Consider the following 140,509-nt stretch of genomic DNA (forward strand, 5'->3'; position numbering starts at 1 on the left):
GATCAACGCACAGAAAAGACAAGACAAGAGGCATTGCTGACCACCCAACGGGCACTATAAATCCGGAAAGATTTCTGGTTGAATCAGGATCATTTCTAGGCGGCCCAAAACCCGGCAATCGGGCAAATGAATCGGAGTTACTCTTGTATTGGAAAGATTACTAGGTTTTTAAGTTTCATCAGTATTCGAACAAAAAGTTCAGCAGGATGAATTGCACCGTTCGTCTATTATTTTGTCTTCCACAAGCTCGCATTCATCCAAGTCCCGGCAACGACGTCACTACCCCGTCGTCGGGACTTGGCAAGGTTCGATTTTTCAAGACTCGGCGCCTGGCGCATTCGCCCGGTACTGCAATGGGCACGGGGACCAGCCCAAATAAACGTGTTAGGAGTTATCTGCCAAAACGCTTTCGTCTCTGATTCGAACCATTCACCGACCGCTTCGACCATATCCATCATTTAAAACCATTACGCGAACTGTGTACAGAAGTGGAATTCCACGATCTTGGACCGGTGAGTAGAACACGAAAGATGAAAACTACTAAGATTCGAATTGGGGATGAACTCTCCTCTTTTCGTCTCCAATCTTTCGCTTTGCTGTTCCATCGGTAATCAAGGAAGAATTAATAATACCATCACCATCAGGTATTCACTTCCTGATTAAGCAACCGACTTTCGAGACTTCCTAGGGTAAAATTGCTTTCGCGGGTCGATACCCTCGTCTCTCTCATAATCTTTCGGTTCGGATTTATATCTTCCGGCCGTAGACAGGTGGGTACTATAAGACCGAGAAGCGATGCAACGGAATCGAAACTGAATTCATTTGAAGCGGCGGGTAGGTTAAGGAGCTCTGGCCACAAGGAATGAAACTAGTAACTTTGAATCGGACACTTCTGATTCTTCGTTTTTGACCCATTCCAACAGAGCTTCCCATCCAAACACAACTTCGAAAACATTTCTTTCACCCGCCATGCTCTCGAACTCATATATGCCCGTGCGGAATCAAAATAAAACCAATTGATGGTCGGAAAGGAGCTCAGCTACGATGGAAATGAAACTACAACTAACGCCGAATCGGACAACTTCCCATTCTGCGTCTTCGTTCCATTTCCCAAAGCTCCCCGTCGATACCAAAGTTTTTGCGTCAAAGCTACTAAAGAAATTTCGCGCTAACTCTTCGCTTCTTTCGCCTTCCCTTCGATATCTATCCAACCATCGCTCGATCCCATTTCTTTCGACCGCGCCTGCCTGGCTGGTCAGCTCTACTTCTTTGTTTTTTTTTAATGAGGAACACAAATAAAACCTCACAATTTCTGACATCTCTAACCAGGGTGGTTGGTTCCCTTTTATCAAATATCTACTGAGCGCGGCATCACTAATTCTGACTCCTGAAATGATCCTACTATCGAAATGAACCGAATTTCAGATCATCCCAGTGCACGTTACACTAGGAGCTCACCACTGATCAATACTTGAAAAAGTGCCCAACCACCTGGTGGTTCAAATCTGGCCGGGCTTTTGATAAAATTGCAGCCGCCTGGAGGGACATATCTGGCGGAGACTTATATGTCCCGACAGTCCAGATCGAAGGTTCTCGTGTAGACTTCGATCAGAGCCGCCTGACGGGCCAGAAATGTCCCGTCACCGAAAACTCGGTAAAACACGAGAAATACTCGTTTTAATTTCTCCTCCTTTTTATCATTGAAAGACGGTAGGTCAATTAATTTTTCGTTGTAAGGCAATTCAATTCTGTAGGATGGATTTTGAGATATCAGCTTTGATAGGAATGAATTTAGCCGATTTGAAATCTCTCGTGTCTGTGGGCGAGGTCCCACCAGACCCTACTGAAAGCCGTCGAAAAAAAAACGTCCCGTCAGTCGAAAAAGGGTTAAAGTGCTGAGCTGTTCTCTGCTGTTCTCTACCGTGCTCTGGCGTGCACTGGCGTGCTCTGGCGTGCACTGGCGTGCTCTGGTGTAAATTGGCGTGCTCTGGCGTGCACTGGCGTGCTCTGGCGTGCACTGGCTTGCTCTGGCGTGCACTGGCGTGCTCTGGCGTGCACTGGCGTGCTCTGGCGTGCACCGGCGTGCTCTTGGGTAAATTGGCGTGCTCTGGCGTGCACTGGCGTGCACTGGCGTGCACTGGCGTGCTCTGGCGTGCACTGGCGTGCACTGGCGTGCACTGGCGTGCACTGGCGTGCTCTGGCGTGCACTGGCGTGCTCTGGCGTGCACTGGCGTGCTCTTGCGTGCACTTGCGTGCTCTGGCGTGCATTGACGTGCTCTGGCGTGCACTGGCGTGCTCTGGTGTAAATTGGCGTGCTCTGGCGTGCACTGGCGTGCTCTGGCGTGCAATGGCTTGCTCTGGCGTGCACTGGCGTGCTCTGGTGTGAATTGACTTACTCTGGCGTGCACTGGCGTGCTCTGGCGTGCTTTGGCGTGCACTGGCGTGTTTGGGCGTGTACTTGCGTGCTCTGGAGTGCACTGGCTTGCTCTGGCGTGCATTGACGTGCTCTGGCGTGCACTGGCTTGCTCTGGCGTGAACTGGCGTGCTCTGGCGTGGACTGGCGTGCTCTGGCGTGCACTAGCGTGCACTGGCGTGCTCTGGCGTTCACTGGCGTGCTCTGGCGTGCATTGACGTGCTCTGGCGTGCACTGGCTTGCTCTGGCGTACACCGGCGTGCTCTTGGGTAAATTGGCGTGCTCTGGCGTGCACTGGCGTGCACTGGCGTGCACTGGCGTGCTCTGGCGTGCACTGGCGTGCTCTGGCGTGCACTGGCGTGCTCTGGCGTGCACTGGCGTGCTCTTGCGTGCACTGGCGTGCTCTGGCGTGCATTGACGTGCTCTGGCGTGCACTGGCGTGATCTGGTGTAAATTGGCGTGCTCTGGCGTGCACTGGCGTGCTCTGGCGTGCAATGGCTTGCTCTGGCGTGCACTGGCGTGCTCTGGTGTGAATTGACTTACTCTGGCGTGCACTGGCGTGCTTTGGCGTGCACTGGCGTGTTTGGGCGTGTACTTGCGTGCTCTGGAGTGCACTGGCTTGCTCTGGCGTGCATTGACGTGCTCTGGCGTGCACTGGCGTGCTCTGGTGTGAATTGGAGTGCTCTGGCGTGCACTGGCGTGCTCTGGTTTGAATTGGCGTACTCTGGCGTGCACTGGCGTGCTCTGGCGTGCATTGACGTGCTATGGGGTGAATTGGCGTGCTCTGGTGTGAATTGGAGTGCTCTGGCGTGCATTGACGTGCTCTGGCGTGCACTGGGTGCTCTGGGGTGAATTGGCGTGCTCTGGCGTGCACTGGCGTGCTCTGGCGTGCACTGGCGTGCTCTGGCGTGCACTGACGTGCTCTGGCGTGCACTGGCGTGCACTGGCGTGCACTGGCGTGCTCTGGCGTGCTCTGGAGTGCACTGGCGTGCTCTGGTGTGAATTGGAGTGCTCTGGCGTGCGCTGGCGTTCTCTGGTCTGAATTGGGGTACTCTGGCGTGCATTGACGTGCTCTGGCGTGCACTGGCGCGCTTTTGCGTGCACTGGCGTTCTCTAGTGTGCATTGACGTGCTCTGGCGTTTACTGGCTTGCACTGGCGTGAATTGACGTGCTCTGGCGTGCATTGGCGTGCTCTGGCGTGCACTGGCGTGCTCTGGCGTGCACTGGCGTGCTCTGGCGTGCACTGGCGTGCTCTGGCGTGCACTGGCTTGCTCTGGTTTGCACTGGCGTGCTCTGGCGTGCACTGGCGTGCTCTGGCGTGCACTGGCGTGCTCTGGCGTGCACTGGCGTGCTCTGGCGTGAAGTGGCGTGCTCTGGCGTGCACTGGCGTGCACTTGCGTGCTCTGGCATGCACTGGCGTGCACTGGCGTGCTCTGGCGTGCACCGGCGTGCTCTTGGGTAAATTGGCGTGCTCTGGCGTGCACTGGCGTGCTCTGGCGTGCATTGACGTGCTCTGGCGTGCACTGGCGTGCTCTGGTGTAAATTGGCGTGCTCTGGCGTGCACTGGCGTGCTCTGGCGTGCAATGGCTTGCTCTGGCGTGCACTGGCGTGCTCTGGTGTGAATTGACGTGCTCTGGCGTGCACTGGCGTGCTTTGGCGTTCACTGGCGTGCTTTGGCGTGTACTTGCGTTCTCTGGAGTGCACTGGCTTGCTCTGGCGTGCATTGACGTGCTCTGGCGTGCACTGGCGTGCTCTGGTGTGAATTGGAGTACTCTGGCGTGCACTGGCGTGCTCTGGCGTGCTCTGGCGTGCTCTGGCGTGCTCTGGTTTGAATTGGCGTACTCTGGCGTGCACTGGCGTGCTCTGGCGTGCATTGACGTGCTCTGGGGTGAATTGGCGTGCGTGCTCTGGTGTGAATTGGAGTGCTCTGGCGTGCACTGGCGTGCTCTGGCGTGCATTGACGTGCTCTGGGGTGAATTGGCGTGCTCTTGTGCACTGGCGTGCTCTGGCGTGCACTGGCGTGCTCTGGCGTGCACTGGCTTGCTCTGGCGTGCACTGGCGTGCTCTGGCGTGGACTGGCGTGCTCTGGCGTGCACTGGCGTGCACTGGCGTGCTCTGGCGTTCACTGGCGTGCTCTGGCGTGCTCTGCTATGCAGAACTCAAGTGCTTGACAATATAAATCCACTACCCGACAATAGAACTCAAATAACTTGAATAATTTTTAAAAATTCAAGTGCTGTGATGTGCGTTTTTCTAAAACTTTTTGTTCATGATTTGCTTTATAAATTTATTGATTCAATAGACTTGAAATGGTGTATTGGACATTGATTTACACATCTTGTAATTAAAAAATGGTTTTAACAAGTGAAAAAAATATTATACCAACTTAAAGTGCTGAGCTGTTCTCTGCTGTTCTCTACCGTGCTCTGGCGTGCACTGGCGTGCTCTGGTGTAAATTGGCGTGCTCTGGCGTGCACTGGCGTGCTCTGGCGTGCACTGGCTTGCTCTGGCGTGCACTGGCGTGCTCTGGCGTGCACTGGCGTGCTCTGGCGTGCACCGGCGTGCTCTTGGGTAAATTGGCGTGCTCTGGCGTGCACTGGCGTGCACTGGCGTGCACTGGCGTGCTCTGGCGTGCACTGGCGTGCACTGGCGTGCACTGGCGTGCTCTGGCGTGCACTGGCGTGCTCTGGCGTGCACTGGCGTGCTCTTGCGTGCACTTGCGTGCTCTGGCGTGCATTGACGTGCTCTGGCGTGCACTGGCGTGCTCTGGTGTAAATTGGCGTGCTCTGGCGTGCACTGGCGTGCTCTGGCGTGCAATGGCTTGCTCTGGCGTGCACTGGCGTGCTCTGGTGTGAATTGACTTACTCTGGCGTGCACTGGCGTGCTCTGGCGTGCTTTGGCGTGCACTGGCGTGTTTGGGCGTGTACTTGCGTGCTCTGGAGTGCACTGGCTTGCTCTGGCGTGCATTGACGTGCTCTGGCGTGCACTGGCTTGCTCTGGCGTGAACTGGCGTGCTCTGGCGTGGACTGGCGTGCTCTGGCGTGCACTAGCGTGCACTGGCGTGCTCTGGCGTTCACTGGCGTGCTCTGGCGTGCATTGACGTGCTCTGGCGTGCACTGGCTTGCTCTGGCGTGCACTGGCGTGCTCTGGCGTGGACTGGCGTGCACTGGCGTGCTCTGGCGTACACCGGCGTGCTCTTGGGTAAATTGGCGTGCTCTGGCGTGCACTGGCGTGCACTGGCGTGCACTGGCGTGCTCTGGCGTGCACTGGCGTGCTCTGGCGTGCACTGGCGTGCTCTGGCGTGCACTGGCGTGCTCTTGCGTGCACTGGCGTGCTCTGGCGTGCATTGACGTGCTCTGGCGTGCACTGGCGTGATCTGGTGTAAATTGGCGTGCTCTGGCGTGCACTGGCGTGCTCTGGCGTGCAATGGCTTGCTCTGGCGTGCACTGGCGTGCTCTGGTGTGAATTGACTTACTCTGGCGTGCACTGGCGTGCTTTGGCGTGCACTGGCGTGTTTGGGCGTGTACTTGCGTGCTCTGGAGTGCACTGGCTTGCTCTGGCGTGCATTGACGTGCTCTGGCGTGCACTGGCGTGCTCTGGTGTGAATTGGAGTGCTCTGGCGTGCACTGGCGTGCTCTGGTTTGAATTGGCGTACTCTGGCGTGCACTGGCGTGCTCTGGCGTGCATTGACGTGCTATGGGGTGAATTGGCGTGCTCTGGTGTGAATTGGAGTGCTCTGGCGTGCATTGACGTGCTCTGGCGTGCACTGGTTGCTCTGGGGTGAATTGGCGTGCTCTGGCGTGCACTGGCGTGCTCTGGCGTGCACTGGCGTGCTCTGGCGTGCACTGACGTGCTCTGGCGTGCACTGGCGTGCTCTGGCGTGCTCTGGAGTGCACTGGCGTGCTCTGGTGTGAATTGGAGTGCTCTGGCGTGCGCTGGCGTTCTCTGGTCTGAATTGGGGTACTCTGGCGTGCATTGACGTGCTCTGGCGTGCACTGGCGCGCTTTTGCGTGCACTGGCGTTCTCTAGTGTGCATTGACGTGCTCTGGCGTTTACTGGCTTGCACTGGCGTGAATTGACGTGCTCTGGCGTGCATTGGCGTGCTCTGGCGTGCACTGGCGTGCTCTGGCGTGCACTGGCGTGCTCTGGCGTGCACTGGCGTGCTCTGGCGTGCACTGGCTTGCTCTGGTTTGCACTGGCGTGCTCTGGCGTGCACTGGCGTGCTCTGGCGTGCACTGGCGTGCTCTGGCGTGAAGTGGCGTGCTCTGGCGTGCACTGGCGTGCACTTGCGTGCTCTGGCATGCACTGGCGTGCACTGGCGTGCTCTGGCGTGCACCGGCGTGCTCTTGGGTAAATTGGCGTGCTCTGGCGTGCACTGGCGTGCTCTGGCGTGCATTGACGTGCTCTGGCGTGCACTGGCGTGCTCTGGTGTAAATTGGCGTGCTCTGGCGTGCACTGGCGTGCTCTGGCGTGCAATGGCTTGCTCTGGCGTGCACTGGCGTGCTCTGGTGTGAATTGACGTGCTCTGGCGTGCACTGGCGTGCTTTGGCGTTCACTGGCGTGCTTTGGCGTGTACTTGCGTTCTCTGGAGTGCACTGGCTTGCTCTGGCGTGCATTGACGTGCTCTGGCGTGCACTGGCGTGCTCTGGTGTGAATTGGAGTACTCTGGCGTGCACTGGCGTGCTCTGGCGTGCTCTGGCGTGCTCTGGCGTGCTCTGGTTTGAATTGGCGTACTCTGGCGTGCACTGGCGTGCTCTGGCGTGCATTGACGTGCTCTGGGGTGAATTGGCGTGCGTGCTCTGGTGTGAATTGGAGTGCTCTGGCGTGCACTGGCGTGCTCTGGCGTGCATTGACGTGCTCTGGGGTGAATTGGCGTGCTCTTGTGCACTGGCGTGCTCTGGCGTGCACTGGCGTGCTCTGGCGTGCACTGACGTGCTCTGGCGTGCACTGGCGTGCTCTGGCGTGTACTGGCATGCTCTGTAGTGCACTGCGTTCTTTGGTGTGAATTGTTGTGCTCTGGCGTGCACTGGCGTACTCTGGCGTTAATTGGCGTGCTCTGGCGTGCATTGACGTGCTCTGTCCTGCACTGGTGTGCATTGGCATGCTCTGGCGTGCATTGACGTGCTCTGGGGTGTACTGGCGTGCTCTGGCGTGCGCTGGCGTGCTCTGGCTTGCACTGGCGTGCTCTGGTTTGAATTGGCGTGCTCTGGCGTGCACTGGCGAGCTCTGGCGTGCATTGACGTGCTCTGGCGTGCACTGGCGTGCTCTGGTGTGAATTGGCGTGTTCTGGCGTGCACTGGCTTGCTCTGGCGTGCACTGGCGTGCTCTGGCGTGCACTGGCGTGCTTTGGTGTGAATTGGCGTGTTCTGGCGTGCACTTGCGTGCTCTGGCGTGCACTGGCTTGCTCTGGCGTGCATTGACGTGCTCTGGCGTGCACTGGCGTGCTCTGGCATGCGCTGGCGTGCTCTGGCGTGCACTGGCGTGCTCTGGCGTGCACTGGCGTGCACTGGCGTGCTCTGGCGTGCACTGAAGTGCTCTGGCGTGCATTGACGTGCTCTGGCGTGCACTGGCGTGCTCTGGCGTGCTCTGGCGTGCTCTGGTGTGAATTGGCGTGCTCTGGCGTGCTCTGGCGTGCTCTGGTTAGAATTGGCGTGCTCTGGCGTGCACTGGCGTGCTCTTGCGTGCACTGGCGTTCTCTGGTGTGCACTGGCGTGCTCTGGCGTGCACTGGCGTAAACTGGCGTGCTCTGGCGTAAACTGGCGTGCTCTGGTGTGAATTGGCGTGCTCTGGCGTGCACTGGCGTGCATTGACGTGCTCTGGCGTGCACTTGCGGGCTCTGGCGTGCACTGGCGTGCTCTGGTGTGAATTGGCGTGCTCTGGCGTCAACTGGCCTGCTCTTTCGTGCACTGGCGTGCTCTGGTGTGAATTAGCTTGTTCTGGCGTGCTCTGTCGTGCTCTGGCGAGCTCTGCTATGCAGAACTCAAGTTCTTGACAATAGAAATCCACTACCCGACAAAAGAACTCAGATAACTTGAATAATTTTTAAAAATTCAAGTGCTGTGATGTGCGTTTTCTAAAACTTTTTGTTCATGATTTGCTCTATAAATTTATTGATTCAATAGACTTGAAATGGTGTATTGGACATTGATTTACACATCCTGTAATTAAAACATGGTTTGAACAAGTGAAAAAAATATTATAGCAACTTCAAGTGCTGAGCTGTTCTCTGCTGTGCTCTACCGTGCTCTGGCGTGCACTGGCGTGCTCTGGCGTGCTCTGGCGTGCATTGACGTGCTCTGGTTTGAATTGGCGTGCTCTGGCGTGCATTGACGTGCTCTGTCGTGCATTGACGTGCTCTGGAATGCACTGGCGTGCTCTGGCGTGCACTGGCGTGCTCTGGTGTGAATTGGCGTGCACTGGCGTGCACTGGCGTGCTCTAGCGTTCATTGACGTGCTCTGGCGTGCACTGGCGTGCTCTGGCGTGCTCTGGCGTGAATTGGCGTACTCTGGCATGCACTGGCGTGCTCTGGCGTGCACTGGCGTGCTCTGGCGTGCACTGGCGTGCACTGGCGTGCTCTGGCGTGCACTGGCGTGCACTGGCGTGCTCTGGCGTGCTCTGGTGTGAATTGGCGTGCTCTGGCGTGCAATGGCGTGCTCTGGCGTGCATTGACGTGCTCTGGCTTGCTCTGGCGTGCATTGACGTGCTCTGGCCTGCACTGGCGTGCATTGGCATGCTCTGGCGTGCATTGACGTGCTCTGGCGTGTACTGGCGTGCTCTGGCGTGCGCTGGCGTGCTCTGGCTTGCACTGGCGTGCTCTGGTTTGAATTGGCGTGCTCTGGCGTGCACTGGCGTGCTCTGGCGTGCATTTACGTGCTCTGGCGTGCTCTGGCGTGCTCTGGTTAGAATTGGCGTGCTCTGGCGTGCACTGGCGTGCTCTGGCGTACACTGGCGTGCTCTGGCATGCACTGGCGTGCTCTGGCGTGCACTGGCGTGCTCTGGTGTAAATTGGCGTGCTCTGGCGTGCACTGGCGTGCTCTGGCGTGCATTGACGTGCTCTGGCTTGTTCTCACGTGCATTGACGTGCTCTGGCGTGCTCTTGCGTGCAATGGCGTGCTCTGGTGTGAATTGGCGTGCTTTGGCGTGCACTGGCGTGCTCTGGTGTGAATTGGCGTGCTCTGGCGTGCACTGGCGTTCTCTGGCGTGCATTGACATGCTCTGGCGTGCACTGGCTTGCTCTGGCCTGCACTGGCGTGCTCTGGTGTGAATTGGCGTGCTCTGGCGTGCACTGGCGTGCTCTGGCGTTCTCTGTCGTGCTCTGGCGTGCTCTGCTATACAGAACTCAAGTGCTTGACAATAGAAATCAACTACCCGACAATAGAACTCAAATAACTTGAATAATTTTTTAAAATTCAAGTGCTGTGATGTGCGTTTTTCTAAAACTTTTTGTTCATGATTTGCTCTATAAATTTATTGATTCAATAGACTTGAAATGGTGTATTGGAGGTTGATTTACACATGCTGTAATTAAAAAATGGTTTTAACAAGTGAAAAAAATATTATAGCAACTTCAAGTGCTGAGCTGTTCTCTGCTGTGCTCTACCGTACTCTGGCGTGCTCTGGCTTGCTTTGGCGTGCTTTGACGTGCTCTCGCATGCACTGGCGTGCTCTGGCGTGCACTGGCGTGCTCTGGTGTTAATTGGCGTGCTCTGGCTTGCATTGACGTGCTCTGTCCTGCACTGGCGTGCATTGGCATGCTCTGGCGTGCATTGACGTGCTCTGGGGTGTACTGGCGTGCTCTGGCGTGCGCTGGCGTGCTCTGGCTTGCACTGGCGTGCTCTGGTTTGAATTGGCGTGCTCTGGCGTGCACTGGCGTGCTCTGGCGTGCATTGACGTGCTCTGGCGTGCACTGGCGTGCTCTGGTGTGAATTGGTGTGCTCTGGCGTGTACTGGCGTGCTCTGGCGTGCATTGACGTGGTCTGGCGTGCATTGGCATGCACTGGCGTGCTCTGGCGTGCACTGGCGTGCACTGGCGTGCACTGGCGTGCACTGGCGTGCTCTGGTGTGAATTGGCGTGTTCTGGCGTGCACTGGCTTGCTCTGGCGTGCATTGACGTGCTCTGGCGTGCACTGGCGTGCTCTGGCTTGCACTGGCGTGCTCTGGCGTGCTCTGGCGTGCACTGGCGTGCACTGGCGTGCACTGGCGTGCACTGGCGTGCACTGGCGTGCACTGGCGTGCTCTGGCGTGCACTGGCGTGCTCTGGCGTGCATTGACGTGCTCTGGCGTGCACTGGCGTGCTCTTGCGTGCTCTGGCGTGCTCTGGTGTGAATTGGCGTGCTCTGGCGTGCTCTGGCGTGCTCTGGTTAGAATTTGCGTGCTCTGGCGTGCACTGGCGTGCTCTGGCGTGCATTGACGTGCTCTGACATGCACTGGCGTGCTCTGGCATTGATTGGCGTGCTCTGGTGTGAATTTGCGTGCTCTGGCGTGCACTGGCGTGCTCTGGCGTGCATTGACGTGCTCTGGCTTGTTCTCACGTGCATCGACGTGCTCTGGCGTGCTCTGGCGTAAACTGGTGTGCTCTGGTGTGAATTTGCGTGCTCTGGCGTGCTCTGGTGTGAATTGGCGTGCTCTGGCGTGCACTGGCGTTCTCTGGCGTGCATTGACATGCTCTGGCGTGCACTGGCATGCTCTGGCGTGCACTGGCATGCTCTGGCGTGCACTGGCATGCTCTGGCGTGCACTGGCGTGCTCTGGTGTGAATTGGCGTGCTCTGGCGTGCACTGGCATGCTCTGGCGTGCACTGGCGTGCACTGGCGTGCACTGGCGTGCTCTGGCGTGCACTGGTATGAATTTGCGTGCTCTGGCGTGCAATGGCGTGCACTGGCGTGCTCTGGCGTGCACTGGCGTTCTCTGGTATGAATTGGCGTGCTCTGGCGTGCACTGGCGTGCTCTGGCGTGCTCTGGCGTGCTCTTGCGTTCTCTGTCGTGCTCTTGCGTGCTCTGCTATACAGAACTCAAGTGCTTGACAACAGAAATCCACTACCCGACAATAGAACTCAAATAACTTGAATAATTTTTTAAAATTCAAGTGCTGTGATGTGCGTTTTTCTAAAACTTTTTGTTCATGATTTGCTCTATAAATTTATTGATTCAATAGACTTGAAATGGTGTATTGGACATTGATTTACACATGCTGTAATTAAAAAATGGTTTTAACAAGTGAAAAAATATTAGAGCAACTTCAAGTGCTGAGCTGTTCTCTGCGGTGCTCTACCGTACTCTGGCGTGCTCTGGCTTGCTTTGGCGTGCTTTGACGTGCTCTCGCATGCACTGGCGTGCTCTGGCGTGCACTGGCGTGCTCTGGTGTTAATTGGCGTGCTCTGGCTTGCATTGACGTGCTCTGTCCTGCACTGGCGTGCATTGGCATGCTCTGGCGTGCATTGACGTGCTCTGGGGTGTACTGGCGTGCTCTGGCGTGCGCTGGCGTGCTCTGGCTTGCACTGGCGTGCTCTGGTTTGAATTGGCGTGCTCTGGCGTGCACTGGCGTGCTCTGGCGTGCATTGACGTGCTCTGGCGTGCACTGGCGTGCTCTGGTGTGAATTGGTGTGCTCTGGCGTGTACTGGCGTGCTCTGGCGTGCATTGACGTGGTCTGGCGTGCATTGGCATGCACTGGCGTGCTCTGGCGTGCACTGGCGTGCACTGGCGTGCACTGGCGTGCACTGGCGTGCTCTGGTGTGAATTGGCGTGTTCTGGCGTGCACTGGCTTGCTCTGGCGTGCATTGACGTGCTCTGGCGTGCACTGGCGTGCTCTGGCTTGCACTGGCGTGCTCTGGCGTGCTCTGGCGTGCACTGGCGTGCACTGGCGTGCACTGGCGTGCTCTGGCGTGCACTGGCGTGCTCTGGCGTGCATTGACGTGCTCTGGCGTGCACTGGCGTGCTCTTGCGTGCTCTGGCGTGCTCTGGTGTGAATTGGCGTGCTCTGGCGTGCTCTGGCGTGCTCTGGTTAGAATTTGCGTGCTCTGGCGTGCACTGGCGTGCTCTGGCGTGCATTGACGTGCTCTGACATGCACTGGCGTGCTCTGGCATTGATTGGCGTGCTCTGGTGTGAATTTGCGTGCTCTGGCGTGCACTGGCGTGCTCTGGCGTGCATTGACGTGCTCTGGCTTGTTCTCACGTGCATCGACGTGCTCTGGCGTGCTCTGGCGTAAACTGGTGTGCTCTGGTGTGAATTTGCGTGCTCTGGCGTGCACTGGCGTGCTCTGGTGTGAATTGGCGTGCTCTGGCGTGCACTGGCGTTCTCTGGCGTGCATTGACATGCTCTGGCGTGCACTGGCATGCTCTGGCGTGCACTGGCATGCTCTGGCGTGCACTGGCGTGCTCTGGTGTGAATTGGCGTGCTCTGGCGTGCACTGGCATGCTCTGGCGTGCACTGGCGTGCACTGGCGTGCACTGGCGTGCTCTGGCGTGCACTGGTATGAATTTGCGTGCTCTGGCGTGCAATGGCGTGCACTGGCGTGCTCTGGCGTGCACTGGCGTTCTCTGGTATGAATTGGCGTGCTCTGGCGTGCACTGGCGTGCTCTGGCGTGCTCTGGCGTGCTCTTGCGTTCTCTGTCGTGCTCTTGCGTGCTCTGCTATACAGAACTCAAGTGCTTGACAACAGAAATCCACTACCCGACAATAGAACTCAAATAACTTGAATAATTTTTTAAAATTCAAGTGCTGTGATGTGCGTTTTTCTAAAACTTTTTGTTCATGATTTGCTCTATAAATTTATTGATTCAATAGACTTGAAATGGTGTATTGGACATTGATTTACACATGCTGTAATTAAAAAATGGTTTTAACAAGTGAAAAAATATTAGAGCAACTTCAAGTGCTGAGCTGTTCTCTGCGGTGCTCTATCGTGCTCTGGCTTGCACTGGCGTGCTCTGGCGTGCTCTGGTGTGAATTGGCGTGCTCTGGCGTGCTCTGGCGTGCAATGGCGTGCTCTGGTGTGTATTGGCGTACTCTGTCGTGCACTGGCGTGCTCTGGCGTGCATTGACGTGCTCTGGCTTGTTCTCACGTGCATTGACGTGCTCTGGCGTGCTCTTGCGTGCACTGGCGTGCTCTGGTGTGAATTGGCGTGCTCTGGCGTGCACTGGCGTGCTCTGGTGTGAATTGGCGTGCTCTGGCGTGCACTGGCGTTCTCTGGCGTGCATTGACATGCTCTGGCGTGCACTGGCTTGCTCTGGCCTGCACTGGCGTGCTCTGGTGTGAATTGGCGTGCTCTTGCGTGCACTGGCGTGCTCTGGCGTTCTCTGTCGTGCTCTGGCGTGCTCTGCTATACAGAACTCAAGTGCTTGACAATAGAAATCAACTACCCGACAATAGAACTCAAATAACTTGAATAATTTTTTAAAATTCAAGTGCTGTGATGTGCGTTTTTCTAAAACTTTTTGTTCATGATTTGCTCTATAAATTTATTGATTCAATAGACTTGAAATGGTGTATTGGACGTTGATTTACACATGCTGTAATTAAAAAATGGTTTTAACAAGTGAAAAAAATATTATAGCAACTTCAAGTGCTGAGCTGTTCTCTGCTGTGCTCTACCGTGCTCTGGTGTGCTCTGGCTTGCTTTGGCGTGCTTTGACGTGCTCTCGCATGCACTGGCGTGCTCTGGCGTGCACTGGCGTGCTCTGGTGTTAATTGGCGTGCTCTGGCGTGCTCTGTAGTGCATTGACGTGCTCTGTCCTGCACTGGCGTGCATTGGCATGCTCTGGCGTGCATTGACGTGCTCTGGGGTGTACTGGCGTGCTCTGGCGTGCGCTGGCGTGCTCTGGCTTGCACTGGCGTGCTCTGGTTTGAATTGGCGTGCTCTGGCGTGCACTGGCGAGCTCTGGCGTGCATTGACGTGCTCTGGCGTGCACTGGCGTGCACTGGCGTGCTCTGGTGTGAATTGGCGTGTTCTGGCGTGCACTGGCTTGCTCTGGCGTGCATTGACGTAATCTGGCGTGCACTGGCGTGCTCTGGCGTGCACTGGCGTGCTCTGGCGTGCTCTGGCGTGCTCTGGCGTTCACTGGCGTGCTCTGGTGTGAATTGGCGTGCTCTAAGGTGCACTGGCGTGCTCTGGCGTGCACTGGCGTGCTCTTGCGTGCATTGACGTGCTCTGGCGTGCACTGGCGTGGTCTGGCGTGCTTTGGTGTGAATTGGCGTGCTCTGGCGTGCACTGGCGTGCTCTGGCGTGCACTGGCTTGCTCTGGCGTTTACTGGCGTGCTCTGGTGTGAATTGGCGTGCTCTGGCGTGCACTGGCGTTCTCTGGCGTGCACTGGCGTACTCTGGCGTGAACTGGCGTGCTCTGGTGTGAATTAGCGTGCTCTTCCGTGCTCTGGCGTGCACTGGCGGGCTCTTGCGTGCACTGGCGTGCTCTGGCGTGCATTGGCGTGCTCTGGCGTTTACTGGCTTGCACTGGCGTGCTCTGGCGTGCACTGGCGTGCTCTGGCGTGCATTGACGTTCTCTGGCATGCACTTGCGTGCTCTGGTGTGAATTGGCGTGCTCTGGCGTGCATTGACGTTCTCTGGCGTGCTCTGGTGTGAATCAGCGTGCTCTGGTGTGAATTGGCGTGCTCTGACGTGTACTGGCGTGCTCTGGAGTGCACTGGCGTGCTCTGGCGTGCATTGACGTGCTCTGGCGTGCACTGGCGTGCTTTGGCGTGAAGTGGCGTTCTCTGGCGTGCACTGGCGTGCTTTGCGTGCACTGGCGTGCTCTGGCGTGCATTGACGTGCTCTGGCGTGCACTGCCGTGCTCTGGTGTGAATTGGCGTGCTCTGGCGTGCACTGGCGTTCTCTGGCGTGCACTGGCGTGCTCTGGTGTGAATTGGCGTGCACTGGCGTGAATTGACGTGCTCTGACGTGCACTGGCGTGCTCTGGCGTGCACTGGCATGCTCTGGCGTGCACTTGCGTGCTCTGGCGTGAACTAACGTGCACTGGCGTTCTCTGGCGTGCACTGGCGTGCTCTGGTGTGAATTGGCGTGCTCTGTCGTGCACTGGCCTGCTCTGGCGTGCTCTGTCGTGCTCTGGCCTCCTCTGCTATGCAGAATTCAAGTGCTTGACAATAGAAATCCACTACCCGACGATAGAACTCAAATAACTTGAATAATTTTTAAAAATTCAAGTAATGTGATGTGCGTTTTTCTAAAACTGTTTGTTCATGATTTGCTCTATAAATTTATTGATTCAATAGACTTGAAATGGTGTATTGGACATTGATTTACACATCCTGTAATTAAAAAATGGTTTTAACAAGTAAAAAAAAAAATATAGCAACTTAAAGTGCTGAGATGTTCTCTGCTGTGCTCTACCGTGCTCTGGCGTGCACTGGCGTACTCTGGCGTGCTCTGGCGTGCATTGACGTGCTATGGCGTGCACTGGCGTGCTCTGGCGTGCACTGGCGTGCTCTGGCGTGCATTGACGTGATCTGGCGTGCACTGGCGTGCTCTGGTGTGAATTGGCGTACTCTGGTGTGAATTGGCTCGAACTGGCGTGAACTGGCGTGCTCTGGCGTGCACTGGCGTGCTCTGGCGTGCACTGGCTTGCTCTGGCGTGCATTGACGTGCTCTGGCGTGCACTGGCGTACTCTGGCGTGCACTGGCGTGCTCTGGTGTGAATTGGCGTGCTCTGGCGTGCACTGCCGTGCTCTGGCGTGCATTGACGTGCTCTGGCGTGGACTGGCGTGCTCTGGCGTGCTCTGGGGTGCACCGGCGTGCTCTGGCGTGCATTGACGTGCTGTGGCGTGCACTGGCGTGCTCTGGCGTGCACTGGCGTGCTCTGGCGTGCACTGGCGTGCTCTGGCGTGCATTGACGTGCTCTGGCGTGCACTGGCGTGCTCTGGTGTGAATTGGCGTGCTCTGGTGTGAATTGGCGTGCTCTGGAGTGCATTGGCGTGCTCTGGCGTGCATTGACGTGCTCTGGCGTGCACTGGCGTGCTCTGGCGTGAACTGGCGTGCTCTGGCGTGAACTGACGTGCTCTGGTGTGAATTGGAGTGCTCTGGCTTGCACTGGCGTGCTCTGGCGTGCACTGGCGTGATCTGGCGTGAACTGGCGTGCTCTGGCGTGCATTGACGTGATCTGGCGTGCATTGACGTTCTCTGGCGTGCACTGGCGTTCTTTTGCGTGCACTGTCGTGCTCTGGCGTGCATTGACGTTCTCTGGCGTGCACTGGCTTTCTCTGGCGTGCATTGACGTGCTCTGGCGTGCACTGGCGTGCTCTGGCGTGCACTGGCGTGCTCTGGTGTGCACTGGCGTGCTCTGGCATGCACTGGCGTGCTCTGGCGTGCACTGGCGTGCTCTGGCGTTTACTGGCGGGCTCTGGCGTGCTCTGGCGTGCATTGGCGTTTACTGGCGTGCTCTGGCGTGCATTGACGTGCTCTGGCGTGCACTGGCGTGCTTTGGCGTGAACTTGCGTTCTCTGGCGTGCACTGGCGTGCTTTGCGTGCACTGGCGTGCTCTGGCTTGCACTGGCGTGCTCTGCCCTGCTCTGGCGTGCACTGGCGTGCTCTGGCGTGCACTGGCGTGCTCTGGCATGCACTGGCGTGCTCTGGCGTGCATTGACGTGCACTGGCGTGCTCTGGCGTGCTCTGGTGTGAATTGGCGTGCTCTGGTGTGAATTGGCTCGAACTGGCGTGAACTGGCGTGCTCTGGTGTGAATTGGAGTGTTCTGGCGTGCACTGGCGTGCTCTGGCGTGCTCTGGTTTGAATTGGCGTACTCTGGCGTGCACTAGCGTGCTCTGGCGTGCACTGGCGTGCCCTGGCGTGAAGTGGCGTGCTATGGCGTGCACTGGCGTGCTATGGCGTGAACTGGCGTGCTATGGCGTGTACTGGCATGCTATGGCATGCACTGTTGTGCTATGGCATGCACTGGCGTTCTATGGCATAAACTGGCGTGCTCTGGTGTGAATTGGAGTGCTCTGGCGTGCACTGGCGTGCTCTGGCGTTCTCTGGTTTGAATTGGCGTACTCTGGCGTGCTCTGGCGTGCACTGGCGTGCTCTGGTGTGAATTGGCGTGCTCTGGGGTGAATTGGCGTGCTCTGGCGTGTACTGGCGTGCTCTGGAGTGCACTGGTGTGCTCTGGCGTGCACTGGCGTGCTTTGGCGTGAACTGGCGTTCTCTGGCGTGCACTGGCGTGCTCTGGCGTGCACTGGCGTGCTCTGGCGTGCACTGGCGTGCTCTGGCGTGCACTGGCGTGCTCTGGCGTGCTCTGGCGTGCACTGGCGTGCTCTGGTGTGAATTGACGTGCTCTGGCGTGCACTGGCGTTCTCTGGCGTGCACTGGCGTGCTCTGGTGTGAATTGGCGTGCACTGGCGTGCACTGGCGTGTTCTGGCGTGCATTGACGTGCTCTGACGTGCACTGGCGTGCTGTGGCGTGCACTGGCATGCTCTGGCATGCACTGGCGTGCTCTGGCGTGAACTAACGTGCACTGGCGTTCTCTGGCGTGCACTGGCGTGCTCTGGTGTGAATTGGCGTGCTCTGTTGTGCACTGGCGTGCTCTGGCGTGCTCTGTCGTGCTCTGGCCTCCTCTGCTATGCAGAATTCAAGTGCTTGACAATAGAAATCCACTACCCGACAATAGAACTCAAATAACTTGAATAATTTTTAAAAATTCAAGTGCTGTGATGTGCGTTTTTCTAAAACTTTTTGTTCATGATTTGCTCTATAAATTTATTGATTCAATAGACTTAAAATTGTGTATTGGACATTGATTTACACATCCTGTAATTAAAAAATGGTTTTAACAAGTGAAAAAAATATTATAGCAACTTCAAGTGCCGAGATGTTCTCTGCTGTGCTCTAGCGTGCTCTGGCGTGCACTGGCGTACTCTGGCGTGCTCTGGCGTGCATTGACGTGCTATGGCGTGCACTGGCGTGCTCTGGCGTGCACTGGCGTGCTCTGGCGTGCATTGACGTGCTCTGGCGTGCACTGGCGTGCTCTGGTGTGAATTGGCGTGCTCTGGTGTGAATTGGCTCGAACTGGCGTGAACTGGCGTGCTCTGGCGTGCACTGGCGTGCTCTGGTGTGAATTGGAGTGCTCTGGCGTGCACTGGCGTGCTCTGGCGTGCTCTGGTTTGAATTGGCGTACTCTGGCGTGCACTGGCGTGCTCTGGCGTGCACTGGCGTGCTCTGGCGTGCACTGGCGTGCTCTGGCGTGCACTGGCGTGCACTTGCGTGCTCTGGCGTGCTATGGCTTGCACTGGCGTGAACTGGCGTGCACTGGCGTGCTCTGGTGTGAATTGGCGTGCTCTGGAGTGCACTGGCGTGCTCTGGCGTGCATTGACGTGCTCTGGCGTGCACTAGCGTGCTCTGGCGTAAACTGGCGTGCTCTGGCGTGAACTGGCGTGCTCTGGTGTGAATTGGAGTGCTCTGGCGTGCACTGGCGTGCTCTGGCGTGCTCTGGTTTGAATTGGCTTCCTCTGGCGTGCTCTGGCGTGAACTGGTGTGCTCTGGCGTGCATTGACGTGCTCTGGCATGCATTGACGTTCTCTGGCGTGCACTGGCGTTCTTTTGCGTGCACTGTCGTGCTCTGGCGTGCATTGACGTGCTCTGGCGTGCACTGGGGTGCTCTGGCGTGCACTGGCATGCTTTTGCGTGCACTGGCGTGCTCTGGCGTGCATTGACGTGCTCTGGCGTGCATTTACGTGCTTTGGCGTGCACTGGCGTGCACTGGCGTGCTATGGCGTGCACTGGCATGCTCTGGCGTGCACTGCGTGCTTTTGCGTGCACTGGCGTGCTGTGGCGTGCACTGGCGTGCTCTGGCGTGCTCTGGTTTGAATTGGCGTACTCTGGCGTGCACTGGCGTGCATTGACGTTCTCTGGCGTGCACTGGCGTGCTCTGGCGTGCACTGGGGTGCTCTGGCGTGCACTGGCGTGCTCTTGCGTGCACTGGCGTGCTCTGGCGTGCACTGCCGTGCTCTGGCGTGCACTGTCGTGCTCTGGCGTGCTCTGGCGTGCACTGGCGTGCTCTGGCGTGCTCTGCTATGCATAACTCAAGTGCTTGACAATAGAAATCCACTACCCGACAATAGAACTCATAACTTGAATAATTTTCAAAAATTCAAGTGCTGTGATGTGCGTTTTTCTAAAACTTTTTGTTCATAATTTGCTCTATAAATTTATTGATTCAATAGACTTGAAACGGTGTATTGGACATTGATTTACACATCCTGTAATTAAAAAATGGTTTTAACAAGTGAAAAAAATATTATAGCAACTTCAAGTGCTGAGCTGTTCTCTGCTGTGCTCTACCGTGCTCTGGCGTGCACTGGCGTGCTCTGGCGTACTCTGGCGTGCATTGACGTGCTCTGGCGTGCACTGGCGTGATCTGGCGTGCATTGACGTGCTCTGGCGTGCACTGGCGTGCTCTGGTGTGAATTGGCGTGCTCTGGTGTGAATTGGCGTGCTCTGGCGTGTACTGGCGTTCTCTGGAGTGCACTGGCGTGCTCTGGCGTGCACTGGCGTGCCCTGGCGTGCTCTGCTATGCAGAACTCAAATGCTTGACAATAGAAATCTACTACCCGACAATAGAACTCAAATAACTTGAATAATTTTTAAAAATTCAAGTGCTGTGATGTGCGTTTTTCTAAAACTTTTTGTTCATGATTTTCTCTATAAATTTATTGATTCAATAGACTTGAAATGGTGTATTGGACATTGATTTACACATCCTGTAATTAAAAAATTGTTTTAACAAGTGAAACAAATATTATAGCAACTTCAAGTGCTGAGCTGTTCTCTGCTGTGCTCTACCGTGCTCTGGCGTGCACTGGCGTGCTCAGGCGTGCTCAGGCGTGCATTGACGTGTTCTGGCGTGCACTGGCGTGCTCTGGCGTGCACTGGCGTGCTCTGGCGTGCATTGACGTGCTCTTGCGTGCACTGGCGTGCTCTGGTGTGAATTGGCGTGCTCTGGCGTGCACTGGCGTGCTCTGGCGTGCACTGGCTTGCTCTGGCGTGGACTGGCGTGCTCTGGCGTGCACCAGCGTGCTCTTGGGTAAATTGGCGTACTCTGGCGTGCACTGGCGTGCATTGGCGTGCTCTGGCGTGCATTGAAGTGCTCTGGCGTGCACTGGCGTGCTCTGGCGTGCACTGGCGTGCTCTGGCGTGCACTGGCGTGCTCTGGCGTGCACTGGCGTGCTCTGGCGTGCTCTGGCGTGCTCTGGCGTGCACTGGCGTGCTCTGGCGTGCACTGGCGTGCTCTGGTGTGAATTGGCGTGCTCTGGTGTGAATTGGCTCGAACTGGCGTGAACTGGCGTGCTCTGGAGTGCACTGCCGTGCTCTGGTGTGAATTAGAGTGCTCTGGCGTGCACTGGCGTGCTCTGGCGTGCTCTGGTTTGAATTGGCGTACTCTGGCGTGCACTGGCGTGCTCTGGCGTGCACTGGCGTGCTTTGGCGTTCACTGGCGTGCTTTGGCGTGTACTTGCGTGCTCTGGAGTGCACTGGCTTGTTCTGGCGTGCATTGACGTGCTCTGGCGTGCTCTGGCGTGCTCTGGCGTGCACTGGCGTGCTCTGGCGTGCACTGGCGTGCTCTGGCGTGCACTGGCGTGCTCTGGCGTGCACTGGCGTGCTCTGGCTTGCACTGGCGTGCTATGGCGTGCACTGGCGTGCTCTGGCGTGCGCTGGCGTGCTCTTGCGTGCATTGACAAGCTCTGGCGTGCACTGATGTGCTCTGGTGTGAATTGGCGTGCTCTGGCGTGCACTGGAGTGCTCTGGCGTGCAATGGCGTGCTCTGGCGTGCAATGGCGTGCTCTGGCGTGCACCAGCGTGCTCTTGGGTAAATTGGCGTACTCTGGCGTGCACTGGCGTGCTCTGGCGTGCACTGGCGTGCTTTGGCGTTCACTGGCGTGCTTTGGCGTGTACTTGCGTGCTCTGGAGTGCACTGGCTTGTTCTGGCGTGCATTGACGTGCTCTGGCGTGCTCTGGCGTGCTCTGGCGTGAACTGGCGTGCTCTGGAGTGCACTGCCGTGCTCTGGTGTGAATTAGAGTGCTCTGGCGTGCACTGGCGTGCTCTGGCGTGCTCTGGTTTGAATTGGCGTACTCTGGCGTGCACTGGCGTGCTCTGGCGTGCACTGGCGTGCTTTGGCGTTCACTGGCGTGCTTTGGCGTGTACTTGCGTGCTCTGGAGTGCACTGGCTTGTTCTGGCGTGCATTGACGTGCTCTGGCGTGCTCTGGCGTGCTCTGGCGTGCACTGGCGTGCTCTGGCGTGCACTGGCGTGCTCTGGCGTGCACTGGCGTGCTCTGGCTTGCACTGGCGTGCTATGGCGTGCACTGGCGTGCTCTGGCGTGCGCTGGCGTGCTCTTGCGTGCATTGACAAGCTCTGGCGTACTCTGGCGTGCTCTGGCGTGCATTGACGTGATCTGGCGTGCACTGGAGTGCTCTGGCGTGCAATGGCGTGCTCTGGCGTGCATTGAAGTGCTCTGGCGTACACTGTTGTGCTCTGGCGTGCACTGGCGTGCTTTTGCGTGCACTGGCGTGCTCTGGCGTGCATTGACGTGCTCTGGCGTGCACTATCTTGCACTGGCGTGCACTGGCGTGCTCTGGCGTGCACTGGCGTGCTTTGGCGTGCACTGGCGTGCTATGGCATGCACTGGCGTGCTATGGCGTAAACTGGCATGCTCTGGTGTGAATTGGAGTGCTCTGGCGTGCTCTGGCGTGCTCTGGTTTGATGCTCTGGCGTGCATTGACGTGCTCTGGCGTGCATTGGCGTGCTCTGGCGTGCATTGACGTGCTCTGGCGTGCACTGGCGGGCTCTGGTGTGAATTGGCGTGCTCTGGGGTGAATTGGCGTGCTCTGGCGTGTACTGGCGTGCTCTCGAGTGAACTGGCGTGCTCTAACGTGCATTGACGTGCTCTGGCGTGCACTGGCGTGCTTTGGCGTGAACTGGCATTCTCTGGCGTGCACTGGCGTGCTTTGCATGCACTGGCGTGCACTGGCGTGCTCTGGCCTGCTCTGGCGTGCACTGGCGTGCTTTGGTGTGAATTGGCGTGCTCTGGCGTGCACTGGCGTTCTCTGGCGTGCACTGGCGTGCTCTGGTTTGAATTGGCGTACTCTGGCGTGCACTGGCGTGCTCTGGCGTGCACTGGCGTGCTCTGGCGTGCACTGGCGTGCTATGGCGTGCACTGGCGTGCTATGGCGTGCACTGGCTTGCTATGGCATGCACTGGCGTGCTATGGCGTAAACTGGCGTGCTCTGGTGTGAATTGGAGTGCTCTGGCGTGCACTGGCGTACTCTGGCGTGCTCTGGCGTGCATTGACGTGCTATGGCGTGCACTGGCGTGCTCTGGCGTGAACTGGCGTGCTCTGGCGTGCATTGGCGTGCTCTGGCGTGCACTGGCGTGCTCTGGTGTGAATTGGCGTGCTCTGGTGTGAATTGGCTCGAACTGGCGTGAACTGGCGTGCTCTGGCGTGCACTGGCTTGCTCTGGCGTGCACTGGCGTGCTCTGGCGTGCACCGGCGTGCTCTTGGGTAAATTGGCGTACTCTGGCGTGCACTGGCGTGCTTTGGCGTGCATTGACGTGCTCTGGCGTGCACTGGCGTGCTCTGGCGTGCACTGGCGTGCTCTGGCGTGCACTGGCGTGCTCTGGCGTGCACTGGCGTGCTCTGGCGTGCACTGGCGTGCTCTGGCGTGCACTGGCGTGCTCTGGTGTGAATTGGCGTGCTCTGGTGTGAATTGGTTTGAACTGGCGTGAACTGGCGTGCTCTGGCGTGCACTGGCGTGCTCTGGTGTGAATTGGAGTGCTCTGGCGTGCTCTGGCGTGCTCTGGTTTGAATTGGCGTACTCTGGCGTGCACTGGCGTGCTCTGGCGTGCACCGGCGTGCTCTGGTGTGCATTGACGTGCTCTGGCGTGCACTGGCGTGCTCTGGCGTGCATTGACGTGCTCTGGCGTGCACTGGCGTGCTCTGGTGTGAATTGGCGTGCTCTGGGGTGAATTGGCGTGCTCTGGCGTGTACTGGCAAGCTCTGGAGTGCACTGGCGTTCTCTGGAGTGCACTGCCGTTCTCTGGCGTGCATTGACGTGCTCTGGCGTGCACTGGCGTGCTCTGGCGTGCATTGACGTGCTCTGACGTGCACTGGCGTGCTCTGGCGTGCACTGGCATGCTCTGGCATGCACTGGCGTGCTCTGGCGTGAACTAACGTGCACTGGCGTTCTCTGGCGTGCACTGGCGTGATCTGGCGTGCACTGGCGTGCTCTGGCGTGCATTGACGTGCTCTGGCGTGCACTGGCGTGCTCTGGTGTGAATTGGCGTGCTCTGGTGTGAATTGGCTCGAACTGGCGTGAACTGGCGTGCTCTGGCGTGCACTGGCGTGCTCTGGTGTGAATTGGAGTGCTCTGGCGTGCACTGGCGTGCTCTGGCGTGCACTGGCGTGCTGTGGCGTGCACTGGCGTGCTCTGGCGTGCTCTGGTTTGAATTGGCGTACTCTGGCGTGCACTGGCGTGCTCTGGCGTGCACTGGCGTGCTCTGGCGTGCACTGGCGTGCTCTGGCGTGCACTGGCGTGCTCTGGCGTGCACTGGCGTGCTATGGCGTGCACTGGCGTGCTATGGCGTGCACTGGCGTGCTATGGCATGCACTGGCGTGCTATGGCGTAAACTGGCGTGCTCTGGTGTGAATTGGAGTGCTCTGGCGTGCACTGGCGTGCTCTGGCATGCTCTGGTTTGAATTGGCGTACTCTGGCGTGCACTGGCGTGCTCTGGCCTGCACCGGCGTGCTCTGGCGTGCATTGACGTGCTCTGGCGTGCACTGGCGTTCTTTCGCGTGCACTGGCGTGCTCTGGCGTGCATTGACGTGCTCTGGCGTGCACTGGCGTGCTCTGGCGTGCACTGGCGTGCTCTGGCGTGCATTGACGTGCTCTGGCGTGCACTGGGGTGCTCTGGCGTGCACTGGCATGCTTTTGCGTGCACTGGCGTGCTCTGGCGTGCATTGACGTGCTCTGGCGTGCATTTACGTGCTCTGGCGTGCACTGGCGTACTGTGGTGTGAATTGGCGTGCTCTGGTGAGAATTGGCGTGCTGTGGAGTGCACTGGCGTGCTCTGGCGTGCATTGACGTGCTCTGGCGTGCACTGGCGTGCTCTGGCGTGCACTGGCGTGCTCTGGCGTGCACTGGCGTGCTCTGGCGTGCACTGGCGTGCTCTGGCTTGCACTGGCGTGCTATGGCGTGCACTGGCGTGCTCTGGCGTGCGCTGGCGTGCTCTTGCGTGCATTGACAAGCTCTGGCGTGCACTGATGTGCTCTGGTGTGAATTGGCGTGCTCTGGCGTGCACTGGAGTGCTCTGGCGTGCAATGGCGTGCTCTGGCGTGCAATGGCGTGCTCTGGCGTGCACCAGCGTGCTCTTGGGTAAATTGGCGTACTCTGGCGTGCACTGGCGTGCTCTGGCGTGCACTGGCGTGCTTTGGCGTTCACTGGCGTGCTTTGGCGTGTACTTGCGTGCTCTGGAGTGCACTGGCTTGTTCTGGCGTGCATTGACGTGCTCTGGCGTGCTCTGGCGTGCTCTGGCGTGAACTGGCGTGCTCTGGAGTGCACTGCCGTGCTCTGGTGTGAATTAGAGTGCTCTGGCGTGCACTGGCGTGCTCTGGCGTGCTCTGGTTTGAATTGGCGTACTCTGGCGTGCACTGGCGTGCTCTGGCGTGCACTGGCGTGCTTTGGCGTTCACTGGCGTGCTTTGGCGTGTACTTGCGTGCTCTGGAGTGCACTGGCTTGTTCTGGCGTGCATTGACGTGCTCTGGCGTGCTCTGGCGTGCACTGGCGTGCTCTGGCGTGCACTGGCGTGCTCTGGCGTGCACTGGCGTGCTCTGGCTTGCACTGGCGTGCTATGGCGTGCACTGGCGTGCTCTGGCGTGCGCTGGCGTGCTCTTGCGTGCATTGACAAGCTCTGGCGTACTCTGGCGTGCTCTGGCGTGCATTGACGTGATCTGGCGTGCACTGGAGTGCTCTGGCGTGCAATGGCGTGCTCTGGCGTGCATTGAAGTGCTCTGGCGTACACTGTTGTGCTCTGGCGTGCACTGGCGTGCTTTTGCGTGCACTGGCGTGCTCTGGCGTGCATTGACGTGCTCTGGCGTGCACTATCTTGCACTGGCGTGCACTGGCGTGCTCTGGCGTGCACTGGCGTGCTTTGGCGTGCACTGGCGTGCTATGGCATGCACTGGCGTGCTATGGCGTAAACTGGCATGCTCTGGTGTGAATTGGAGTGCTCTGGCGTGCTCTGGCGTGCTCTGGTTTGATGCTCTGGCGTGCATTGACGTGCTCTGGCGTGCATTGGCGTGCTCTGGCGTGCATTGACGTGCTCTGGCGTGCACTGGCGGGCTCTGGTGTGAATTGGCGTGCTCTGGGGTGAATTGGCGTGCTCTGGCGTGTACTGGCGTGCTCTCGAGTGAACTGGCGTGCTCTAACGTGCATTGACGTGCTCTGGCGTGCACTGGCGTGCTTTGGCGTGAACTGGCATTCTCTGGCGTGCACTGGCGTGCTTTGCATGCACTGGCGTGCACTGGCGTGCTCTGGCCTGCTCTGGCGTGCACTGGCGTGCTTTGGTGTGAATTGGCGTGCTCTGGCGTGCACTGGCGTTCTCTGGCGTGCACTGGCGTGCTCTGGTTTGAATTGGCGTACTCTGGCGTGCACTGGCGTGCTCTGGCGTGCACTGGCGTGCTCTGGCGTGCACTGGCGTGCTATGGCGTGCACTGGCGTGCTATGGCGTGCACTGGCTTGCTATGGCATGCACTGGCGTGCTATGGCGTAAACTGGCGTGCTCTGGTGTGAATTGGAGTGCTCTGGCGTGCACTGGCGTACTCTGGCGTGCTCTGGCGTGCATTGACGTGCTATGGCGTGCACTGGCGTGCTCTGGCGTGAACTGGCGTGCTCTGGCGTGCATTGGCGTGCTCTGGCGTGCACTGGCGTGCTCTGGTGTGAATTGGCGTGCTCTGGTGTGAATTGGCTCGAACTGGCGTGAACTGGCGTGCTCTGGCGTGCACTGGCTTGCTCTGGCGTGCACTGGCGTGCTCTGGCGTGCACCGGCGTGCTCTTGGGTAAATTGGCGTACTCTGGCGTGCACTGGCGTGCTTTGGCGTGCATTGACGTGCTCTGGCGTGCACTGGCGTGCTCTGGCGTGCACTGGCGTGCTCTGGCGTGCACTGGCGTGCTCTGGCGTGCACTGGCGTGCTCTGGCGTGCACTGGCGTGCTCTGGCGTGCACTGGCGTGCTCTGGTGTGAATTGGCGTGCTCTGGTGTGAATTGGTTTGAACTGGCGTGAACTGGCGTGCTCTGGCGTGCACTGGCGTGCTCTGGTGTGAATTGGAGTGCTCTGGCGTGCTCTGGCGTGCTCTGGTTTGAATTGGCGTACTCTGGCGTGCACTGGCGTGCTCTGGCGTGCACCGGCGTGCTCTGGTGTGCATTGACGTGCTCTGGCGTGCACTGGCGTGCTCTGGCGTGCATTGACGTGCTCTGGCGTGCACTGGCGTGCTCTGGTGTGAATTGGCGTGCTCTGGGGTGAATTGGCGTGCTCTGGCGTGTACTGGCAAGCTCTGGAGTGCACTGGCGTTCTCTGGAGTGCACTGCCGTTCTCTGGCGTGCATTGACGTGCTCTGGCGTGCACTGGCGTGCTCTGGCGTGCATTGACGTGCTCTGACGTGCACTGGCGTGCTCTGGCGTGCACTGGCATGCTCTGGCATGCACTGGCGTGCTCTGGCGTGAACTAACGTGCACTGGCGTTCTCTGGCGTGCACTGGCGTGATCTGGCGTGCACTGGCGTGCTCTGGCGTGCATTGACGTGCTCTGGCGTGCACTGGCGTGCTCTGGTGTGAATTGGCGTGCTCTGGTGTGAATTGGCTCGAACTGGCGTGAACTGGCGTGCTCTGGCGTGCACTGGCGTGCTCTGGTGTGAATTGGAGTGCTCTGGCGTGCACTGGCGTGCTCTGGCGTGCACTGGCGTGCTGTGGCGTGCACTGGCGTGCTCTGGCGTGCTCTGGTTTGAATTGGCGTACTCTGGCGTGCACTGGCGTGCTCTGGCGTGCACTGGCGTGCTCTGGCGTGCACTGGCGTGCTCTGGCGTGCACTGGCGTGCTCTGGCGTGCACTGGCGTGCTATGGCGTGCACTGGCGTGCTATGGCGTGCACTGGCGTGCTATGGCGTGCACTGGCGTGCTATGGCATGCACTGGCGTGCTATGGCGTAAACTGGCGTGCTCTGGTGTGAATTGGAGTGCTCTGGCGTGCACTGGCGTGCTCTGGCATGCTCTGGTTTGAATTGGCGTACTCTGGCGTGCACTGGCGTGCTCTGGCCTGCACCGGCGTGCTCTGGCGTGCATTGACGTGCTCTGGCGTGCACTGGCGTTCTTTCGCGTGCACTGGCGTGCTCTGGCGTGCATTGACGTGCTCTGGCGTGCACTGGCGTGCTCTGGCGTGCACTGGCGTGCTCTGGCGTGCACTGGCGTGCTCTGGCGTGCACTGGCGTGCTCTGGCGTGCACTGGCGTGCTCTGGCGTGCACTGGCGTGCTCTTGCGTGCACTGGCGTGCTCTGGAGTGCATTGACGTGCTCTGGCGTGCACTGGCGTACTGTGGTGTGAATTGGCGTGCTCTGGTGAGAATTGGCGTGCTGTGGAGTGCACTGGCGTGCTCTGGCGTGCATTGACGTGCTCTGGCGTGCACTGGCGTGCTCTGGCGTAAACTGGCGTGCTCTGGCGTGAACTGGCGTGCTCTGGTGTGAATTGGAGTGCTCTGGCGTGCACTGGTGTGCTCTGGCGTGCTCTGGTTTGAATTGGCGTACTCTGGCGTGCACTGGCGTGCACTGGCGTGCTCTGGCGTGCACTGGCGTGCTCTGGCGTGCACTGGCATGCTATAGCGTGCACTGGCGTGCACTGGCGTGCACTGGCGTGCTCTGGCGTGCTCTGGCGTTTTCTGGCGTGCATTGACGTGCTCTGGCGTGATCTGGCGTGCATTGACGTGCTCTGGCGTGCACTGGCGTGCTCTGGTGTGAATTGGCGTGCTCTGGTGTGAATTGGCGTGCTCTGGCGTGTACTGGCGTGCTCTGGAGTGCACTGGCGTGCTCTGGCGTGCACTGGCGTGCCCTGGCGTGCTCTGCTATGCAGAACTCAAGTGCTTGACAATAGAAATCTACTACCCGACAATAGAACTCAAATAACTTGAATAATTTTAAAAAATTCAAGTGCTGTGATTTGCGTTTTTCTAAAACTTTTTGTTCATGATTTTCTCTATAAATTTATTGATTCAATAGACTTGAAATGGTGTATTGGACATTGATTTACACATCCTGTAATTAAAAAATTGTTTTAACAAGTGAAAAAATATTAGAGCAACTTCAAGTGCTGAGCTGTTCTCTGCGGTGCTCTATCGTGCTCTGGCTTGCACTGGCGTGCTCTGGCGTGCTCTGGTGTGAATTGGCGTGCTCTGGCGTGCTCTGGCGTGCACTGGCGTGCTCTGGTGTGTATTGGCGTACTCTGGCGTGCACTGGCGTGCTCTGGCGTGCATTGACGTGCTCTGGCTTGTTCTCACGTGCATTGACGTGCTCTGGCGTGCACTGGCGTGCTCTGGCGTGCACTGGCGTGCTCTGGCGTGCACTGGCGTGCTCTGGCGTGCACTGGCGTGCTCTGGCGTGCATTGACGTGCTCTGGCGTGCACTGGCGTGCTCTGGCGTGCACTGGCGTGCTCTGGCGTGCATTGACGTGCTCTGGCGTGCACTGGCGTGCTCTGGCGTGCATTGACGTGCTTTGGTGTGAATTGACGTGCTCTTGCGTGCACTGGCGTGCTGTGGCGTGCACTGGTGTGCTTTGGCGTGCACTGGCGTGCTCTGGCGTGCTCTGCTATGCAGAACTCAAGTGCTTGACAATAGAAATCCACTACCCGACAATAGAACTCAAATAACTTGAATAATTTTTAAAAATTCAAGTGCTGTGATGTGCGTTTTTCTAAAACTTTTTTTTCATAATTTGCTCTATAAATTTATTGATTCAATAGACTTGAAATGGTGTATTGGACATTGATTTACACATCCTGTAATTAAAAAATGGTTTTAACAAGTGAAAAAAATATTATAGCAACTTCAAGTGCTGAGCTGTTCTCTGCTGTGCTCTACCGTGCTCTGGCGTGCACTGGCGTGCTCTGGCGTGCTCTGGCGTGCATTGACGTGCTCTGGCGTGCACTGGCGTACTCTGGCGTGCACTGGCGTGCTCTGGCATGCATTGACGTGCTCTGGCGTGCACTGGCGTGCTCTGGTGTCAATTGACGTGCTCTGGCGTGCACTGGCGTGCTCTGGCGTGCACTGGCGTGCTTTGGCGTGTACTGGCGTGCTTTGGCGTGTACTTGCGTGCTCTGGTGTGTACTGGCGTGCTCTGGCGTGCACTGGCGTGCTCTGGCGTGCACTGGCTTGCTCTGGCGTGCACTGGCTTGCTCTTGGGTAAATTGGCGTGCTCTGGCGTGCACTGGCGTGCACTGGCGTGCTCTGGCGTGCATTGACGTGCTCTGGCGTGCATTGACGTGCTCTGGCGTGCACTGGCGTGCTCTGGCGTGCACTGGCGTGCTCTGGCGTGCATTGGCGTGAACTGGGGTGAAATGGCGTGCTCTGGCGTGCACTGGCGTGCACTGTCTTGCTCTGGCGTGCACTGGCATGCTCTGGATTGCACTTCGTGCTCTGGTGTGAATTGGCGTGCTCTGGCGTGCATTGACGTGCTCTGGCGTGCACTATCTTGCTCTGGCGTGTACTGGCGTGCTCTCGAGTGCACTGGCGTGCTCTAACGTGCATTGACGTGCTCTGGCGTGCACTGGCGTGCTTTGGCGTGAACTGGCATTCTCTGGCGTGCACTGGCGTGCTTTGCATGCACTGGCGTGCACTGGCGTGCTCTGGCCTGCTCTGGCGTGCACTGGCGTGCTTTGGTGTGAATTGGCGTGCTCTGGCGTGCACTGGCGTTCTCTGGCGTGCACTGGCGTGCTCTGGTGTGAATTGGCGTGCACTGGCGTGCACTGGCGTGCTCTGGTGTGAATTGGCGTGCTCTGTCGTGCACTGGCGTGCTCTGGCGTGCTCTGTCGTGCTCTGGCCTCCTCTGCTATGCAGAATTCAAGTGCTTGACAAACAAAATCCACTACCCGACAATAGAACTCAAATAACTTGAATAATTTTTAAAAATTCAAGTGCTGTGATGTGCGTTTTTCAAAAACTTTTTGTTCATGATTTGCTCTATAAATTTATTGATTCAATAGACTTAAAATGGTGTATTGGACATTGATTTACACATCCTGTAATTAAAAAATGGTTTAACAAGTGAAAAAAATATTATAGCAACTTCAAGTGCTGAGATGTTCTCTGCTGTGCTCTACCGTGCTCTGGCGTGCACTGGCGTACTCTGGCGTGCTTTGGCGTGCACTGGCGTGCTCTGGTGTGAATTGGCGTGCTCTGGTGTGAATTGGCTCGAACTGGCGTGAACTTGCGTGCTCTGGCGTGCACTGGCTCGCTCTGGTGTGAATTGGAGTGCTCTGTCGTGCACTGGCGTGCTCTGGCGTGCTCTGGTTTGAATTGGCGTACTCTGGCGTGCACTGGCGTGCTCTGGCGTGTACTTGCGTGCTCTGGAGTGCACTGGCTTGCTCTGGCGTGCATTGACGTGCTCTGGCGTGCTCTGGCGTGCTCTGGCGGGCACTGGCGTGCACTGGCGTGCTCTGGCGTGCACTGGCTTGCTCTGGCTTGCACTGGCGTGCTATGGCGTGCACTGGCGTGCTCTGGCGTGCACTGGCGTGCTCTGGCGTGCGCTGGCGTGCTCTTGCGTGCATTGACAAGCTCTGGCGTGCACTGATGTGCTCTGGTGTGAATTGGCGTGCTCTGGGTTGCACTGGCGTGCTCTGGCGTGCACTGGCGTGCTCTGGCGTGCACTGGCGTAATCTGGCGTGCACTGGCGTGCTCTGGCGTGCACTGGCGTGCTCTGGCGTGAACTGGAATGCTCTGGCGTGCGCTGGCGTGCTCTTGCGTTCATTGATGAATTTATTGATTCAATAGACTTGAAATGGTGTATTGGACATTTATTTACACATCCTGTAATAAAAAAATGGTTTTAACAAGTGAAAAAAATATTATAGCAACTTCAAGTGCTGAGCTGTTCTCTGCTGTGCTCTACCGTGCTCGGCGTGCACTGGCGTACTCTGGCGTGCTCTGGCGTGCATTGACGTGATCTGGCGTGCACTGGAGTGCTCTGGCGTGCAATGGCGTGCTCTGGCGTGCATTGAAGTGCTCTGGCGTACACTGTTGTGCTCTGGCGTGCACTGGCGTGCTTTTGCGTGCACTGGCGTGCTCTGGCGTGCATTGACGTGCTCTGGCGTGCACTATCTTGCTCTGGCGTGCATTGACGTGCTCTGGCGTGCACTGGCGTGCTCTGGCGTGCACTGGCGTGCTCTGGCGTGCACTGGCGTGCTCTGGCGTGCACTGGCGTGCTCTGGCGTGCACTGGCGTGCTCTGGCGTGCACTGGCGTGCTCTGGCGTGCTCTTGCGTGCATTGACGTGCTCTGGCGTGCACTGGCGTGCTATGGCGTGCACTGGCGTGCTATGGCGTGCACTGGCGTGCTATGGCTTGCACTGGCGTGCTATGGCGTGCACTGGCGTGCTATGGCGTGCACTGGCGTGCTATGGCGTAAACTGGCATGCTCTGGTGTGAATTGGAGTGCTCTGGCGTGCACTGGCGTGCTCTGGCGTGCTCTGGTTTGAATTGGCGTGCTCTGGCGTGCATTTACGTGCTCTGGCGTGCATTGGCGTGCTCTGGCGTGCATTGACGTGCTCTGGCGTGCACTGGCGGGCTCTGGTGTGAATTGGCGTGCTCTGGGGTGAATTGGCGTGCTCTGGCGTGTACTGGCGTGCTCTCGAGTGCACTGGCGTGCTCTAACGTGCATTGACGTGCTCTGGCGTGCACTGGCGTGCTTTGGCGTGAACTGGCATTCTCTGGCGTGCACTGGCGTGCTTTGCATGCACTGGCGTGCACTGGCGTGCTCTGGCCTGCTCTGGCGTGCACTGGCGTGCTTTGGTGTGAATTGGCGTGCTCTGGCGTGCACTGGCGTTCTCTGGCGTGCACTGGCGTGCTCTGGTGTGAATTGGCGTGCACTGGCGTGCACTGGCGTGCTCTGGTGTGAATTGGCGTGCTCTGTCGTGCACTGGCGTGCTCTGGCGTGCTCTGTCGTGCTCTGGCCTCCTCTGCTATGCAGAATTCAAGTGCTTGACAAACAAAATCCACTACCCGACAATAGAACTCAAATAACTTGAATAATTTTTAAAAATTCAAGTGCTGTGATGTGCGTTTTTCAAAAACTTTTTGTTCATGATTTGCTCTATAAATTTATTGATTCAATAGACTTAAAATGGTGTATTGGACATTGATTTACACATCCTGTAATTAAAAAATGGTTTAACAAGTGAAAAAAATATTATAGCAACTTCAAGTGCTGAGATGTTCTCTGCTGTGCTCTACCGTGCTCTGGCGTGCACTGGCGTACTCTGGCGTGCTTTGGCGTGCACTGGCGTGCTCTGGTGTGAATTGGCGTGCTCTGGTGTGAATTGGCTCGAACTGGCGTGAACTTGCGTGCTCTGGCGTGCACTGGCTCGCTCTGGTGTGAATTGGAGTGCTCTGGCGTGCACTGGCGTGCTCTGGCGTGCTCTGGTTTGAATTGGCGTACTCTGGCGTGCACTGGCGTGCTCTGGCGTGTACTTGCGTGCTCTGGAGTGCACTGGCTTGCTCTGGCGTGCATTGACGTGCTCTGGCGTGCTCTGGCGTGCTCTGGCGGGCACTGGCGTGCACTGGCGTGCTCTGGCGTGCACTGGCTTGCTCTGGCTTGCACTGGCGTGCTATGGCGTGCACTGGCGTGCTCTGGCGTGCACTGGCGTGCTCTGGCGTGCGCTGGCGTGCTCTTGCGTGCATTGACAAGCTCTGGCGTGCACTGATGTGCTCTGGTGTGAATTGGCGTGCTCTGGGTTGCACTGGCGTGCTCTGGCGTGCACTGGCGTGCTCTGGCGTGCACTGGCGTAATCTGGCGTGCACTGGCGTGCTCTGGCGTGCACTGGCGTGCTCTGGCGTGAACTGGAATGCTCTGGCGTGCGCTGGCGTGCTCTTGCGTTCATTGATGAATTTATTGATTCAATAGACTTGAAATGGTGTATTGGACATTTATTTACACATCCTGTAATAAAAAAATGGTTTTAACAAGTGAAAAAAATATTATAGCAACTTCAAGTGCTGAGCTGTTCTCTGCTGTGCTCTACCGTGCTCGGCGTGCACTGGCGTACTCTGGCGTGCTCTGGCGTGCATTGACGTGATCTGGCGTGCACTGGAGTGCTCTGGCGTGCAATGGCGTGCTCTGGCGTGCATTGAAGTGCTCTGGCGTACACTGTTGTGCTCTGGCGTGCACTGGCGTGCTTTTGCGTGCACTGGCGTGCTTTTGCGTGCACTGGCGTGCTCTGGCGTGCATTGACGTGCTCTGGCGTGCACTATCTTGCTCTGGCGTGCATTGACGTGCTCTGGCGTGCACTGGCGTGCTCTGGCGTGCACTGGCGTGCTCTGGCGTGCACTGGCGTGCTCTGGCGTGCACTGGCGTGCTCTGGCGTGCACTGGCGTGCTCTGGCGTGCACTGGCGTGCTCTGGCGTGCACTGGCGTGCTCTGGCGTGCACTGGCGTGCTCTGGCGTGCACTGGCGTGCTCTGGCGTGCACTGGCGTGCTCTGGCGTGCACTGGCGTGCTCTGGCGTGCACTGGCGTGCTCTGGCGTGCTCTTGCGTGCATTGACGTGCTCTGGCGTGCACTGGCGTGCTATGGCGTGCACTGGCGTGCTATGGCGTGCACTGGCGTGCTATGGCTTGCACTGGCGTGCTATGGCGTGCACTGGCGTGCTATGGCGTGCACTGGCGTGCTATGGCGTAAACTGGCATGCTCTGGTGTGAATTGGAGTGCTCTGGCGTGCACTGGCGTGCTCTGGCGTGCTCTGGTTTGAATTGGCGTGCTCTGGCGTGCATTTACGTGCTCTGGCGTGCATTGGCGTGCTCTGGCGTGCATTGACGTGCTCTGGCGTGCACTGGCGGGCTCTGGTGTGAATTGGCGTGCTCTGGGGTGAATTGGCGTGCTCTGGCGTGTACTGGCGTGCTCTCGAGTGCACTGGCGTGCTCTAACGTGCATTGACGTGCTCTGGCGTGCACTGGCGTGCTTTGGCGTGAACTGGCATTCTCTGGCGTGCACTGGCGTGCTTTGCATGCACTGGCGTGCACTGGCGTGCTCTGGCCTGCTCTGGCGTGCACTGGCGTGCTTTGGTGTGAATTGGCGTGCTCTGGCGTGCACTGGCGTTCTCTGGCGTGCACTGGCGTGCTCTGGTGTGAATTGGCGTGCACTGGCGTGCACTGGCGTGCTCTGGTGTGAATTGGCGTGCTCTGTCGTGCACTGGCGTGCTCTGGCGTGCTCTGTCGTGCTCTGGCCTCCTCTGCTATGCAGAATTCAAGTGCTTGACAAACAACATCCACTACCCGACAATAGAACTCAAATAACTTGAATAATTTTTAAAAATTCAAGTGCTGTGATGTGCGTTTTTCAAAAACTTTTTGTTCATGATTTGCTCTATAAATTTATTGATTCAATAGACTTAAAATGGTGTATTGGACATTGATTTACACATCCTGTAATTAAAAAATGGTTTAACAAGTGAAAAAAATATTATAGCAACTTCAAGTGCTGAGATGTTCTCTGCTGTGCTCTACCGTGCTCTGGCGTGCACTGGCGTACTCTGGCGTGCTTTGGCGTGCACTGGCGTGCTCTGGTGTGAATTGGCGTGCTCTGGTGTGAATTGGCTCGAACTGGCGTGAACTGGCGTGCTCTGGCGTGCACTGGCTCGCTCTGGTGTGTATTGGAGTGCTCTGGCGTGCACTGGCGTGCTCTGGCGTGCTCTGGTTTGAATTGGCGTACTCTGGCGTGCACTGGCGTGCTCTGGCGTGCACTGGCGTGCTCTGGCGTGCACTGGCGTGCTCTGGCGTGCACTGGCGTGCTATGGCGTGCACTGGCATGCTATGGCATGCACTGGCGTGCTATGGCGTAAACTGGCGTGCTCTGGTGTGAATTGGAGTGCTCTGGCGTGCACTGGCGTACTCTGGCGTGCTCTGGCGTTCATTGACGTGCTATGGCGTGCACTGGCGTGCTCTGGCGTGCACTGGCGTGCTCTGGCGTGCATTGACGTGCTCTGGCGTGCACTGGCGTGCTCTGGTGTGAATTGGCGTGCTCTGGTGTGAATTGGCTCGAACTGGCGTGAACTGGCGTGCTCTGGGGTGCACTGGCTTGCTCTGGCGTGCACTGGCGTGCTCTGGCGTGCACCGGCGTGCTCTTGGGTAAATTGGCGTACTCTAGCGTGCACTGGCGTGCTTTGGCGTGCATTGACGTGCTCTGGCGTGCACTGGCGTGCTCTGGCGTGCACTGGCGTGCTCTGGCGTGCACTGGTGTGCTCTGGCGTGCACTGGCGTGCTCTGGCGTGCACTGGCGTGCTCTGGCGTGAACTGGCGTGCTCTGGCGTGCACTGGCGTGCTCTGGTGTGAATTGGCGTGCTCTGGTGTGAATTTGCTCGAACTGGCGTGAACTGGCGTGCTCTGGCGTGCACTAGCGTGCTCTGGTGTGAATTGGCGTACTCTGGCGTGCACTGGCGTGCTATGGCGTGCACTGGCATGCTATGGCGTGCACTGGTTTGAATTGGCGTACTCTGGTGTAAATTGGCGTACTCTGGCGTGCACTGGCGTGCTATGGCGTGCACTGGCATGCTATGGCGTGCACTGGTTTGAATTGGCGTACTCTGGCGTGCACTGGCGTGCTATGGCGTGCACTGGCATGCTATGGCGTGCACTGGCATGCTATGGCGTGCACTTGCGTGCTATGGCGTGCACTGGCGTGCTATGGAATGCACTGGCGTGCTATGGCGTTAACTGGCGTGCTCTGGTGTGAATTGGAGTGCTCTGGCGTGCACTGGCGTGCTCTGCCGTGCTCTGGTTTGAATTGGCGTACTCTGGCGTGCACTGGCGTGCTCTGGCGTGCACCAGCGTGCTCTGGCGTGCATTGACGTGCTCTGGCGTGCACTGGCGTGCTCTGGTGTGAATTGGCGTGCTCTGGGGTGAATTGGCGTGCTCTGGCGTGTACTGGCAAGCTCTGGAGTGCACTGGCGTTCTCTGGAGTGCACTGGCGTTCTCTGGCGTGCATTAACGTGCTCTGACGTGCACTGGCGTGCTCTGGCGTGCACTGGCATGCTCTGGCATGCACTGGCGTGCTCTGGCGTGAACTAACGTGCACTGGCGTTCTCTGGCGTGCACTGGCGTGCTCTGGCGTGCACTGGCGTGCTCTGGCGTGCATTGACGTGATCTGGCGTGCACTGGCGTGCTCTGGTGTGAATTGGCGTGCTCTGGTGTGAATTGGCTCGAACTGGCGTGAACTGGCGTGCTCTGGCGTGCACTGGCGTGCTCTGGTGTGAATTGGAGTGCTCTGGCGTGCACTGGCGTGCTCTGGCGTGCACTGGCGTGCTCTGGCGTGCACTGGCGTGCTCTGGCATGCACTGGCGTGCTCTGGCGTGCACTGGCGTGCTCTGGCGTGCTCTGGTTTGAATTGGCGTACTCTGGCGTGCACTGGCGTGCTCTGGCGTGCACTGGCGTGCACTGGCGTGCACTGGCGTGCTCTGGCGTGCACTGGCGTGCTATGGCGTGCACTGGCGTGCTATGGCGTGCACTGGCGTGCTATGGCATGCACTGGCGTGCTATGGCGTAAACTGGCGTGCTCTGGTGTGAATTGGAGTGCTCTGGCGTGCACTGGCGTGCTCTGGCATGCTCTGGTTTGAATTGGCGTAGTCTGGCGTGCACTGGCGTGCTCTGGCCTGCACCGGCGTGCTCTGGCGTGCATTGACGTGCTCTGGCGTGCACTGGCGTTCTTTCGCGTGCTCTGGCGTGCACTGGCGTGCTCTGGCGTGCACTGGCGTGCTCTGGAGTGCATTGACGTTTTCTGGCGTGCACTGGCGTGCTGTGGTGTGAATTGGCGTGCTCTGGTGAGAATTGGCGTGCTCTGGAGTGCACTGGCGTGCTCTGGCGTGCATTGACGTGCTCTGGCGTGCACTGGCGTGCTCTGGCGTAAACTGGCGTGCTCTGGCGTGAACTGGCGTGCTCTGGTGTGAATTGGAGTGCTCTGGCGTGCACTGGTGTGCTCTGGCTTGCTCTGGTTTAATTGGCGTACTCTGGCGTGCACTGGCGTGCACTGGCGTGCTCTGGCGTGCACTGGCGTGCTCTGGCGTGCATTGACATGCTCTGGCGTGCACTGGCTTGCTCTGGCGTGCATTGACGTGCTCTGGCGTGCTCTGGCGTGCTCTGGCGTGCATTGGCGTACTCTGGCGTGCACTGGCGTGCTCTGGTGTAAATTGGCGTGCTCTGGCGTGCACTGCGTGCTCTGGTGTGAATTGGCGTGCTCTGGCGGGCACTGTCGTGCTCTGGCGTGCATTGACGTGCTCCGGCGTGCACTGTCGTGCTCTGGCGTGCTTCGGCGTGCACTGTCGTGCTCTGGCGTGCATTGACGTGCTCTGGCGTGCACTGGCGTGCTCTGGCATGCACTGGCGTGCTCTGGCGTTTACTGGCGTGCTCTGGTGTGAATTGGCGTGCTCTGGCGTGCACTGGCGTACTCTGGCGGGAACTGGCGTGCTCTGGCGTGCACTGGCGTGCTCTGGTGTGAATTGGCGTGCTCTGGCGAGCACTGCCGTGCTCTGGCGTGCACTGGCGTGCTCTTGTGTGAATTGGCGTGCTCTGGCGTGCACTGTCGTGCTCTGGCGTGCATTGACGTGCTCTGGCGTGCACTGGCGTGCTCTGGCGTGCACTGGCGTGCTCTGGTGTGAATTGGCGTGCTCTGGCATGCTCTGGCGTGCACTGGCGTGCTCTGGTGTAAATTGGCGTGCTCTGGCGTGCACTGGCGTGCTCTGGTGTGAATTGGCGTGCTCTGGCGTGCATTGACGTGCTCTGGCGTGCACTAGCGTACTCTGACGTGCACTGGCGTGCTTTGGCGTGCACTGGCGTGCTCTGGCGTGCACTGGCGTGCTCTGGCGTGCACTGGCGTGCTCTGGCGTGCACTGGCGTGCTCTGGCGTGCACTGGCGTGCTCTGGCGTGCACTGGCGTGCTCTGGCGTGCACTGGCGTGCTCTGGTGTGAATTGGCGTGCTCTGGCGTGCACTGGCGTGCTCTGGCGTGCACTGGCGTACTCTGGCGTGAACTGGCGTGCTCTGGCGTGCACTGCCGTTCTCTGGCGTGTATTGACGTGCTCTGGCTTGCACTGCGTGCTCTGGCATTTACTGGCGTGCTCTGGTGTGAATTGGCGTGCTCTGGCGTGCTCTGGCGTGCTCTGGCGTGCTCTGCTATGCAGAACTCAAGTGCTTGACAATAGAAATCCACTACCCGAAAATAGAACTCAAATAACTTGAATAATTTTTAAAAATTCAAGTGCTGTGATGTGCGTTTTTCTAAAACTTTGTGTTCATGATTTGCTCTATAAATTTATTGATTCAATAGACTTGAAATGGTGTATTGGACATCGATTTACACATCCTGTAATTAAAAAATGGTTTTAAAAGTGAAAAAAATATTATAGCAACTTCAAGTGCTGAGCTGTTCTCTGCTGTGCTCTACCGTGCTCTGGCGTGCACTGGCGTACTCTGGCGTAAAATGGCGTGCTCTGGCGTGCATTGACGTGCTCTGGCGTGCACTGGCGTGCTCTGGTGTGAATTGACGTGCTCTGGCGTGCACTGGCGTGCTCTGGCGTGCACTGGCGTGCTTTGGCGTACACTGGCGTGCTTTGGCGTGTACTTGCGTGCTCTGGAGTGCACTGGCTTGCTCTGGCGTGCATTGACGTGCTCTGGCGTGCACTGGCGTGCTCTGGCGTGCACTGGCGTGCTCTGGCGTTTACTGGCGTGCTCTGGCGTGCACTGGCGTGCTCTGGCGTGCGCTGGCGTGCTCTTGCGTGCATTGACGTGCTCTGGCGTGCACTGATGTGCTCTGGTGTGAATTGGCGTGCTCTGGCGTGCACTGGCGTGCTCTGGTGTGCACTGGCGTGCTCTGGAATGCTCTGGCGTGCTCTGGCTTGCTATGGCGTGCACTGGCGTGATCATGCGTGCACTGGCGTGCTCTGGCGTTCACTGGCGTGCTCTGGCGTGCACTGGCGTGCTCTGGCGTGCTCTGCTATGCAGAACTCAAGTGCTTGACAATAGAAATCCACTACCCGACAATAGAACTCAAATAACTTGAATAATTTTTAAAAATTCAAGTGCAGTGATGTGCGTTTTTCTAAAACTTTTTGTTCATGATTTGCTCTATAAATTTATTGATTCAATAGACTTGAAATGGTGTATTGGACATTGATTTACACATCCTGTAATTAAAAAATGGTTTTAACAAGTGAAAAAAATATTATAGCAACTTCAAGTGCTGAGCTGTTCTCTGCTGTGCTCTACCGTGCTCTGGCGTGCACTGGCGTGCTCTGGCGTGCACTGGCGTTCTCTGGCGTGCGCTGGGGTTCTCTTGCGTGCATTGACGTGCTCTAGCGTGCACTGATGTGCTCTGGTGTGAATTGGCGTGCTCTGGCGTGCACTGGCGTGCTCTGGTGTGCACTGGCGTGCTCTGGCGTGCACTGGCGTGCTCTGGTGTGCTCTGGCTTGCTCCGGCGTGCACTGGCGTGCACTGGCGTGCTCTGGCGTGCACTGGCGTGCTCTGGTGTGAATACTGGTGTGCTGTGGTGTGCTCTGTCGTGCTCTGCCGTGCTCTGCTATGCAGAACTCAAGTGCTTGACAATAGAAATCCACTACCCGACAATAGAACTCAAATAACTTGAATAATTTTTAAAAATTCAAGTGCTGTGATGTGCGTTTTTCGAAAACTTTTTGTTCATGATTTGCTCTATAAATTTATTGATTCAATAGACTTGAAATGGTGTATTGGACATTGATTTACACATCCTGTAATTTAAATATGGTTTTAACAAGTGAAAAAAATATTATAGCAACTTCAAGTGCTGAGCTGTTCTCTGCTGTGCTCTACCGTGCTCTGGCGTGCACTGGCGTGCTCTGGCGTGCTCTGGCGTGCACTGGCGTGCTTTGGCGCGCACTGGCGTGCTCTGGCGTGCATTGACGTGCTCTGGCGTGCACTGGCTTGCTCTGGCGTGCATTGACGTGCTCTGGCGTGCACTGGCGTGCTCTGGCGTGCACTGGCGTGCTCTGGCGTTCACTGGCGTGCACTGGCGTGCTATGGCGTGCACTGGCGTGCTCATGCGTGCACTGGCGTGCTCTGGCGTTCACTGGCGTGCTCTGGCGTGCATTGACGTGCTCTGGCGTGCACTGGCTTGCTCTGGCGTGCATTGACGTGCTCTGGCGTGCTCTGGCGTGCTCTGGCGTGCTCTGGCCTCAACTGGCGTGCTCTGGCGTGCACTGGCGTGCTCTGGTGTGAATTAGAGTGCTCTGGCGTGCACTGGCGTGCTCTGGCGTGCTCTGGTTTGAATTGGCGTACTCTGGGGTGCACTGGCGTGCTCTGGCGTGCACTGGCGTGCTCTGGCGTGCATTGACGTGCTCTGGCGTGCATTGACGTGCTCTGGCGTGCACTGGTTTGCTTTTGCGTGCACTGGCGTGCTCTGGCGTTTACTGGTGTGCTCTGGTGTGAATTGGCGTGCTCTGCCGTGTACTGGCGTGCTCTGGCGTGCTCTGGCGTGCATTGACGTGCTCTGGCGTGCATTGGCGTGCTCTGGCGTGCTCTGGCGTATTCTGGCGTGCTCTGATATGCAGAACTCAAGTGCTTGACAATAGAAATCCACTACCCGAAAATAGAACTCAAATAACTTGAATAATTTTTAAAAATTCAAGTGCTGTGATGTGCGTTTTTCTAAAACTTTGTGTTCATGATTTGCTCTATAAATTTATTGATTTAATAGACTTGAAATGGTGTATTGGACATTGATTTACACATCCTGTAATTAAAAAATGGTTTTAAAAGTGAAAAAAATATTATTGCAACTTCAAGTGCTGAGCTGTTCTCTGCTGTGCTCTACCGTGCTCTGGCGTGCACTGGCGTACTCTGGCGTAAAATGGCGTGCTCTGGCGTGCATTGACATGCTCTGGCGTGCACTGGCGTGCTCTGGTGTGAATTGACGTGCTCTGGCGTGCACTGGCGTGCTCTGGCGTGCACTGGCGTGCTTTGGCGTACACTGGCGTGCTTTGGAGTGTACTTGCGTGCTCTGGAGTGCACTGGCTTGCTCTGGCGTTTACTGGCGTGCTCTGGCGTTTACTGGCGTGCTCTGGCGTGCACTGGCGTGCTCTGGCGTGCGCTGGCGTGCTCTTGCGTGCATTGACGTGCTCTGGCTTGCACTGATGTGCTCTGGTGTGAATTGGCGTGCTCTGGCGTGCACTGGCGTGCTCTGGCATGCTCTGGCGTGCTCTGGCTTGCTATGGCGTGCACTGGCGTGATCATGCGTGCACTGGCGTGCTCTGGCGTTCACTGGCGTGCTCTGGTGTGCACTGGCGTGCTCTGGCGTGCTCTGCTATGCAAAACTCAAGTGCTTGACAATAGAAATCCACTACCCGACAATAGAACTCAAATAACTTGAATAATTTTTAAAAATTCAAGTGCAGTGATGTGCGTTTTTCTAAAACTTTTTGTACATGATTTGCTCTATAAATTTATTGATTCAATAGACTTGAAATGGTGTATTGGACATTGATTTACACATCCTGTAATTAAAAAATGGTTTTAACAAGTGAAAAAAATATTATAGCAACTTCAAGTGCTGAGCTGTTCTCTGCTGTGCTCTACCGTGCTCTGGCGTGCACTGGCGTGCACTGGCGTGCTCTGGCGTGCACTGGCGTGCTCTGGCGTGCGCTGGCGTTCTCTTGAGTGCATTGACGTGTTCTAGCGTGCACTGATGTGCTCTGGTGTGAATTGGCGTGCTCTGGCGTGCACTGGCGTGCTCTGGTGTGCACTGGCGTCTCTGGCGTGCACTGGCGTGCTCTGGCGTGCTCTGGCTTGCTCCGGCGTGCACTGGCGTGCACTGGCGTGCTCTGGCGTGCACTGGCGTGCTTTGGCGCGCACTGGCGTGCTCTGGCGTGCATTGACGTGCTCTGGCGTGCACTGGCTTGCTCTGGCGTGCATTGACGTGCTCTGGCGTGCACTGGCGTGCTCTGGCGTGCACTGGCGTGCTCTGGCGTTCACTGGCGTGCACTGGCGTGCTATGGCGTGCACTGGCGTGCTCATGCGTGCACTGGCGTGCTCTGGCGTTCACTGGCGTGCTCTGGCGTGCATTGACGTGCTCTGGCGTGCACTGGCTTGCTCTGGCGTGCATTGACGTGCTCTGGCGTGCTCTGGCGTGCACTATCGTGCTCTGGCCTCAACTGGCGTGCTCTGGCGTGCACTGGCGTGCTCTGGTGTGAATTAGAGTGCTCTGGCGTGCACTGGCGTGCTCTGGCGTGCTCTGGTTTGAATTGGCGTACTCTGGCGTGCACTGGCGTGCTCTGGCGTGCATTGACGTGCTCTGGCGTGCATTGACGTGCTCTGGCGTGCACTGGTGTGCTTTTGCGTGCACTGGCGTGCTCTGGCGTTTACTGGTGTGCTCTGGTGTGAATTGGCGTGCTCTGCCGTGTACTGGCGTGCTCTGGCGTGCTCTGGCGTGCATTGACGTTCTCTGGCGTGCATTGACGTGCTCTGGCGTGCACTGGCGTGCTCTGGCGTGCTCTGCTATGCAGAACTCAAGTGCTTGACAATAGAAATCCACTACCCGAAAATAGAACTCAAATAACTTGAATAATTTTTAAAAATTCAAGTGCTGTGATGTGCGTTTATCTAAAACTTTTTGTTCATGATTTGCTCTATAAATTTATTGATTTAATAAACTTGAAATAGTGTATTGGACATTGATTTACACATCCTGTAATTAAAAAATGGTTTTAACAAGTGAAAAAAATATTATAGCAACTTCAAGTGCTGAGCTGTTCTCTGCTGTGCTCTACCGTACTCTGGCGTGCACTGGCGTGCTCTGGCGTGCTCTGGCGTGCACTAGCGTGCTTTGGCGCGCACTGGCGTGCTCTGGCGTGCATTGACGTGCTCTGGCGTGCACTGGCTTGCACTGGCGTGCATTGACGTGCTCTGGCGTGCACTGGCGTGCTCTGGCGTGCACTGGCGTGCTCTGGTGTGAATTAGAGTGCTCATGCGTGCACTGGCGTGCTCTGGCGTGCTCTCTTTTGAATTGGCGTACTCTGGCGTGCACTGGCGTGCTCTGGCGTGCACTGGCGTGCTCTGGCGTGCATTGACGTGCTCTGGCGTGCATTGACGTGCTCTGGCGTGCACTGGTGTGCTTTTGCGTGCACTGGCGTGCTCTGGCGTTTACTGGTGTGCTCTGGTGTGAATTGGCGTGCTCTGCCGTGTACTGGTGTTCTCTGGCGTGCTCTGGCGTGCATTGACGTGCTCTGGCGTGCATTGACGTGCTCTGGCGTGCACTGGCGTGCTCTGGCGTGCTCTGCTATGCAGAACTCAAGTGCTTGACAATAGAAATCCACTACCCGAAAATAGAACTCAAATAACTTGAATAATTTTTAAAAATTCAAGTGCTGTGATGTGCGTTTTTCTAAAACTTTGTGTTCATGATTTGCTCTATAAATTTATTGATTTAATAGACTTGAAATGGTGTATTGGACATTGATTTACACATCCTGTAATTAAAAAATGGTTTTAACAAGTGAAAAAAATATTATAGCAACTTCAAGTGCTGAGCTGTTCTCTGCTGTGCTCTACCGTGCTCTGGCGTGCACTGGCGTACTCTGGCGTAAAATGGCGTGCTCTGGCGTGCATTGACGTGCTCTGGCGTGCACTGGCGTGCTCTGGTGTGAATTGACGTGCTCTGGCGTGCACTGGCGTGCTCTGGCGTGCACTGGCGTGCTTTGGCGTACACTGGCGTGCTTTGGCGTGTACTTGCGTGCTCTGGAGTGCACTGGCTTGCTCTGGCGTGCATTGACGTGCTCTGGCGTGCACTGGCGTGCTCTGGCGTGCACTTGCGTGCTCTGGCGTGCACTGGCGTGCACTGGCGTGCTCTGGCGTGCACTGGCGTGCTCTGGCGTGCTCTGGCGTGCACTGGCGTGCTCTTGCGTGCATTGACGTGCTCTGGCGTGCACTGATGTGCTCTGGTGTGAATCGGCGTGCTCTGGCGTGCACTGGCGTGCTCTGGCGTGCACTGGCGTGCTCTGGCGTGCACTGGCGTGCTCTGGCGTGCACTGGCGTGCTCTGGCGTGAACTGGCATGCTCTGGCGTGCACTGGCGTGCTCTGGCGTGAACTGGCATGATCTGGCGTGCAATGCGTGCTCTGGCGTGCACTGGCGTGCTATGGAGTGCACTGGCGTGATCATGCGTGCACTGGCGTGCTCTGGCGTGCACTGGCGTGCTCTGGCGTGCAGTGGCGTGCTCTGGCGTGCATTGACGTGCTTTTGCGTGCACTGGCGTGCTCTGGCGTGCATTGACGTGCTCTGGCGTGCTCTGGCGTGCACTGGCGTGCTCTGGCTTCAACTGGCGTGCTCTGGCGTGCACTGGCGTGCTCTGGTGTGAATTAGAGTGCTCATGCGTGCACTGGCGTGCTCTGGCGTGCTCTGGTTTGAATAGGCGTACTCTGGCGTGCATTGGCGTGCTCTGGCGTGCACTGGCGTGCTCTGGCGTGCATTGACGTGCTCTGGCGTGCATTGACGTGCTCTGGCGTGCACTGGTGTGCTTTTGCGTGCACTGGCGTGCTCTGGCGTTTACTGGTGTGCTCTGGTGTGAATTGGCGTGCTCTGCCGTGCACTGGCGTGCTCTGGCGTGCTCTGGCGTGCATTGACGTGCTCTGGCGTGCATTGACGTGCTCTGGCGTGCACTGGCATGCACTGGCGTGCTCTGGCGTGCACTGGCGTGCTCTGGTGTGAATTGGCGTGCTCTGCCGTGCACTGGCGTGCTCTGGCGTGCTCTGGCGTGCACTGGCGTACTCTGGCGTGCATTGGCGTGCTCTGGCGTGCATTGACGTGCTCTGGCTTGCACTGGCGTGCTCTGGTGTGAATTGACGTGCTCTGGCTTGCACTGGCGTGCTCTGGCGTGCACTGGCGTGCTTTGGCGTGCACTGGCGTGCTTTGGCGTGTACTTGCGTGCTCTGGAGTGCACTGACTTGCTCTGGCGTGCATTGACGTGCTCTGGCGTGCACTGGCGTGCTCTGGCGTGCACTGGCGTGCTCTGGCGTGCGCTGGCGTGCTCTTGCGTGCATTGATGAATTTATTGATTCAATAGACTTGAAATGGTGTATTGGACATTGATTTACACATCCTGTAATTAAAAAATGGTTTTAACAAGTGAAAAATATATTATAGCAACTTCAAGTGCTGAGCTGTTCTCTGCTGTGCTCTACCGTGCTCTGGCGTGCACTGGCGTACTCTGGCGTAAAATGGCGTGCTCTGGCGTGCATTGACGTGCTCTGGCGTGCACTGGCGTGCTCTGGTGTGAATTGACGTGCTCTGGCGTGCACTGGCGTGCTCTGGCGTGCACTGGCGTGCTTTGGCGTACACTGGCGTGCTTTGGCGTGTACTTGCGTGCTCTGGAGTGCACTGGCTTGCTCTGGCGTGCATTGACGTGCTCTGGCGTGCACTGGCGTGCTCTGGCGTGCACTTGCGTGCTCTGGCGTGCACTGGCGTGCACTGGCGTGCTCTGGCGTGCACTGGCGTGCTCTGGCGTGCTCTGGCGTGCACTGGCGTGCTCTTGCGTGCATTGACGTGCTCTGGCGTGCACTGATGTGCTCTGGTGTGAATCGGCGTGCTCTGGCGTGCACTGGCGTGCTCTGGCGTGCACTGGCGTGCTCTGGCGTGCACTGGCGTGCTCTGGCGTGCACTGGCGTGCTCTGGCGTGAACTGGCATGCTCTGGCGTGCACTGGCGTGCTCTGGCGTGAACTGGCATGATCTGGCGTGCACTGCGTGCTCTGGCGTGCACTGGCGTGCTATGGCGTGCACTGGCGTGATCATGCGTGCACTGGCGTTCTCTGGCGTGCACTGGCGTGCTCTGGCGTGCAGTGGCGTGCTCTGGCGTGCATTGACGTGCTTTTGCGTGCACTGGCGTGCTCTGGCGTGCATTGACGTGCTCTGGCGTGCTCTGGCGTGCACTGGCGTGCTCTGGCTTCAACTGGCGTGCTCTGGCGTGCACTGGCGTGCTCTGGTGTGAATTAGAGTGCTCATGCGTGCACTGGCGTGCTCTGGCGTGCTCTGGTTTGAATAGGCGTACTCTGGCGTGCATTGGCGTGCTCTGGCGTGCACTGGCGTGCTCTGGCGTGCATTGACGTGCTCTGGCGTGCATTGACGTGCTCTGGCGTGCACTGGTGTGCTTTTGCGTGCACTGGCGTGCTCTGGCGTTTACTGGTGTGCTCTGGTGTGAATTGGCGTGCTCTGCCGTGCACTGGCGTGCTCTGGCGTGCTCTGGCGTGCATTGACGTGCTCTGGCGTGCATTGACGTGCTCTGGCGTGCACTGGCATGCACTGGCGTGCTCTGGCGTGCACTGGCGTGCTCTGGTGTGAATTGGCGTGCTCTGCCGTGCACTGGCGTGCTCTGGCGTGCTCTGGCGTGCACTGGCGTACTCTGGCGTGCATTGGCGTGCTCTGGCGTGCATTGACGTGCTCTGGCTTGCACTGGCGTGCTCTGGTGTGAATTGACGTGCTCTGGCTTGCACTGGCGTGCTCTGGCGTGCACTGGCGTGCTTTGGCGTGCACTGGCGTGCTTTGGCGTGTACTTGCGTGCTCTGGAGTGCACTGGCTTGCTCTGGCGTGCATTGACGTGCTCTGGCGTGCACTGGCGTGCTCTGGCGTGCACTGGCGTGCTCTGGCGTGCGCTGGCGTGCTCTTGCGTGCATTGATGAATTTATTGATTCAATAGACTTGAAATGGTGTATTGGACATTGATTTACACATCCTGAAATTAAAAAATGGTTTTAACAAGTAAAAAAATATTATAGCAACTTCAAGTGCTGAGCTGTTCTCTGCTGTGCTCTACCGTGCTGTGGCGTGCACTGGCGTGCATTGACGTGCTCTGGCGTGCACTGGAGTTCTCTGGCGTGCATTGACGTGCTCTGGCGTGCACTGGCGTGCTCTGGCGTGAACTGGCGTGCTCTGGCGTGCACTGGCGTGCTCTGGTGTGAATTGGAGTGCTCTGGCGTGCACTGGCGTGCTCTGGCGTGCTTTTGTTTGAATTTGCGTAATCTGGCGTGCACCGGCGTGCTCTGGCGTGCACTGGCGTGCTCTGGCGTGCATTGGCGTGCTCTGCGTTGCATTGACGTGCTCTTGCGTGCACTGGCGTGCTTTGGCGTGCACTGGCGTGCTCTGGCGTGCATTGACGTGCTCTGGCGTGCATTGACGTGCTCCGGCGTGCACTGTCGTGTTCTGGCGTGCATTGACGTGCTCTGGCGTGCACTGGCGTGCTCTGGCGTGCACTGGCGTGCTCTGGCGTGCACTGGCGTGCTCTGGCGTGCACTGGCGTGCTCTGGCGTGCACTGGCGTACTCTGGCGTGAACTGGCGTGCTCTGGCATGCACTGGCGTGCACTGGCGTGCTCTGGCGTGCTCTGGCGTGCACTGGCGTGCTTTGACGTGCTCTGGCGTGCACTGTCGTGCTCTGGCGTGCACTGGCGTGCTCTGGCGTGCATTGACGTCCTCTGGCGTGCACTGGCGTGCTCTGGCGTGCACTGGCGTGCTCTGGCGTAAACTGGCGTGAACTGGCGTGCTCTGGCGTGCACTGGCGTGCTCTGGTGTGAATTGGAGTGCTCTGGCGTGCACTGGCGTGCTCTGGCGTGCTCTGGTTTGAATTGGCGTACTCTGGCGTGCACTGGCGTGCTCTGGCGTGCACTGGCGTGCTCTGGCGTGCACTGGCGTGCTCTGGCGTGCACTGGCGTGCTCTGGCATGCATTGACGTGCTCTGGCGTGCATTGACGTACTCTGGCGAGCACTGGCGTGCTCTGGCGTGCTCTGGCGTGCACTTGCGTGCTTTGGCGTGCACTGGCGTGCTCTGGCGTGCACTGGCTTGCTCTGGCGTGCATTGACGTGCTCTGGCGTGCACTGGCGTACTCTGGCGTGCACTGGCGTGCACTGGTGTGAATTGGCGTGCTCTGGCGTGCACTGCCGTGCTCTGGCGTGCACTGGCGTGCGCTGGTGTGAATTGGCGTGCTCTTGCGTGCACTGTCGTGCTCTGGCGTGCACTGTCGTGCTCTGGCGTGCAATGGCGTGCTCTGGCGTGCTCTGGTGTAAATTGGCGTGCTCTGCCGTGCACTGGCGTGCTCTGGCGTGCTCTGGCGTGCATTGACGTGCTCTGGCGTGCACTGGCGTGCTCTGGCGTGCTCTGGCGTGCACTGGCATGCTCTGGCGTGCACTGGCGTGCTCTGGCGTGCACTGGCGTGCTCTGGCGTGCACTGGCGTGCTCTGGCGTGCACTGGCGTGCTCTGGCGTGCTTTGCTATGCAGAACTCAAGTGCTTGACAATAGAAATCCACTACCCGACAATAGAACTCAAATAACTTGAATAATTTTTAAAAATTCAAGTGCTGTGATGTGCGTTTTTCTAAAACTTTTTGTTCATGATTTGCTCTATATTATTGATTCAATAGACTTGAAATGGTGTATTGGACATTGATTTACACATCCTGTTATTAAAAAATGGTTTTAACAAGTGAAAAAAATATTATAGCAACTTCAAGTGCTGAGCTGTTCTCTGCTGTGCTCTACCGTGCTCTGGCGTGCGCTGGCGTGTATTGACGTTCTCTGGCGTGCACTGGCGTGCTCTGGCGTGCATTTACGTGCTCTGGCGTGTACTGGCGTGCTCTGGCGTAAACTTGCGTGAACTGGCGTCCTCTGGCGTGCACTGGCGTGCTCTGGTGTTAATTGGAGTGCTCTGGCGTGCACTGGCGTGCACTGGCGTGCTCTGGCGTGCTCTGGTTTGAATTGGCGTACTCTGGCGTGCACTGGCGTGCTCTGGCGTGCACTGGCGTGCTCTGGCGTGCATTGACGTGCTCTGGCGTGCATTGACGTGCTCTGGCGAGCTCTGGCGTGCACTGGCGTGCTCTGGCTTGCACTGGCGTGCTCTTGCGTTTACTGGCGTGCTCTGGTGTGAATTGGCGTGCTCTGGCTTTCTCTGGCGTGCACTGGCGTACTCTGGCGTGCACTGGCGTGCTCTGGTGTGAATTGGCGTGCTCTTCCGTGCACTGGCGTGCTTTGGCGTGCTCTGGCGTGCATTGACGTGCTCTGGCTTGCACTGGCGTGCTCTAGCGTGCTCTCGCGTGCACTGGCATGCTCTGGCGTACACTGGCGTGCTCTGGAATGCACTGGCGTGCTCTGGCGTGCACTGGCGTGCTCTGGCGTGCACTGTCGTGCTCTGGCGTGCATTGGCATGCTCTGGCGTGCAGTGGCGTGCACTGTCGTGCTCTGGCGTGCACTGGCGTGCTCTGGCGTGCACTGGCGTGCTCTGGTGTGAATTGGCGTGCTCTGGCGTGCACTGGCGTACTCTGGCGTGCACTTGCGTGCTTTGGTTTGAATTGGCGTGCTCTGGCGTGAACTGGCGTGCACTGGCGTGCTCTGGCGTGCACTGGCGTGCTCTGGCGTGCACTGGCGTGCTCTGGCGTGCACTGGTGTGCTCTGGCGTGCACTGGCGTGCTCTGGCGTGCATTGACGTGCTCTGGCGTGCACTGGCGTACTCTGGCGTGCACTGGCGTGCTCTGGTGTGAATTGGCGTGCTCTGGCGTGCACTGGCGTGATCTGACGTGCACTGTCGTGCTCTGGCGTGCATTGACGTGCTCTGGCGTTTACTGGCGTGCTCTGGCGTGCACTGGTGTTCTCTGGCGTGCATTGGCGTGCTCTGGTGTGAATTGGCGTGCACTGGCGTGCACTGGCGTGCTCTGGCGTGCATTGACGTGCTCTGACGTTTATTGACGTGCTCTGGAGTGCACTGGCGTGCTCTGGCCTGCACTGGCGTGCTCTGGCGTGCACTGGCGTGCTTTGGTGTGAATTGGCGTGCTCTGTCATGCACTGGCGTGTTCTGGCGTGCTCTGGCGTGCATTGACGTGCTCTGGCGTGCACTGGCGTGCTCTGGCGTGCACTGGAGTGCTCTGGTGTGAATTGGCGTGCTCTGGCGTGCACTGGCGTGCTCTGGCGTGCACTGGCGTGCTCTGGCGTGCACTGGCGTGCTCTGGCGTGCACTGGCGTACTCTGGCGTGAACTGGCGTGCACTGACGTGCTCTGGTGTGAATTGGAGTGCCCTGGCGTGCACTGGCGTGCTCTGGCGTGCTCTGGTTTGAATTGGCGTACTCTAGCGTGCACTGGCGTGCTCTGGCGTGCACTGGAGTGCTTTTGCGAGCACTTGCGTGCTCTGGCGTGCATTGACGTGCTCTGGCGTAAACTGGCTTGCTCTGGCGTGCATTGACGTGCTCTGGCGTGCACTGGCGTGCTCTGGCGTGCACTGGCGTGCTCTGGCGTGCATTGGCGTGCTCTGGCGTGCACTGGCGTGCTCTGGCGTGCACTGGCGTGCTCTGGCGTGCACTGGCGTGCTCTGGCGTGCACTGGCGTGCTCTGGCGTGCACTGGCGTGCTCTGACGTGCACTGGCGTGCTCTGACGTGCACTGGCGTGGTCTTGCGTGCACTGGCGTGCTCTGGCGTGCACTGGCGTGCTCTGGCGTGCTCTGGCGTGCTCTGGCGTGCACTGTTGTGCTCTGGCATGCTCTGCTATGCAGAACTCAAGTGCTTGACAATAGAAATCCACTACCCGACAATAGAACTCAAATAACTTGAATAATTTTTAAAAATTCAAGTGCTGTGATGTGCGTTTTTCTAAAACTTTTTGTTCTTGATTTTCTCTTTAAATGTATTGATTCAATAGACTTGAAATGGTGTATTGGACATTGATTTACACATCCTGTAATTAAAAAATGGTTTTAACAAGTGAATAAAATATTATAGCAACTTCAAGTGCTGAGCTGTTCTCTGCTGTGCTCTACCGTGCTCTGGCGTGCACTGGCGTGCTCTGGCGTGCTCTGGCGTGCATTGACGTGCTCTGGCGTGCACTGGCGTGCTCTGGCGTGCACTGGCGTGCTCTGGCGTGCACTGGCGTGCTCTGGTGTGAATTGGCGTGCTCTGGTGTGCACTGGCGTGCTCTGGCGTGCTCTGGTTTGAATTGGCGTACTCTGGCGTACACTGGCGTATTCTGGCGTGCACTGGCGTGCTCCTTCGTGCATTGACGTGCTCTGGTGTGCATTGACGTGATCTGGCGTGCACTGGCGTGCACTGGCGTGCTCTGGCGTGCACTGGCGTGCTCGGGCGTGCACTGGCGTGCTCTGGCGTGCTCTGGCGTGCACTGGCGTGCTCTGGCGTGTACTGGCATGCTCTGGTGTGAACTGGCGTGCACTTGCATGCACTGGCGTGCTATGGCGTGCTATGGCGTGCACTGGCGTGCTATGGCGTGCACTGGCGTGCTCTGGCGTGCACTGGCGTGCTCTGGCGTGCTCTGGCGTGCTCTGGCGTGCTCTGGCGTGCACTGGCGTGCTCTGGCGTGCACTGGCGTGCTCTGGCGTGCTCTGCTATGCAGAACTCAAGTGCTTGACAATAGAAATCCACTACCCGACAATAGAACTCAAATAACTTGAATAATTTTTAAAAATTCAAGTGCTGTGATGTGCGTTTTTCTAAAACTTTTTGTTCATGATTTGCTCTATAAATTTATTGATTCAATAGACTTGAAATGGTGTATTGGACATTGATTTACACATCCTGTAATTAAAAAATGGTTTTAACAAGTGAAAAAAATATTATAGCAACTTCAAGTTCTGAGCTGTTCTCTGCTGTGCTCTACCGTGCTCTGGCGTGCACTGGCGTGCACTGGCGTGCTCTGGCGTGCTCTGGCGTGCATTGACGTGCTCTGGCGTGCACTGTCGTGCTCTGGCGTGCACTGTCGTGCTCTGGCGTGCATTGACGTGCTCTGGCGTGCACTGGCGTGCTCTGGTGTGCATTGACGTGCTCTGGCGTGCACTGGCGTGCTCTGGCGTAAACTGGCGTGAACTGGCGTGCTCTGGCGTGCACTGGCGTGCTTTGGTGTGAATTGGAGTGCTCTGGCGTGCACTGGCGTGCTCTGGCGTGCTCTGGTTTGAATTGGCGTACTCTGGCGTACACTGGCGTATTCTGGCGTGCACTGGCGTGCTCCTGCGTGCATTGACGTGCTCTGGCGTGCATTGACGTGATCTGGCGTGCACTGGCGTGCACTGGCGTGCTCTGGCGTGCACTGGCGTGCTCTGGCGTGCTCTGGCGTGCACTGGCGTGCTCTGGCGTGTACTGGCATGCTCTGGCGTGCACTGGCGTGCACTGGCGTGCACTGGCGTGCACTGGCGTGCTATGGCGTGCTATGGCGTGCACTGGCGTGCTATGGCGTGCACTGGCGTGCTCTGGCGTGCACTGGCGTGCTCTGGCGTGCTCTGGCGTGCTCTGGCGTCCACTGGCGTGCTCTGGCGTGCACTGGCGTGCTCTGGCGTGCTCTGCTATGCAGAACTCAAGTGCTTGACAATAGAAATCCACTACCCGACAATAGAACTCAAATAACTTGAATAATTTTTAAAAATTCAAGTGCTGTGATGTGCGTTTTTCTAAAACTTTTTGTTCATGATTTGCTCTATAAATTTATTGATTCAATAGACTTGAAATGGTGTATTGGACATTGATTTACACATCCTATAATTAAAAAATGGTTTTAACAAGTGAAAAAAATATTATAGCAACTTCAAGTTCTGAGCTGTTCTCTGCTGTGCTCTACCGTGCTCTGGCGTGCACTGGCGTGCACTGGCGTGCTCTGGCGTGCTCTGGCGTGCATTGACGTGCTCTGGCGTGCACTGTCGTGCTCTGGCGTGCAGTGGCGTGCTCTGGCGTGCATTGACGTGCTCTGGCGTGCACTGGCGTGCTCTGGCGTGCATTGACGTGCTCTGGCGTGCACTGGCGTGCTCTGGCGTAAACTGGCGTGAACTGGCGTGCTCTGGCGTGCACTGGCGTGCTTTGGTGTGAATTGGAGTGCTCTGGCGTGCACTGGCGTGCTCTGGCGTGCTCTGGTTTGAATTGGCGTACTCTGGCGTGCACTGGCGTGCTCTGGCGTGCATTGGCGTGCTCTGGCATGCATTGACGTGCTCTGGCGTGCATTGACGTACTCTGGCGAGAACTGGCGTGCTCTAGCGTGCTCTGGCGTGCACTTGCGTGCTTTGGCGTGCACTGGCGTGCTCTGGCGTGCACTGGCTTGCTCTGGCGTGCATTGACGTGCTCTGGCGTGCACTGGCGTACTCTGGGGTGCACTGGCGTGCACTGGTGTGAATTGGCGTGCTCTGGCGTGCAATGCCGTGCTCTGGCGTGCACTGGCGTGCTCTGGTGTGCATTGGCGTGCTCTGGCGTGCACTGTCGTTCTCTGGCGTGCACTGTCGTGCTCTGGCGTGCACTGTCGTGCTCTGGCGTGCACTGTCGTGCTCTGTCGTGCACTGGCGTGCTCTGGCGTGCTCTGGTGTAAATTGGCGTGCTCTGCCGTGCACTGGCGTGCTCTGGCGTGCTCTGGCGTGCATTGACGTGCTCTGGCGTGCACTGGCGTGCTCTGGCGTGATCTGGCGTTCACTGGCATGCTCTGGCGTGCACTGGCGTGCTCTGGAGTGCACTGGGGTGCTATGGCGTGCACTGGCGTGCACTGGCGTGCACTGGCGTGCACTGGCGTGCTCTGGCGTGCACTGGCGTGCTCTGGCGTGCACTGGCGTGCACTGGCGTGCTCTGGCGTGCACTGGCGTGCTCAAGCGTGCTTTGCTATGCAGAACTCAAGTGATTGACAATAGAAATCCACTACCCGACAATAGAACTCAAATAACTTGAATAATTTTTAAAAATTCAAGTGCTGTGATGTGCGTTTTTCTAAAACTTTTTGTTCATGATTTGCTCTATAAATTTATTGATTCAATAGACTTGAAATGGTGTATTGGACATTGATTTACACATCCTGTAATTAAAAAATGGTTTTAACAAGTGAAAAAAATATTATAGCAAATTCAAGTGCTGAGCTGTTCTCTGCTGTGCTCTACCGTGCTCTGGCGTGCGCTGGCGTGTATTGACGTTCTCTGGCGTGCACTGGCGTGCTCTAGCGTGCATTTACGTGCACTGGCGTGCACTGGCGTGCTCTGGCGTAAACTTGCGTGAACTGGCGTCCTCTGGCGTGCACTGGCGTGCTCTGGTGTTAATTGGAGTGCTCTGGCGTGCACTGGCGTGCTCTGGCGTGCTCTGGTTTGAATTGGCGTACTCTGGCGTGCACTGGCGTGCTCTGGCGTGCACTGGCGTGCTCTGGCGTGCATTGACGTGCTCTGGCGTGCATTAACGTGCTCTGGCGAGTTCTGGCGTGCACTGGCGTGCTCTGGCGTGCTCTTGCGTTTACTGGCGTGCTTTGGTGTGAATTGGCGTGCTCTGGCGTGCTCTGGGGTGCACTGGCGTACTCTGGCGTGCACTGGCGTGCTCTGGTGTGAATTGGCGTGCTCTGCCGTGCACTGCCGTGCTCTGGCGTGCTCTGGCGTGCATTGACGTGCTCTGGCTTGCACTGGCGTGCTCTAGCGTGCTCTGGCATGCTCTGGCGTACACTGGCGTGCTCTGGAATGCACTGGCGTGCTCTGGCGTGCACTGTCGTGCTCTGGCGTGCATTGGCATGCTCTGGCGTGCACTGGCGTGCACTGGCGTGCTCTGGCGTGCACTGGCGTGCTCTGGCGTTTATTGGCGTGCTCTGGTGTTAATTGGCGTGCTTTGGCGTGCACTGGCGTACTCTGGCGTGCACTGGCGTGCTCTGGTGTGAATTGGCGTGCTCTGGCGTGAACTAGCGTGCACTGGCGTGCTCTGGCGTGCACTGGCGTGCTCTGGCGTGTACTGGCGTGCTCTGGCGTGCACTGGCGTGCTCTGGCGTGCTCTGGCGTGCACCGGCGTGCTCTGGCGTGCACCGGCGTGCTCTGGCGTGCACCGGCGTGCTCTGGCGTGCACTGGCGTACTCTGGCGTGCACTGGCGTGCTCTGGTGTGAATTGGCGTGCTCTGGCGTGCACTGGCGTGCTCTGACGTGCACTGTCGTGCTCTGGCGTGCATTGACGTGCTCTGGCGTTTACTGGCGTGCTTTGGCGTGCTCTGGCGTGCTCTGGCGTGCACTGGCGTGCTCTGGTGTGAATTGGCGTGCTCTGGCCTGCTCTGGTGTGCACTGACGTGCTCTGGTGTGAATTGGCGTGCTCTGGCGTGCACTGGCGTGCTCTGACGTGCACTGTCTTGCTCTGGCGTGTATTGTCGTGCTCTTGTGGGCACTGGCGTGCTCTGGCATGCATTGACGTGCTCTGGCGTGCACTGGCGTGCTTTGGTGTGAATTGGCGTGCTCTGTCGTGCACTGGCGTGTTCTGGTGTGCTCTGGCGTGCATTGACGTGCTCTGGTGTGAATTGGCGTGCTCTGGCGTGCACTGGCGTGCTCTGGCGTGCACTGGCGTGCTCTGGCGTGCACTGGCGTACTCTGGCGTGAACTGGCGTGCTCTGGCGTTCACTGGCGTGCTCTGGTGTGAATTAGCGTGCTTTGCCGTGCACTGGCGTGCTCTGGCGTGCTCTGGCGTGTACTGGCATGCTCTGGCGTGCACTGGGGTGCACTGGCGTAAACTGGCGTGAACTTGCGTGCTCTGGCGTCCACTAGCGTGCTCTGGTGTGAATTGGAGTGCTCTGGCGTGCATTGGCGTGCTCTGGCGTGCTCTGGTTTGAATTGGCGTACTCTGGCGTGCACTGGCGTGCTCTGACGTGCACTGACGTGCTCTGGCGTGCATTGACGTGCTCTGGCGTGCATTGACGTACTCTGGCGAGCACTGGCGTGCTCTGGCGTGCTCTGGCGTGCACTGGCGTGCTTTGTCGTGCACTGGCGTGCTCTGGCGTGCACTGGCTTGCTCTGGCGTGCATTGACGTGCTCTGGCGTGCACTGGCGTGCACTGGCGTACTCTGGCGTGCACTGGCGTGCACTGGTGTGAATTGGCGTGCTCTGAAGTGCACTGGCGTGCTATGGCGTGCACTGACTTGCTCTGGCGTGCTCTGCCGTGCACTGGCGTGCTCTGGCGTGCTCTGGCGTGCATTGACGTGCTCTGGCGTGCACTGGCGTGCTCTGGCGTGCTCTGGCGTGCACTGGAATTCTCTGGCGTGCACTGGCGAGCTCTGAAGTGCACTGGCGTGCTATGGCGTGCACTGGCGTGCTCTGGCATGCACTGGCGTGCTCTGGCGTGCATTGACGTGCTCTCGCGTGCACTGGCGTGCTCTGGCGTGCACTGGCGTGCTCTGGTGTGAATTGGAGTGCTCTGGCGTGCACTGGCGTGCTCTGGCGTGCTCTGGTTTGAATTGGCGTACTCTGGAGTGCACTGGCGTGCTCTGGCGTGCACTGGCGTGCTCTGCCGTGCATTGTTGTGCTCTGCCGTGCATTGACGTGCTCTGACAAGCACTGGCGTGCACTGGCGTGCTCTGGCGTGCACTGGCGTGCTCTGGCGTGCACTGGCGTGCTCTGGCGTGCACTGGCGTGCTCTGGCGTGCACTGGCGTGCTCTGGCGTGCACTGGCGTGCTCTTGCGTGCACTGGCGTGCTCTGGCGTGCACTGGCGTGCTCTGGCGTGCACTGGCGTGCTCCTGCGTGCATTGGCGTGCTCTGGCGTGCACTGGCGTGCTCTGGCGTGCTCTGCTATGCAGAACTCAAGTGCTTGACAATAGAAATCCAAAACCCGACAATAGAACTCAAATAACTTGAATAATTTTTAAAAATTCAAGTGCTGTGATGTGCGTTTTTCTAAAACTTTTTGTTCATGATTTGCTCTATAAATTTATTGATTCAATAGACTTGAAATGGTGTATTGGACATTGATTTACACATCCTGTAATTAAAAAATGGTTTTAACAAGTGAAAAAAATATTATAGCAACTTCAAGTGCTTAGCTGTTCTCTGCTGTGCTCTACCGTGCTCTGGCGTGCACTGGCGTGCTCTGGCGTGCGCTGGCGTGTATTGACGTGCTCATGCGTGCACTGGCGTGCTCTGGCGTGCATTTACGTGCTCTGGCGTAAACTGGCGTGAACTGGCGTGCTCTGGCGTGCACTGGCGTGCTCTGGTGTGAATTGGAGTGCTCTGGCGTGCACTGGCGTGCACTGGCGTGCTCTGGCGTGCTCTGGTTTGAATTGGCGTACTCTGGCGTGCACTGGCGTGCTCTGGCGTGCACTGGCGTGCTCTGGCGTGCATTGACGTGCTCTGGCGTGCATTGACGTGCTCTGGCGAGCTCTGGCGTGCACTGGCGTGCTCTGGCGTGCTCTGGCGTGCTCTGGCGTGCACTGGCGTGCTCTGGTGTGAATTGGCGTGCTCTGGCGTGCTCTGGCGTTTACTGGCGTGCTCTGGTGTGAATTGGCGTTCTCTGGTGTGAATTGGCGTGCTCTGGCGTGCTCTGGCGTGCACTGGCGTACTCTGGCGTGCACTGGCGTGCTCTGGTGTGAATTGGCGTGCTCTGCCGTGCACTGGCGTGCTCTGGCGTGCTCTGGCGTGCATTGACGTGCTCTGGCGTGCACTGGCGTGCTCTGGCGTGCTCTAACGTGCACTGGCATGCTCTGGCGTACACTGGCGTACACTGGCGTGCTCTGGCGTGCACTGGCGAGCTCTGGCGTGCTCTAACGTGCACTGGCATGCTCTGGCGTACACTGGCGTACACTGGCGTACACTGGCGTGCTCTGGCGTGCTCTGGCGTGCTCTGGTGTGAATTGGCGTGCTCTGGCCTGCTCTGGCGTGCACTGACGTGCTCTGGTGTGAATTGGCGTGCTCTGGCGTGCACTGGCGTGCTCTGACGTGCACTGTCTTGCTGTGGCGTGTATTGACGTGCTCTTGCGTGCACTGGCGTGCTCCTGCATGCATTTACGTGCTCTGTCGTGCACTGGCGTGCTCTGGCGTGCATTGACGTGCTCTGGCGTGCATTGACGTGCTCTGGCGTGCACTGGCGTGCTCTGGCAATGCACTGGCGTGCTTTTGCGTGCACTGGCGTGCTCTGGTGTGCATTGACGTGCTCTGGCGTGCACTGGCTTGCTCTGGCGTGCATTGACGTGCTCTGGCGTGCACTGGCGTGCTCTGGTGAGTACTGGCGTGCACTGGCGTGCTCTGGCGTGCACTGGCGTGCTCTGGCGTGCACTGGCGTACTCTGGCGTGCTCTGCTATGCAGAACTCAAGTGCTTGACAATAGAAATCCACTACCCGACAATAGAACTCAAATAACTTGAATAATTTTTAAAAATTCAAGTGCTGTGATGTGCGTTTTTCTAAAACTTTTTGTTCATGATTTGCTCTATAAATTTATTGATTCAATAGACTTGAAATGGTGTATTGGACATTGATTTACACATCCTGTAATTAAAAAATGGTTTTAACAAGTGAAAAAAATATTATAGCAACTTCAAGTGCTTATCTGTTCTCTGCTGTGCTCTACCGTGCTCTGGCGTGCACTGGCGTGCTCTGGCGTGCGCTGGCGTGTATTGACGTGCTCATGCGTGCACTGGCGTGCTCTGGCGTGCATTTACGTGCTCTGGCGTAAACTGGCGTGAACTGGCGTGCTCTGGCGTGCACTGGCGTGCTCTGGTGTGAATTGGAGTGCTCTGGCGTGCACTGGCGTGCACTGGCGTGCTCTGGCGTGCTCTGGTTTGAATTGGCGTACTCTGGCGTGCACTGGCGTGCTCTGGCGTGCACTGGCGTGCTCTGGCGTGCATTGACGTGCTCTGGCGTGCATTGACGTGCTCTGGCGAGCTCTGGCGTGCACTGGCGTGCTCTGGCGTGCTCTGGTTTGAATTGGCGTACTCTGGCGTGCACTGGCGTGCTCTGGCGTGCACTGGCGTGCTCTGGTGTGAATTGGCGTGCTCTGGCGTGCTCTGGCGTTTACTGGTTTGCTCTGGTGTGAATTGGCGTTCTCTGGTGTGAATTGGCGTGCTCTGGCGTGCTCTGGCGTGCACTGGCGTACTCTGGCGTGCACTGGCGTGCTCTGGTGTGAATTGGCGTGCTCTGCCGTGCACTGGCGTGCTCTGGCGTGCTCTGGCGTGCATTGACGTGCTCTGGCGTGCACTGGCGTGCTCTGGCGTGCTCTAACGTGCACTGGCATGCTCTGGCGTACACTGGCGTACACTGGCGTGCTCTGGCGTGCACTGGCGAGCTCTGGCGTGCTCTAACGTGCACTGGCATGCTCTGGCGTACACTGGCGTACACTGGCGTACACTGGCGTGCTCTGGCGTGCTCTGGCGTGCTCTGGTGTGAATTGGCGTGCTCTGGCCTGCTCTGGCGTGCACTGACGTGCTCTGGTGTGAATTGGCGTGCTCTGGCGTGCACTGGCGTGCTCTGACGTGCACTGTCTTGCTGTGGCGTGTATTGACGTGCTCTTGCGTGCACTGGCGTGCTCCTGCATGCATTTACGTGCTCTGTCGTGCACTGGCGTGCTCTGGCGTGCATTGACGTGCTCTGGCGTGCATTGACGTGCTCTGGCGTGCACTGGCGTGCTCTGGCAATGCACTGGCGTGCTTTTGCGTGCACTGGCGTGCTCTGGTGTGCATTGACGTGCTCTGGCGTGCACTGGCTTGCTCTGGCGTGCATTGACGTGCTCTGGCGTGCACTGGCGTGCTCTGGCGAGTACTGGCGTGCACTGGCGTGCTCTGGCGTGCACTGGCGTACTCTGGCGTGCTCTGCTATGCAGAACTCAAGTGCTTGACAATAGAAATCCACTACCCGACAATAGAACTCAAATAACTTGAATAATTTTTAAAAATTCAAGTGCTGTGATGTGCGTTTTTCTAAAACTGTTTGTTCATGATTCGCTCTATAAATTTATTGATTCAATAGACTTGAAATGGTGTATTGGACATTGATTTACACATCCTGTAATTAAAAAATGGTTTTAACAAGTGAAAAAAAAATATTATAGCAACTTCAAGTGCTGAGCTGTTCTCTGCTGTGCTCTACCGTGCTCTGGCGTGCATTGACGTGCTCTGGCGTGCACTGGCGTGCTCTGGCGTGCATTGACATGCTCTGGCGTGCACTGGCGTGCTCTGGTGTGGATTGGCGTGCTCTGGTGTGAATTGGCGTGCTCTGGCGTGTACTGGCGTGCAATGGAGTGCACTGGCGTGCTCTGACGTGCATTGACGTGCTCTGGCATGCACTGGCGTTCTCTGGCGTGAACTTGCGTGCTCTGGCGTGCACTGGCGTGCTCTGGTGTGAATTGGAGTGCTCTGGCGAGCACTGGCTTGCTCTGGCGTGCTCTGGTTTGAATTTGGGTACTCTGGCGTGCACTGGCGTGCTCTGTCGTGCACTGGCGTGCTCTGGCGTGCATTGACGTGCTCTGGCGTGCATTGACGTGCTCTGGCGTGCACTGGCGTGCTCTGGCATGCACTGGCGTGCTTTTGCGTGCACTGGCGTGCTCTGGTGTGCATTGACGTGCTCTGGCGTGCACTGGCTTGCTCTGGCGTGCATTGACGTGCTCTGGCGTGCACTGGCGTGCTTTGGCGAGCACTGGCGTGCACTGGCGTGCTCTGGCGTTCACTGGCGTACTCTGGCGTGCTCTGCTATGCAGAACTCAAGTGCTTGACAATAGAAATCCACTACCCGACAATAGAACTCAAATAACTTGAATAATTTTTAAAAATTCAAGTGCTGTGATGTGCGTTTTTCTAAAACTTTGTGTTCATGATTTTCTCTATAAATTTATTGATTCAATAGACTTGAAATGGTGTATTGGACATCGATTTACACATCCTGTAATTAAAAAATGGTTTTAACAAGTGCAAAAAATATTATAGCAACTTCAAGTGCTGAGCTGTTCTCTGCTGTGCTCTACCGTGCTCTGGCGTGCACTGGCATACTCTGGCGTGCTCTGGCGTGCATTGACGTGCTCTGGCGTGCACTGGCGTGCTCTGGCGTGCATTGACGTGCTCTGGCGTGCACTGGCGTGCTCTGGTGTGAATTGGCGTGCTCTGGTGTGAATTGGCGTGCTCTGGCGTGCTCTGTAGTGCACTGGCGTGCTCTGACGTGCATTGACGTGCTCTGGCGTGCACTGGCGTCCTCTGGCGTCCTCTGGCGTGCTCTGGCGTGCTCTGGCTTGCTCTGGCGTGCTCTGGTTTGAATTTGCGTACTCTGGCTTGCATTGACGTGCTCTGGCGTGCATTGACGTGCTCTGGCTTGCACTGGCGTGCTCTGGCGTTTATGGCGTGCTCTGGCGTGCTCTGGCGTGCTATGGCGTGCACTGGCATGCTCTGGCGTGCACTGCTTGCTTTTGCGTGCACTGGCGTGCTATGGCGTGCACTGGCGTGCTCTGGCGTGCTCTGGTTTGAATTTGCGTACTCTGGTGTGCACTAGCGTGCATTGACGTTCTCTGGCGTGCATTGACGTGCACTGGCGTGCACTGGCGTGCACTGGCGTGCACTGGCGTGCACTGGCGTGCTCTGGCGTGCATTGACGTGCTCTGGCGTGCATTGACGTGCACTGGCGTGCTCTGGCGTGCTGTGGCGTGCACTGGCGTACTCTGGCGTGCACTGGCGTGCTATGGCGTGCTATGGCGTGCTATGGCGTGCTATGGCGTGCACTGGCGTGCTATGGCGTGCACTGGCGTGCTATGGCGTGCACTGGCGTGCTATGGCGTGCACTGGCGTGCTATGGCGTGCTATGGCGTGCACTGGCGGGCTATGGCGTAAACTGTTGTGCTCTGGTGTGAATTGGAGTGCTCTGGCCTGCACCAGCGTGCTCTGGCGTGCATTGACGTGCTCTGGCGTGCACTGGCGTTCTTTTGCGTGCACTGGCGTGCTCTGGCGTGCATTGACGTGCTCTGGTGTGCACTGGCGTGCTCTGGCGTGCACTGGCGTGCTCTGGCATGCTCTGGCGTGCATTGACGTGCTCTGGCGTGCACTGGCGTGCTCTGGTGTGAATTGGCATGCTCTGGTGGGAATTGGCGTGCTCTGGAGTGCACTGGCGTGCTCTGGCGTGCATTGACGTGCTCTGGCGTGCACTGGCGTGCTCTGGCGTGCACTGGCGTGCCCTGGCGTGCTCTGCTATGCAGAACTCAAGTGCTTGACAATAGAAATCTACTACCCGACAATAGAACTCAAATAACTTGAATAATTTTTAAAAATTCAAGTGCTGTGATGTGCGTTTTTCTAAAACTTTTTGTTCATGATTTGCTCTATAAATTTATTGATTCAATAGACTTGAAATGGTGTATTGGACATTGATTTACACATCTTGTAATTAAAAAATGGTTTTAACAAGTGAAAAAAATATTATAGCAACTTCAAGTGCTGAGCTGTTCTCTGCTGTGCTCTACCTTGCTCTGCCGTTTTCTGGCGTGCATTGACGTGCTCTGGCGTGCACTGGCGTGCTCTTGCGTGCACTGGCGTGCTCTGGCGTGCATTGACGTGCTCTGGCGTGCACTGGCGTGCTCTGGTGTGAATTGGCGTGCTCTGGCGTGCACTGGCGTGCTCTGGAGTGCACTGGCGTGCTCTGGCGTGCTCTGGTTTGAATTGGCGTACTCTGACGTGCACTGGCGTGCATTGACGTTCTCTGGCGTGCATTGACGTGCACTGGCGTGCTCTGGCGTGCACTGGCGTGCTTTGGGTGCTCTGGCGTGCACTGGCGTGCTCTGGCGTGCACTGGCGTGCTCTGGCGTGCACTGGCGTGCTCTGGCGTGCACTGGCGTGCTCTGGCGTGCACTGGCGTGCTCTGGCGTGCACTGGCGTGCTCTGGCGTGCACTGGCGTGCACTGGCGTGCTCTGGCGTGCACAGGCGTGCTCTGGCTTGCACTGGCGTGCTCTGGCGTGCACTGGCGTGCTCTGGCGTGCTCTGGAGTGCACTGGCCTGCTCTAGCGTGCACTGGCGTGCTCTGGCGTGCACTGGCGTGCTCTGGCGTGCTCTGCTATGCAGAACTCAAGTGCTTGACAATAGAAATCCACTACTTGACAATAGAACTCAAATAACTTGAATAATTTTTAAAAATTCAAGTGCTGTGATGTGCGTTTTTCTAAAACTTTTTGTTCATAATTTGCTCTATAAATTTATTGATTCAATAGACTTGAAATGGTGTATTGGACATTGATTTACACATCCTGTAATTAAAAAATGGTTTTAACAAGTGAAAAAAATATTATAGCAACTTCAAGTGCTGAGCTGTTCTCTGCTGTGCTCTACCGTGCTCTGGCGTGCACTGGCGTGCTCTGGCGTGCACTGGCGTGCTCTGGCGTACTCTGGCGTGCATTGACGTGCTCAGGCGTGCACTGGCGTGATCTGGCGTGCATTGACGTGCTCTGGCGTGCACTGGCGTGCTCTGGTGTGAATTGGCGTGCTCTGGTGTGAATTGGCATGTTCTGGCGTGTACTGGCGTGCTCTGGAGTGCACTGGCGTGCTCTGGCGTGAACTGGCGTGCACTGGCGTGCACTGGCGTACTCTGGCGTGCTCTGGCGTGCACTGGCGTGCTCTGGCGTGCACTGGCGTGCTCTGGTGTGAATTGGCGTGCTCTGGCGTGCACTGGTGTTCTCTGGCGTGCACTGGCGTGCTCTGGTGTGAATTGGCGTGCACTGGCGTGCTCTGGCGTGCACTGGCGTGCTCTGGCGTGCACTGGCGTGCTTTGGCGTGCACTGGCATGCTCTGGCATGCACTGGCGTGCTCTGGCGTGAACTAACGTGCACTGGCGTTCTCTGGCGTGCACTGGCGTGCTCTGGTGTGAATTGGCGTGCTCTGGCGTGCACTGGCGTGCTCTGGCGTGCTCTGTCGTGCTCTGGCCTCCTCTGCTATGCAGAATTCAAGTGCTTGACAATAGAAATCCACTACCCGACAATAGAACTCAAATAACTTGAATAATTTTTAAAAATTCAAGTGCTGTGATGTGCGTTTTTCTTAAACTTTGTGTTCATGATTTGCTCTAAAAATTTATTGATTCAATAGACTTGAAATGGTGTATTGGACATTGATTTACACATCCTGTAATTAAAAAATGGTTTTAACAAGTGAAAAAAATATTATAGCAACTTCAAGGGCTGAGATGTTCTCTGCTGTGCTCTATCGTGCTCTGGCGTGCACTGGCGTACTCTGGCGTGCTCTGGCGTGCATTGACGTGCTATGGCGTGCACTGGCGTGCTCTGGCGTGCATTAACGTGCTCTGGCGTGCACTGGCGTGCTCTGGTGTGAATTGGCGTGCTCTGGTGTGAATTGGCTCGAACTGGCGTGAACTGGCGTGCTCTGGCTTGCACTGGCGTGCTCTGGTGTGAATTGGAGTGCTCTGGCGTGCACTGGCGTGCTCTGGCGTGCTCTGGTTTGAATTGGCGTACTCTGGCGTGCACTGGCGTGCTCTGGCGTGCACTGGCGTGCTATGGCGTGCACTAACTTGCTATGGCGTGCACTGGCGTGCTATGGCATGCACTGGCGTGCTATGGCATGCACTGGCGTGCTATGGCGTAAACTGGCGTGCTCTGGTGTGAATTGGAGTGCTCTGGCGTGCACTGGCGTGCTCTGGCGTGCTCTGGTTTGAATTGGCGTACTCTTGCGTGCACTGGCGTGCTCTGGCGTGCACCGGCGTGCTCTGGCGTGCATTGACGTGCTCTGGCGTGCACTGGCGTCCTTTGCGTGCACTGGCGTGCTCTGGCGTGCATTGACGTGCTCTGGCGTGCACTGGCGTGCTCTGGCGTGCACCGGCGTGCTCTGGCGTGCATTGACGTGCTCTGGCGTGCACTGGCGTTCTTTTGCGTGCACTGGCGTGCTCTGGCGTGCATTGACGTGCTCTGGCGTGCACTGGCGTGCTCTGGTGTGAATTGGCGTGCTCTGGTGTAAATTGGCGTGCTCTGGAGTGCACTGGCGTGCTCTGGCGTGCATTGACGTGCTCTGGCGTGGACTGGCGTGCTCTGGCGTGAACTGGCGTGCTCTGGCGTGAACTGGCGTGCTCTGGTGTGAATTGGAGTGCTCTGGCGTTCACTGGCGTGCTCTGGCGTGCTCTGGTTTAAATTGGCGTACTCTGGCGTGCACTGGCATGCTCTGGCGTGAACTGGCGTGATCTGGCGTGCATTGACGTGCTCTGGCGTGCATTGACGTTCTCTGGCGTGCACTGGCGTTCTTTTGCGTGCACTGTCGTGCTCTGGCGTGCATTGACGTTCTCTGGCGTGCACTGGCTTACTCTGGCGTGCATTGACGTGCTCTGGCGTGCAATGGCGTGCTCTGGCGTGCACTGGCTTGCACTGGCGTGCACTGGCGTGCTCTGGCGTGCACTGGCGTGCTCTGGCGTGCACTGGCGTGCTCTGGCGTGCACTGGCGTGCTCTGGCGTGCACTGGCGTGCTCTGGCGTGCACTGGCGTGCTCTGGCGTGCTCTGGCGTGCACTGGCGTGCTCTGGCGTGCACTTGCGTGCTCTAGCGTGCATTGACGTGCTCTGGCTTGCACTGGCGTGCTCTGGTGTGAATTGGAGTGCTCTGGCGTGCACTGGCTTGCTCTGGCTTGCATTGACGTGCTCTGGTGTGAATTGGCGTGCTCTGGTGTGAATTGGCGTGCTCTGGAGTGCACTGGCGTGCTCTGGCGTGCATTGACGTGCTCTGGCGTGCACCGGCGTGCTCTGGCGTGCACTGGCGTGCTCTGGCGTGCTCTGGCGTGCACTTACGTGCTCTTGCGTGCACTGGCGTGCTCTGGCGTGCATTGACGTGCTCTGGAGTGCACTGGCGTGCTCTGGTGTGAATTGGCGTGCTCTGGGGTGAATTGGCGTGCTCTGGCGTGTACTGGCGTGCTCTGGAGTGCACTGGCGTGCTCTGGCGTGCATTGACGTGCTCTGGCGTGCACTGGCGTGCACTGGCGTGCTTTGGCGTGAACTGGCGTTCTCTGGCAGGCACTGGCGTGCTTTGCGTGCACTGGCGTGCTCTGGCGTGCACTGGCGTTCTCTGGCGTTCTCTGGAGTGCACTGCCGTGCTCTGGCGTGCATTGACGTGCTCTGGCGTGCACTGGCGTTCTCTGGCGTTCTCTGGCGTGCTCTGGCATGAACTGGCGTGCTCTGGTGTGAATTTGAGTGCTCTGGCGTGCACTGGCGTGTTTTGGCGTGCTCTGGTTTGAATTGGCGTACTCTAGCGTGCTCTGGCGTGAACTGGCGTGCTCTGGCGTGCATTGACGTGCTCTGGCGTGCATTGACGTTCTCTGGCGTGCACTGGCGTTCTTTTGCGTGCACTGTCGTGCTCTGGCGTGCATTGACGTGCTCTGGCGTGCACTGGCTTGCTCTGGCGTGCACTGGCGTTCTCTGGCGTGCACTGGCGTGCTCTGGCGTGCACTGGCGTGCTCTGGCGTGCACTGGCGTGCTCTGGCGTGCTCTGCTATGCAGAACTCAAGTGCTTGACAATAGAAATCCACTACCCGAAAATAGAACTCAAATAACTTGAATAATTTTTTAAAATTCAAGTGCTGTGATGTTCGTTTTTCTAAAACTTTTTGTTCATGATTTGCTCTATAAATTTATTGATTCAATAGACTTCAAATGGTGTATTGGACATTGATTTACACATCCTGTAATTAAAAAATGGTTTTAACAAGTGAAAAAAATATTATAGCAACTTCAAGTGCTGAGCTGTTCTCTGCTGTGCTCTACTTTGCTCTGCCGTTTTCTGGCGTGCATTGACGTGCTCTGGCGTGCTCTGGCGTGCACTGGCGTGCTCTGGCGTGCACTGGCGTGCTCTAACGTGCATTGACGTGCTCTGGCGTGCACTGGCGTGCTCTGGTGTGAATTGGCGTGCTCTGGCGTGCACTGGCGTGCTCTGGCGTGCTCTTGGCGTGCTCTGGCGTGCACTGGCGTGCTCTGGCGTGCACTGGCGTGCTCTGGCGTGCACTGGCGTGCTCTGGCGTGCACTGGCGTGCTCTGGCGTGCTCTGGTTTGAATTGGCGTACTCTGGCGTGCACTGGCGTGCATTGACGTTCTCTGGCGTGCATTGACGTGCACTGGCGTGCTTTGCGTGCTCTGGCGTGCACTGGCGTGCTCTGGCGTGCACTGATGTGCTCTAGCGTGCACTGGCGTGCTCTGGCGTGCACTGGCGTGCTCTGGCGTGCACTGGCGTGCTCTGGCGTGCACTGGCTTGCTCTGGCGTGCATTGACGTGCTCTGGTGTGAATTGGCGTGCTCTGGGGTGAATTGGCGTGCTTTGGAGTGCACTGGCGTGCTCTGGCGTGCATTGACGTGCTCTGGCGTGCACTGGCGTGCTCTGGCGTGCACTGGCGTGCTCTGGCGTGCTCTGGCGTGCATTTACGTGCTCTGGCGTGCACTGGCGTGCTCTGGCGTGCACTGGCGTGCTCTTGCGTGCACTGGCGTGCTCTGGTGTGAATTGGCGTGCTCTGGGATGAATTGGCGTGCTCTGGCGTGTACTGGCGTGCTCTGGAGTGCACTGGCGTTCTCTGGCGTGCATTGACGTGCTCTGGCGTGCACTGGCGTGCTTTGGCGTGAACTGGCGTTCTCTGGCGTGCACTGGCGTGCTTTGCGTGCACTGGCGTGCTCTGGCGTGCATTGACGTGATCTGGCGTGCACTGCCGTGCTCTGGTGTGAATTGGCGTGCTCTGGCGTGCACTGGCGTGCTCTGGCCTGCTCTGGCGTGCACTGGCATGCTCTGGTGTGAATTGGCGTGCTCTGGCGTGCACTGGCGTTATCTGGCGTGCACTGGCGTGCTCTGGTGTGAATTGGCGTGCACTGGCGTGCACTGGCGTGCACTGGCGTACACTGGCGTGCACTGGCGTGCACTGGCGTGCTCTGGCGTGCACTGGCGTGCTCTGGCGTGCTCTGCTATGCAGAACTCAAGTGCTTGACAATAGAAATCCACTACCCGAAAATAGAACTCAAATAACTTGAATAATTTTTTAAAATTCAAGTGCTGTGATGTTCGTTTTTCTAAAACTTTTTGTTCATGATTTGCTCTATAAATTTATTGATTCAATAGACTTCAAATGGTGTATTGGACATTGATTTACACATCCTGTAATTAAAAAATGGTTTTAACAAGTGAAAAAAATATTATAGCAACTTCAAGTGCTGAGCTGTTCTCTGCTGTGCTCTACTTTGCTCTGCCGTTTTCTGGCGTGCATTGACGTGCTCTGGCGTGCTCTGGCGTGCACTGGCGTGCTCTGGCGTGCACTGGCGTGCTCTAACGTGCATTGACGTGCTCTGGCGTGCACTGGCGTGCTCTGGTGTGAATTGGCGTGCTCTGGCGTGCACTGGCGTGCTCTGGCGTGCTCTTGGCGTGCTCTGGCGTGCACTGGCGTGCTCTGGCGTGCACTGGCGTGCTCTGGCGTGCACTGGCGTGCTCTGGCGTGCACTGGCGTGCTCTGGCGTGCTCTGGTTTGAATTGGCGTACTCTGGCGTGCACTGGCGTGCATTGACGTTCTCTGGCGTGCATTGACGTGCACTGGCGTGCTTTGCGTGCTCTGGCGTGCACTGGCGTGCTCTGGCGTGCACTGATGTGCTCTAGCGTGCACTGGCGTGCTCTGGCGTGCACTGGCGTGCTCTGGCGTGCACTGGCGTGCTCTGGCGTGCACTGGCTTGCTCTGGCGTGCATTGACGTGCTCTGGTGTGAATTGGCGTGCTCTGGGGTGAATTGGCGTGCTTTGGAGTGCACTGGCGTGCTCTGGCGTGCATTGACGTGCTCTGGCGTGCACTGGCGTGCTCTGGCGTGCACTGGCGTGCTCTGGCGTGCTCTGGCGTGCATTTACGTGCTCTGGCGTGCACTGGCGTGCTCTGGCGTGCACTGGCGTGCTCTTGCGTGCACTGGCGTGCTCTGGTGTGAATTGGCGTGCTCTGGGATGAATTGGCGTGCTCTGGCGTGTACTGGCGTGCTCTGGAGTGCACTGGCGTTCTCTGGCGTGCATTGACGTGCTCTGGCGTGCACTGGCGTGCTTTGGCGTGAACTGGCGTTCTCTGGCGTGCACTGGCGTGCTTTGCGTGCACTGGCGTGCTCTGGCGTGCATTGACGTGATCTGGCGTGCACTGCCGTGCTCTGGTGTGAATTGGCGTGCTCTGGCGTGCACTGGCGTGCTCTGGCCTGCTCTGGCGTGCACTGGCATGCTCTGGTGTGAATTGGCGTGCTCTGGCGTGCACTGGCGTTATCTGGCGTGCACTGGCGTGCTCTGGTGTGAATTGGCGTGCACTGGCGTGCACTGGCGTGCACTGGCGTACACTGGCGTGCACTGGCGTGCACTGTCGTGCTCTGGCGTGCATTGACGTGCTCTGACGTGCACTGGCGTTCTCTGGCGTGCACTGGCATGCTCTGGCGTGCACTGGCATGCTCTGGCGTGAACTAACGTGCACTGGAGTTCTCTGGCGTGCACTGGCGTGCTCTGGCGTGCACTGGCGTGCTCTGGCGTGCACTGGCGTGCTATGGCGTGCACTGGCGTGCTATGGCATGCACTGGCGTGCTATGGCATGCACTGGCGTGCTATGGCGTAAACTGGCGTGCTCTGGTGTGAATTGGAGTGCTCTGGCGTGCACTGGCGTGCTCTGGCGTGCTCTGGTTTGAATTGGCGTACTCTGGCGTGCACTGGCGTGCTCTGGCGTGCACCTTTGTGCTCTGGTGGGAATTGGCGTGCTCTGGTGTGAATTGGCGTGCTTTGGAGTTCACTGGCGTGCTCTGGCGTGCATTGACGTGCTCTGGCGTGCACTGGCGTGCTCTGGCGTGCACTGGCGTGCTCTGGCGTGCTCTGGCGTGCATTGACGTGCTCTGGCGTGCACTGGCGTGCTCTGGCGTGCACTGGCGTGCTCTTGCGTGCACTGGCGTGCTCTGGTGTGAATTGGCGTGCTCTGGGGTGAATTGGCGTGCTCTGGCGTGTACTGGCATGCTCTGGAGTGCACTGGCGTGCTCTGGCGTGCATTGACGTGCTCTGGCGTGCAATGGCGTGCTTTGGCGTGAACTGGCGTTCTCTGGCGTGCACTGGCGTGCTTTGCGTGCACTGGCGTGCTCTGGCGTGCATTGACGTGCTCTGGCGTGCACTGCCGTGCTCTGGTGTGAATTGGCGTGCTCTGGCGTGCACTGGCGTGCTCTGGCCTGCTCTGGCGTGCACTGGCATGCTCTGGTGTGAATTGGCGTGCTCTGGCGTGCACTGGCGTTATCTGGCGTGCACTGGCGTGCTCTGGTGTGAATTGGCGTGCACTGGCGTGCACTGGCGTGCTCTGGCGTGCATTGACGTGCTCTGACGTGCACTGGCGTGATCTGGCGTGCACTGGCATGCTCTGCCGTGCACTGGCATGCTCTGGCGTGAACTAACGTGCACTGGCGTTCTCTGGCGTGCACTGGCGTGCACTGGTGTGCACTGGCGTGCTCTGGCGTGCACTGACGTGCTATGGCGTGCACTGGCGTGCTATGGCGTGCACTGGCGTGCTATGGCATGCACTGGCGTGCTATGGCGTAAACTGGCGTGCTCTGGTGTGAATTGGAGTGCTCTGGCGTTTACTGGCGTGCTCTGGCGTGCTCTGGTTTGAATTGGCGTACTCTGGCATGCACTGGCGTGCTCTGGCGTGCACCTGCGTGCTCTGGCGTGCACTGGCGTTCTTTTGCGTGCACTGGCGTGCTCTGGCGTGCATTGACGTGCACTGGCGTGCTCTGGCGTGCACTGGCGTGCACTGGCGTGCTCTGGCGTGAACTGGCGTTCTCTGGCGTGCATTGACGTGCTCTTGCGTGCACTGGCGTGTTCTGGCGTGCTCTGGTTTGAATTGGCGTACTCTGGCGTGCACTTGCGTGCTCTGGCGTGAACTGGCGTGCTCTTGCGTGCACTGGCGTGCTCTGGTGTGAATTGGCGTGCTCTGGGGTGAATTGGCGTGCTCTGGCGTGTACTGGCGTGCTCTGGAGTGCACTGGCGTGCTTTGGCGTGCATTGACGTGCTCTGGCGTGCATTGGCGTGCTTTGGCGTGAACTGGCGTTCTCTGGCGTGCACTGGCGTGCTTTGCGTGCACTGGCGTGCTCTGGCGTGCATTGACGTGCTCTGGCGTGCACTGCCGTGCTCTGGTGTGAATTGGCGTGCTCTGGCGTGCAATGGCGTTATCTGGCGTGCACTGGCGTGCTCTGGTGTGAATTGGCGTGCACTGGCGTGCACTGGCGTGCACTGGCGTGCTCTGGCGTGCATTGACGTGCTCTGACGTGCACTGGCGTGCTCTGGCGTGCACTGGCATGCTCTGGCGTGCACTGGCATGGTCTGGCGTGAACTAACGTGCACTGGCGTTCTCTGGCGTGCACTGGCGTTCTTTTGCGTGCACTGTCGTGCTCTGGCGTGCATTGACGTGCTCTGGCGTGCACTGGCTTGCTCTGGCGTGCACTGGCGTTCTCTGGCGTGCACTGGCGTGCTCTGGCGTGCACTGGCGTGCTCTGGCGTGCACTGGCGTGCTCTGGCGTGCACTGGCGTGCTCTGGCGTGCTCTGCTATGCAGAACTCAAGTGCTTGACAATAGAAATCCACTACCCGAAAATAGAACTCAAATAACTTGAATAATTTTTTAAAATTCAAGTGCTGTGATGTTCGTTTTTCTAAAACTTTTTGTTCATGATTTGCTCTATAAATTTATTGATTCAATAGACTTCAAATGGTGTATTGGACATTGATTTACACATCCTGTAATTAAAAAATGGTTTTAACAAGTGAAAAAAATATTATAGCAACTTCAAGTGCTGAGCTGTTCTCTGCTGTGCTCTACTTTGCTCTGCCGTTTTCTGGCGTGCATTGACGTGCTCTGGCGTGCACTGGCGTGCTCTGGCGTGCACTGGCGTGCTCTGGCGTGCACTGGCGTGCTCTGGTGTGAATTGGCGTGCTCTGGCGTGCACTGGCGTGCTCTGGCGTGCTCTTGGCGTGCTCTGGCGTGCACTGGCGTGCTCTGGCGTGCACTGGCGTGCTCTGGCGTGCACTGGCGTGCTCTGGCGTGCACTGGCGTGCTCTGGCGTGCTCTGGTTTGAATTGGCGTACTCTGGCGTGCATTGACGTGCACTGGCGTGCTTTGCGTGCTCTGGCGTGCACTGGCGTGCACTGGCGTGCACTGGCGTGCATTGACGTGCTCTGGTGTGAATTGGCGTGCTCTGGGGTGAATTGGCGTGCTTTGGAGTGCACTGGCGTGCTCTGGCGTGCATTGACGTGCTCTGGCGTGCACTGGCGTGCTCTGGCGTGCTCTGGCGTGCATTTACGTGCTCTGGCGTGCACTGGCGTGCTCTGGCGTGCACTGGCGTGCTCTTGCGTGCACTGGCGTGCTCTGGTGTGAATTGGCGTGCTCTGGGGTGAATTGGCGTGCTCTGGCGTGTACTGGCGTGCTCTGGAGTGCACTGGCGTTCTCTGGCGTGCATTGACGTGCTCTGGCGTGCACTGGCGTGCTTTGGCGTGAACTGGCGTTCTCTGGCGTGCACTGGCGTGCTTTGCGTGCACTGGCGTGCTCTGGCGTGCATTGACGTGCTCTGGCGTGCACTGCCGTGCTCTGGTGTGAATTGGCGTGCTCTGGCGTGCACTGGCGTGCTCTGGCCTGCTCTGGCGTGCACTGGCATGCTCTGGTGTGAATTGGCGTGCTCTGGCGTGCACTGGCGTTATCTGGCGTGCACTGGCGTGCTCTGGTGTGAATTGGCGTGCACTGGCGTACACTGGCGTGCACTGGCGTGCACTGGCGTGCACTGGCGTGCACTGTCGTGCTCTGGCGTGCATTGACGTGCTCTGACGTGCACTGGCGTTCTCTGGCGTGCACTGGCATGCTCTGGCGTGCACTGGCATGCTCTGGCGTGAACTAACGTGCACTGGAGTTCTCTGGCGTGCACTGGCGTGCACTGGCGTGCACTGGCGTGCTCTGGCGTGCACTGGCGTGCTATGGCGTGCACTGGCGTGCTATGGCGTGCACTGGCGTGCTATGGCGTGCACTGGCGTGCTATGGCATGCACTGGCGTGCTATGGCGTAAACTGGCGTGCTCTGGTGTGAATTGGAGTGCTCTGGCGTGCACTGGCGTGCACTGGCGTGCTCTGGTTTGAATTGGCGTACTCTGGCGTGCACTGGCGTGCTCTGGCGTGCACCTGCGTGCTCTGGTGGGAATTGGCGTGCTCTGGTGTGAATTGGCGTGCTTTGGAGTTCACTGGCGTGCTCTGGCGTGCATTGACGTGCTCTGGCGTGCACTGGCGTGCTCTGGCGTGCACTGGCGTGCTCTGGCGTGCTCTGGCGTGCATTGACGTGCTCTGGCGTGCACTGGCGTGCTCTGGCGTGCACTGGCGTGCTCTTGCGTGCACTGGCGTGCTCTGGTGTGAATTGGCGTGCTCTGGGGTGAATTGGCGTGCTCTGGCGTGTACTGGCATGCTCTGGAGTGCACTGGCGTGCTCTGGCGTGCATTGACGTGCTCTGGCGTGCACTGGCGTGCTTTGGCGTGAACTGGCGTTCTCTGGCGTGCACTGGCGTGCTTTGCGTGCACTGGCGTGCTCTGGCGTGCATTGACGTGCTCTGGCGTGCACTGCCGTGCTCTGGTGTGAATTGGCGTGCTCTGGCGTGCACTGGCGTGCTCTGGCCTGCTCTGGCGTGCACTGGCATGCTCTGGTGTGAATTGGCGTGCTCTGGCGTGCACTGGCGTTATCTGGCGTGCACTGGCGTGCTCTGGTGTGAATTGGCGTGCACTGGCGTGCACTGGCGTGCACTGGCGTGCACTGGCGTGCTCTGGCGTGCATTGACGTGCTCTGGCGTGCACTGGCATGCTCTGCCGTGCACTGGCATGCTCTGGCGTGAACTAACGTGCACTGGCGTACTCTGGCGTGCACTGGCGTGCACTGGTGTGCACTGGCGTGCTCTGGCGTGCACTGGCGTGCTATGGCATGCACTGGCGTGCTATGGCGTAAACTGGCGTGCTCTGGTGTGAATTGGAGTGCTCTGGCGTGCACTGGCGTGCTCTGGCGTGCTCTGGTTTGAATTGGCGTACTCTGGCATGCACTGGCGTGCTCTGGCGTGCACCTGCGTGCTCTGGCGTGCACTGGCGTTCTTTTGCGTGCACTGGCGTGCTCTGGCGTGCATTGACGTGCACTGGCGTGCTCTGGCGTGCACTGGCGTGCACTGGCGTGCACTGGCGTGCTCTGGCGTGAACTGGCGTTCTCTGGCGTGCATTGACGTTCTCTTGCGTGCACTGGCGTGTTCTGGCGTGCTCTGGTTTGAATTGGCGTACTCTGGCGTGCACTTGCGTGCTCTGGCGTGAACTGGCGTGCTCTTGCGTGCACTGGCGTGCTCTGGTGTGAATTGGCGTGCTCTGGGGTGAATTGGCGTGCTCTGGCGTGTACTGGCGTGCTCTGGAGTGCACTGGCGTGCTTTGGCGTGCATTGACGTGCTCTGGCGTGCATTGGCGTGCTTTGGCGTGAACTGGCGTTCTCTGGCGTGCACTGGCGTGCTTTGCGTGCGCTGGCGTGCTCTGGCGTGCATTGACGTGCTCTGGCGTGCACTGCCGTGCTCTGGTGTGAATTGGCGTGCTCTGGCGTGCAATGGCGTTATCTGGCGTGCACTGGCGTGCTCTGGTGTGAATTGGCGTGCACTGGCGTGCACTGGCGTGCACTGGCGTGCTCTGGCGTGCATTGACGTGCTCTGACGTGCACTGGCGTGCTCTGGCGTGCACTGGCATGCTCTGGCGTGCACTGGCATGGTCTGGCGTGAACTAACGTGCACTGGCGTTCTCTGGCGTGCACTGGCGTGCACTGGTGTGCACTGGCGTGCACTGGTGTGCACTGGCGTGCTCTGGCGTGCACTGGCGTGCACTGGCGTGCTATGGCGTGCACTGGCGTGCTATGGCGTGCACTGGCGTGCTATGGCGTGCACTGGCGTGCTATGGCATGCACTGGCGTGCTATGGCGTAAACTGGCGTGCTCTGGTGTGAATTGGAGTGCTCTGGCGTGCACTGGCGTGCTCTGGCGTGCTCTGGTTTGAATTGGCGTACTCTGGCGTGCACTGGCGTGCTCTGGCGTGCACCTGCGTGCTCTGGTGGGAATTGGCGTGCTCTGGTGTGAATTGGCTTGCTTTGGAGTGCACTGGCGTGCTCTGGCGTGCATTGACGTGCTCTGGCGTGCACTGGCGTGCTCTGGCGTGCACTGGCGTGCTCTGGCGTGCTCTGGCGTGCATTGACGTGCTCTGGCGTGCACTGGCGTGCTCTGGCGTGCACTGGCGTGCTCTTGCGTGCACTGGCGTGCTCTGGTGTGAATTGGCGTGCTCTGGGGTGAATTGGCGTGCTCTGGCGTGTACTGGCGTGCTCTGGAGTGCACTGGCGTGCTCTGGCGTGCTCTGGCGTGCTCTGGTGTGAATTGGAGTGCTCTGGCGTGCACTGGCGTGTTCTGGCGTGCTCTGGTTTGAATTGGCGTACTCTGGCGTGCACTGGCGTGCTCTGGCGTGAACTGGCGTGCTCTGGCGTGCATTGACGTGCTCTGGCGTGCATTGACGTTCTCTGGCGTGCACTGGCGTTCTTTTGCGTGCACTGTCGTGCTCTGGCGTGCATTGACGTGCTCTGGCGTGCACTGGCTTGCTCTGGTTTGCATTGACTTGCTCTGGCGTGCACTGGCGTGCTCTGGCGTGCACTGGCGTGCTCTAACGTGCATTGACGTGCTCTGGCGTGCACTGGCGTGCTCTGGTGTGAATTGGCGTGCTCTGGCGTGCACTGGCGTGCTCTGGCGTGCACTGGCGTGCTCTGGCGTGCACTGGCGTGCTCTGGCGTGCACTGGCGTGCTCTGGCGTGCTCTGGTTTGAATTGGCGTACTCTGGCGTGCACTGGCGTGCATTGACGTTCTCTGGCGTGCACTGGCGTGCTCTGGCGTGCACTGGCGTGCACTGGTGTGCACTGGCGTGCTCTGGCGTGCTCTGGTTTGAATTGGCGTGCTCTGGCGTGCACTGGCGTGCTCTGGCGTGCTCTGGTTTGAATTGGCGTACTCTGGCGTGCACTGGCGTGCATTGACGTTCTCTGGCGTGCACTGGCGTGCACTGGTGTGCACTGGCGTGCACTGGTGTGCACTGGCGTGCTCTGGCGTGCACTGGCGTGCACTGGCGTGCTATGGCGTGCACTGGCGTGCTATGGCGTGCACTGGCGTGCTATGGCGTGCACTGGCGTGCTATGGCATGCACTGGCGTGCTATGGCGTAAACTGGCGTGCTCTGGTGTGAATTGGAGTGCTCTGGCGTGCACTGGCGTGCTCTGGCGTGCTCTGGTTTGAATTGGCGTACTCTGGCGTGCACTGGCGTGCTCTGGCGTGCACCTGCGTGCTCTGGTGGGAATTGGCGTGCTCTGGTGTGAATTGGCTTGCTTTGGAGTGCACTGGCGTGCTCTGGCGTGCATTGACGTGCTCTGGCGTGCACTGGCGTGCTCTGGCGTGCACTGGCGTGCTCTGGCGTGCTCTGGCGTGCATTGACGTGCTCTGGCGTGCACTGGCGTGCTCTGGCGTGCACTGGCGTGCTCTTGCGTGCACTGGCGTGCTCTGGTGTGAATTGGCGTGCTCTGGGGTGAATTGGCGTGCTCTGGCGTGTACTGGCGTGCTCTGGAGTGCACTGGCGTGCTCTGGCGTGCTCTGGCGTGCTCTGGTGTGAATTGGAGTGCTCTGGCGTGCACTGGCGTGTTCTGGCGTGCTCTGGTTTGAATTGGCGTACTCTGGCGTGCACTGGCGTGCTCTGGCGTGAACTGGCGTGCTCTGGCGTGCATTGACGTGCTCTGGCGTGCATTGACGTTCTCTGGCGTGCACTGGCGTTCTTTTGCGTGCACTGTCGTGCTCTGGCGTGCATTGACGTGCTCTGGCGTGCACTGGCTTGCTCTGGCGTGCATTGACTTGCTCTGGCGTGCACTGGCGTGCTCTGGCGTGCACTGGCGTGCTCTAACGTGCATTGACGTGCTCTGGCGTGCACTGGCGTGCTCTGGTGTGAATTGGCGTGCTCTGGCGTGCACTGGCGTGCTCTGGCGTGCACTGGCGTGCTCTGGCGTGCACTGGCGTGCTCTGGCGTGCTCTGGTTTGAATTGGCGTACTCTGGCGTGCACTGGCGTGCATTGACGTTCTCTGGCGTGCACTGGCGTGCTCTGGCGTGCACTGGCGTGCTCTGGCGTGCATTGGCGTGCTCTGGCGTGCTCTGCTATGCAGAACTCAAGTACTTGACAATAGAAATCCACTACCCGACAATAGAACTCAAATAACTTGAATAATTTTTTAAAATTCAAGTGCTGTGATGTGCGTTTTTCTAAAACTTTTTGTTAATGATTTTCTCTATAAATTTATTGATTCAATAGACTTGAAATGGTGTATTGGACATTGATTTACACATCCTGTAATTAAAAAATGGTTTTAACAAGTGAAAAAAATATTATAGCAACTTCAAGTGCTGAGCTGTTCTCTGCTGTGCTCTACCGTGCTCTGGCGTGCTCTGGCGTGCATTGACGTGCTCTGGCGTGCACTGGCGTACTCTGGCGTGCACTGGCGTGCTCTGGCGTGCATTGACGTGCTCTGGCGTGCACTGGCGTGCTCTGGTGTGAATTGACGTGCTCTGGCGTGCACTGGCGTGCTATGGCGAGCACTGGCGTGCTTTGGCGTAAACTGGCGTGCTTTGGCGTGTACTTGCGTGCTCTGGAGTGCACTGGCTTGCTCTGGCGTGCATTGACGTGCTCTGGCGTGCATTGACGTGCTTTGGCGTGCACTGGCGTGCTCTGGCGTGCACTGGCATGCTCTGGCGTGCACTGGCGTAGTCTGGCGTGCTCTGCCGTGCACTGGCGTGCTATGGCGTGCACTGGCATGCTCTGGCGTGCACTGCGTGCTTTTGCGTGCACTGGCGTGCTCTCGCGTGCACTGGCGTGCTCTGGCGTTCTCTGGTTTGAATTGGCGTACTCTGGTGTGCACTGGTGTGTATTGACGTTCTCTGGCGTGCATTGACGTGCACTGGCGTGCACTAGCGTGCTCTGGCGTGCACTGGCGTGCTCCGGCGTGCACTGGCATGCTCTGGCGTGCACTGGCGTGCTCTGGCGTGCTCTGGCGTGCACTGGCGTGCTCTGGCGTGCACTGGCGTGCTCTGGCGTGCACTGGCGTGCTCTGGCGTGCACTGGCGTGCTCTGGCGTGCTCTGCTATGCAGAACTCAAGTGCTTGACAATAGAAATCTACTACCCGACAATAGAACTCAAATAACTTGAATAATTTTTAAAAATTCAAGTGCTGTGATGTGCGTTTTTCTAAAACTTTTTGTTAATGATTTGCTCTATAAATTTATTGATTCAATAGACTTGAAATGGTGTATTGGACATTGATTTACACATCCTGTAATTAAAAAATGGTTTTAACAAGTGAAAAAAATATTATAGCAACTTCAAGTGCTGAGCTGTTCTTTGCTGTGCTCTACCGTGCTCTGGCGTGCTCTGGCGTGCATTGACGTGCTCTGGCGTGCACTGGCGTACTCTGGCGTCCAAAGGCGTGCTCTGGCGTGCATTGACGTGCTCTGGCGTGCACTGGCGTGCTCTGGTGTGAATTGACGTGCTCTGGCGTGCACTGGCGTGCACTGGCGTGCACTGGCGTGCACTGGCGTGCACTGGCGTGCACTTGTGTGCACTGGCGTGCTTTGGCGTGCACTGGCGTGCTTTGGCGTGTACTTGCGTGCTATGGAGTGCACTGGCTTGCTCTGGCGTGCACTGGCGTGCTCTGGTGTGAATTGACGTGCTCTGGCGTGCACTGGCGTGCTCTGGCGTGAATTGGCGTGCTCTGGCGTGCACTGGCGTTCTCTGGCGTGCACTGGCGTGCTATGGCGTGCATTGGCATGCTCTGGCAAGCACTGCGTGCACTATGTGCTTTTGCGTGCACTGGCGTGCTCTCGCGTGCACTGGCGTGCTCTGGCGTTCTCTGGTTTGAATTGGCGTACTCTGGTGTGCACTGGCGTGCATTGACGTTCTCTGGCGTGCATTGACGTGCACTGGCGTGCACTAGCGTGCTCTGGCGTGCACTGGCGTGCTCCGGCGTGCACTGGCGTGCTCTGGCGTGCACTGGCGTGCTCTGGCGTGCACTGGCGTGCTCTGGCGTGCTCTGGCGTGCACTGGCGTGCTCTGGGGTGCACTGGCGTGCTCTGGCGTGCTCTGCTATGCAGAACTCAAGTGCTTGACAATAGAAATCCACTACCCGACAATAGAACTCAAATAACTTGAATAATTTTTAAAAATTCAAGTGCTGTGATGTGCGTTTTTCTAAAACTTTTTGTTCATAATTTGCTCTATAAATTTATTGATTCAATAGACTTGAAACGGTGTATTGGACATTGATTTACACATCCTGTAATTAAAAAATGGTTTTAACAAGTGAAAAAAATATTATAGCAACTTCAAGTGCTGAGCTGTTCTCTGCTGTGCTCTACCGTGCTCTGGCGTGCACTGGCGTGCTCTGGCGTACTCTGCCGTGCATTGACTTGCTCTGTCGTGCACTGGCGTGATCTGGCGTGCATTGACGTGCTCTGGCGTGCTCTGGTGTGAATTGGGGTGCTCTGGTGTGAATTGGCGTGCTCTGGCGTGTACTGACGTTCTCTGGCGTGCATTGGCGTCCTCTGGCGTGCACTGGCGTGCTTTGGTGTGCACTGGCGTGCTCTGGCGTGGACTGGCGTTCTCTGGCGTGCACTGGCATGCTCTGGCGTGCACTGGCGTGCTCTGGCGTGCTCTGGCGTGCTCTGGCGTGCACTGGCGTGCACTGGCGTGCTCTGGCGTGCACTGGCGTTTTCTGTCGTGCACTTTCGTGCACTGGCGTGCTCTGGCATGCACTGGCATGCCCTGGCGTGCAATAGCGTGCTCTGGCGTACACTGGCTTGCTCTGCTATGCAGAACTCCAGTGCTTGACAATAGAAATCCACTACCCGACAATAGAACCCAAATAACTTGATTAATTTTTAAAATTCAAGTGCTGTGATGTGCGTTTTTCTAAAACTTTTTGTTCATAATTTGCTCTATAAATTTATTGATTCAATAGACTTGAAATGGTGTATTGGACATTGATTTACACATCCTGTAATTAAAAAATGGTTTTAACAAGTGAAAAAAATATTATAGCAACTTCAAGTGCTGAGCTGTTCTCTAGTGTGCTCTACCGTGGTGTGGCGTGCACTGGCGTGCTCTGGCGTACTCTGGCGTGCATTGACGTGCTTTGGCGTGCACTGGCGTGATCTGGCGTGCATTGACGTGCTCTGGCGTGCACTGGCGTGCTCTGGTGTGAATTGGCGTGCTCTGGTGTGAATTGGCATGCTCTGGCGTGTATTGGCGTGCTCTGGAGTGCACTGGCGTGCTCTGGCGTGCATTGACGTGCTCTGGCATGCACTGGCGTGCTCTGGCGTGAACTGGCGTGCTCTGGCGTGCACTGGAGTGCTCTGGTGTGAATTGGAGTGCTCTGGCGTGCACTGGCGTGCTCTGGCGTGCTCTGGTTTGAATTGGCGTACTCTGGCGTGCACTGGCGTGCTCTGGCGTGCATTGACGTGCTCTGGTGTGAATTGGAGTGCTCTGGCGTGCACTGGCGTGCTCTGGGGTGCATTGACGTGCTCTGGGGTAAATTGGCGTGCTCTGGAGTGCACTGGCGTGCTCTGGCGTGCATTGACGTGCTCTGGCGTGCACTGGCGTGCCCTGGCGTGCTCTGCTATGCAGAACTCAAGTGCTTGACAATAGAAATCCACTAACCGACAATAGAACTCAAATAACTTGAATAATTTTTAAAAAATTCAAGTTCTGTGATGTGCGTTTTTCTAAAACTTTTTGTTCATGATTTTCTCTATAAATTTATTGATTCAATAGACTTGAAATGGTGTATTGGACATTAATTTACACATCCTGTAATTAAAAAATTGTTTTAACAAGTGAAACAAATATTATAGCAACTTCAAGTGCTGAGCTGTTCTCTGCTGTGCTCTACCGTGCTCTGGCGTGCACTGGCGTGCTCTGGCGTGCTCTGGCGTGCATTGACGTGCTCTGGAGTGCACTGGCGTGCTCTGGTGTAAATTGGCGTGCTCTGGCGTGCACTGGCGTGCTCTGGCGTGCACTGGCTTGCTCTGGCGTGCACTGGCGTGCTCTGGCGTGCACCGGCGTGCTCTTGGGTAAATTGGCGTGCTCTGGCGTGCACTGGCGTGCACTGGCGTGCTCTGGCGTGCACTGGCTTGCTCTGGCGTGCACTGGCGTGCTCTGGCGTGCACTGGCTTGCTCTGGCGTGCATTGGCGTGCTCTGGGGTGAATTGGCGTGCTCTGGCGTGCACTGGCATGCTCTGGAGTGCACTTCGTGCTCTGGTGTGAATTGGCGTGCTCTGGCGTGCACTGGCGTGCCCTGGCGTGCTCTGCTATGCAGAACTCAAGTGCTTGACAATAGAAATCCACTACCCGACAATAGAACTCAAATAACTTGAATAATTTTTAAAAATTCAAGTGCTGTGATGTGCGTTTTTCTAAAACTTTTTGTTCATAATTTGCTCTATAAATTTATTGATTCAATAGACTTGAAACGGTGTATTGGACATTGATTTACACATCCTGTAATTAAAAAATGGTTTTAACAAGTGAACAAAATATTATAGCAACTTCAAGTGCTGAGCTGTTCTCTGCTGTGCTCTACCGTGCTCTGGCGTGCACTGGCGTGCTCTGGCGTGCTCTGGCGTGCATTGACGTGCTCTGGCGTGCACTGGCGTGTTCTGGCGTGCATTGACGTAATCTGGCGTGCACTGGCGTGCTCTGGTGTGAATGGGCGTGCTCTGGCGTGCACTGGCGTGCACTGGCGTGCTCTGGCGTGCACTGGCGTGCTCTGGCGTGCTCTGGCGTGCACTGGCGTGCTCTGGCGTGCTCTGGTGTGAATTGGCGTGCTCTGGCGTACTCTGGCGTGCACTGGCGTGCTCTGGCGTGCATTGACGTGCTCTGGCGTGCACTGGCGTACTCTGGTGTAAATTAGCGTGCTCTGGCGTGCACTGGCGTGCTCTGGCGTGCACTGGCGTGCTCTGGCGTGCACTGGCTTGCTCTGGCGTGCACTGGCGTGCTCTGGCGTGCACCGGCGTGCTCTTGGGTAAATTGGCGTGCTCTGGCGTGCACTGGCGTGCACTGGCGTGCTCTGGCGTGCACTGGCGTGCTCTGGCGTGCACTGGCGTGCTCTTGCGTGCACTGGCGTGCTCTGGCGTGCCCTGGCGTGCTCTGGCGTGCACTGGCGTGCTCTGGCGTGCACTGGCGTGCTCTGGCGTGCACTGGCGTGCTCTGGCGTGCACTGGCGTGCTCTGGCGTGCACTGGCTTGCTCTGGCGTGCACTGGCGTGCTCTGGCGTGCTCTGGCGTGCTCTGCCATGCAGAACTCCAGTGCTTGACAATAGAAATCCACTACCCGACAATAGAACCCAAATAACTTGATTAATTTTTAAAATTCAAGTGCTGTGATGTGCGTTTTTCTAAAACTTTTTGTTCATAATTTGCTCTATAAATTTATTGATTCAATAGACTTGAAATGGTGTATTGGACATTGATTTACACATCCTGTAATTAAAAAATGGTTTTAACAAGTGAAAAAAATATTATAGCAACTTCAAGTGCTGAGCTGTTCTCTAGTGTGCTCTACCGTGGTGTGGCGTGCACTGGCGTGCTCTGGCGTACTCTGGCGTGCATTGACGTGCTTTGGCGTGCACTGGCGTGATCTGGCGTGCATTGACGTGCTCTGGCGTGCACTGGCGTGCTCTGGTGTGAATTGGCGTGCTCTGGTGTGAATTGGCATGCTCTGGCGTGTATTGGCGTGCTCTGGAGTGCACTTGCGTGCTCTGGCGTGCATTGACGTGCTCTGGCATGCACTGGCGTGCTCTGGCGTGAACTGGCGTGCTCTGGCGTGCACTGGAGTGCTCTGGTGTGAATTGGAGTGCTCTGGCGTGCACTGGCGTGCTCTGGCGTGCTCTGGTTTGAATTGGCGTACTCTGGCGTGCACTGGCGTGCTCTGGCGTGCATTGACGTGCTCTGGTGTGAATTGGAGTGCTCTGGCGTGCACTGGCGTGCTCTGGGGTGCATTGACGTGCTCTGGGGTAAATTGGCGTGCTCTGGAGTGCACTGGCGTGCTCTGGCGTGCATTGACGTGCTCTGGCGTGCACTGGCGTGCCCTGGCGTGCTCTGCTATGCAGAACTCAAGTGCTTGACAATAGAAATCCACTAACCGACAATAGAACTCAAATAACTTGAATAATTTTTAAAAAATTCAAGTTCTGTGATGTGCGTTTTTCTAAAACTTTTTGTTCATGATTTTCTCTATAAATTTATTGATTCAATAGACTTGAAATGGTGTATTGGACATTAATTTACACATCCTGTAATTAAAAAATTGTTTTAACAAGTGAAACAAATATTATAGCAACTTCAAGTGCTGAGCTGTTCTCTGCTGTGCTCTACCGTGCTCTGGCGTGCACTGGCGTGCTCTGGCGTGCTCTGGCGTGCATTGACGTGCTCTGGAGTGCACTGGCGTGCTCTGGTGTAAATTGGCGTGCTCTGGCGTGCACTGGCGTGCTCTGGCGTGCACTGGCTTGCTCTGGCGTGCACTGGCGTGCTCTGGCGTGCACCGGCGTGCTCTTGGGTAAATTGGCGTGCTCTGGCGTGCACTGGCGTGCACTGGCGTGCTCTGGCGTGCACTGGCTTGCTCTGGCGTGCACTGGCGTGCTCTGGCGTGCACTGGCTTGCTCTGGCGTGCATTGGCGTGCTCTGGGGTGAATTGGCGTGTTCTGGCGTGCACTGGCATGCTCTGGAGTGCACTTCGTGCTCTGGTGTGAATTGGCGTGCTCTGGCGTGCACTGGCGTGCCCTGGCGTGCTCTGCTATGCAGAACTCAAGTGCTTGACAATAGAAATCCACTACCCGACAATAGAACTCAAATAACTTGAATAATTTTTAAAAATTCAAGTTCTGTGATGTGCGTTTTTCTAAAACTTTTTGTTCATGATTTTCTCTATAAATTTATTGATTCAATAGACTTGAAATGGTGTATTGGACATTAATTTACACATCCTGTAATTAAAAAATTGTTTTAACAAGTGAAACAAATATTATAGCAACTTCAAGTGCTGAGCTGTTCTCTGCTGTGCTCTACCGTGCTCTGGCGTGCACTGGCGTGCTCTGGCGTGCTCTGGCGTGCATTGACGTGCTCTGGAGTGCACTGGCGTGCTCTGGTGTAAATTGGCGTGCTCTGGCGTGCACTGGCGTGCTCTGGCGTGCACTGGCTTGCTCTGGCGTGCACTGGCGTGCTCTGGCGTGCACCGGCGTGCTCTTGGGTAAATTGGCGTGCTCTGGCGTGCACTGGCGTGCACTGGCGTGCTCTGGCGTGCACTGGCTTGCTCTGGCGTGCACTGGCTTGCTCTGGCGTGCACTGGCTTGCTCTGGCGTGCATTGGCGTGCTCTGGGGTGAATTGGCGTGCTCTGGCGTGCACTGGCATGCTCTGGAGTGCACTTCGTGCTCTGGTGTGAATTGGCGTGCTCTGGCGTGCACTGGCGTGCCCTGGCGTGCTCTGCTATGCAGAACTCAAGTGCTTGACAATAGAAATCCACTACCCGACAATAGAACTCAAATAACTTGAATAATTTTTAAAAATTCAAGTGCTGTGATGTGCGTTTTTCTAAAACTTTTTGTTCATGATTTGCTCTATAAATTTATTTATTCAATAGACTTGAAATGGTGTATTGGACATTGATTTACACATCCTGTAATTAAAAAATGGTTTTAACAAGTGAACAAAATATTATAGCAACTTCAAGTGCTGAGCTGTTCTCTGCTGTGCTCTACCGTGCTCTGGCGTGCACTGGCGTGCTCTGGCGTGCTCTGGCGTGCATTGACGTGCTCTGGCGTGCACTGGCGTGTTCTGGCGTGCATTGACGTGCTCTGGCGTGCACTGGCGTGCTCTGGTGTGAATTGGCGTGCTCTGGCGTGCACTGGCGTGCACTGGCGTGCTCTGGCGTGCACTGGCGTGCTCTGGCGTGCTCTGGCGTGCACTGGCGTGCTCTGGCGTGCTCTGGTGTGAATTGGCGTGCTCTGGCGTACTCTGGCGTGCACTGGCGTGCTCTGGCGTGCATTGACGTGCTCTGGCGTGCACTGGCGTACTCTGGTGTAAATTGGCGTGCTCTGGCGTGCACTGGCGTGCTCTGGCGTGCACTGGCGTGCTCTGGCGTGCACTGGCTTGCTCTGGCGTGCACTGGCGTGCTCTGGCGTGCACCGGCGTGCTCTTGGGTAAATTGGCGTGCTCTGGCGTGCACTGGCGTGCACTGGCGTGCTCTGGCGTGCACTGGCGTGCTCTTGCGTGCACTGGCGTGCTCTGGCGTGCACTGGCGTGCTCTTGCGTGCACTGGCGTGCTCTGGCGTGCCCTGGCGTGCTCTGGCGTGCCCTGGCGTGCTCTGGCGTGCACTGGCGTGCTCTGGCGTGCACTGGCGTGCTCTGGCGTGCACTGGCGTGCTCTGGCGTGCACTGGCGTGCTCTGGCGTGCACTGGCTTGCTCTGGCGTGCATTTGCGTGCTCTGGGGTGAATTGGCGTGCTCTGGGGTGAATTGGCGTGCTCTGGCGTGCACTGGCGTGCACTGGCATGCTCTGGAGTGCACTTCGTGCTTTGGCGTGATCTGGCGTGCATTGACGTGCTCTGGCGTGCACTGGCGTGCTCTGGTGTGAATTGGCGTGCTCTGGTGTGAATTGGCATGCTCTGGCGTGTACTGGCGTGCTCTGGAGTGCACTGGCGTGCTCTGGCGTGCATTGACGTGCTCTGGCGTGCACTGACGTGCTCTAGCGTGAACTGGCGTGCTCTGGCGTGCACTGGAGTGCTCTGGTGTGAATTGGAGTGCTCTGGCGTGCACTGGCGTGCTCTGGCATGCTCTGGTTTGAATTGGCGTACTCTGGCGTGCACTGGCGTGCTCTGGCGTGCATTGACGTGCTCTGGGGTGAATTGGCGTGCTCTGGTGTGAATTGGAGTGCTCTGGCGTGCACTGGCGTGCTCTGGCGTGCATTGACGTGCTCTGGGGTGAATTGGCGTGCTCTGGAGAGCACTGGCGTGCTCTGGCGTGCATTGACGTGCTTTGGCGTGCACTGGCGTGCTCTGGCGTGCACTGGCGTTCTCTGGCGTGCACTGGCATGCTCTGGAGTGCACTGCGTGCTCTGGTGTGAATTGTTGTGCTCTGGCGTGCACACCCGTCCTCTGGCGTGCACTGGCGTGCACTGGCGTGCTCTGGCGTGCACTGGCGTGCTCTGGCGTGCACTGGCGTGCCCTGGCGTGCTCTGCTATGCAGAACTCAAGTGCTTGACAATAGAAATCCACTAACCGACAATAGAACTCCAAAAACTTGAATAATTTTAAAAAATTCAAGTGCTGTGATGTGCGTTTTTCTAAAACTTTTTGTTCATGATTTTCTCTATAAATTTATTGATTCAATAGACTTGAAATGGTGTATTGGACATTAACTTACACATCCTGTAATTAAAAAATTGTTTTAACAAGTGAAACAAATATTATAGCAACTTCAAGTGCTGAGCTGTTCTCTACTGTGCTCTACCGTGCTCTGGCGTGCACAGGCGTGCTCTGGCGTGCTCTGGCGTGCATTGACGTGCTCTGGCGTGCACTGGCGTGCTCTGGCGTGCACTGGCGTGCTCTGGCGTTCACTGGCGTGCTCTGGCGTGCATTGACGTGCTCTGGCGTGCACTGGCGTGCTCTGGTGTAAATTGGCGTGCTCTGGCGTGCACTGGCGTGCTCTGGCGTTCAATGGCTTGCTCTGGCGTGCACTGGCGTGCTCTGGCGTGCACCGGCGTGCTCTGGCGTGCACTGGCGTGTTCTGGCGTGAACTGGCATGCTCTGGTGTGAATTGGCGTGCTCTGGCGTGCTCTGGAGTGCACTGGCGTGCTCTGACGTGCATTGACGTGATCTGGCGTGCATTGGCGTGCTTTGGCGTGCACTGGCGTGTTCTGGCGTGAACTGGCATGCTCTGGTGTGAATTGGAGTGCTCTGGCGTGCACTGGCAAGTTCTGGTTTGAATTGGGGTACTCTGGCGTGCACTGGCGTGCTCTGTCGTGCACTAACGTGCTCTGGCGTGCATTGACGTGCTCTGGCGTGCACTGGCGCGCTTTTGCGTGCACTGGCGTTCTCTAGTGTGCATTGACGTGCTCTGGCGTGCACTAGCTTGCACTGGCGTGCATTGACGTGCTCTGGAGTGCATTGGCGTGCTCTGGGTTGCACTGGCGTGCTCTGGCGTGCTCTGGCGTGCACTGGCTTGCTCTGGCGTGCACTGGCGTGCTCTGGCGTGGACTGGCGTGCTCTGGCGTGCACTGGCGTGCACTGGCGTGCTCTGGCGTTCACTGGCGTGCTCTGGCGTGCTCTGCTATGCAGAACTCAAGTGCTTGACAATATAAATCCACTACCCGACAATAGAACTCAAATAACTTGAATAATTTTTAAAAATTCAAGTGCTGTGATGTGCGTTTTTCTAAAACTTTTTGTTCATGATTTGCTTTATAAATTTATTGATTCAATAGACTTGAAATGGTGTATTGGACATTGATTTACACATCTTGTAATTACAAAATGGTTTTAACAAGTGAAAAAAATATTATACCAACTTAACCCTTTATCGACCGCCACAAAAGCGATGGTCGGATTCGATTGAATGCTCGATCGAAATATCATTGAGTGGTCCTAAGACCACTCATTAAAAAAAAATTCGGAATATCCGATTTTTTCCGGCCTAACCGCGTTTCGGCCACCGTTGTCCCGACAGGAATGTCCCTTCAGGCGCACATGGTCTCTTAAAAGAGACACTTTTTTCGACTCGTGCCGTCTAGCGGGACAAAAAATTTGTCCCGATAGTTGCATGCAACTACCACTTGTTCAAATTTTTGTCCCGACAGACGGCTCGAGTTTTTTTCGTCATATTTGTCCCGAGAGACTTTTGCCGTTTAATGTGCCTCTTGTGTCCCGTCAGGCGGGCTTGACTCTCATTCAACTGGCAGAATGAAAGGCGCCCCGCCTGACGTTGAGGTCTTTACCATCGACCAGGGGTCTTTCCAGTCGACGGCTCCTTATGAAAAGGAATAGGATCTCTAATTAGAAAAGTCAGTCAGATCCTTCGTCGGTCACCACTCTGGCAAGTAGCCGCACTTTAGAGTAAAAATGCACACTGACGTACGAACAAAACACAAATTTATTGCTGGAATTCATCATAGTCATCAATTACAAATCCATCACGGAAATCAGGGTCTTCTAGCTCGTCGGAATCAGCGGATGAAGAAGAACACTCCTTGTTGGTTGGCTCATGGTCAGAAGCTTGGCCGTCTGATTCCTCCGAAGCGGAATAGACAGCTTCCACCTCGTCCAGCGGAGCCTCCTCAGATGTGTAATTATCATCGTGAAACTCGACAAAGCAATTTCTCTTCTTCCCGAGGCACAAAAACACATTACATTGTTTGCACTTTGAGAATGGTCTTGATTCCAATTTTTTGGGTTTCGTTGCCTGGCACCACTCGCACCTGCCTCTCGCCTCCCCAAAGATGGGTAGATGGTTGCCCACACAAGTTAACCGAATGTCGTCCCTTACACTCAGTCGACTTTTCCGCCGCTTTGCTCCTGGTTCAGCGGAAGGGTGAATGGTTGGCATCATTCGCCCGGCTCGACCAGCTTTGGTTTTATTTTCGTTCAGGGCGTGGGACAAAAGACCCATCGTGACGTTCCGTTTGAACTCGAGAAACGGCATCTGAACTTCGTAACTCTCCAGATAATTTTCCTCGACCTAAGTCAAGAAAAAAACGGAAATTATTGTGTGTTTAAAGTTTTAATTTCCGCCATCTGTGATCTCACCATATCATTGAAGCATATCCAGCTGTTCACCAGACATGTCTCCAAGAGAGAGTATAAGAGACGGTGCCACCATTTTTTGGCTTTACGGTCTCTCTCGTAGTAAGAACGCAGCTGGTTCGCCGTGTCTACACCGCCCATGTTATTGACGTAATCGTCAATAGCCTTTGGACAAGACTTGGATCGGAACGAACCATCACGCTGCTTTCTCCTGACCTTGACAATATCTGAGCCGTGATAGTTGGAAGCGACCCGAAACGCCTTAGTGTCTCTCCATACGAAGATTCCCTTTCGGCATGTTCCGGGCTCACCACCGAACTTGGCTGCAAATTCGTCCGGCCGCAGGTTCGACTCATTCTTCGTCATGATGGGCTGGTTAACCCGACTTGGAAGAATCGTTCCAACGGCGTTGACACCATTCTCGCGGAGCTTGTCCAAGAGGGCAATGCTCGTAAAGAACCGGTCAAAGGCCACTACGAAACCTTGATCTGTCAGGGGTTGACAAAGATCAACGACAACTCTCTCCACCGCCTCGTTATTACGAGATCTTTTTTGCTTTTCCCCAAAGCGAGCTCCTTGATAGATCTCAAACTTATAGGTATACCCACGATGGCAACAGCGGCTCCAAATTTTGAAACCAGACTTGATCGGTTTGTTCTTCATCGTCTGCCTCAGCATTGAGCGGCCTTTGTATTTGACCATAGACTCGTCGATGCTCTGACCCCTAGGAGGCTTTCTACACTCATGATAGCGTTCATTGAGTCTTTTGACCAGAGGACGGATCTTACGGATAGGATCCGGTCGCTCTGGCTCCTGATCCGGGTCGTCAGAATTAGGGTCAACATCATCCCATGGGCTTGCGCAAGCTATGTGTTTAGAAATGAATTTGAATCGCTCGCGAGTCATGGCCTGTTGAATTATTCCGAGCCCGAGACCAGTGTCTGGTTGCTGCTCCCAGAACATCGACAGCTCGGGCAGACGGTGATATCCGATCAAGAACTGTATGCCAAAGAAGGCTATAAGTTCGTGGTCTGTGACAAAACCTCCAGCAGGCAACCGCGGGCCGATTAACCTGCCTTCAGGCTTGCCACCCACTTTTCGAGACGGTGGCGTCTTCCTTGAATTCCAGAATTCAGCGATGTAGTCATTTGTTGCCTCCCGAAGAAGGTACAAAGTGTCCTCACCACCAAGCATCGACTTGAAAACTCCGAGGGGAGTCGAAAAACGACTGAATTGACTCAACACGGGGCCTGGTTCTTCTAGGGGTGCAAACTGAATTGCCCTTTCCTGGAACTGAGGCCTCGGTGAATCATCATCAGCCCGTGATTGTCTCCCAACGTCGCCCCAGACTTTGCATTCTTTCCAATTCCGGTTGACGGCTTTATGTTGGGCGACTTTTTTGGCATCGGCCTTCTTTTGCATGTTCAGCTTGGCCGAATCTGAGTTCGTTTTTTTGGCCAGCCGGAACGGATGCGCTGTAAGAACGCGAGGCCCACGACACCTCAAAGTCGCGTTCGTGAGACCGACCTTTTTCCCTGTGTAGTGCCGTGTTACTTCACCATCGGGATCGGCCGTTTCAGAAGAAGACCCTGCACTAGTTGGTCTTCGGGTCTGACTTCTGGTTCGTTTTGGTGGGGAGGAGCCACTCTTTGAACTGTCTTCACGTTCCTTTCTTTTTTTCGCTTCTTGAACTCTTTTGAGTCTTTGAAGCGTCGCCGGTGATAGATCCAATCGTTCAAGTTGAACTGTAACGTCTTTCGGGGTTAATGGCTCTACCACCGGCTCCTCTTCTTCTGTCCCAGCTTTTTGTTCATCATCCTCTGGGGCAGATGGTTCATCCTCTATTTCCGGATCCTGATCAAGTTCCGGCCGCTGCGAAGCAACCAACTCCTGACCAGGCTCCTCATCCGGCTTCTCAACCGGCTCCTCGACCGGCTCCTCGACCGGCTCCTCGACGGCAACCGCCTCCTCCTCCTGATCTTGAGCCTCCGGTACAGTATCAAAATTGATTACCGGCTCTTGATCTCCAGCTAAACGTTCTCTTTCTTCTTTCTGCTGCCTCCTTTTTAATACAGCTGCGGCGTTGGCTTTCTTGGCTGAATTTTTCACGGCTCTCGACTTAGTATATCTTGGGTCTCTCTTTTTTTTATTTTTCGCCATTTTTAATCAATCTGAAAATACAGAATCGAAAAAAAAGGCACGATTAGTCTTTGTGAATTCGGCAAAAGGATAACGAATTGCCTTACGTCCTAAGCCTTATATGACGGTCTTATTTTATCATGCAGGGGAAAAGCATGCACATGCAGGAGTTACCGGGGCTGATTCTGATCCAGCGCCTTTCACCGCCTTTCGGAGTTTCCTCACGAGACAGCAGTAATCAACGCACGGATAAGAAAGTACAAGAGGCTTTGTGTAAAATTTAATTACACGGGCACTAATAGCGCCTCGAAGACTTCAAAATCAATTCAAAAGAACCGTTGGACGGAAAGGAGCTCAGCTACGATGGAAATGAAACTACAACTAACGCCGAACCGGACAACTTCCCATTCTGCGTCTTCGTTTCATTTCCCAAAGCTCCCCGTCGACACCAAAGTTTTTGCGTCGAAGCTACTAAAGAAATTTCGCGCTTTCCTTTTCGCCTCTTTCGCCTTCTTTTCGATATCTATCCATCCACCGGCTTCAAATTCACTTGAACCCTTTTTTTTATTTGTATTTAAGGCATCGCGGACACTTAAGTCGCGCGGCACCCAGATAGGAATAAAAATAAATAAGGAGCGTCGGGCGGAAAGGAGCTTTGCCACGGAGGAAATGAAACTACAACCAACGCCGAACCGGACACTCCCAATTCTTTGTCTTCGTTCCATTCCACAAAGCTCCCCGTCGACACCAAAGTTTTTGCGTCGAAGCTACTAAAGAAATTTCGCGCTTTCCTTTTCGCCTCTTTCGCCTTCTTTTCGATATCTATCCATCCACCGGCTTCAAATTCACTTGAACCCTTTTTTTTATTTGTATTTAAGGCATCGCGGACACTTAAGTCGCGCGGCACCCAGATAGGAATAAAAATAAATAAGGAGCGTCGGGCGGAAAGGAGCTTTGCCACGGAGGAAATGAAACTACAACCAACGCCGAACCGGACACTCCCAATTCTTTGTCTTCGTTCCATTCCACAAAGCTCCCCGTCGATACCAAAGTTTTTGCGTCGAAGCTACTAAAGAAATTTCGCGCTTTCCTTTTCGCCTCTTTCGCCTTCACTTCGATATCTATCCATCCACCGGCTTCAAATTCACTTGAACCCTTTTTTTTACACTTGAACCCTTTTTTTTATTTGTATTTAAGGCATCGCGGACACTTAAGTCGCGCGGCACCCAGATAGGAATAAAAATAAATAAGGAGCGTCGGGCGGAAAGGAGCTTTGCCACGGAGGAAATGAAACTACAACCAACGCCGAACCGGACACTCCCAATTCTTTGTCTTCGTTCCATTCCACAAAGCTCCCCGTCGATACCAAAGTTTTTGCGTCGAAGCTACTAAAGAAATTTCGCGCTTTCCTTTTCGCCTCTTTCGCCTTCCCTTCGATATCTATCCAACCACCGGCTTCAAATTCACTTGAACCCTTTTTTTATTTGTATTTGAGGAATCGCGGACACTTAAGTCGCGCGGCACCCGGATAGGAATAAAAATAAATAAGGAGCGTCGGGCGGAAAGGAGCTCAGCTACGATGGAAATGAAACTACAACTAACGCCGAACCGGACAACTTCCCATTCTGCGTCTTCGTTCCATTTCCCAAAGCTCCCCGTCGATACCAAAGTTTTTGCGTCGAAGCTACTAAAGAAATTTCGCGCTTTCCTTTTCACCTCTTTCGCCTTCCCTTCGATATCTATCCAACCACCGGCTTCAAATTCATTTCATTCGATTACACGGACCGGAACGGAATAAAAATACCGCCTGGAAAAAAACTATTTAGAACTGACACTTCCCGTTCTGTTTTCGCTAATTCCCAGGGGAATTCATTACAACCACCCCTTCATTTTTCTTTCATCCGTGTTGTCCAATATATTTCTGACATATCTGAACTTTGAATTTCTGACATCTCTAACCGGCCAGTCTGCTCTGGCTTAATCGAATTTGCACCCGGCTCTAGGTTAAATTAGGAGCCAATTCACGAGACATTCGTCTCTACGCCACTTCCAAAAAATTCTTAGGACTTTATTTTTTATTGCCATGTTTATTCAAGGCTTCTATATTGGCCAAAAGGATCCAATTTTATTTGGTTCGACGGTCTCCTCATGCTGGGACATGCATGCACATTCAATAATACGGGGTTTGTTTCTCATCTTATCCAGCGCTTTTCACATCTGCCGCAGATTGCCGCACATTTGTGATCAACGCACAGAAAAGACAAGACAAGAGGCATTGCTGACCACCCAACGGGCACTATAAATCCGGAAAGATTTCTGGTTGAATCAGGATCATTTCTAGGCGGCCCAAAACCCGGCAATCGGGCAAATGAATCGGAGTTACTCTTGTATTGGAAAGATTACTAGGTTTTTAAGTTTCATCAGTATTCGAACAAAAAGTTCAGCAGGATGAATTGCACCGTTCGTCTATTATTTTGTCTTCCACAAGCTCGCATTCATCCAAGTCCCGGCAACGACGTCACTACCCCGTCGTCGGGACTTGGCAAGGTTCGATTTTTCAAGACTCGGCGCCTGGCGCATTCGCCCGGTACTGCAATGGGCACGGGGACCAGCCCAAATAAACGTGTTAGGAGTTATCTGCCAAAACGCTTTCGTCTCTGATTCGAACCATTCACCGACCGCTTCGACCATATCCATCATTTAAAACCATTACGCGAACTGTGTACAGAAGTGGAATTCCACGATCTTGGACCGGTGAGTAGAACACGAAAGATGAAAACTACTAAGATTCGAATTGGGGATGAACTCTCCTCTTTTCGTCTCCAATCTTTCGCTTTGCTGTTCCATCGGTAATCAAGGAAGAATTAATAATACCATCACCATCAGGTATTCACTTCCTGATTAAGCAACCGACTTTCGAGACTTCCTAGGGTAAAATTGCTTTCGCGGGTCGATACCCTCGTCTCTCTCATAATCTTTCGGTTCGGATTTATATCTTCCGGCCGTAGACAGGTGGGTACTATAAGACCGAGAAGCGATGCAACGGAATCGAAACTGAATTCATTTGAAGCGGCGGGTAGGTTAAGGAGCTCTGGCCACAAGGAATGAAACTAGTAACTTTGAATCGGACACTTCTGATTCTTCGTTTTTGACCCATTCCAACAGAGCTTCCCATCCAAACACAACTTCGAAAACATTTCTTTCACCCGCCATGCTCTCGAACTCATATATGCCCGTGCGGAATCAAAATAAAACCAATTGATGGTCGGAAAGGAGCTCAGCTACGATGGAAATGAAACTACAACTAACGCCGAATCGGACAACTTCCCATTCTGCGTCTTCGTTCCATTTCCCAAAGCTCCCCGTCGATACCAAAGTTTTTGCGTCAAAGCTACTAAAGAAATTTCGCGCTAACTCTTCGCTTCTTTCGCCTTCCCTTCGATATCTATCCAACCATCGCTCGATCCCATTTCTTTCGACCGCGCCTGCCTGGCTGGTCAGCTCTACTTCTTTGTTTTTTTTTAATGAGGAACACAAATAAAACCTCACAATTTCTGACATCTCTAACCAGGGTGGTTGGTTCCCTTTTATCAAATATCTACTGAGCGCGGCATCACTAATTCTGACTCCTGAAATGATCCTACTATCGAAATGAACCGAATTTCAGATCATCCCAGTGCACGTTACACTAGGAGCTCACCACTGATCAATACTTGAAAAAGTGCCCAACCACCTGGTGGTTCAAATCTGGCCGGGCTTTTGATAAAATTGCAGCCGCCTGGAGGGACATATCTGGCGGAGACTTATATGTCCCGACAGTCCAGATCGAAGGTTCTCGTGTAGACTTCGATCAGAGCCGCCTGACGGGCCAGAAATGTCCCGTCACCGAAAACTCGGTAAAACACGAGAAATACTCGTTTTAATTTCTCCTCCTTTTTATCATTGAAAGACGGTAGGTCAATTAATTTTTCGTTGTAAGGCAATTCAATTCTGTAGGATGGATTTTGAGATATCAGCTTTGATAGGAATGAATTTAGCCGATTTGAAATCTCTCGTGTCTGTGGGCGAGGTCCCACCAGACCCTACTGAAAGCCGTCGAAAAAAAAACGTCCCGTCAGTCGAAAAAGGGTTAAAGTGCTGAGCTGTTCTCTGCTGTTCTCTACCGTGCTCTGGCGTGCACTGGCGTGCTCTGGCGTGCACTGGCGTGCTCTGGTGTAAATTGGCGTGCTCTGGCGTGCACTGGCGTGCTCTGGCGTGCACTGGCTTGCTCTGGCGTGCACTGGCGTGCTCTGGCGTGCACTGGCGTGCTCTGGCGTGCACCGGCGTGCTCTTGGGTAAATTGGCGTGCTCTGGCGTGCACTGGCGTGCACTGGCGTGCACTGGCGTGCTCTGGCGTGCACTGGCGTGCACTGGCGTGCACTGGCGTGCACTGGCGTGCTCTGGCGTGCACTGGCGTGCTCTGGCGTGCACTGGCGTGCTCTTGCGTGCACTTGCGTGCTCTGGCGTGCATTGACGTGCTCTGGCGTGCACTGGCGTGCTCTGGTGTAAATTGGCGTGCTCTGGCGTGCACTGGCGTGCTCTGGCGTGCAATGGCTTGCTCTGGCGTGCACTGGCGTGCTCTGGTGTGAATTGACTTACTCTGGCGTGCACTGGCGTGCTCTGGCGTGCTTTGGCGTGCACTGGCGTGTTTGGGCGTGTACTTGCGTGCTCTGGAGTGCACTGGCTTGCTCTGGCGTGCATTGACGTGCTCTGGCGTGCACTGGCTTGCTCTGGCGTGAACTGGCGTGCTCTGGCGTGGACTGGCGTGCTCTGGCGTGCACTAGCGTGCACTGGCGTGCTCTGGCGTTCACTGGCGTGCTCTGGCGTGCATTGACGTGCTCTGGCGTGCACTGGCTTGCTCTGGCGTACACCGGCGTGCTCTTGGGTAAATTGGCGTGCTCTGGCGTGCACTGGCGTGCACTGGCGTGCACTGGCGTGCTCTGGCGTGCACTGGCGTGCTCTGGCGTGCACTGGCGTGCTCTGGCGTGCACTGGCGTGCTCTTGCGTGCACTGGCGTGCTCTGGCGTGCATTGACGTGCTCTGGCGTGCACTGGCGTGATCTGGTGTAAATTGGCGTGCTCTGGCGTGCACTGGCGTGCTCTGGCGTGCAATGGCTTGCTCTGGCGTGCACTGGCGTGCTCTGGTGTGAATTGACTTACTCTGGCGTGCACTGGCGTGCTTTGGCGTGCACTGGCGTGTTTGGGCGTGTACTTGCGTGCTCTGGAGTGCACTGGCTTGCTCTGGCGTGCATTGACGTGCTCTGGCGTGCACTGGCGTGCTCTGGTGTGAATTGGAGTGCTCTGGCGTGCACTGGCGTGCTCTGGTTTGAATTGGCGTACTCTGGCGTGCACTGGCGTGCTCTGGCGTGCATTGACGTGCTATGGGGTGAATTGGCGTGCTCTGGTGTGAATTGGAGTGCTCTGGCGTGCATTGACGTGCTCTGGCGTGCACTGGGTGCTCTGGGGTGAATTGGCGTGCTCTGGCGTGCACTGGCGTGCTCTGGCGTGCACTGGCGTGCTCTGGCGTGCACTGACGTGCTCTGGCGTGCACTGGCGTGCACTGGCGTGCACTGGCGTGCTCTGGCGTGCTCTGGAGTGCACTGGCGTGCTCTGGTGTGAATTGGAGTGCTCTGGCGTGCGCTGGCGTTCTCTGGTCTGAATTGGGGTACTCTGGCGTGCATTGACGTGCTCTGGCGTGCACTGGCGCGCTTTTGCGTGCACTGGCGTTCTCTAGTGTGCATTGACGTGCTCTGGCGTTTACTGGCTTGCACTGGCGTGAATTGACGTGCTCTGGCGTGCATTGGCGTGCTCTGGCGTGCACTGGCGTGCTCTGGCGTGCACTGGCGTGCTCTGGCGTGCACTGGCGTGCTCTGGCGTGCACTGGCTTGCTCTGGTTTGCACTGGCGTGCTCTGGCGTGCACTGGCGTGCTCTGGCGTGCACTGGCGTGCTCTGGCGTGCACTGGCGTGCTCTGGCGTGAAGTGGCGTGCTCTGGCGTGCACTGGCGTGCACTTGCGTGCTCTGGCATGCACTGGCGTGCACTGGCGTGCTCTGGCGTGCACCGGCGTGCTCTTGGGTAAATTGGCGTGCTCTGGCGTGCACTGGCGTGCTCTGGCGTGCATTGACGTGCTCTGGCGTGCACTGGCGTGCTCTGGTGTAAATTGGCGTGCTCTGGCGTGCACTGGCGTGCTCTGGCGTGCAATGGCTTGCTCTGGCGTGCACTGGCGTGCTCTGGTGTGAATTGACGTGCTCTGGCGTGCACTGGCGTGCTTTGGCGTTCACTGGCGTGCTTTGGCGTGTACTTGCGTTCTCTGGAGTGCACTGGCTTGCTCTGGCGTGCATTGACGTGCTCTGGCGTGCACTGGCGTGCTCTGGTGTGAATTGGAGTACTCTGGCGTGCACTGGCGTGCTCTGGCGTGCTCTGGCGTGCTCTGGCGTGCTCTGGTTTGAATTGGCGTACTCTGGCGTGCACTGGCGTGCTCTGGCGTGCATTGACGTGCTCTGGGGTGAATTGGCGTGCGTGCTCTGGTGTGAATTGGAGTGCTCTGGCGTGCACTGGCGTGCTCTGGCGTGCATTGACGTGCTCTGGGGTGAATTGGCGTGCTCTTGTGCACTGGCGTGCTCTGGCGTGCACTGGCGTGCTCTGGCGTGCACTGGCTTGCTCTGGCGTGCACTGGCGTGCTCTGGCGTGGACTGGCGTGCTCTGGCGTGCACTGGCGTGCACTGGCGTGCTCTGGCGTTCACTGGCGTGCTCTGGCGTGCTCTGCTATGCAGAACTCAAGTGCTTGACAATATAAATCCACTACCCGACAATAGAACTCAAATAACTTGAATAATTTTTAAAAATTCAAGTGCTGTGATGTGCGTTTTTCTAAAACTTTTTGTTCATGATTTGCTTTATAAATTTATTGATTCAATAGACTTGAAATGGTGTATTGGACATTGATTTACACATCTTGTAATTAAAAAATGGTTTTAACAAGTGAAAAAAATATTATACCAACTTAAAGTGCTGAGCTGTTCTCTGCTGTTCTCTACCGTGCTCTGGCGTGCACTGGCGTGCTCTGGTGTAAATTGGCGTGCTCTGGCGTGCACTGGCGTGCTCTGGCGTGCACTGGCTTGCTCTGGCGTGCACTGGCGTGCTCTGGCGTGCACTGGCGTGCTCTGGCGTGCACCGGCGTGCTCTTGGGTAAATTGGCGTGCTCTGGCGTGCACTGGCGTGCACTGGCGTGCACTGGCGTGCTCTGGCGTGCACTGGCGTGCACTGGCGTGCACTGGCGTGCTCTGGCGTGCACTGGCGTGCTCTGGCGTGCACTGGCGTGCTCTTGCGTGCACTTGCGTGCTCTGGCGTGCATTGACGTGCTCTGGCGTGCACTGGCGTGCTCTGGTGTAAATTGGCGTGCTCTGGCGTGCACTGGCGTGCTCTGGCGTGCAATGGCTTGCTCTGGCGTGCACTGGCGTGCTCTGGTGTGAATTGACTTACTCTGGCGTGCACTGGCGTGCTCTGGCGTGCTTTGGCGTGCACTGGCGTGTTTGGGCGTGTACTTGCGTGCTCTGGAGTGCACTGGCTTGCTCTGGCGTGCATTGACGTGCTCTGGCGTGCACTGGCTTGCTCTGGCGTGAACTGGCGTGCTCTGGCGTGGACTGGCGTGCTCTGGCGTGCACTAGCGTGCACTGGCGTGCTCTGGCGTTCACTGGCGTGCTCTGGCGTGCATTGACGTGCTCTGGCGTGCACTGGCTTGCTCTGGCGTGCACTGGCGTGCTCTGGCGTGGACTGGCGTGCACTGGCGTGCTCTGGCGTACACCGGCGTGCTCTTGGGTAAATTGGCGTGCTCTGGCGTGCACTGGCGTGCACTGGCGTGCACTGGCGTGCTCTGGCGTGCACTGGCGTGCTCTGGCGTGCACTGGCGTGCTCTGGCGTGCACTGGCGTGCTCTTGCGTGCACTGGCGTGCTCTGGCGTGCATTGACGTGCTCTGGCGTGCACTGGCGTGATCTGGTGTAAATTGGCGTGCTCTGGCGTGCACTGGCGTGCTCTGGCGTGCAATGGCTTGCTCTGGCGTGCACTGGCGTGCTCTGGTGTGAATTGACTTACTCTGGCGTGCACTGGCGTGCTTTGGCGTGCACTGGCGTGTTTGGGCGTGTACTTGCGTGCTCTGGAGTGCACTGGCTTGCTCTGGCGTGCATTGACGTGCTCTGGCGTGCACTGGCGTGCTCTGGTGTGAATTGGAGTGCTCTGGCGTGCACTGGCGTGCTCTGGTTTGAATTGGCGTACTCTGGCGTGCACTGGCGTGCTCTGGCGTGCATTGACGTGCTATGGGGTGAATTGGCGTGCTCTGGTGTGAATTGGAGTGCTCTGGCGTGCATTGACGTGCTCTGGCGTGCACTGGTTGCTCTGGGGTGAATTGGCGTGCTCTGGCGTGCACTGGCGTGCTCTGGCGTGCACTGGCGTGCTCTGGCGTGCACTGACGTGCTCTGGCGTGCACTGGCGTGCTCTGGCGTGCTCTGGAGTGCACTGGCGTGCTCTGGTGTGAATTGGAGTGCTCTGGCGTGCGCTGGCGTTCTCTGGTCTGAATTGGGGTACTCTGGCGTGCATTGACGTGCTCTGGCGTGCACTGGCGCGCTTTTGCGTGCACTGGCGTTCTCTAGTGTGCATTGACGTGCTCTGGCGTTTACTGGCTTGCACTGGCGTGAATTGACGTGCTCTGGCGTGCATTGGCGTGCTCTGGCGTGCACTGGCGTGCTCTGGCGTGCACTGGCGTGCTCTGGCGTGCACTGGCGTGCTCTGGCGTGCACTGGCTTGCTCTGGTTTGCACTGGCGTGCTCTGGCGTGCACTGGCGTGCTCTGGCGTGCACTGGCGTGCTCTGGCGTGAAGTGGCGTGCTCTGGCGTGCACTGGCGTGCACTTGCGTGCTCTGGCATGCACTGGCGTGCACTGGCGTGCTCTGGCGTGCACCGGCGTGCTCTTGGGTAAATTGGCGTGCTCTGGCGTGCACTGGCGTGCTCTGGCGTGCATTGACGTGCTCTGGCGTGCACTGGCGTGCTCTGGTGTAAATTGGCGTGCTCTGGCGTGCACTGGCGTGCTCTGGCGTGCAATGGCTTGCTCTGGCGTGCACTGGCGTGCTCTGGTGTGAATTGACGTGCTCTGGCGTGCACTGGCGTGCTTTGGCGTTCACTGGCGTGCTTTGGCGTGTACTTGCGTTCTCTGGAGTGCACTGGCTTGCTCTGGCGTGCATTGACGTGCTCTGGCGTGCACTGGCGTGCTCTGGTGTGAATTGGAGTACTCTGGCGTGCACTGGCGTGCTCTGGCGTGCTCTGGCGTGCTCTGGCGTGCTCTGGTTTGAATTGGCGTACTCTGGCGTGCACTGGCGTGCTCTGGCGTGCATTGACGTGCTCTGGGGTGAATTGGCGTGCGTGCTCTGGTGTGAATTGGAGTGCTCTGGCGTGCACTGGCGTGCTCTGGCGTGCATTGACGTGCTCTGGGGTGAATTGGCGTGCTCTTGTGCACTGGCGTGCTCTGGCGTGCACTGGCGTGCTCTGGCGTGCACTGACGTGCTCTGGCGTGCACTGGCGTGCTCTGGCGTGTACTGGCATGCTCTGTAGTGCACTGCGTTCTTTGGTGTGAATTGTTGTGCTCTGGCGTGCACTGGCGTACTCTGGCGTTAATTGGCGTGCTCTGGCGTGCATTGACGTGCTCTGTCCTGCACTGGTGTGCATTGGCATGCTCTGGCGTGCATTGACGTGCTCTGGGGTGTACTGGCGTGCTCTGGCGTGCGCTGGCGTGCTCTGGCTTGCACTGGCGTGCTCTGGTTTGAATTGGCGTGCTCTGGCGTGCACTGGCGAGCTCTGGCGTGCATTGACGTGCTCTGGCGTGCACTGGCGTGCTCTGGTGTGAATTGGCGTGTTCTGGCGTGCACTGGCTTGCTCTGGCGTGCACTGGCGTGCTCTGGCGTGCACTGGCGTGCTTTGGTGTGAATTGGCGTGTTCTGGCGTGCACTTGCGTGCTCTGGCGTGCACTGGCTTGCTCTGGCGTGCATTGACGTGCTCTGGCGTGCACTGGCGTGCTCTGGCATGCGCTGGCGTGCTCTGGCGTGCACTGGCGTGCTCTGGCGTGCACTGGCGTGCACTGGCGTGCTCTGGCGTGCACTGAAGTGCTCTGGCGTGCATTGACGTGCTCTGGCGTGCACTGGCGTGCTCTGGCGTGCTCTGGCGTGCTCTGGTGTGAATTGGCGTGCTCTGGCGTGCTCTGGCGTGCTCTGGTTAGAATTGGCGTGCTCTGGCGTGCACTGGCGTGCTCTTGCGTGCACTGGCGTTCTCTGGTGTGCACTGGCGTGCTCTGGCGTGCACTGGCGTAAACTGGCGTGCTCTGGCGTAAACTGGCGTGCTCTGGTGTGAATTGGCGTGCTCTGGCGTGCACTGGCGTGCATTGACGTGCTCTGGCGTGCACTTGCGGGCTCTGGCGTGCACTGGCGTGCTCTGGTGTGAATTGGCGTGCTCTGGCGTCAACTGGCCTGCTCTTTCGTGCACTGGCGTGCTCTGGTGTGAATTAGCTTGTTCTGGCGTGCTCTGTCGTGCTCTGGCGAGCTCTGCTATGCAGAACTCAAGTTCTTGACAATAGAAATCCACTACCCGACAAAAGAACTCAGATAACTTGAATAATTTTTAAAAATTCAAGTGCTGTGATGTGCGTTTTCTAAAACTTTTTGTTCATGATTTGCTCTATAAATTTATTGATTCAATAGACTTGAAATGGTGTATTGGACATTGATTTACACATCCTGTAATTAAAACATGGTTTGAACAAGTGAAAAAAATATTATAGCAACTTCAAGTGCTGAGCTGTTCTCTGCTGTGCTCTACCGTGCTCTGGCGTGCACTGGCGTGCTCTGGCGTGCTCTGGCGTGCATTGACGTGCTCTGGTTTGAATTGGCGTGCTCTGGCGTGCATTGACGTGCTCTGTCGTGCATTGACGTGCTCTGGAATGCACTGGCGTGCTCTGGCGTGCACTGGCGTGCTCTGGTGTGAATTGGCGTGCACTGGCGTGCACTGGCGTGCTCTAGCGTTCATTGACGTGCTCTGGCGTGCACTGGCGTGCTCTGGCGTGCTCTGGCGTGAATTGGCGTACTCTGGCATGCACTGGCGTGCTCTGGCGTGCACTGGCGTGCTCTGGCGTGCACTGGCGTGCACTGGCGTGCTCTGGCGTGCACTGGCGTGCACTGGCGTGCTCTGGCGTGCTCTGGTGTGAATTGGCGTGCTCTGGCGTGCAATGGCGTGCTCTGGCGTGCATTGACGTGCTCTGGCTTGCTCTGGCGTGCATTGACGTGCTCTGGCCTGCACTGGCGTGCATTGGCATGCTCTGGCGTGCATTGACGTGCTCTGGCGTGTACTGGCGTGCTCTGGCGTGCGCTGGCGTGCTCTGGCTTGCACTGGCGTGCTCTGGTTTGAATTGGCGTGCTCTGGCGTGCACTGGCGTGCTCTGGCGTGCATTTACGTGCTCTGGCGTGCTCTGGCGTGCTCTGGTTAGAATTGGCGTGCTCTGGCGTGCACTGGCGTGCTCTGGCGTACACTGGCGTGCTCTGGCATGCACTGGCGTGCTCTGGCGTGCACTGGCGTGCTCTGGTGTAAATTGGCGTGCTCTGGCGTGCACTGGCGTGCTCTGGCGTGCATTGACGTGCTCTGGCTTGTTCTCACGTGCATTGACGTGCTCTGGCGTGCTCTTGCGTGCAATGGCGTGCTCTGGTGTGAATTGGCGTGCTTTGGCGTGCACTGGCGTGCTCTGGTGTGAATTGGCGTGCTCTGGCGTGCACTGGCGTTCTCTGGCGTGCATTGACATGCTCTGGCGTGCACTGGCTTGCTCTGGCCTGCACTGGCGTGCTCTGGTGTGAATTGGCGTGCTCTGGCGTGCACTGGCGTGCTCTGGCGTTCTCTGTCGTGCTCTGGCGTGCTCTGCTATACAGAACTCAAGTGCTTGACAATAGAAATCAACTACCCGACAATAGAACTCAAATAACTTGAATAATTTTTTAAAATTCAAGTGCTGTGATGTGCGTTTTTCTAAAACTTTTTGTTCATGATTTGCTCTATAAATTTATTGATTCAATAGACTTGAAATGGTGTATTGGAGGTTGATTTACACATGCTGTAATTAAAAAATGGTTTTAACAAGTGAAAAAAATATTATAGCAACTTCAAGTGCTGAGCTGTTCTCTGCTGTGCTCTACCGTACTCTGGCGTGCTCTGGCTTGCTTTGGCGTGCTTTGACGTGCTCTCGCATGCACTGGCGTGCTCTGGCGTGCACTGGCGTGCTCTGGTGTTAATTGGCGTGCTCTGGCTTGCATTGACGTGCTCTGTCCTGCACTGGCGTGCATTGGCATGCTCTGGCGTGCATTGACGTGCTCTGGGGTGTACTGGCGTGCTCTGGCGTGCGCTGGCGTGCTCTGGCTTGCACTGGCGTGCTCTGGTTTGAATTGGCGTGCTCTGGCGTGCACTGGCGTGCTCTGGCGTGCATTGACGTGCTCTGGCGTGCACTGGCGTGCTCTGGTGTGAATTGGTGTGCTCTGGCGTGTACTGGCGTGCTCTGGCGTGCATTGACGTGGTCTGGCGTGCATTGGCATGCACTGGCGTGCTCTGGCGTGCACTGGCGTGCACTGGCGTGCACTGGCGTGCACTGGCGTGCTCTGGTGTGAATTGGCGTGTTCTGGCGTGCACTGGCTTGCTCTGGCGTGCATTGACGTGCTCTGGCGTGCACTGGCGTGCTCTGGCTTGCACTGGCGTGCTCTGGCGTGCTCTGGCGTGCACTGGCGTGCACTGGCGTGCACTGGCGTGCACTGGCGTGCACTGGCGTGCACTGGCGTGCTCTGGCGTGCACTGGCGTGCTCTGGCGTGCATTGACGTGCTCTGGCGTGCACTGGCGTGCTCTTGCGTGCTCTGGCGTGCTCTGGTGTGAATTGGCGTGCTCTGGCGTGCTCTGGCGTGCTCTGGTTAGAATTTGCGTGCTCTGGCGTGCACTGGCGTGCTCTGGCGTGCATTGACGTGCTCTGACATGCACTGGCGTGCTCTGGCATTGATTGGCGTGCTCTGGTGTGAATTTGCGTGCTCTGGCGTGCACTGGCGTGCTCTGGCGTGCATTGACGTGCTCTGGCTTGTTCTCACGTGCATCGACGTGCTCTGGCGTGCTCTGGCGTAAACTGGTGTGCTCTGGTGTGAATTTGCGTGCTCTGGCGTGCTCTGGTGTGAATTGGCGTGCTCTGGCGTGCACTGGCGTTCTCTGGCGTGCATTGACATGCTCTGGCGTGCACTGGCATGCTCTGGCGTGCACTGGCATGCTCTGGCGTGCACTGGCATGCTCTGGCGTGCACTGGCGTGCTCTGGTGTGAATTGGCGTGCTCTGGCGTGCACTGGCATGCTCTGGCGTGCACTGGCGTGCACTGGCGTGCACTGGCGTGCTCTGGCGTGCACTGGTATGAATTTGCGTGCTCTGGCGTGCAATGGCGTGCACTGGCGTGCTCTGGCGTGCACTGGCGTTCTCTGGTATGAATTGGCGTGCTCTGGCGTGCACTGGCGTGCTCTGGCGTGCTCTGGCGTGCTCTTGCGTTCTCTGTCGTGCTCTTGCGTGCTCTGCTATACAGAACTCAAGTGCTTGACAACAGAAATCCACTACCCGACAATAGAACTCAAATAACTTGAATAATTTTTTAAAATTCAAGTGCTGTGATGTGCGTTTTTCTAAAACTTTTTGTTCATGATTTGCTCTATAAATTTATTGATTCAATAGACTTGAAATGGTGTATTGGACATTGATTTACACATGCTGTAATTAAAAAATGGTTTTAACAAGTGAAAAAATATTAGAGCAACTTCAAGTGCTGAGCTGTTCTCTGCGGTGCTCTACCGTACTCTGGCGTGCTCTGGCTTGCTTTGGCGTGCTTTGACGTGCTCTCGCATGCACTGGCGTGCTCTGGCGTGCACTGGCGTGCTCTGGTGTTAATTGGCGTGCTCTGGCTTGCATTGACGTGCTCTGTCCTGCACTGGCGTGCATTGGCATGCTCTGGCGTGCATTGACGTGCTCTGGGGTGTACTGGCGTGCTCTGGCGTGCGCTGGCGTGCTCTGGCTTGCACTGGCGTGCTCTGGTTTGAATTGGCGTGCTCTGGCGTGCACTGGCGTGCTCTGGCGTGCATTGACGTGCTCTGGCGTGCACTGGCGTGCTCTGGTGTGAATTGGTGTGCTCTGGCGTGTACTGGCGTGCTCTGGCGTGCATTGACGTGGTCTGGCGTGCATTGGCATGCACTGGCGTGCTCTGGCGTGCACTGGCGTGCACTGGCGTGCACTGGCGTGCACTGGCGTGCTCTGGTGTGAATTGGCGTGTTCTGGCGTGCACTGGCTTGCTCTGGCGTGCATTGACGTGCTCTGGCGTGCACTGGCGTGCTCTGGCTTGCACTGGCGTGCTCTGGCGTGCTCTGGCGTGCACTGGCGTGCACTGGCGTGCACTGGCGTGCTCTGGCGTGCACTGGCGTGCTCTGGCGTGCATTGACGTGCTCTGGCGTGCACTGGCGTGCTCTTGCGTGCTCTGGCGTGCTCTGGTGTGAATTGGCGTGCTCTGGCGTGCTCTGGCGTGCTCTGGTTAGAATTTGCGTGCTCTGGCGTGCACTGGCGTGCTCTGGCGTGCATTGACGTGCTCTGACATGCACTGGCGTGCTCTGGCATTGATTGGCGTGCTCTGGTGTGAATTTGCGTGCTCTGGCGTGCACTGGCGTGCTCTGGCGTGCATTGACGTGCTCTGGCTTGTTCTCACGTGCATCGACGTGCTCTGGCGTGCTCTGGCGTAAACTGGTGTGCTCTGGTGTGAATTTGCGTGCTCTGGCGTGCACTGGCGTGCTCTGGTGTGAATTGGCGTGCTCTGGCGTGCACTGGCGTTCTCTGGCGTGCATTGACATGCTCTGGCGTGCACTGGCATGCTCTGGCGTGCACTGGCATGCTCTGGCGTGCACTGGCGTGCTCTGGTGTGAATTGGCGTGCTCTGGCGTGCACTGGCATGCTCTGGCGTGCACTGGCGTGCACTGGCGTGCACTGGCGTGCTCTGGCGTGCACTGGTATGAATTTGCGTGCTCTGGCGTGCAATGGCGTGCACTGGCGTGCTCTGGCGTGCACTGGCGTTCTCTGGTATGAATTGGCGTGCTCTGGCGTGCACTGGCGTGCTCTGGCGTGCTCTGGCGTGCTCTTGCGTTCTCTGTCGTGCTCTTGCGTGCTCTGCTATACAGAACTCAAGTGCTTGACAACAGAAATCCACTACCCGACAATAGAACTCAAATAACTTGAATAATTTTTTAAAATTCAAGTGCTGTGATGTGCGTTTTTCTAAAACTTTTTGTTCATGATTTGCTCTATAAATTTATTGATTCAATAGACTTGAAATGGTGTATTGGACATTGATTTACACATGCTGTAATTAAAAAATGGTTTTAACAAGTGAAAAAATATTAGAGCAACTTCAAGTGCTGAGCTGTTCTCTGCGGTGCTCTATCGTGCTCTGGCTTGCACTGGCGTGCTCTGGCGTGCTCTGGTGTGAATTGGCGTGCTCTGGCGTGCTCTGGCGTGCAATGGCGTGCTCTGGTGTGTATTGGCGTACTCTGTCGTGCACTGGCGTGCTCTGGCGTGCATTGACGTGCTCTGGCTTGTTCTCACGTGCATTGACGTGCTCTGGCGTGCTCTTGCGTGCACTGGCGTGCTCTGGTGTGAATTGGCGTGCTCTGGCGTGCACTGGCGTGCTCTGGTGTGAATTGGCGTGCTCTGGCGTGCACTGGCGTTCTCTGGCGTGCATTGACATGCTCTGGCGTGCACTGGCTTGCTCTGGCCTGCACTGGCGTGCTCTGGTGTGAATTGGCGTGCTCTTGCGTGCACTGGCGTGCTCTGGCGTTCTCTGTCGTGCTCTGGCGTGCTCTGCTATACAGAACTCAAGTGCTTGACAATAGAAATCAACTACCCGACAATAGAACTCAAATAACTTGAATAATTTTTTAAAATTCAAGTGCTGTGATGTGCGTTTTTCTAAAACTTTTTGTTCATGATTTGCTCTATAAATTTATTGATTCAATAGACTTGAAATGGTGTATTGGACGTTGATTTACACATGCTGTAATTAAAAAATGGTTTTAACAAGTGAAAAAAATATTATAGCAACTTCAAGTGCTGAGCTGTTCTCTGCTGTGCTCTACCGTGCTCTGGTGTGCTCTGGCTTGCTTTGGCGTGCTTTGACGTGCTCTCGCATGCACTGGCGTGCTCTGGCGTGCACTGGCGTGCTCTGGTGTTAATTGGCGTGCTCTGGCGTGCTCTGTAGTGCATTGACGTGCTCTGTCCTGCACTGGCGTGCATTGGCATGCTCTGGCGTGCATTGACGTGCTCTGGGGTGTACTGGCGTGCTCTGGCGTGCGCTGGCGTGCTCTGGCTTGCACTGGCGTGCTCTGGTTTGAATTGGCGTGCTCTGGCGTGCACTGGCGAGCTCTGGCGTGCATTGACGTGCTCTGGCGTGCACTGGCGTGCACTGGCGTGCTCTGGTGTGAATTGGCGTGTTCTGGCGTGCACTGGCTTGCTCTGGCGTGCATTGACGTAATCTGGCGTGCACTGGCGTGCTCTGGCGTGCACTGGCGTGCTCTGGCGTGCTCTGGCGTGCTCTGGCGTTCACTGGCGTGCTCTGGTGTGAATTGGCGTGCTCTAAGGTGCACTGGCGTGCTCTGGCGTGCACTGGCGTGCTCTTGCGTGCATTGACGTGCTCTGGCGTGCACTGGCGTGGTCTGGCGTGCTTTGGTGTGAATTGGCGTGCTCTGGCGTGCACTGGCGTGCTCTGGCGTGCACTGGCTTGCTCTGGCGTTTACTGGCGTGCTCTGGTGTGAATTGGCGTGCTCTGGCGTGCACTGGCGTTCTCTGGCGTGCACTGGCGTACTCTGGCGTGAACTGGCGTGCTCTGGTGTGAATTAGCGTGCTCTTCCGTGCTCTGGCGTGCACTGGCGGGCTCTTGCGTGCACTGGCGTGCTCTGGCGTGCATTGGCGTGCTCTGGCGTTTACTGGCTTGCACTGGCGTGCTCTGGCGTGCACTGGCGTGCTCTGGCGTGCATTGACGTTCTCTGGCATGCACTTGCGTGCTCTGGTGTGAATTGGCGTGCTCTGGCGTGCATTGACGTTCTCTGGCGTGCTCTGGTGTGAATCAGCGTGCTCTGGTGTGAATTGGCGTGCTCTGACGTGTACTGGCGTGCTCTGGAGTGCACTGGCGTGCTCTGGCGTGCATTGACGTGCTCTGGCGTGCACTGGCGTGCTTTGGCGTGAAGTGGCGTTCTCTGGCGTGCACTGGCGTGCTTTGCGTGCACTGGCGTGCTCTGGCGTGCATTGACGTGCTCTGGCGTGCACTGCCGTGCTCTGGTGTGAATTGGCGTGCTCTGGCGTGCACTGGCGTTCTCTGGCGTGCACTGGCGTGCTCTGGTGTGAATTGGCGTGCACTGGCGTGAATTGACGTGCTCTGACGTGCACTGGCGTGCTCTGGCGTGCACTGGCATGCTCTGGCGTGCACTTGCGTGCTCTGGCGTGAACTAACGTGCACTGGCGTTCTCTGGCGTGCACTGGCGTGCTCTGGTGTGAATTGGCGTGCTCTGTCGTGCACTGGCCTGCTCTGGCGTGCTCTGTCGTGCTCTGGCCTCCTCTGCTATGCAGAATTCAAGTGCTTGACAATAGAAATCCACTACCCGACGATAGAACTCAAATAACTTGAATAATTTTTAAAAATTCAAGTAATGTGATGTGCGTTTTTCTAAAACTGTTTGTTCATGATTTGCTCTATAAATTTATTGATTCAATAGACTTGAAATGGTGTATTGGACATTGATTTACACATCCTGTAATTAAAAAATGGTTTTAACAAGTAAAAAAAAAAATATAGCAACTTAAAGTGCTGAGATGTTCTCTGCTGTGCTCTACCGTGCTCTGGCGTGCACTGGCGTACTCTGGCGTGCTCTGGCGTGCATTGACGTGCTATGGCGTGCACTGGCGTGCTCTGGCGTGCACTGGCGTGCTCTGGCGTGCATTGACGTGATCTGGCGTGCACTGGCGTGCTCTGGTGTGAATTGGCGTACTCTGGTGTGAATTGGCTCGAACTGGCGTGAACTGGCGTGCTCTGGCGTGCACTGGCGTGCTCTGGCGTGCACTGGCTTGCTCTGGCGTGCATTGACGTGCTCTGGCGTGCACTGGCGTACTCTGGCGTGCACTGGCGTGCTCTGGTGTGAATTGGCGTGCTCTGGCGTGCACTGCCGTGCTCTGGCGTGCATTGACGTGCTCTGGCGTGGACTGGCGTGCTCTGGCGTGCTCTGGGGTGCACCGGCGTGCTCTGGCGTGCATTGACGTGCTGTGGCGTGCACTGGCGTGCTCTGGCGTGCACTGGCGTGCTCTGGCGTGCACTGGCGTGCTCTGGCGTGCATTGACGTGCTCTGGCGTGCACTGGCGTGCTCTGGTGTGAATTGGCGTGCTCTGGTGTGAATTGGCGTGCTCTGGAGTGCATTGGCGTGCTCTGGCGTGCATTGACGTGCTCTGGCGTGCACTGGCGTGCTCTGGCGTGAACTGGCGTGCTCTGGCGTGAACTGACGTGCTCTGGTGTGAATTGGAGTGCTCTGGCTTGCACTGGCGTGCTCTGGCGTGCACTGGCGTGATCTGGCGTGAACTGGCGTGCTCTGGCGTGCATTGACGTGATCTGGCGTGCATTGACGTTCTCTGGCGTGCACTGGCGTTCTTTTGCGTGCACTGTCGTGCTCTGGCGTGCATTGACGTTCTCTGGCGTGCACTGGCTTTCTCTGGCGTGCATTGACGTGCTCTGGCGTGCACTGGCGTGCTCTGGCGTGCACTGGCGTGCTCTGGTGTGCACTGGCGTGCTCTGGCATGCACTGGCGTGCTCTGGCGTGCACTGGCGTGCTCTGGCGTTTACTGGCGGGCTCTGGCGTGCTCTGGCGTGCATTGGCGTTTACTGGCGTGCTCTGGCGTGCATTGACGTGCTCTGGCGTGCACTGGCGTGCTTTGGCGTGAACTTGCGTTCTCTGGCGTGCACTGGCGTGCTTTGCGTGCACTGGCGTGCTCTGGCTTGCACTGGCGTGCTCTGCCCTGCTCTGGCGTGCACTGGCGTGCTCTGGCGTGCACTGGCGTGCTCTGGCATGCACTGGCGTGCTCTGGCGTGCATTGACGTGCACTGGCGTGCTCTGGCGTGCTCTGGTGTGAATTGGCGTGCTCTGGTGTGAATTGGCTCGAACTGGCGTGAACTGGCGTGCTCTGGTGTGAATTGGAGTGTTCTGGCGTGCACTGGCGTGCTCTGGCGTGCTCTGGTTTGAATTGGCGTACTCTGGCGTGCACTAGCGTGCTCTGGCGTGCACTGGCGTGCCCTGGCGTGAAGTGGCGTGCTATGGCGTGCACTGGCGTGCTATGGCGTGAACTGGCGTGCTATGGCGTGTACTGGCATGCTATGGCATGCACTGTTGTGCTATGGCATGCACTGGCGTTCTATGGCATAAACTGGCGTGCTCTGGTGTGAATTGGAGTGCTCTGGCGTGCACTGGCGTGCTCTGGCGTTCTCTGGTTTGAATTGGCGTACTCTGGCGTGCTCTGGCGTGCACTGGCGTGCTCTGGTGTGAATTGGCGTGCTCTGGGGTGAATTGGCGTGCTCTGGCGTGTACTGGCGTGCTCTGGAGTGCACTGGTGTGCTCTGGCGTGCACTGGCGTGCTTTGGCGTGAACTGGCGTTCTCTGGCGTGCACTGGCGTGCTCTGGCGTGCACTGGCGTGCTCTGGCGTGCACTGGCGTGCTCTGGCGTGCACTGGCGTGCTCTGGCGTGCTCTGGCGTGCACTGGCGTGCTCTGGTGTGAATTGACGTGCTCTGGCGTGCACTGGCGTTCTCTGGCGTGCACTGGCGTGCTCTGGTGTGAATTGGCGTGCACTGGCGTGCACTGGCGTGTTCTGGCGTGCATTGACGTGCTCTGACGTGCACTGGCGTGCTGTGGCGTGCACTGGCATGCTCTGGCATGCACTGGCGTGCTCTGGCGTGAACTAACGTGCACTGGCGTTCTCTGGCGTGCACTGGCGTGCTCTGGTGTGAATTGGCGTGCTCTGTTGTGCACTGGCGTGCTCTGGCGTGCTCTGTCGTGCTCTGGCCTCCTCTGCTATGCAGAATTCAAGTGCTTGACAATAGAAATCCACTACCCGACAATAGAACTCAAATAACTTGAATAATTTTTAAAAATTCAAGTGCTGTGATGTGCGTTTTTCTAAAACTTTTTGTTCATGATTTGCTCTATAAATTTATTGATTCAATAGACTTAAAATTGTGTATTGGACATTGATTTACACATCCTGTAATTAAAAAATGGTTTTAACAAGTGAAAAAAATATTATAGCAACTTCAAGTGCCGAGATGTTCTCTGCTGTGCTCTAGCGTGCTCTGGCGTGCACTGGCGTACTCTGGCGTGCTCTGGCGTGCATTGACGTGCTATGGCGTGCACTGGCGTGCTCTGGCGTGCACTGGCGTGCTCTGGCGTGCATTGACGTGCTCTGGCGTGCACTGGCGTGCTCTGGTGTGAATTGGCGTGCTCTGGTGTGAATTGGCTCGAACTGGCGTGAACTGGCGTGCTCTGGCGTGCACTGGCGTGCTCTGGTGTGAATTGGAGTGCTCTGGCGTGCACTGGCGTGCTCTGGCGTGCTCTGGTTTGAATTGGCGTACTCTGGCGTGCACTGGCGTGCTCTGGCGTGCACTGGCGTGCTCTGGCGTGCACTGGCGTGCTCTGGCGTGCACTGGCGTGCACTTGCGTGCTCTGGCGTGCTATGGCTTGCACTGGCGTGAACTGGCGTGCACTGGCGTGCTCTGGTGTGAATTGGCGTGCTCTGGAGTGCACTGGCGTGCTCTGGCGTGCATTGACGTGCTCTGGCGTGCACTAGCGTGCTCTGGCGTAAACTGGCGTGCTCTGGCGTGAACTGGCGTGCTCTGGTGTGAATTGGAGTGCTCTGGCGTGCACTGGCGTGCTCTGGCGTGCTCTGGTTTGAATTGGCTTCCTCTGGCGTGCTCTGGCGTGAACTGGTGTGCTCTGGCGTGCATTGACGTGCTCTGGCATGCATTGACGTTCTCTGGCGTGCACTGGCGTTCTTTTGCGTGCACTGTCGTGCTCTGGCGTGCATTGACGTGCTCTGGCGTGCACTGGGGTGCTCTGGCGTGCACTGGCATGCTTTTGCGTGCACTGGCGTGCTCTGGCGTGCATTGACGTGCTCTGGCGTGCATTTACGTGCTTTGGCGTGCACTGGCGTGCACTGGCGTGCTATGGCGTGCACTGGCATGCTCTGGCGTGCACTGCGTGCTTTTGCGTGCACTGGCGTGCTGTGGCGTGCACTGGCGTGCTCTGGCGTGCTCTGGTTTGAATTGGCGTACTCTGGCGTGCACTGGCGTGCATTGACGTTCTCTGGCGTGCACTGGCGTGCTCTGGCGTGCACTGGGGTGCTCTGGCGTGCACTGGCGTGCTCTTGCGTGCACTGGCGTGCTCTGGCGTGCACTGCCGTGCTCTGGCGTGCACTGTCGTGCTCTGGCGTGCTCTGGCGTGCACTGGCGTGCTCTGGCGTGCTCTGCTATGCATAACTCAAGTGCTTGACAATAGAAATCCACTACCCGACAATAGAACTCATAACTTGAATAATTTTCAAAAATTCAAGTGCTGTGATGTGCGTTTTTCTAAAACTTTTTGTTCATAATTTGCTCTATAAATTTATTGATTCAATAGACTTGAAACGGTGTATTGGACATTGATTTACACATCCTGTAATTAAAAAATGGTTTTAACAAGTGAAAAAAATATTATAGCAACTTCAAGTGCTGAGCTGTTCTCTGCTGTGCTCTACCGTGCTCTGGCGTGCACTGGCGTGCTCTGGCGTACTCTGGCGTGCATTGACGTGCTCTGGCGTGCACTGGCGTGATCTGGCGTGCATTGACGTGCTCTGGCGTGCACTGGCGTGCTCTGGTGTGAATTGGCGTGCTCTGGTGTGAATTGGCGTGCTCTGGCGTGTACTGGCGTTCTCTGGAGTGCACTGGCGTGCTCTGGCGTGCACTGGCGTGCCCTGGCGTGCTCTGCTATGCAGAACTCAAATGCTTGACAATAGAAATCTACTACCCGACAATAGAACTCAAATAACTTGAATAATTTTTAAAAATTCAAGTGCTGTGATGTGCGTTTTTCTAAAACTTTTTGTTCATGATTTTCTCTATAAATTTATTGATTCAATAGACTTGAAATGGTGTATTGGACATTGATTTACACATCCTGTAATTAAAAAATTGTTTTAACAAGTGAAACAAATATTATAGCAACTTCAAGTGCTGAGCTGTTCTCTGCTGTGCTCTACCGTGCTCTGGCGTGCACTGGCGTGCTCAGGCGTGCTCAGGCGTGCATTGACGTGTTCTGGCGTGCACTGGCGTGCTCTGGCGTGCACTGGCGTGCTCTGGCGTGCATTGACGTGCTCTTGCGTGCACTGGCGTGCTCTGGTGTGAATTGGCGTGCTCTGGCGTGCACTGGCGTGCTCTGGCGTGCACTGGCTTGCTCTGGCGTGGACTGGCGTGCTCTGGCGTGCACCAGCGTGCTCTTGGGTAAATTGGCGTACTCTGGCGTGCACTGGCGTGCATTGGCGTGCTCTGGCGTGCATTGAAGTGCTCTGGCGTGCACTGGCGTGCTCTGGCGTGCACTGGCGTGCTCTGGCGTGCACTGGCGTGCTCTGGCGTGCACTGGCGTGCTCTGGCGTGCTCTGGCGTGCTCTGGCGTGCACTGGCGTGCTCTGGCGTGCACTGGCGTGCTCTGGTGTGAATTGGCGTGCTCTGGTGTGAATTGGCTCGAACTGGCGTGAACTGGCGTGCTCTGGAGTGCACTGCCGTGCTCTGGTGTGAATTAGAGTGCTCTGGCGTGCACTGGCGTGCTCTGGCGTGCTCTGGTTTGAATTGGCGTACTCTGGCGTGCACTGGCGTGCTCTGGCGTGCACTGGCGTGCTTTGGCGTTCACTGGCGTGCTTTGGCGTGTACTTGCGTGCTCTGGAGTGCACTGGCTTGTTCTGGCGTGCATTGACGTGCTCTGGCGTGCTCTGGCGTGCTCTGGCGTGCACTGGCGTGCTCTGGCGTGCACTGGCGTGCTCTGGCGTGCACTGGCGTGCTCTGGCGTGCACTGGCGTGCTCTGGCTTGCACTGGCGTGCTATGGCGTGCACTGGCGTGCTCTGGCGTGCGCTGGCGTGCTCTTGCGTGCATTGACAAGCTCTGGCGTGCACTGATGTGCTCTGGTGTGAATTGGCGTGCTCTGGCGTGCACTGGAGTGCTCTGGCGTGCAATGGCGTGCTCTGGCGTGCAATGGCGTGCTCTGGCGTGCACCAGCGTGCTCTTGGGTAAATTGGCGTACTCTGGCGTGCACTGGCGTGCTCTGGCGTGCACTGGCGTGCTTTGGCGTTCACTGGCGTGCTTTGGCGTGTACTTGCGTGCTCTGGAGTGCACTGGCTTGTTCTGGCGTGCATTGACGTGCTCTGGCGTGCTCTGGCGTGCTCTGGCGTGAACTGGCGTGCTCTGGAGTGCACTGCCGTGCTCTGGTGTGAATTAGAGTGCTCTGGCGTGCACTGGCGTGCTCTGGCGTGCTCTGGTTTGAATTGGCGTACTCTGGCGTGCACTGGCGTGCTCTGGCGTGCACTGGCGTGCTTTGGCGTTCACTGGCGTGCTTTGGCGTGTACTTGCGTGCTCTGGAGTGCACTGGCTTGTTCTGGCGTGCATTGACGTGCTCTGGCGTGCTCTGGCGTGCTCTGGCGTGCACTGGCGTGCTCTGGCGTGCACTGGCGTGCTCTGGCGTGCACTGGCGTGCTCTGGCTTGCACTGGCGTGCTATGGCGTGCACTGGCGTGCTCTGGCGTGCGCTGGCGTGCTCTTGCGTGCATTGACAAGCTCTGGCGTACTCTGGCGTGCTCTGGCGTGCATTGACGTGATCTGGCGTGCACTGGAGTGCTCTGGCGTGCAATGGCGTGCTCTGGCGTGCATTGAAGTGCTCTGGCGTACACTGTTGTGCTCTGGCGTGCACTGGCGTGCTTTTGCGTGCACTGGCGTGCTCTGGCGTGCATTGACGTGCTCTGGCGTGCACTATCTTGCACTGGCGTGCACTGGCGTGCTCTGGCGTGCACTGGCGTGCTTTGGCGTGCACTGGCGTGCTATGGCATGCACTGGCGTGCTATGGCGTAAACTGGCATGCTCTGGTGTGAATTGGAGTGCTCTGGCGTGCTCTGGCGTGCTCTGGTTTGATGCTCTGGCGTGCATTGACGTGCTCTGGCGTGCATTGGCGTGCTCTGGCGTGCATTGACGTGCTCTGGCGTGCACTGGCGGGCTCTGGTGTGAATTGGCGTGCTCTGGGGTGAATTGGCGTGCTCTGGCGTGTACTGGCGTGCTCTCGAGTGAACTGGCGTGCTCTAACGTGCATTGACGTGCTCTGGCGTGCACTGGCGTGCTTTGGCGTGAACTGGCATTCTCTGGCGTGCACTGGCGTGCTTTGCATGCACTGGCGTGCACTGGCGTGCTCTGGCCTGCTCTGGCGTGCACTGGCGTGCTTTGGTGTGAATTGGCGTGCTCTGGCGTGCACTGGCGTTCTCTGGCGTGCACTGGCGTGCTCTGGTTTGAATTGGCGTACTCTGGCGTGCACTGGCGTGCTCTGGCGTGCACTGGCGTGCTCTGGCGTGCACTGGCGTGCTATGGCGTGCACTGGCGTGCTATGGCGTGCACTGGCTTGCTATGGCATGCACTGGCGTGCTATGGCGTAAACTGGCGTGCTCTGGTGTGAATTGGAGTGCTCTGGCGTGCACTGGCGTACTCTGGCGTGCTCTGGCGTGCATTGACGTGCTATGGCGTGCACTGGCGTGCTCTGGCGTGAACTGGCGTGCTCTGGCGTGCATTGGCGTGCTCTGGCGTGCACTGGCGTGCTCTGGTGTGAATTGGCGTGCTCTGGTGTGAATTGGCTCGAACTGGCGTGAACTGGCGTGCTCTGGCGTGCACTGGCTTGCTCTGGCGTGCACTGGCGTGCTCTGGCGTGCACCGGCGTGCTCTTGGGTAAATTGGCGTACTCTGGCGTGCACTGGCGTGCTTTGGCGTGCATTGACGTGCTCTGGCGTGCACTGGCGTGCTCTGGCGTGCACTGGCGTGCTCTGGCGTGCACTGGCGTGCTCTGGCGTGCACTGGCGTGCTCTGGCGTGCACTGGCGTGCTCTGGCGTGCACTGGCGTGCTCTGGTGTGAATTGGCGTGCTCTGGTGTGAATTGGTTTGAACTGGCGTGAACTGGCGTGCTCTGGCGTGCACTGGCGTGCTCTGGTGTGAATTGGAGTGCTCTGGCGTGCTCTGGCGTGCTCTGGTTTGAATTGGCGTACTCTGGCGTGCACTGGCGTGCTCTGGCGTGCACCGGCGTGCTCTGGTGTGCATTGACGTGCTCTGGCGTGCACTGGCGTGCTCTGGCGTGCATTGACGTGCTCTGGCGTGCACTGGCGTGCTCTGGTGTGAATTGGCGTGCTCTGGGGTGAATTGGCGTGCTCTGGCGTGTACTGGCAAGCTCTGGAGTGCACTGGCGTTCTCTGGAGTGCACTGCCGTTCTCTGGCGTGCATTGACGTGCTCTGGCGTGCACTGGCGTGCTCTGGCGTGCATTGACGTGCTCTGACGTGCACTGGCGTGCTCTGGCGTGCACTGGCATGCTCTGGCATGCACTGGCGTGCTCTGGCGTGAACTAACGTGCACTGGCGTTCTCTGGCGTGCACTGGCGTGATCTGGCGTGCACTGGCGTGCTCTGGCGTGCATTGACGTGCTCTGGCGTGCACTGGCGTGCTCTGGTGTGAATTGGCGTGCTCTGGTGTGAATTGGCTCGAACTGGCGTGAACTGGCGTGCTCTGGCGTGCACTGGCGTGCTCTGGTGTGAATTGGAGTGCTCTGGCGTGCACTGGCGTGCTCTGGCGTGCACTGGCGTGCTGTGGCGTGCACTGGCGTGCTCTGGCGTGCTCTGGTTTGAATTGGCGTACTCTGGCGTGCACTGGCGTGCTCTGGCGTGCACTGGCGTGCTCTGGCGTGCACTGGCGTGCTCTGGCGTGCACTGGCGTGCTCTGGCGTGCACTGGCGTGCTATGGCGTGCACTGGCGTGCTATGGCGTGCACTGGCGTGCTATGGCATGCACTGGCGTGCTATGGCGTAAACTGGCGTGCTCTGGTGTGAATTGGAGTGCTCTGGCGTGCACTGGCGTGCTCTGGCATGCTCTGGTTTGAATTGGCGTACTCTGGCGTGCACTGGCGTGCTCTGGCCTGCACCGGCGTGCTCTGGCGTGCATTGACGTGCTCTGGCGTGCACTGGCGTTCTTTCGCGTGCACTGGCGTGCTCTGGCGTGCATTGACGTGCTCTGGCGTGCACTGGCGTGCTCTGGCGTGCACTGGCGTGCTCTGGCGTGCATTGACGTGCTCTGGCGTGCACTGGGGTGCTCTGGCGTGCACTGGCATGCTTTTGCGTGCACTGGCGTGCTCTGGCGTGCATTGACGTGCTCTGGCGTGCATTTACGTGCTCTGGCGTGCACTGGCGTACTGTGGTGTGAATTGGCGTGCTCTGGTGAGAATTGGCGTGCTGTGGAGTGCACTGGCGTGCTCTGGCGTGCATTGACGTGCTCTGGCGTGCACTGGCGTGCTCTGGCGTGCACTGGCGTGCTCTGGCGTGCACTGGCGTGCTCTGGCGTGCACTGGCGTGCTCTGGCTTGCACTGGCGTGCTATGGCGTGCACTGGCGTGCTCTGGCGTGCGCTGGCGTGCTCTTGCGTGCATTGACAAGCTCTGGCGTGCACTGATGTGCTCTGGTGTGAATTGGCGTGCTCTGGCGTGCACTGGAGTGCTCTGGCGTGCAATGGCGTGCTCTGGCGTGCAATGGCGTGCTCTGGCGTGCACCAGCGTGCTCTTGGGTAAATTGGCGTACTCTGGCGTGCACTGGCGTGCTCTGGCGTGCACTGGCGTGCTTTGGCGTTCACTGGCGTGCTTTGGCGTGTACTTGCGTGCTCTGGAGTGCACTGGCTTGTTCTGGCGTGCATTGACGTGCTCTGGCGTGCTCTGGCGTGCTCTGGCGTGAACTGGCGTGCTCTGGAGTGCACTGCCGTGCTCTGGTGTGAATTAGAGTGCTCTGGCGTGCACTGGCGTGCTCTGGCGTGCTCTGGTTTGAATTGGCGTACTCTGGCGTGCACTGGCGTGCTCTGGCGTGCACTGGCGTGCTTTGGCGTTCACTGGCGTGCTTTGGCGTGTACTTGCGTGCTCTGGAGTGCACTGGCTTGTTCTGGCGTGCATTGACGTGCTCTGGCGTGCTCTGGCGTGCACTGGCGTGCTCTGGCGTGCACTGGCGTGCTCTGGCGTGCACTGGCGTGCTCTGGCTTGCACTGGCGTGCTATGGCGTGCACTGGCGTGCTCTGGCGTGCGCTGGCGTGCTCTTGCGTGCATTGACAAGCTCTGGCGTACTCTGGCGTGCTCTGGCGTGCATTGACGTGATCTGGCGTGCACTGGAGTGCTCTGGCGTGCAATGGCGTGCTCTGGCGTGCATTGAAGTGCTCTGGCGTACACTGTTGTGCTCTGGCGTGCACTGGCGTGCTTTTGCGTGCACTGGCGTGCTCTGGCGTGCATTGACGTGCTCTGGCGTGCACTATCTTGCACTGGCGTGCACTGGCGTGCTCTGGCGTGCACTGGCGTGCTTTGGCGTGCACTGGCGTGCTATGGCATGCACTGGCGTGCTATGGCGTAAACTGGCATGCTCTGGTGTGAATTGGAGTGCTCTGGCGTGCTCTGGCGTGCTCTGGTTTGATGCTCTGGCGTGCATTGACGTGCTCTGGCGTGCATTGGCGTGCTCTGGCGTGCATTGACGTGCTCTGGCGTGCACTGGCGGGCTCTGGTGTGAATTGGCGTGCTCTGGGGTGAATTGGCGTGCTCTGGCGTGTACTGGCGTGCTCTCGAGTGAACTGGCGTGCTCTAACGTGCATTGACGTGCTCTGGCGTGCACTGGCGTGCTTTGGCGTGAACTGGCATTCTCTGGCGTGCACTGGCGTGCTTTGCATGCACTGGCGTGCACTGGCGTGCTCTGGCCTGCTCTGGCGTGCACTGGCGTGCTTTGGTGTGAATTGGCGTGCTCTGGCGTGCACTGGCGTTCTCTGGCGTGCACTGGCGTGCTCTGGTTTGAATTGGCGTACTCTGGCGTGCACTGGCGTGCTCTGGCGTGCACTGGCGTGCTCTGGCGTGCACTGGCGTGCTATGGCGTGCACTGGCGTGCTATGGCGTGCACTGGCTTGCTATGGCATGCACTGGCGTGCTATGGCGTAAACTGGCGTGCTCTGGTGTGAATTGGAGTGCTCTGGCGTGCACTGGCGTACTCTGGCGTGCTCTGGCGTGCATTGACGTGCTATGGCGTGCACTGGCGTGCTCTGGCGTGAACTGGCGTGCTCTGGCGTGCATTGGCGTGCTCTGGCGTGCACTGGCGTGCTCTGGTGTGAATTGGCGTGCTCTGGTGTGAATTGGCTCGAACTGGCGTGAACTGGCGTGCTCTGGCGTGCACTGGCTTGCTCTGGCGTGCACTGGCGTGCTCTGGCGTGCACCGGCGTGCTCTTGGGTAAATTGGCGTACTCTGGCGTGCACTGGCGTGCTTTGGCGTGCATTGACGTGCTCTGGCGTGCACTGGCGTGCTCTGGCGTGCACTGGCGTGCTCTGGCGTGCACTGGCGTGCTCTGGCGTGCACTGGCGTGCTCTGGCGTGCACTGGCGTGCTCTGGCGTGCACTGGCGTGCTCTGGTGTGAATTGGCGTGCTCTGGTGTGAATTGGTTTGAACTGGCGTGAACTGGCGTGCTCTGGCGTGCACTGGCGTGCTCTGGTGTGAATTGGAGTGCTCTGGCGTGCTCTGGCGTGCTCTGGTTTGAATTGGCGTACTCTGGCGTGCACTGGCGTGCTCTGGCGTGCACCGGCGTGCTCTGGTGTGCATTGACGTGCTCTGGCGTGCACTGGCGTGCTCTGGCGTGCATTGACGTGCTCTGGCGTGCACTGGCGTGCTCTGGTGTGAATTGGCGTGCTCTGGGGTGAATTGGCGTGCTCTGGCGTGTACTGGCAAGCTCTGGAGTGCACTGGCGTTCTCTGGAGTGCACTGCCGTTCTCTGGCGTGCATTGACGTGCTCTGGCGTGCACTGGCGTGCTCTGGCGTGCATTGACGTGCTCTGACGTGCACTGGCGTGCTCTGGCGTGCACTGGCATGCTCTGGCATGCACTGGCGTGCTCTGGCGTGAACTAACGTGCACTGGCGTTCTCTGGCGTGCACTGGCGTGATCTGGCGTGCACTGGCGTGCTCTGGCGTGCATTGACGTGCTCTGGCGTGCACTGGCGTGCTCTGGTGTGAATTGGCGTGCTCTGGTGTGAATTGGCTCGAACTGGCGTGAACTGGCGTGCTCTGGCGTGCACTGGCGTGCTCTGGTGTGAATTGGAGTGCTCTGGCGTGCACTGGCGTGCTCTGGCGTGCACTGGCGTGCTGTGGCGTGCACTGGCGTGCTCTGGCGTGCTCTGGTTTGAATTGGCGTACTCTGGCGTGCACTGGCGTGCTCTGGCGTGCACTGGCGTGCTCTGGCGTGCACTGGCGTGCTCTGGCGTGCACTGGCGTGCTCTGGCGTGCACTGGCGTGCTATGGCGTGCACTGGCGTGCTATGGCGTGCACTGGCGTGCTATGGCGTGCACTGGCGTGCTATGGCATGCACTGGCGTGCTATGGCGTAAACTGGCGTGCTCTGGTGTGAATTGGAGTGCTCTGGCGTGCACTGGCGTGCTCTGGCATGCTCTGGTTTGAATTGGCGTACTCTGGCGTGCACTGGCGTGCTCTGGCCTGCACCGGCGTGCTCTGGCGTGCATTGACGTGCTCTGGCGTGCACTGGCGTTCTTTCGCGTGCACTGGCGTGCTCTGGCGTGCATTGACGTGCTCTGGCGTGCACTGGCGTGCTCTGGCGTGCACTGGCGTGCTCTGGCGTGCACTGGCGTGCTCTGGCGTGCACTGGCGTGCTCTGGCGTGCACTGGCGTGCTCTGGCGTGCACTGGCGTGCTCTTGCGTGCACTGGCGTGCTCTGGAGTGCATTGACGTGCTCTGGCGTGCACTGGCGTACTGTGGTGTGAATTGGCGTGCTCTGGTGAGAATTGGCGTGCTGTGGAGTGCACTGGCGTGCTCTGGCGTGCATTGACGTGCTCTGGCGTGCACTGGCGTGCTCTGGCGTAAACTGGCGTGCTCTGGCGTGAACTGGCGTGCTCTGGTGTGAATTGGAGTGCTCTGGCGTGCACTGGTGTGCTCTGGCGTGCTCTGGTTTGAATTGGCGTACTCTGGCGTGCACTGGCGTGCACTGGCGTGCTCTGGCGTGCACTGGCGTGCTCTGGCGTGCACTGGCATGCTATAGCGTGCACTGGCGTGCACTGGCGTGCACTGGCGTGCTCTGGCGTGCTCTGGCGTTTTCTGGCGTGCATTGACGTGCTCTGGCGTGATCTGGCGTGCATTGACGTGCTCTGGCGTGCACTGGCGTGCTCTGGTGTGAATTGGCGTGCTCTGGTGTGAATTGGCGTGCTCTGGCGTGTACTGGCGTGCTCTGGAGTGCACTGGCGTGCTCTGGCGTGCACTGGCGTGCCCTGGCGTGCTCTGCTATGCAGAACTCAAGTGCTTGACAATAGAAATCTACTACCCGACAATAGAACTCAAATAACTTGAATAATTTTAAAAAATTCAAGTGCTGTGATTTGCGTTTTTCTAAAACTTTTTGTTCATGATTTTCTCTATAAATTTATTGATTCAATAGACTTGAAATGGTGTATTGGACATTGATTTACACATCCTGTAATTAAAAAATTGTTTTAACAAGTGAAAAAATATTAGAGCAACTTCAAGTGCTGAGCTGTTCTCTGCGGTGCTCTATCGTGCTCTGGCTTGCACTGGCGTGCTCTGGCGTGCTCTGGTGTGAATTGGCGTGCTCTGGCGTGCTCTGGCGTGCACTGGCGTGCTCTGGTGTGTATTGGCGTACTCTGGCGTGCACTGGCGTGCTCTGGCGTGCATTGACGTGCTCTGGCTTGTTCTCACGTGCATTGACGTGCTCTGGCGTGCACTGGCGTGCTCTGGCGTGCACTGGCGTGCTCTGGCGTGCACTGGCGTGCTCTGGCGTGCACTGGCGTGCTCTGGCGTGCATTGACGTGCTCTGGCGTGCACTGGCGTGCTCTGGCGTGCACTGGCGTGCTCTGGCGTGCATTGACGTGCTCTGGCGTGCACTGGCGTGCTCTGGCGTGCATTGACGTGCTTTGGTGTGAATTGACGTGCTCTTGCGTGCACTGGCGTGCTGTGGCGTGCACTGGTGTGCTTTGGCGTGCACTGGCGTGCTCTGGCGTGCTCTGCTATGCAGAACTCAAGTGCTTGACAATAGAAATCCACTACCCGACAATAGAACTCAAATAACTTGAATAATTTTTAAAAATTCAAGTGCTGTGATGTGCGTTTTTCTAAAACTTTTTTTTCATAATTTGCTCTATAAATTTATTGATTCAATAGACTTGAAATGGTGTATTGGACATTGATTTACACATCCTGTAATTAAAAAATGGTTTTAACAAGTGAAAAAAATATTATAGCAACTTCAAGTGCTGAGCTGTTCTCTGCTGTGCTCTACCGTGCTCTGGCGTGCACTGGCGTGCTCTGGCGTGCTCTGGCGTGCATTGACGTGCTCTGGCGTGCACTGGCGTACTCTGGCGTGCACTGGCGTGCTCTGGCATGCATTGACGTGCTCTGGCGTGCACTGGCGTGCTCTGGTGTCAATTGACGTGCTCTGGCGTGCACTGGCGTGCTCTGGCGTGCACTGGCGTGCTTTGGCGTGTACTGGCGTGCTTTGGCGTGTACTTGCGTGCTCTGGTGTGTACTGGCGTGCTCTGGCGTGCACTGGCGTGCTCTGGCGTGCACTGGCTTGCTCTGGCGTGCACTGGCTTGCTCTTGGGTAAATTGGCGTGCTCTGGCGTGCACTGGCGTGCACTGGCGTGCTCTGGCGTGCATTGACGTGCTCTGGCGTGCATTGACGTGCTCTGGCGTGCACTGGCGTGCTCTGGCGTGCACTGGCGTGCTCTGGCGTGCATTGGCGTGAACTGGGGTGAAATGGCGTGCTCTGGCGTGCACTGGCGTGCACTGTCTTGCTCTGGCGTGCACTGGCATGCTCTGGATTGCACTTCGTGCTCTGGTGTGAATTGGCGTGCTCTGGCGTGCATTGACGTGCTCTGGCGTGCACTATCTTGCTCTGGCGTGTACTGGCGTGCTCTCGAGTGCACTGGCGTGCTCTAACGTGCATTGACGTGCTCTGGCGTGCACTGGCGTGCTTTGGCGTGAACTGGCATTCTCTGGCGTGCACTGGCGTGCTTTGCATGCACTGGCGTGCACTGGCGTGCTCTGGCCTGCTCTGGCGTGCACTGGCGTGCTTTGGTGTGAATTGGCGTGCTCTGGCGTGCACTGGCGTTCTCTGGCGTGCACTGGCGTGCTCTGGTGTGAATTGGCGTGCACTGGCGTGCACTGGCGTGCTCTGGTGTGAATTGGCGTGCTCTGTCGTGCACTGGCGTGCTCTGGCGTGCTCTGTCGTGCTCTGGCCTCCTCTGCTATGCAGAATTCAAGTGCTTGACAAACAAAATCCACTACCCGACAATAGAACTCAAATAACTTGAATAATTTTTAAAAATTCAAGTGCTGTGATGTGCGTTTTTCAAAAACTTTTTGTTCATGATTTGCTCTATAAATTTATTGATTCAATAGACTTAAAATGGTGTATTGGACATTGATTTACACATCCTGTAATTAAAAAATGGTTTAACAAGTGAAAAAAATATTATAGCAACTTCAAGTGCTGAGATGTTCTCTGCTGTGCTCTACCGTGCTCTGGCGTGCACTGGCGTACTCTGGCGTGCTTTGGCGTGCACTGGCGTGCTCTGGTGTGAATTGGCGTGCTCTGGTGTGAATTGGCTCGAACTGGCGTGAACTTGCGTGCTCTGGCGTGCACTGGCTCGCTCTGGTGTGAATTGGAGTGCTCTGTCGTGCACTGGCGTGCTCTGGCGTGCTCTGGTTTGAATTGGCGTACTCTGGCGTGCACTGGCGTGCTCTGGCGTGTACTTGCGTGCTCTGGAGTGCACTGGCTTGCTCTGGCGTGCATTGACGTGCTCTGGCGTGCTCTGGCGTGCTCTGGCGGGCACTGGCGTGCACTGGCGTGCTCTGGCGTGCACTGGCTTGCTCTGGCTTGCACTGGCGTGCTATGGCGTGCACTGGCGTGCTCTGGCGTGCACTGGCGTGCTCTGGCGTGCGCTGGCGTGCTCTTGCGTGCATTGACAAGCTCTGGCGTGCACTGATGTGCTCTGGTGTGAATTGGCGTGCTCTGGGTTGCACTGGCGTGCTCTGGCGTGCACTGGCGTGCTCTGGCGTGCACTGGCGTAATCTGGCGTGCACTGGCGTGCTCTGGCGTGCACTGGCGTGCTCTGGCGTGAACTGGAATGCTCTGGCGTGCGCTGGCGTGCTCTTGCGTTCATTGATGAATTTATTGATTCAATAGACTTGAAATGGTGTATTGGACATTTATTTACACATCCTGTAATAAAAAAATGGTTTTAACAAGTGAAAAAAATATTATAGCAACTTCAAGTGCTGAGCTGTTCTCTGCTGTGCTCTACCGTGCTCGGCGTGCACTGGCGTACTCTGGCGTGCTCTGGCGTGCATTGACGTGATCTGGCGTGCACTGGAGTGCTCTGGCGTGCAATGGCGTGCTCTGGCGTGCATTGAAGTGCTCTGGCGTACACTGTTGTGCTCTGGCGTGCACTGGCGTGCTTTTGCGTGCACTGGCGTGCTCTGGCGTGCATTGACGTGCTCTGGCGTGCACTATCTTGCTCTGGCGTGCATTGACGTGCTCTGGCGTGCACTGGCGTGCTCTGGCGTGCACTGGCGTGCTCTGGCGTGCACTGGCGTGCTCTGGCGTGCACTGGCGTGCTCTGGCGTGCACTGGCGTGCTCTGGCGTGCACTGGCGTGCTCTGGCGTGCTCTTGCGTGCATTGACGTGCTCTGGCGTGCACTGGCGTGCTATGGCGTGCACTGGCGTGCTATGGCGTGCACTGGCGTGCTATGGCTTGCACTGGCGTGCTATGGCGTGCACTGGCGTGCTATGGCGTGCACTGGCGTGCTATGGCGTAAACTGGCATGCTCTGGTGTGAATTGGAGTGCTCTGGCGTGCACTGGCGTGCTCTGGCGTGCTCTGGTTTGAATTGGCGTGCTCTGGCGTGCATTTACGTGCTCTGGCGTGCATTGGCGTGCTCTGGCGTGCATTGACGTGCTCTGGCGTGCACTGGCGGGCTCTGGTGTGAATTGGCGTGCTCTGGGGTGAATTGGCGTGCTCTGGCGTGTACTGGCGTGCTCTCGAGTGCACTGGCGTGCTCTAACGTGCATTGACGTGCTCTGGCGTGCACTGGCGTGCTTTGGCGTGAACTGGCATTCTCTGGCGTGCACTGGCGTGCTTTGCATGCACTGGCGTGCACTGGCGTGCTCTGGCCTGCTCTGGCGTGCACTGGCGTGCTTTGGTGTGAATTGGCGTGCTCTGGCGTGCACTGGCGTTCTCTGGCGTGCACTGGCGTGCTCTGGTGTGAATTGGCGTGCACTGGCGTGCACTGGCGTGCTCTGGTGTGAATTGGCGTGCTCTGTCGTGCACTGGCGTGCTCTGGCGTGCTCTGTCGTGCTCTGGCCTCCTCTGCTATGCAGAATTCAAGTGCTTGACAAACAAAATCCACTACCCGACAATAGAACTCAAATAACTTGAATAATTTTTAAAAATTCAAGTGCTGTGATGTGCGTTTTTCAAAAACTTTTTGTTCATGATTTGCTCTATAAATTTATTGATTCAATAGACTTAAAATGGTGTATTGGACATTGATTTACACATCCTGTAATTAAAAAATGGTTTAACAAGTGAAAAAAATATTATAGCAACTTCAAGTGCTGAGATGTTCTCTGCTGTGCTCTACCGTGCTCTGGCGTGCACTGGCGTACTCTGGCGTGCTTTGGCGTGCACTGGCGTGCTCTGGTGTGAATTGGCGTGCTCTGGTGTGAATTGGCTCGAACTGGCGTGAACTTGCGTGCTCTGGCGTGCACTGGCTCGCTCTGGTGTGAATTGGAGTGCTCTGGCGTGCACTGGCGTGCTCTGGCGTGCTCTGGTTTGAATTGGCGTACTCTGGCGTGCACTGGCGTGCTCTGGCGTGTACTTGCGTGCTCTGGAGTGCACTGGCTTGCTCTGGCGTGCATTGACGTGCTCTGGCGTGCTCTGGCGTGCTCTGGCGGGCACTGGCGTGCACTGGCGTGCTCTGGCGTGCACTGGCTTGCTCTGGCTTGCACTGGCGTGCTATGGCGTGCACTGGCGTGCTCTGGCGTGCACTGGCGTGCTCTGGCGTGCGCTGGCGTGCTCTTGCGTGCATTGACAAGCTCTGGCGTGCACTGATGTGCTCTGGTGTGAATTGGCGTGCTCTGGGTTGCACTGGCGTGCTCTGGCGTGCACTGGCGTGCTCTGGCGTGCACTGGCGTAATCTGGCGTGCACTGGCGTGCTCTGGCGTGCACTGGCGTGCTCTGGCGTGAACTGGAATGCTCTGGCGTGCGCTGGCGTGCTCTTGCGTTCATTGATGAATTTATTGATTCAATAGACTTGAAATGGTGTATTGGACATTTATTTACACATCCTGTAATAAAAAAATGGTTTTAACAAGTGAAAAAAATATTATAGCAACTTCAAGTGCTGAGCTGTTCTCTGCTGTGCTCTACCGTGCTCGGCGTGCACTGGCGTACTCTGGCGTGCTCTGGCGTGCATTGACGTGATCTGGCGTGCACTGGAGTGCTCTGGCGTGCAATGGCGTGCTCTGGCGTGCATTGAAGTGCTCTGGCGTACACTGTTGTGCTCTGGCGTGCACTGGCGTGCTTTTGCGTGCACTGGCGTGCTTTTGCGTGCACTGGCGTGCTCTGGCGTGCATTGACGTGCTCTGGCGTGCACTATCTTGCTCTGGCGTGCATTGACGTGCTCTGGCGTGCACTGGCGTGCTCTGGCGTGCACTGGCGTGCTCTGGCGTGCACTGGCGTGCTCTGGCGTGCACTGGCGTGCTCTGGCGTGCACTGGCGTGCTCTGGCGTGCACTGGCGTGCTCTGGCGTGCACTGGCGTGCTCTGGCGTGCACTGGCGTGCTCTGGCGTGCACTGGCGTGCTCTGGCGTGCACTGGCGTGCTCTGGCGTGCACTGGCGTGCTCTGGCGTGCACTGGCGTGCTCTGGCGTGCTCTTGCGTGCATTGACGTGCTCTGGCGTGCACTGGCGTGCTATGGCGTGCACTGGCGTGCTATGGCGTGCACTGGCGTGCTATGGCTTGCACTGGCGTGCTATGGCGTGCACTGGCGTGCTATGGCGTGCACTGGCGTGCTATGGCGTAAACTGGCATGCTCTGGTGTGAATTGGAGTGCTCTGGCGTGCACTGGCGTGCTCTGGCGTGCTCTGGTTTGAATTGGCGTGCTCTGGCGTGCATTTACGTGCTCTGGCGTGCATTGGCGTGCTCTGGCGTGCATTGACGTGCTCTGGCGTGCACTGGCGGGCTCTGGTGTGAATTGGCGTGCTCTGGGGTGAATTGGCGTGCTCTGGCGTGTACTGGCGTGCTCTCGAGTGCACTGGCGTGCTCTAACGTGCATTGACGTGCTCTGGCGTGCACTGGCGTGCTTTGGCGTGAACTGGCATTCTCTGGCGTGCACTGGCGTGCTTTGCATGCACTGGCGTGCACTGGCGTGCTCTGGCCTGCTCTGGCGTGCACTGGCGTGCTTTGGTGTGAATTGGCGTGCTCTGGCGTGCACTGGCGTTCTCTGGCGTGCACTGGCGTGCTCTGGTGTGAATTGGCGTGCACTGGCGTGCACTGGCGTGCTCTGGTGTGAATTGGCGTGCTCTGTCGTGCACTGGCGTGCTCTGGCGTGCTCTGTCGTGCTCTGGCCTCCTCTGCTATGCAGAATTCAAGTGCTTGACAAACAACATCCACTACCCGACAATAGAACTCAAATAACTTGAATAATTTTTAAAAATTCAAGTGCTGTGATGTGCGTTTTTCAAAAACTTTTTGTTCATGATTTGCTCTATAAATTTATTGATTCAATAGACTTAAAATGGTGTATTGGACATTGATTTACACATCCTGTAATTAAAAAATGGTTTAACAAGTGAAAAAAATATTATAGCAACTTCAAGTGCTGAGATGTTCTCTGCTGTGCTCTACCGTGCTCTGGCGTGCACTGGCGTACTCTGGCGTGCTTTGGCGTGCACTGGCGTGCTCTGGTGTGAATTGGCGTGCTCTGGTGTGAATTGGCTCGAACTGGCGTGAACTGGCGTGCTCTGGCGTGCACTGGCTCGCTCTGGTGTGTATTGGAGTGCTCTGGCGTGCACTGGCGTGCTCTGGCGTGCTCTGGTTTGAATTGGCGTACTCTGGCGTGCACTGGCGTGCTCTGGCGTGCACTGGCGTGCTCTGGCGTGCACTGGCGTGCTCTGGCGTGCACTGGCGTGCTATGGCGTGCACTGGCATGCTATGGCATGCACTGGCGTGCTATGGCGTAAACTGGCGTGCTCTGGTGTGAATTGGAGTGCTCTGGCGTGCACTGGCGTACTCTGGCGTGCTCTGGCGTTCATTGACGTGCTATGGCGTGCACTGGCGTGCTCTGGCGTGCACTGGCGTGCTCTGGCGTGCATTGACGTGCTCTGGCGTGCACTGGCGTGCTCTGGTGTGAATTGGCGTGCTCTGGTGTGAATTGGCTCGAACTGGCGTGAACTGGCGTGCTCTGGGGTGCACTGGCTTGCTCTGGCGTGCACTGGCGTGCTCTGGCGTGCACCGGCGTGCTCTTGGGTAAATTGGCGTACTCTAGCGTGCACTGGCGTGCTTTGGCGTGCATTGACGTGCTCTGGCGTGCACTGGCGTGCTCTGGCGTGCACTGGCGTGCTCTGGCGTGCACTGGTGTGCTCTGGCGTGCACTGGCGTGCTCTGGCGTGCACTGGCGTGCTCTGGCGTGAACTGGCGTGCTCTGGCGTGCACTGGCGTGCTCTGGTGTGAATTGGCGTGCTCTGGTGTGAATTTGCTCGAACTGGCGTGAACTGGCGTGCTCTGGCGTGCACTAGCGTGCTCTGGTGTGAATTGGCGTACTCTGGCGTGCACTGGCGTGCTATGGCGTGCACTGGCATGCTATGGCGTGCACTGGTTTGAATTGGCGTACTCTGGTGTAAATTGGCGTACTCTGGCGTGCACTGGCGTGCTATGGCGTGCACTGGCATGCTATGGCGTGCACTGGTTTGAATTGGCGTACTCTGGCGTGCACTGGCGTGCTATGGCGTGCACTGGCATGCTATGGCGTGCACTGGCATGCTATGGCGTGCACTTGCGTGCTATGGCGTGCACTGGCGTGCTATGGAATGCACTGGCGTGCTATGGCGTTAACTGGCGTGCTCTGGTGTGAATTGGAGTGCTCTGGCGTGCACTGGCGTGCTCTGCCGTGCTCTGGTTTGAATTGGCGTACTCTGGCGTGCACTGGCGTGCTCTGGCGTGCACCAGCGTGCTCTGGCGTGCATTGACGTGCTCTGGCGTGCACTGGCGTGCTCTGGTGTGAATTGGCGTGCTCTGGGGTGAATTGGCGTGCTCTGGCGTGTACTGGCAAGCTCTGGAGTGCACTGGCGTTCTCTGGAGTGCACTGGCGTTCTCTGGCGTGCATTAACGTGCTCTGACGTGCACTGGCGTGCTCTGGCGTGCACTGGCATGCTCTGGCATGCACTGGCGTGCTCTGGCGTGAACTAACGTGCACTGGCGTTCTCTGGCGTGCACTGGCGTGCTCTGGCGTGCACTGGCGTGCTCTGGCGTGCATTGACGTGATCTGGCGTGCACTGGCGTGCTCTGGTGTGAATTGGCGTGCTCTGGTGTGAATTGGCTCGAACTGGCGTGAACTGGCGTGCTCTGGCGTGCACTGGCGTGCTCTGGTGTGAATTGGAGTGCTCTGGCGTGCACTGGCGTGCTCTGGCGTGCACTGGCGTGCTCTGGCGTGCACTGGCGTGCTCTGGCATGCACTGGCGTGCTCTGGCGTGCACTGGCGTGCTCTGGCGTGCTCTGGTTTGAATTGGCGTACTCTGGCGTGCACTGGCGTGCTCTGGCGTGCACTGGCGTGCACTGGCGTGCACTGGCGTGCTCTGGCGTGCACTGGCGTGCTATGGCGTGCACTGGCGTGCTATGGCGTGCACTGGCGTGCTATGGCATGCACTGGCGTGCTATGGCGTAAACTGGCGTGCTCTGGTGTGAATTGGAGTGCTCTGGCGTGCACTGGCGTGCTCTGGCATGCTCTGGTTTGAATTGGCGTAGTCTGGCGTGCACTGGCGTGCTCTGGCCTGCACCGGCGTGCTCTGGCGTGCATTGACGTGCTCTGGCGTGCACTGGCGTTCTTTCGCGTGCTCTGGCGTGCACTGGCGTGCTCTGGCGTGCACTGGCGTGCTCTGGAGTGCATTGACGTTTTCTGGCGTGCACTGGCGTGCTGTGGTGTGAATTGGCGTGCTCTGGTGAGAATTGGCGTGCTCTGGAGTGCACTGGCGTGCTCTGGCGTGCATTGACGTGCTCTGGCGTGCACTGGCGTGCTCTGGCGTAAACTGGCGTGCTCTGGCGTGAACTGGCGTGCTCTGGTGTGAATTGGAGTGCTCTGGCGTGCACTGGTGTGCTCTGGCTTGCTCTGGTTTAATTGGCGTACTCTGGCGTGCACTGGCGTGCACTGGCGTGCTCTGGCGTGCACTGGCGTGCTCTGGCGTGCATTGACATGCTCTGGCGTGCACTGGCTTGCTCTGGCGTGCATTGACGTGCTCTGGCGTGCTCTGGCGTGCTCTGGCGTGCATTGGCGTACTCTGGCGTGCACTGGCGTGCTCTGGTGTAAATTGGCGTGCTCTGGCGTGCACTGCGTGCTCTGGTGTGAATTGGCGTGCTCTGGCGGGCACTGTCGTGCTCTGGCGTGCATTGACGTGCTCCGGCGTGCACTGTCGTGCTCTGGCGTGCTTCGGCGTGCACTGTCGTGCTCTGGCGTGCATTGACGTGCTCTGGCGTGCACTGGCGTGCTCTGGCATGCACTGGCGTGCTCTGGCGTTTACTGGCGTGCTCTGGTGTGAATTGGCGTGCTCTGGCGTGCACTGGCGTACTCTGGCGGGAACTGGCGTGCTCTGGCGTGCACTGGCGTGCTCTGGTGTGAATTGGCGTGCTCTGGCGAGCACTGCCGTGCTCTGGCGTGCACTGGCGTGCTCTTGTGTGAATTGGCGTGCTCTGGCGTGCACTGTCGTGCTCTGGCGTGCATTGACGTGCTCTGGCGTGCACTGGCGTGCTCTGGCGTGCACTGGCGTGCTCTGGTGTGAATTGGCGTGCTCTGGCATGCTCTGGCGTGCACTGGCGTGCTCTGGTGTAAATTGGCGTGCTCTGGCGTGCACTGGCGTGCTCTGGTGTGAATTGGCGTGCTCTGGCGTGCATTGACGTGCTCTGGCGTGCACTAGCGTACTCTGACGTGCACTGGCGTGCTTTGGCGTGCACTGGCGTGCTCTGGCGTGCACTGGCGTGCTCTGGCGTGCACTGGCGTGCTCTGGCGTGCACTGGCGTGCTCTGGCGTGCACTGGCGTGCTCTGGCGTGCACTGGCGTGCTCTGGCGTGCACTGGCGTGCTCTGGTGTGAATTGGCGTGCTCTGGCGTGCACTGGCGTGCTCTGGCGTGCACTGGCGTACTCTGGCGTGAACTGGCGTGCTCTGGCGTGCACTGCCGTTCTCTGGCGTGTATTGACGTGCTCTGGCTTGCACTGCGTGCTCTGGCATTTACTGGCGTGCTCTGGTGTGAATTGGCGTGCTCTGGCGTGCTCTGGCGTGCTCTGGCGTGCTCTGCTATGCAGAACTCAAGTGCTTGACAATAGAAATCCACTACCCGAAAATAGAACTCAAATAACTTGAATAATTTTTAAAAATTCAAGTGCTGTGATGTGCGTTTTTCTAAAACTTTGTGTTCATGATTTGCTCTATAAATTTATTGATTCAATAGACTTGAAATGGTGTATTGGACATCGATTTACACATCCTGTAATTAAAAAATGGTTTTAAAAGTGAAAAAAATATTATAGCAACTTCAAGTGCTGAGCTGTTCTCTGCTGTGCTCTACCGTGCTCTGGCGTGCACTGGCGTACTCTGGCGTAAAATGGCGTGCTCTGGCGTGCATTGACGTGCTCTGGCGTGCACTGGCGTGCTCTGGTGTGAATTGACGTGCTCTGGCGTGCACTGGCGTGCTCTGGCGTGCACTGGCGTGCTTTGGCGTACACTGGCGTGCTTTGGCGTGTACTTGCGTGCTCTGGAGTGCACTGGCTTGCTCTGGCGTGCATTGACGTGCTCTGGCGTGCACTGGCGTGCTCTGGCGTGCACTGGCGTGCTCTGGCGTTTACTGGCGTGCTCTGGCGTGCACTGGCGTGCTCTGGCGTGCGCTGGCGTGCTCTTGCGTGCATTGACGTGCTCTGGCGTGCACTGATGTGCTCTGGTGTGAATTGGCGTGCTCTGGCGTGCACTGGCGTGCTCTGGTGTGCACTGGCGTGCTCTGGAATGCTCTGGCGTGCTCTGGCTTGCTATGGCGTGCACTGGCGTGATCATGCGTGCACTGGCGTGCTCTGGCGTTCACTGGCGTGCTCTGGCGTGCACTGGCGTGCTCTGGCGTGCTCTGCTATGCAGAACTCAAGTGCTTGACAATAGAAATCCACTACCCGACAATAGAACTCAAATAACTTGAATAATTTTTAAAAATTCAAGTGCAGTGATGTGCGTTTTTCTAAAACTTTTTGTTCATGATTTGCTCTATAAATTTATTGATTCAATAGACTTGAAATGGTGTATTGGACATTGATTTACACATCCTGTAATTAAAAAATGGTTTTAACAAGTGAAAAAAATATTATAGCAACTTCAAGTGCTGAGCTGTTCTCTGCTGTGCTCTACCGTGCTCTGGCGTGCACTGGCGTGCTCTGGCGTGCACTGGCGTTCTCTGGCGTGCGCTGGGGTTCTCTTGCGTGCATTGACGTGCTCTAGCGTGCACTGATGTGCTCTGGTGTGAATTGGCGTGCTCTGGCGTGCACTGGCGTGCTCTGGTGTGCACTGGCGTGCTCTGGCGTGCACTGGCGTGCTCTGGTGTGCTCTGGCTTGCTCCGGCGTGCACTGGCGTGCACTGGCGTGCTCTGGCGTGCACTGGCGTGCTCTGGTGTGAATACTGGTGTGCTGTGGTGTGCTCTGTCGTGCTCTGCCGTGCTCTGCTATGCAGAACTCAAGTGCTTGACAATAGAAATCCACTACCCGACAATAGAACTCAAATAACTTGAATAATTTTTAAAAATTCAAGTGCTGTGATGTGCGTTTTTCGAAAACTTTTTGTTCATGATTTGCTCTATAAATTTATTGATTCAATAGACTTGAAATGGTGTATTGGACATTGATTTACACATCCTGTAATTTAAATATGGTTTTAACAAGTGAAAAAAATATTATAGCAACTTCAAGTGCTGAGCTGTTCTCTGCTGTGCTCTACCGTGCTCTGGCGTGCACTGGCGTGCTCTGGCGTGCTCTGGCGTGCACTGGCGTGCTTTGGCGCGCACTGGCGTGCTCTGGCGTGCATTGACGTGCTCTGGCGTGCACTGGCTTGCTCTGGCGTGCATTGACGTGCTCTGGCGTGCACTGGCGTGCTCTGGCGTGCACTGGCGTGCTCTGGCGTTCACTGGCGTGCACTGGCGTGCTATGGCGTGCACTGGCGTGCTCATGCGTGCACTGGCGTGCTCTGGCGTTCACTGGCGTGCTCTGGCGTGCATTGACGTGCTCTGGCGTGCACTGGCTTGCTCTGGCGTGCATTGACGTGCTCTGGCGTGCTCTGGCGTGCTCTGGCGTGCTCTGGCCTCAACTGGCGTGCTCTGGCGTGCACTGGCGTGCTCTGGTGTGAATTAGAGTGCTCTGGCGTGCACTGGCGTGCTCTGGCGTGCTCTGGTTTGAATTGGCGTACTCTGGGGTGCACTGGCGTGCTCTGGCGTGCACTGGCGTGCTCTGGCGTGCATTGACGTGCTCTGGCGTGCATTGACGTGCTCTGGCGTGCACTGGTTTGCTTTTGCGTGCACTGGCGTGCTCTGGCGTTTACTGGTGTGCTCTGGTGTGAATTGGCGTGCTCTGCCGTGTACTGGCGTGCTCTGGCGTGCTCTGGCGTGCATTGACGTGCTCTGGCGTGCATTGGCGTGCTCTGGCGTGCTCTGGCGTATTCTGGCGTGCTCTGATATGCAGAACTCAAGTGCTTGACAATAGAAATCCACTACCCGAAAATAGAACTCAAATAACTTGAATAATTTTTAAAAATTCAAGTGCTGTGATGTGCGTTTTTCTAAAACTTTGTGTTCATGATTTGCTCTATAAATTTATTGATTTAATAGACTTGAAATGGTGTATTGGACATTGATTTACACATCCTGTAATTAAAAAATGGTTTTAAAAGTGAAAAAAATATTATTGCAACTTCAAGTGCTGAGCTGTTCTCTGCTGTGCTCTACCGTGCTCTGGCGTGCACTGGCGTACTCTGGCGTAAAATGGCGTGCTCTGGCGTGCATTGACATGCTCTGGCGTGCACTGGCGTGCTCTGGTGTGAATTGACGTGCTCTGGCGTGCACTGGCGTGCTCTGGCGTGCACTGGCGTGCTTTGGCGTACACTGGCGTGCTTTGGAGTGTACTTGCGTGCTCTGGAGTGCACTGGCTTGCTCTGGCGTTTACTGGCGTGCTCTGGCGTTTACTGGCGTGCTCTGGCGTGCACTGGCGTGCTCTGGCGTGCGCTGGCGTGCTCTTGCGTGCATTGACGTGCTCTGGCTTGCACTGATGTGCTCTGGTGTGAATTGGCGTGCTCTGGCGTGCACTGGCGTGCTCTGGCATGCTCTGGCGTGCTCTGGCTTGCTATGGCGTGCACTGGCGTGATCATGCGTGCACTGGCGTGCTCTGGCGTTCACTGGCGTGCTCTGGTGTGCACTGGCGTGCTCTGGCGTGCTCTGCTATGCAAAACTCAAGTGCTTGACAATAGAAATCCACTACCCGACAATAGAACTCAAATAACTTGAATAATTTTTAAAAATTCAAGTGCAGTGATGTGCGTTTTTCTAAAACTTTTTGTACATGATTTGCTCTATAAATTTATTGATTCAATAGACTTGAAATGGTGTATTGGACATTGATTTACACATCCTGTAATTAAAAAATGGTTTTAACAAGTGAAAAAAATATTATAGCAACTTCAAGTGCTGAGCTGTTCTCTGCTGTGCTCTACCGTGCTCTGGCGTGCACTGGCGTGCACTGGCGTGCTCTGGCGTGCACTGGCGTGCTCTGGCGTGCGCTGGCGTTCTCTTGAGTGCATTGACGTGTTCTAGCGTGCACTGATGTGCTCTGGTGTGAATTGGCGTGCTCTGGCGTGCACTGGCGTGCTCTGGTGTGCACTGGCGTCTCTGGCGTGCACTGGCGTGCTCTGGCGTGCTCTGGCTTGCTCCGGCGTGCACTGGCGTGCACTGGCGTGCTCTGGCGTGCACTGGCGTGCTTTGGCGCGCACTGGCGTGCTCTGGCGTGCATTGACGTGCTCTGGCGTGCACTGGCTTGCTCTGGCGTGCATTGACGTGCTCTGGCGTGCACTGGCGTGCTCTGGCGTGCACTGGCGTGCTCTGGCGTTCACTGGCGTGCACTGGCGTGCTATGGCGTGCACTGGCGTGCTCATGCGTGCACTGGCGTGCTCTGGCGTTCACTGGCGTGCTCTGGCGTGCATTGACGTGCTCTGGCGTGCACTGGCTTGCTCTGGCGTGCATTGACGTGCTCTGGCGTGCTCTGGCGTGCACTATCGTGCTCTGGCCTCAACTGGCGTGCTCTGGCGTGCACTGGCGTGCTCTGGTGTGAATTAGAGTGCTCTGGCGTGCACTGGCGTGCTCTGGCGTGCTCTGGTTTGAATTGGCGTACTCTGGCGTGCACTGGCGTGCTCTGGCGTGCATTGACGTGCTCTGGCGTGCATTGACGTGCTCTGGCGTGCACTGGTGTGCTTTTGCGTGCACTGGCGTGCTCTGGCGTTTACTGGTGTGCTCTGGTGTGAATTGGCGTGCTCTGCCGTGTACTGGCGTGCTCTGGCGTGCTCTGGCGTGCATTGACGTTCTCTGGCGTGCATTGACGTGCTCTGGCGTGCACTGGCGTGCTCTGGCGTGCTCTGCTATGCAGAACTCAAGTGCTTGACAATAGAAATCCACTACCCGAAAATAGAACTCAAATAACTTGAATAATTTTTAAAAATTCAAGTGCTGTGATGTGCGTTTATCTAAAACTTTTTGTTCATGATTTGCTCTATAAATTTATTGATTTAATAAACTTGAAATAGTGTATTGGACATTGATTTACACATCCTGTAATTAAAAAATGGTTTTAACAAGTGAAAAAAATATTATAGCAACTTCAAGTGCTGAGCTGTTCTCTGCTGTGCTCTACCGTACTCTGGCGTGCACTGGCGTGCTCTGGCGTGCTCTGGCGTGCACTAGCGTGCTTTGGCGCGCACTGGCGTGCTCTGGCGTGCATTGACGTGCTCTGGCGTGCACTGGCTTGCACTGGCGTGCATTGACGTGCTCTGGCGTGCACTGGCGTGCTCTGGCGTGCACTGGCGTGCTCTGGTGTGAATTAGAGTGCTCATGCGTGCACTGGCGTGCTCTGGCGTGCTCTCTTTTGAATTGGCGTACTCTGGCGTGCACTGGCGTGCTCTGGCGTGCACTGGCGTGCTCTGGCGTGCATTGACGTGCTCTGGCGTGCATTGACGTGCTCTGGCGTGCACTGGTGTGCTTTTGCGTGCACTGGCGTGCTCTGGCGTTTACTGGTGTGCTCTGGTGTGAATTGGCGTGCTCTGCCGTGTACTGGTGTTCTCTGGCGTGCTCTGGCGTGCATTGACGTGCTCTGGCGTGCATTGACGTGCTCTGGCGTGCACTGGCGTGCTCTGGCGTGCTCTGCTATGCAGAACTCAAGTGCTTGACAATAGAAATCCACTACCCGAAAATAGAACTCAAATAACTTGAATAATTTTTAAAAATTCAAGTGCTGTGATGTGCGTTTTTCTAAAACTTTGTGTTCATGATTTGCTCTATAAATTTATTGATTTAATAGACTTGAAATGGTGTATTGGACATTGATTTACACATCCTGTAATTAAAAAATGGTTTTAACAAGTGAAAAAAATATTATAGCAACTTCAAGTGCTGAGCTGTTCTCTGCTGTGCTCTACCGTGCTCTGGCGTGCACTGGCGTACTCTGGCGTAAAATGGCGTGCTCTGGCGTGCATTGACGTGCTCTGGCGTGCACTGGCGTGCTCTGGTGTGAATTGACGTGCTCTGGCGTGCACTGGCGTGCTCTGGCGTGCACTGGCGTGCTTTGGCGTACACTGGCGTGCTTTGGCGTGTACTTGCGTGCTCTGGAGTGCACTGGCTTGCTCTGGCGTGCATTGACGTGCTCTGGCGTGCACTGGCGTGCTCTGGCGTGCACTTGCGTGCTCTGGCGTGCACTGGCGTGCACTGGCGTGCTCTGGCGTGCACTGGCGTGCTCTGGCGTGCTCTGGCGTGCACTGGCGTGCTCTTGCGTGCATTGACGTGCTCTGGCGTGCACTGATGTGCTCTGGTGTGAATCGGCGTGCTCTGGCGTGCACTGGCGTGCTCTGGCGTGCACTGGCGTGCTCTGGCGTGCACTGGCGTGCTCTGGCGTGCACTGGCGTGCTCTGGCGTGAACTGGCATGCTCTGGCGTGCACTGGCGTGCTCTGGCGTGAACTGGCATGATCTGGCGTGCAATGCGTGCTCTGGCGTGCACTGGCGTGCTATGGAGTGCACTGGCGTGATCATGCGTGCACTGGCGTGCTCTGGCGTGCACTGGCGTGCTCTGGCGTGCAGTGGCGTGCTCTGGCGTGCATTGACGTGCTTTTGCGTGCACTGGCGTGCTCTGGCGTGCATTGACGTGCTCTGGCGTGCTCTGGCGTGCACTGGCGTGCTCTGGCTTCAACTGGCGTGCTCTGGCGTGCACTGGCGTGCTCTGGTGTGAATTAGAGTGCTCATGCGTGCACTGGCGTGCTCTGGCGTGCTCTGGTTTGAATAGGCGTACTCTGGCGTGCATTGGCGTGCTCTGGCGTGCACTGGCGTGCTCTGGCGTGCATTGACGTGCTCTGGCGTGCATTGACGTGCTCTGGCGTGCACTGGTGTGCTTTTGCGTGCACTGGCGTGCTCTGGCGTTTACTGGTGTGCTCTGGTGTGAATTGGCGTGCTCTGCCGTGCACTGGCGTGCTCTGGCGTGCTCTGGCGTGCATTGACGTGCTCTGGCGTGCATTGACGTGCTCTGGCGTGCACTGGCATGCACTGGCGTGCTCTGGCGTGCACTGGCGTGCTCTGGTGTGAATTGGCGTGCTCTGCCGTGCACTGGCGTGCTCTGGCGTGCTCTGGCGTGCACTGGCGTACTCTGGCGTGCATTGGCGTGCTCTGGCGTGCATTGACGTGCTCTGGCTTGCACTGGCGTGCTCTGGTGTGAATTGACGTGCTCTGGCTTGCACTGGCGTGCTCTGGCGTGCACTGGCGTGCTTTGGCGTGCACTGGCGTGCTTTGGCGTGTACTTGCGTGCTCTGGAGTGCACTGACTTGCTCTGGCGTGCATTGACGTGCTCTGGCGTGCACTGGCGTGCTCTGGCGTGCACTGGCGTGCTCTGGCGTGCGCTGGCGTGCTCTTGCGTGCATTGATGAATTTATTGATTCAATAGACTTGAAATGGTGTATTGGACATTGATTTACACATCCTGTAATTAAAAAATGGTTTTAACAAGTGAAAAATATATTATAGCAACTTCAAGTGCTGAGCTGTTCTCTGCTGTGCTCTACCGTGCTCTGGCGTGCACTGGCGTACTCTGGCGTAAAATGGCGTGCTCTGGCGTGCATTGACGTGCTCTGGCGTGCACTGGCGTGCTCTGGTGTGAATTGACGTGCTCTGGCGTGCACTGGCGTGCTCTGGCGTGCACTGGCGTGCTTTGGCGTACACTGGCGTGCTTTGGCGTGTACTTGCGTGCTCTGGAGTGCACTGGCTTGCTCTGGCGTGCATTGACGTGCTCTGGCGTGCACTGGCGTGCTCTGGCGTGCACTTGCGTGCTCTGGCGTGCACTGGCGTGCACTGGCGTGCTCTGGCGTGCACTGGCGTGCTCTGGCGTGCTCTGGCGTGCACTGGCGTGCTCTTGCGTGCATTGACGTGCTCTGGCGTGCACTGATGTGCTCTGGTGTGAATCGGCGTGCTCTGGCGTGCACTGGCGTGCTCTGGCGTGCACTGGCGTGCTCTGGCGTGCACTGGCGTGCTCTGGCGTGCACTGGCGTGCTCTGGCGTGAACTGGCATGCTCTGGCGTGCACTGGCGTGCTCTGGCGTGAACTGGCATGATCTGGCGTGCACTGCGTGCTCTGGCGTGCACTGGCGTGCTATGGCGTGCACTGGCGTGATCATGCGTGCACTGGCGTTCTCTGGCGTGCACTGGCGTGCTCTGGCGTGCAGTGGCGTGCTCTGGCGTGCATTGACGTGCTTTTGCGTGCACTGGCGTGCTCTGGCGTGCATTGACGTGCTCTGGCGTGCTCTGGCGTGCACTGGCGTGCTCTGGCTTCAACTGGCGTGCTCTGGCGTGCACTGGCGTGCTCTGGTGTGAATTAGAGTGCTCATGCGTGCACTGGCGTGCTCTGGCGTGCTCTGGTTTGAATAGGCGTACTCTGGCGTGCATTGGCGTGCTCTGGCGTGCACTGGCGTGCTCTGGCGTGCATTGACGTGCTCTGGCGTGCATTGACGTGCTCTGGCGTGCACTGGTGTGCTTTTGCGTGCACTGGCGTGCTCTGGCGTTTACTGGTGTGCTCTGGTGTGAATTGGCGTGCTCTGCCGTGCACTGGCGTGCTCTGG

Source organism: Daphnia pulicaria, chromosome 3, assembly GCF_021234035.1.
Source record: "Daphnia pulicaria isolate SC F1-1A chromosome 3, SC_F0-13Bv2, whole genome shotgun sequence".
Classification (NCBI taxonomy): Eukaryota; Metazoa; Arthropoda; class Branchiopoda; order Diplostraca; family Daphniidae; genus Daphnia; species Daphnia pulicaria.